The sequence below is a fragment of the Glycine max genome, chromosome 16 (assembly GCF_000004515.6).
Source record: "Glycine max cultivar Williams 82 chromosome 16, Glycine_max_v4.0, whole genome shotgun sequence".
NCBI lineage: Eukaryota > Viridiplantae > Streptophyta > Magnoliopsida > Fabales > Fabaceae > Glycine > Glycine max.
Genome location: NC_038252.2, coordinates 31,830,463 through 31,974,641, shown reverse-complemented (window position 1 = coordinate 31,974,641; position 144,179 = coordinate 31,830,463). Strand labels below are relative to the sequence as shown.

General features: G+C 31.3%; 11 protein-coding genes across 12 annotated transcripts; 5 read left to right on the top strand and 6 right to left on the bottom strand.

Annotated features, from left to right (window-relative positions):
- Window positions 1–4,391: 4,391 nt before the first annotated feature.
- LOC121173733 (protein WHAT'S THIS FACTOR 9, mitochondrial) lies at window positions 4,392–6,757 on the bottom strand. Its single transcript, XM_041010528.1, has 2 exons — window positions 5,370–6,757; window positions 4,392–5,339 (listed from the first exon to the last, which is right to left on the bottom strand). Exons 1-2 carry the CDS (start codon window positions 6,740–6,742, stop codon window positions 4,811–4,813), a joined length of 1,902 nt encoding a protein of 633 aa, XP_040866462.1. The 5' UTR covers window positions 6,743–6,757; the 3' UTR covers window positions 4,392–4,810.
- Window positions 6,758–49,018: 42,261 nt separating this feature from the next.
- On the top strand, window positions 49,019–52,642 carry LOC100786411 (sucrose transport protein SUC8). Its single transcript, XM_003548030.5, has 4 exons — window positions 49,019–50,600; window positions 51,631–51,694; window positions 51,910–51,953; window positions 52,101–52,642. The coding sequence occupies exons 1-4, from the start codon at window positions 49,356–49,358 to the stop codon at window positions 52,281–52,283; spliced, it is 1,536 nt and encodes a 511-aa protein (XP_003548078.1). The 5' UTR covers window positions 49,019–49,355; the 3' UTR covers window positions 52,284–52,642.
- Window positions 52,643–57,029: 4,387 nt separating this feature from the next.
- Window positions 57,030–59,313, bottom strand: LOC100798776 (sucrose transport protein SUC8). The gene is made up of 4 exons (XM_006599386.3): window positions 58,002–59,313; window positions 57,822–57,885; window positions 57,563–57,606; window positions 57,030–57,429 (listed from the first exon to the last, which is right to left on the bottom strand). Exons 1-4 carry the CDS (start codon window positions 59,193–59,195, stop codon window positions 57,247–57,249), a joined length of 1,485 nt encoding a protein of 494 aa, XP_006599449.1. The 5' UTR covers window positions 59,196–59,313; the 3' UTR covers window positions 57,030–57,246.
- A 10,357-nt stretch (window positions 59,314–69,670) lies between these two features.
- On the bottom strand, window positions 69,671–71,901 carry LOC100785899 (sucrose transport protein SUC8). The gene is made up of 4 exons (XM_003548029.3): window positions 70,592–71,901; window positions 70,414–70,477; window positions 70,160–70,203; window positions 69,671–70,072 (listed from the first exon to the last, which is right to left on the bottom strand). Exons 1-4 carry the CDS (start codon window positions 71,783–71,785, stop codon window positions 69,890–69,892), a joined length of 1,485 nt encoding a protein of 494 aa, XP_003548077.1. The 5' UTR covers window positions 71,786–71,901; the 3' UTR covers window positions 69,671–69,889.
- Window positions 71,902–77,785: 5,884 nt separating this feature from the next.
- LOC100785359 (sucrose transport protein SUC8) lies at window positions 77,786–81,183 on the top strand. 2 transcript variants are annotated; one of them, XM_006599385.4, is made up of 4 exons: window positions 77,786–79,161; window positions 80,280–80,343; window positions 80,542–80,585; window positions 80,751–80,889. In XM_006599385.4, exons 1-4 carry the CDS (start codon window positions 77,933–77,935, stop codon window positions 80,752–80,754), a joined length of 1,341 nt encoding a protein of 446 aa, XP_006599448.1. In that variant the 5' UTR covers window positions 77,786–77,932; the 3' UTR covers window positions 80,755–80,889. The 2 variants fall into 2 exon arrangements, with proteins under 2 accessions (XP_006599448.1, XP_006599447.1); XM_006599384.4 differs by having other exon boundaries at window positions 77,791–79,156; window positions 80,751–81,183.
- A 16,768-nt stretch (window positions 81,184–97,951) lies between these two features.
- Window positions 97,952–100,122, top strand: LOC100798251 (GRAS family protein RAM1). The gene has a single exon (XM_003548903.5). It carries the CDS (start codon window positions 98,462–98,464, stop codon window positions 99,875–99,877), a length of 1,416 nt encoding a protein of 471 aa, XP_003548951.1. The 5' UTR covers window positions 97,952–98,461; the 3' UTR covers window positions 99,878–100,122.
- Window positions 100,123–104,856: 4,734 nt separating this feature from the next.
- Window positions 104,857–108,181, top strand: LOC100527513 (uncharacterized). Its single transcript, NM_001250187.2, has 4 exons — window positions 104,857–105,294; window positions 105,630–105,735; window positions 107,671–107,819; window positions 107,907–108,181. Exons 1-4 carry the CDS (start codon window positions 105,154–105,156, stop codon window positions 108,000–108,002), a joined length of 492 nt encoding a protein of 163 aa, NP_001237116.1. The 5' UTR covers window positions 104,857–105,153; the 3' UTR covers window positions 108,003–108,181.
- Window positions 108,182–110,143: 1,962 nt separating this feature from the next.
- Window positions 110,144–116,304, top strand: LOC100797723 (FHA domain-containing protein PS1). The gene is made up of 6 exons (XM_003548902.5): window positions 110,144–110,886; window positions 111,172–111,389; window positions 112,372–114,756; window positions 114,850–114,985; window positions 115,083–115,444; window positions 115,755–116,304. Exons 1-6 carry the CDS (start codon window positions 110,610–110,612, stop codon window positions 115,971–115,973), a joined length of 3,597 nt encoding a protein of 1,198 aa, XP_003548950.1. The 5' UTR covers window positions 110,144–110,609; the 3' UTR covers window positions 115,974–116,304.
- A 3,679-nt stretch (window positions 116,305–119,983) lies between these two features.
- LOC100500526 (C2H2 zinc finger domain-containing protein) lies at window positions 119,984–122,928 on the bottom strand. Its single transcript, NM_001248688.3, has 2 exons — window positions 122,792–122,928; window positions 119,984–121,756 (listed from the first exon to the last, which is right to left on the bottom strand). The coding sequence occupies exon 2, from the start codon at window positions 121,724–121,726 to the stop codon at window positions 120,161–120,163; it is 1,566 nt and encodes a 521-aa protein (NP_001235617.2). The 5' UTR covers window positions 121,727–121,756; window positions 122,792–122,928; the 3' UTR covers window positions 119,984–120,160.
- Window positions 122,929–131,073: 8,145 nt separating this feature from the next.
- Window positions 131,074–135,149, bottom strand: LOC100797174 (DNA polymerase I). Its single transcript, XM_003548901.5, has 6 exons — window positions 134,640–135,149; window positions 133,769–133,939; window positions 132,788–133,022; window positions 131,963–132,185; window positions 131,679–131,833; window positions 131,074–131,332 (listed from the first exon to the last, which is right to left on the bottom strand). The coding sequence occupies exons 1-5, from the start codon at window positions 134,970–134,972 to the stop codon at window positions 131,689–131,691; spliced, it is 1,107 nt and encodes a 368-aa protein (XP_003548949.1). The 5' UTR covers window positions 134,973–135,149; the 3' UTR covers window positions 131,074–131,332; window positions 131,679–131,688.
- Window positions 135,150–137,874: 2,725 nt separating this feature from the next.
- On the bottom strand, window positions 137,875–142,035 carry LOC100796647 (leucine-rich repeat receptor-like tyrosine-protein kinase PXC3). Its single transcript, XM_003548900.4, has 2 exons — window positions 139,172–142,035; window positions 137,875–138,474 (listed from the first exon to the last, which is right to left on the bottom strand). Exons 1-2 carry the CDS (start codon window positions 141,723–141,725, stop codon window positions 138,176–138,178), a joined length of 2,853 nt encoding a protein of 950 aa, XP_003548948.1. The 5' UTR covers window positions 141,726–142,035; the 3' UTR covers window positions 137,875–138,175.
- Between the last annotated feature and the right edge of the window lie 2,144 nt (window positions 142,036–144,179).

Genomic DNA, 144,179 nt, shown 5'->3' with positions numbered 1-144,179 from the left:
AGTTATGAGAAGGATTGGACAAGCCACCATTGAAGCCTGTTAGTCATGCAGATAGGGTTATATGAACATATTTATAAATCATGACATTCTAAGGTATATCGAGGAGTCAAGGCTGCAACATCCTTTCACATGTGCATGGTATGACATGACAAATAAAGCCATATTGTTTTTTTTTTTTTTTGTTAAGAGATAGCATTGGGACATTTTCACTTCCCTATAAATGAGATTACCATCACACTAAATTAATGATGTGTAATGTCTCCTACACCAACCCTTTTCTTGGAAGGAGCCATCGTCATGTAAATAGTGATGCTCAAAGTCGATAAGGAGGAGACATTTTTGGCTATATAAAAAAAGGCCCAAATGCATGTCACGTTCTCTAAGCTTTAAGACTTGTACTACATGTGGTGGTAGGCAAAGCAATGTTCGTAGCTCAAGCTTACCCTCTCCATCTTGTTAGATGAACAATATTCGTAGAGAAGAGCTCTAACTATGAATCCATCTACTATGTGTCGCTATTAATTCCATGATACTTGCAAATGCAAGCGATATGAATGTGGAATTGTTTGCTTGTGTTTCTTGTACGACCATCTCAACGATGCTAACATGCATGGTTGTCACTAGTTTGTCAGATATATGACCTTCCACATGTACAACATTTTATACATTTTTGTTAAGAAATATTAGGTTCTTAGTTTTACGACAAATATTTATGTTCATGTGTTTCAAGCATGGATATATGAGCACTTTCTGATTGTCGATCGCGAGATAGTCACGACAAACTTTCAGACAAAGCCTCGTGCCTGTAGATGAAGGCTTCTATGGGGAACGATTGTAAGGATGCATACTAACCTTATCGGTAATGGGATTACATCTTTTCTATTGAGCTTTGGGGTCGCTTGTGCATGCTAATGCCTCGTGGATGTGCAATATTGACTATATATTTTGAGTGGTTTCACACTTTCTCTCATTCATACATATCCCACCGCAACTAGACGCCCTCCCCCATACCTTATTTGTATGCTACAACAAACACCCAAATAGATTTTTTTAACATGTGTTGGAGAGCATCACTTAGGATCTTTAGACCATGTTGGATCTAAGGAAAGTGACTCTTAGATATTGAGACTTGTAAGGATATATATAGGGGATACTGAGGCGGGCACGAGACACAGTAAAAAAGAAAGACTCGTCATTATTTATATTTTGTATTTTATTATATATTTTTATTTGATATTTTATATTATATTATTATATTTTGTTGTTGAATATCACGATATGTATCTATGATGATTTTAGTATCATTTCTTCTATAATTTTGCATCTAATTATATTAACAAGTTATTTCTTACAAAAATAAATACTAAATTATACAATTCCAAATTTGTTAGCCGGTCCCAAGCCCGGATAAAAGGAGAGGGTTGTGTTAGGCTTTCGACAGCCAACGTAAAACTTTGTCGAATCTCTATGACATGGATCTATGACATGTTTTCATTATGTAATAAGGTGGATATATACAACATCTATGGTAAATAAACACAATGAGAATATGTTTTAGTTGTATATATCCACCTTATTACAGAACAAAACCAGTCTTCATTGTATATTTCTTCAAAAATCACAATGAAAACAAGTCTCCATTCATGAAACGACGTCAATTGCAATTTTCAGCCACTGGGGCCCAGGTTGGTGGACTTTTTTGTCCTGGTCAATATGTTCAGAGTTCAAAAAACCAAGGTGACAAATAACACCAATAGTTGAGATCGATAACAAATTGTAAGCATTTAAAAAGTTGCATTTGCCCAACAAATATTGATATGCGTTATGATCAATGCACACACAACATACACAAATAATCTATTTTGTACTTTTAGTGGATAAGCATTAATTATAGGAGAATGCTTAGTTGCTAACCAGTACCCTAAGCACTGGTTAAGGATCAAAAGTGGAAATTTTATTAGAAAATTGATACCAGCACACCCCAATCAGATTTCAAATGCATTCGCATTGTGATTTCTAACAAAAGATTTACATTTATTAATTCCTAAACTAATACTTTTAGGACATTGGTTCGCAATAACAATGTCGATGTGTATGGATTCCTCGAGCCACAGTCCATCCAGAGATCTGGGCAATCGCAATTTGAATTAGAAAGTTACATGAAAAGATCTTTCCCAATACTTTTATTGCCTGTTCCCCCTATTGTGATTTTCACATCACAATTGGTGCAAATAGATCCCTTGTTAATATGTTATCATGATATCAAGATAACAATGCAATTTTTAAATTCTAATTTACATGTGTGATAAAAACAACAAAGTCTTATCTGACTAGGTGAATTCAGTTACATAAATCACACGGCACCAGTTACATAAATCACACGACACCATTTGGCATATATTAATAGAGGGCGTGGAAAGAATTCAAAATCAAAACAACGAACTTTTCTACTCAACAGTAAAAAAAATGTAAGCAAAGATACAATAGTATTGCATGAGAACTAACATCAGAATTTAGTAATCTCCCCCCTCTCTGTCCAGAAAAAAGGGTAAACAATCCTACCGAACCCACATCAATGAGGAACAATCATGCAGGGAGAAAAACTTGTGAACACATGGAACGATGTGTCAGCTTTGGAGTAAGTTAGACTAGGATAAATAAATAAGGCATGTTGGGCATAAATAAGAGAGGAAGTTGAGACAAAGGGAGACCTTGTCATTTTGGAAAGGATTAGACTCTTAGGGAGAGGTAAGGGTCTCTCAAATACTCTTGAGTAGTAACCTCGATCTATTACTAGTGTTGTACCAGAGAATAATACACTTTTTTTCATCTGTTTTCCCCTTGTCTTGGTCCAGTTCTATCATCTTGCTGGATACAATACAACATCTAACTCCAGTTAAGTCTTGCTGAAATTAAAAATCATTTAAATTTTATATATTGTCTTATCCTAGTGAGATAGAACTGTCATGGAACTATGACATGGGAAATGGAAGCAAAGCTAAACTAAAATCTCATTCTAATTTGTAAAATGTGATTCTAAAAATTGAACAAGAGTGGTAAAGACTGTAGAGCACAAGGAAAGAAAGCAAATGAATTGACTGTACCTTAATAGAACTTAATGCTTTGTTTGGCTGATGAAAGATTTCGAGAATAAAGAATTGGAGTTGAAAGAAGTAAAAAAGAGAAGAATGAGTAAAAAATGGGTAGATTCTCAAATTGTTTGGATTGAGCTAAGAAAATCGAAGAGAAAGAAAGTGAGTCTATGTTGTAAAGACATATTTGCCCCTAATAACATTTATTTAGTTCAAAACAAAAAGGTAAATATGTCATTTCAATTCCCACTTTAGGGGAGAGCTTTTTTGTGTAGGTCCAGCAAAATTTTTCTCTCCTTTTCTCCATAAAAACTTCAATTCTCTCACTTCTTTCTCCCCAAAATCATTCTAAACAGACAGACCTTAAGGGAGAGCGCAAGCTAAGTTGATGTACACAAAATTAAGGTATGTGATAGACTATTGATGCTTTACAGAATATCTCTTAAAATTTCCTGGTTAAACAAAATGAAAAAGTCTCCAACTAAGCTTGGGTTTCCTTCTGAATGATACCATTATGCCGGTATTTTAAAATGTTACAAAAGAACTATCACAAGGATTAGTGATTACCCATAAAAACACTGAAAATGAGATTACAGAAAGTCATACAATGAAATAGTCAACCAGCTGTTTTCCTCTATTTTTACACTCAATAACGATGACTCCTGTGAATGAGCGCCACATCATCTCAGGAAAAATTCATGCCAATCCCCACAGATCTCTAAATCCACAATGCAATAGAACAGAACCTTCAAGGAACATTTCATAACATATCTCCTAACAGTGACACACCCAATCAATTTAAGGATCCAGCACATCACCTCTCTCCCCCTTTCTCTTTTTTCATAAATATGTAAATATACCAAATTTGTTTATACAATCAAAGAATTTTTTCCTTATCAAAATGAATGAGATGCAGATTCCATTACATGGAATTTCTAACACTCTGCATGTGCATCCTTCCGTGTGATGGTAGTTATGAACAGAGTAATATTTTTTCCAGGAGGGGGGCATACAAGAATAGAATAGAATTCTTGGAAATGGATATTTGCAACTCAAGAGCAATTGACCACTCAAATGAAGTAATTATCCCTTTCTATTGTGACTCATTAAACTTTCTTAACCAGCTGTTTAATCGTTTATATACTAAAATACTTTTTCCAGTACCTTTTCCGTAATTTCCCGTATAAAAATCTTTCTCCCTATAAGAAATTCACTGGAACAGAACAAAACTACAAAGAATGTAACTTATTAGGGACTCTACATAACGATAAAAAGGAAAATAAAACAATAGAGAGAGAATGCCGTGGGAATCTCTAGGAAACCCCCTTAAAAATATAATGTGCTTTACAAAATTACACTGAATACATGCAATTACCTAATCTTAACTAAAATCAACTGCTAAACCAAGAAACCTTCTTAAAATTACGCCAAAAGATGTAGCCTAGAATAGATAACACATTTGCAATATAACATTAGCCTCTTTGCTGCTACAAAAACCACTGCTAGTCACCAACAATTGGCCCAAGAACCTAGGTCACTAGGTCACAGCAGCCATCACTCAACTAAAGGTCCTGACATGATGTGCATACAGAAACAGCCGCAACAACAAGACATAAAAGAAAAATTAATCTTAATTTGTAAACTAATAACAGGGTAAGACCAAGAGCAGGAACCGCATACCAGAATTATGCGTTAGTTGCCAGAAACAAATTGAATCTCTACAAAACAGGGGTTTTCTTGCTGGTTAATGAACTTCTATTAGAGAATCTTGATCTATCTTGTGTATTCTCAACATCTATATGTGCACCTCGCACTTGTCTTCTTTTTGAAGCTTCAAATGAATTCTTCTTCCCAATTTTCCCAATCGATCTTTCACTTTGAGAACCTCTCAAAGGGGATCTTTCCCTCCGATAATCTCTCAAAGGAGATCTTTCCCTTGAAGAATCTCTCAAAGGCTTGTCAACATCTAACTTCACTTTCCCAAACTCTCTGCCCCTTCTACCAGTGTCAATTTTCCGACTACCTCTTTGAGACTCCTCTTCATCATGGCAAAACCCAGTTTTCCCAATCGATCTTTCCCTCCGAGAACCTCTCAAAGGTGATCTTTCCCTCCGAGAATCTCTCAAAGGCTTGTCAGCATCTAACTTCACTTTCCCAAACTCTCTGCTCCTTCTACCAGTATCAATTTTCCGACTACCTCTTTGAGACTCCTCTTCATCATCGCAAAACTCAGTTTTCCCGATCGATCTTTCCCTCCGAGAACCTCTCAAAGGCGATCTTTCCCTCCATGAATCTCTCAAAGGCAATCTTTCCCTTGAAGAACCTCTCAAAGGCTTATCAATATCTAACTTCACTTTCCCAAACTCCCTGCCCCTTCTAACGGTAGCATTTTTCCAACTACATCTTCGAGACTCCTCTTCATCATCGTCAAAATCAGTTTCACTAGCATCCTCAACTTCACATGCCTCCTCTTCACCGTCCTCCACACACTCCCCATCACCCTCACCCTCTCCTTCTCCTCCTTCAACACCTTTTCCCTCCACCTCATCCACACCACCCTTACCTTGCACAATCTTACTCGATTTTCCTTCTTCCCTAACACTATTCATCAGATGAACATACTGGTTCCTCAAATTCATCACCGGATGATCCTCAATCAGTGCACCCCTCTTGTACCCCTCTCTCAAAACAACAGTATAGGTCCCAATCTTACTAGACAAATAGAACATCCCCGGATGCTGCAACAACGCCCTCTTAAACCTCGACCTCAGCCCCAACCACTCCCCAAACTCCAACAACATCTCCTTCTCAATCTTCTTCCCAACAAAAAGATGAAGTACCTCATGCAACACACCAACAACCCAAACATCAGACTCATCACTAGTACTCGGCAAATGAGACAAATTCTCATAAGGAGACTCATAAGACTTCTTCTGCCACTCTCTCAACCACTTCTCATACTTCTTATCCATCTCTAAACCATTAGAAAACTGCACAGGAAACAATGGTTCATAATTAACACTAACGTTTCGGCCCTGGATAACCGAAACGGCTAGATCGTGGTCCCAGCAGACGAGCTCCAGGAACCCGTCTGCGATCCGGAAGTAGTCAGGAAAGTCCGGGACCACGGTCTCCCCGAAATCTTCGGGGAGGCCGAGGTCCCATTGCAAGTGTTCAACTAGGGGCAGGGGGATTTTGTGGATTCTAGCGATCATGAGGAGCTTGAGGAGCCTGTCCGCGGCTTGGCGTTTGAAGCTGTCGGAGTGGTGGAGGAGGTTCTCTTCGGTGTCGAGGCGGAGGGTTTCGGGGGTGAGGCGGACGTGGGGGGAGGAGGCGGCGGCGGCGACGGGGAGGAACTCCTCGAAGACGGAGGGGTGCTTGCGGACGAACTCGATGGGGCGGAAGGGGAGGGAGAGGGAGCGCTTGATGAGGGAGACGGGGAGGGACTTGGAGGGTTCGCGTTTGATGAGGTTTTTGAGGGAGAGTAAGGGTTTGAGGTTTCTCTCGCGCTCTACGGCGTGGTCGAGGCCGCGGTGGCGGAAGGGTTTGACGGTGCCGTCGAAGATGGTGCGGCGGCGGGGGTGGTGGGGAGGGGCGGGGGTGCGGAGGGAGACGAGGGTGAGGAACCGCGGTGCTCTAGGTTGAGGCATTGTTGTTGGGGTGGCAATGGAAGTGTGCAGTGTGCACAGTGAAGGGAGGAGCAAAGAGGGGTTTTGGGGGTTTTGGAATTGGGTATGGGCCGACTCGTATTCCTTATGGGTAGCACTTTTTGTGGCTGATGTAGCCCAATGGCCCGTTTTAAAATTTTGTCTGGATTTATATAAATTTAAAGGATAAAAAATAAAAATAATGTTGGACTATAATAGACCTGATTGAACTTGGATTTGTAATTCTTGAGCTCGGTCTGGGCCTATCAGAGTACCCAGATTGACCAAGTTCTATTCAGGCCGAATTTTCTTGGGCCCAGCTTGACCCGCCCTAACAGGCTAATGGGTCAGTTTGTCGGGTTAAGCCTATTTTATAGTTCTAATTATGAGCAAATGAAAGAAAAGGAAGAGACTGAGATACATATAGGAGGTTAAATAGAAATTGCTAGAACATATTTGAAAGATAAAATAGAAAAAAAAAGTGTGTAACAAAATTTTATTATTGTTATAGATCATTTTAAAAAGGATTTATCCTTTGGTTTTAGAACTACAATTATTTTCTTCACAAAGCATTTTTTCACATCTTCTACATTATTGTAAATTTCATAATAATTGTCTTTGATTGTTAAGGATAAAAAAAACTATAATTTTAGAGACAAAAAGTGCCCCTTTTGACAAAATAAATATTTAATTTTATCTTTTTTGTTTATTCATTATTTTGAAAAATTAAAATCATATGTTAAAGATGTACTTTGGAGACCCTAGCCAGTTAGGTAGTGGTGCTCAGGTCCTCAAAGTTTCCCAAAGGATAAACCTTGTAAAATTCAAGGCTGAAATTCCTCTAAAGTCAAACCTTGTAAAATTCAAGGCTAAAATCTCCATATCCCTGACTTTTGTCTCCAAGCATTTTGAATCAAGTTTCTTTTTGTCTCATGCGTCATGTGTTGCTTTTTCTCTACGAAAAAATTGCACTTGCAACTTAGTGCTACTGCTTAATTATGATTAACATTCACTTTGGTAATGTGTAAGTATTTGACAGGCATCTGATAGGCCTTTGAAAAGAAAACTTATTCTTCTAGGACAGATAGTCACTCAATGTTTACGTTGAAAATAAATATCTATATTCAAATACTAACAGTGTTGTAATCTTAAAATCAAACTAATAACATCCTAAGTTAAAATGATAATATTCTTATCTTTATCTAAACAATATCTTAAAAATTTGACACAATAACAAAAATTTCAACTAATCTATTTTCAATTTACAGATATTTTAGATATTTTTAGGAATAAATATATTCTCTTCTCTTAAAAAATGTTTTTTCTACAAAAAAAACCAACTGTTTCACCACTATGGCAATGGAGAATCAATGCATTTTACAGGATAAGAGGAATCATGTTGAGGTGTTATGCATGAATTATTCATGGATAAGACAAGACACAAAGATGGAGTGATAAAATCGATTGGATTTTATGCATATTATAAGAAGGAAAACAGTAAGAAGAAGAAGAATATCCATTTTTCAATGCCTAGCTCCCCAAAGAGAACATGCCACGATTTGTATAATTCCAATAATGATTTGGAACTAAGTTGCTTCCCTTTGATGTAATAGACGTGGAAGTTTAGGGTTGTGATTCACTAGACATGAAACATCAACCAAATTTAGCATTATTCCCAGCAAGATGCAAAAGTGTGTTGTCTAAACACAAGAGAAAGAATTTATCGGAGAACAATAAGCTCCTTTGTACCTTCTGAATCAGAACTTAAAGGTAATGGAACCATCTTCCTCTAGCTAGTGACACCGTAAGTGGCAAGTTCTTGTTCCTCTTTCTATTAAATAATTTATTTTCCATGTGTTTTAGCCTGTTGTGGCCATTCTTTTTATAAATGCATTATGCACATAGACTCTGACTATATTTTCTTTAGAGGCATCTTGATAATAATTTAACAAATAACAAAAGGTAAGTTTGTCATGTACAAGATGCTGTTTCATTTTTAATAACTATCTCAAATCAATACCCAAATGACGGACCAAAATTGATTACTGTACATGTTGATTTCATCTAAGGAAATGTGGCATTTGGTGGCCTTAAGCATATTTTCCATGATTTGTTGATCATTACTACTTTGCAATTGCGAACAGATGGAACAATTCTGAAACATCGAATAAACCTAAAAATAAAGTAACAAGATTTCCTATCTTACCAAATTTTCAGACACCTACTATTTTGGCATTCAGTGGCAAACAACTTTCAAGATAATTCATTCATTGCAATAGTGACTTGGGGGATTTGAAGTGACAACTGCAAAACTGTTAAAGCATGTAAGTTAGAAGAAAGTCTTGAATTTAATCAGAACCATTTATGGAAAGTCAAGGGCTTAGAAACGATTTGTACTATGAGTTGATCTACCAGGAGAGAAGAAAGAAATTAAAGAGCTAGATGAATGAACAAAAATGTTATTAAAGATAAAATTTAACTTTCTCAATCAGACAAGGAAATGGCTGGTAAGAGGAAAAGAGAAATCTGAGGTAAAGACACTCGAAGTTCATGAGAGATGAGTTGAGGCCGCAAGTTATGCACTTGATGATAGTTGAATGTTACACTTCATACCAGTGTTGGAATTATTAGCCTAATTATTCTTTCTTCTAAATTGCATCTTGTTTTATTTTTCCAGGGTGTATTTATTTGTAGATAAATCATTAAGCTGACCGTGTTTATCACTCAATCAATTTCACTTAAATATTCCCTAGTGCCTTAAGATCTGTGTAAAAAGAACGCCTCTAGTAGTACAGAAAGAAGAGTAGATTATATAATTTTAGTCCTATGAAGAGGAGAGGGAGGTTAAGAAAGGACATTGGAGGAAGTGGTTAACGGGATCTTATGATAAATAACATTGTTAAAACTTTCGTCACGGAAACAAATGATGTGATGTGATCAATGTAATGTAGTTGACTTTATCTAGTAGGATAAGATTTTTTTGTTATTTTCTCTTTGGATCTCAAATGGATGTTCAAGTTTCTCACATATTATTGAATGATAAATTGATGATTTTAAGTTTACTAAGGAGCTTATAAAATTTAAAATCTTAACTTTTTAATTGCCAAACGGTAAATAGAGAAGTAAAATGGATTGGAGCCATTATGCTGGGAAAGTTTTGCCCCCTAATTATCATCCAATAAATCATTTCAGCCTTAACCTCGCCAACAATAACAGTGTTTCACTCGGACCACTAACTAAGGCATGTGTAAGTGCCTTTGTTGACTTGAGCATTATCAAAAAATAGGTTAATTACCTCAGATATAATGTTATTTTATTGAATCAGGTGTGTATGAAGAATTTCCAAAATTAATTTTTTTTATCAATTTCACAGATTGCAAGTTTCTAACACAAGTGCCAGACCTTTCTGGACTCAAAACTTAAAAGAGTTGTGTCTCTATGATTGCCAGATGTTACTTAAAATTCATTATTCAGTTGGGTTTTTCAAGTGAACTTCAAGAGCCCCTAAGTGCTAGGGTTGTTTCTTTGTCTATTGTGCCATGTGCTACCCTTTCTTTAAGAAAAATTGCATATTGCAACTTTGTGCCACTGCTCACACAATCAATCATGCAGTTTGGTAATATGTACTTGGCTGGCATTTCACAGGCCTGGGGATAAGAGAATTTATCGTTCTAATCATGTGATAATTCACAGGTTTGCTCCAAATAGAGTCATTCTAAAATAACATTAGGTTAGATTATATACAAATAACTAAAAGATTTTTTCCCTATAAATTTTATAAAAAAAATTGTTTTAGTCATTATATGTCACGTGAAATATTTAATTTTTGATTTAAATATGTTTTTTTTACTCAAATTTAGGTCTAATTTTTTTTTGTTCTTCCAAATTTAAAAGTATTTTTAGTTCTCAAATTTAAAATTATTTTTTTAGTTTTTTAAAAATAATAGTAATTTTTAGTCCTTCAAATTGAAAAGTAATTGTTTTATAAAAAATAATTCATTTTGACCATCTTAGTTGATGTTATTACAAAGTTTGTTGACCTGGTTAATGATGTATTTTCTAACAATTTTAAACTCCAAAATTTATATTGAAGAATAAATTTTAAAAGGCATTTTATGGTAATTTCAACCCGAAAAGTACAGTAAAGCAAAATCAAAATATCAAAGTAAAATAAATCATTGCAATCTCTGATAGAAACACTGTGTTCACACATTCTAACCACAAGCGACCATATCTCAATCTCTAAAATGCAAATCAAAACTCATTTCCATGATGAGGTGACGAGGTGCAAAGGAGGGATCGAGAGGAAAAAAGGATGAGTGAAAGAGATGAAGAAAATATTCCTAATGTGTTTAAAGACTATTTATATTATCACTAATAAAAGATCCAAACAACTAAAAAGACCAAAAACAATAAGAAACTTCTTTAAAAACATAATTGGCCCAAAAAAAGCCTAAATTAGGCTCAAATTATATAAACTTATATTTTAAGAAATTGTTTCACTTTAAGATCCTCTTATAACTTTCTAGTCCTCTATTAGTAAACGAAAAAAAGAAGATAAAATGAGATGAATATCTAGGGAGAAGACAAGATATAGGAACACATTGTTGTGTGGCAATAACGACCACCCAAGCCAATAAAAAAAAGGAAAGGAAAATGGGAAGATAACATTGGAAGAGAAAATTAAGAGAAGAGGAGGAGGAAGAGAGACAAGGACAACAACTACCTTTTCCTTCTTACCCTCACAAAAGCATTGACACATTCTCCTTTGTTTTGCTGGTGAAGACATTTATTTTCCTCCACACATCCATCGCGAACAACTCAACCTCAATAAAACTTATTTTAAAACTATACTCATTAATATAAATTTTAGGAGATTAAAACTGTTACATTTTCTAATGACGTCAACTTTGAGTACAAGAATGGGCTATTTTCAAATTAGAAAACTAAAAAAATTACTTTGGAGAACCAAAAGAAAATTTAACCTAAATTTGAGGGGGAAAATATTTAATATTTTCACATGATATATTGTAATTACATAACATATCATGATGTAGACATTGTTAGTCACGTCAACAACTAGTGTAATGTTATTTATAATAAGAATCTAACATGACTTGTTACCAAAATAGAGAGAGGCCGGAAATCATTTTTTTTTTTATTTGGGACACCAAAAGTAAACTTGTATCATATTTGAGAGATAACAAAAAATATGTAAACCAAGGAATTATTATAATGGCAATTAATAACCGTTGCTATATGTATATCATTTACTGGTAGTTCAAAAATCATCGAAAAGTGAAAAAAAATAATCATTGCCATGTAATGTAAGTCTTGTCTTATGCCATTAGTGTCAATTTGGATAGAAGGGTAATATTAATTTTTTTATTAGGAGATCAAATTAAATATTTTAAAAATAGAAAAATTAAATTGAATAATTTAAATTAAAAGGAGAAAAAAAGTAATTTAACTCAAATTTTGAAAAATAGAAATTAACGTGTTTGAAATGTTATGCTAGAAGTGTATTATTCTCGGAACGAGACGTAGACGTATCTTTGCACATCGTCGTACGTTGATGTCCCTCTCATACTTAAAAACAGGTTACCCCACAAATGCCATGTTCCCATTCCCTTAATATTCTTCGCATGCATGTAATTGTATGTGAGAATATTATAAAGTGACCAACTAGTGATATTTATTGTCAGTTATAAATACCATACCAGAAGCAATTATATAGATACCTTACGAGAAGCAATTAAGTATTCTCTAATTTTCATAAGTAATAATAGATTAATAGGCCACTATCATTTGCGGTTGGAAAAAAGCCTGGTATACCAAAAATATAATTGGTTTGAATAAAAGTAGACTCTAATATCTTAAATAATTAAGATTTTTGAGTTTTGTAAAATCAAAACATATGATTAGAGATTAAGATCTCACTTAAAAATAATCAGCCAAACAAAAAGTACTCATTAGTAGAATGAATTAGTAGATACTTCATATAAATAAAAGAATGACTCAAAATAAAAATAAAGCTTCATATGCATTGTCACATCTCAACGAACCACACCAGACGTAAAATCTTATATTATTTAACTCGTCTAGAACTGCTTAATATTAGAGTTCTACATCCAAATGTTAATACACTTTCTTTTTTAAAAAAACTGTTTCAAATTTTATACATCTTTGATGCAACTATTGTGATTCATCTTTTTTTTTAATAAACAATACTGTTGTATAATTATAATTAATTATTTAATTTGTTGGGTCACCACATGATTTGACTAATTAGCTAACAAAACATATGATTTAACTTATTTGCTCACAAAATGCTCTCTCTCACACACACACATCAAATACAAGGGTTCGAACACACCAAATAAAAGTGTTGAAGTATACCCTAAAAAGAGAATCTTGTTTTGACTTGATACACACACCAACCCCCACCAAACACAAGTGTTCGAAATGTCCTAAAAAAGAATCTTGTTTGTGACTTGACATCCATATAAATGAATATGCATTGGAAGGTCAAAAAGTTAGTGTTCTAAACACCGAACTATGATGAAAATTGAACAAAAAAAGAGAGAGATAATGAGCCTTAAACCAAGGTAACTAGTTGCCTATATTATACATGCATAAATACAACATAAAAAGAAATGTATGGAATTAATTATAAACGTATATAAAATGATGATATGCGAGCAGTATAGTAAATTTTAATTCTCTTTTTCTTAATCATTCTCTATCATTTATGTTAAAAGCATTTTGTATAAATTAAAATCAGAAAAATTTCTTTTCAACAAATGTACAATTTATTGTGTATCATATTATTATATCCTAGAACAATTATAGAAAATATTCATAATTGCTTCCACCATGTTTATAAAATTTGGAAAGGTTTATTCTCTTTGATTGGAGAATTAAACTTTATTTATCACTTAGTAAATAATACATTTGTGTGTTGCATTGGTGGGATGCTCGCTGGGGTTTGAACATTGATACCCATTACGCAACATTTTCACTATAATACTTTTATATCCATATATTGTGTAAACAGACAAAAATGCATCGTCGACAAACCTCAATATCTTCACTTGTAAGTCTATACAAAGATGAATCCATTATTTTGGCAGATAATGGAGTTTTTGCCTATTGAAATATAAACTTTCTATATTTTTTATTGGTGCGCATTATAGATTTTCAGCGTTAATATATTTTTACTTTGTTGGAGTTTTTCTCTGTATTCAATTATATATACTCTTTTAGTCTTTTATCATGTATCCTAAAAGTTTTAGGATCCAACTAACATTTTAATCCCAACAAATTCATAAAAAATGAAATTATTAACTTTTTAAAAATTTTAAGGAATTCAAGATTAAACTAAATAAACTAAAAAGTGCACGGGTAATGCTGTGATGCTTTTGAATGTCTTTCATTTGTACATCTTATAGCATGGACACATATTGAGTAAGAAATAGAAAACGAAATAAGTTAAAAAGAAAGGGGAAAAAATCCAGTAGTGAGTATCAAAAAGAGTTACTAGCTTTTCTATAAATATTTTTAATATTGTTTTTGAATAAAAACGTAACAATTATATTGATGTAGTAGTATTAACAAAAATGTAAAACAACTCCAAAATTAAAGAGGCATTTGTTTCACCGAATCTTTTAGGATTCTTGGGAATGAGGACATGAGAATGTATATTTTTACGTTAGTAAAAAATAGTTTTAAGCATTTTTTATTTTCAGAAAAGTAAAATGTTCATGTTTACATTGATATTATTATATTGAGATGATTCTCATAAAAAGATGATGGAAATATGGAATATTATAATCATATTAATCATGTAAAAATTTTATTATACCCTCAATTTCAATGCCCATATATCAGTTAGTATTTCAAATTTTGCAATTCAATTTTGATAACAGTACTGGATCTGGTTAAAGTTTTGTTTTACATGTCTTTTTGTATTGGTTGTTTCTTTACAAGGTTGAAGAGGATATTTTGATACAACATTTCTTTAAATAGCTAGTAAGTTGTGATTAAGAAATTTATTGAAAAAATTTATAAGATTCTTCATTATTATTTACAAATTACAGTGTCTAGTCTTGTGCCTTGTTGTGTAGGTATACATAATAAGTTCATTAATTTAAAAATTAGTAATATAACATACATTTCTAGAAAAATAATGTAAACCAGACAAATTTTTAATTTCTGAAAATATAAAAAAATTTCCAAAAAAAAATTAATAGTTAAATAAGCATATTTTTCTTGAAATACTAAGAATAATATTATTTCCATCTAATCATCTAATATTCTTAAGAAGAATATCTCCAGAAATAAAAAATAATTCCGTGAATCAAAGGTTAACTGAAAATTCCTAAATTATACTGGTAGTACCTAATATGGACTTTAGGTTCAGCCCCATAATGGCTTACTAAGCTGACCCAACAACTCTGTTCATTATCCCAGCTAGTGGTAACATTTCTTTTGGTGAATTTTTTGAAGATTAGTTGTAGCATGTTAATCACGTACTACATAATAATCAATCGTTTGAATCCGATAACAATAAAACAACTAAATACCACTAGTAAGTACCACCACCATCAACAACACATTTAACCCCATTTACTGATAATGGTGATAAGTCAACGAAGTTATAAATGCCACGAATCATTCTGTTCAAAGTATCATTCATTCGTTCTTTCACTTCTTGACCTTGAATAAAGTATTTGCAGGCGAATCCCTTCCTCTAAATCATAGGACAAGACCTATAGTAATATTATTGTCCATTTCCTAAACCTGCGCATTCCTCTTCAGAATGAGAAGAAACAACACCTATATAAATTTTGTCCTTATTTTTACACATGCATATTTGACATTCGTTTGCGGTTCATTTAAACATTTCAGCATTGAACTCTTTTGTGTGAGGATTCTAATTTCTAACTCTGTATCCTTTACCTGTCATTGTTAATTTCTAGGCTTTTTGTCAGTATTATAACATGAGTGAAGTTTCTGTCATTGCTAGCAGTTTTATGCCGTTCGTTGCATCAATCACTAGAAAATTATAGTACTTCCATGCAATAATGAAAATCATCTTTTAAAAGAAGAAAATTATATCTCATTAATTAACTGATAAAGTAATTAAAGTAATGAGTTGTTCACAAAATCCACCATTTAAACTAGGAAACTTCTTAGGAGTATATGCTGATGGGTTGATAAAATGGACTAGATTTGTTACTTATTTGACTTATATTTTTTGAGACGAGTTGAGATTTTTAACCTATTTTAATTCGTCTTGTTTAGATCCGTCAAAAATCAGGTTGAAAACATGTTGAGGTGTGTCATTCTAACTACCATTTTTTATAAAAAAAAATATAATTAATATTTATTTTATATTTTACACACATTTAATTTTTTTAATAAGTATTTATTATTTAATATTTATAAAGAAAACATTAAAAAAATCAACTAAAATATATCTTTTATATTTTTTGTTTTAAGAGTCAATCCATCAACTCGAGTATAAATGATGTAAAGTTAAATTTTCAACCTCCTTTTTTGTATAAGGTTGAAGACATTTCTTATGAAGGATAAACCAACTCATTTTTTACAAGATAATGGTGGGGTGTGATAGGTTGTCCTATTTTTTCAAACCACCCAACCCAACTAAATTACATTTTTGCATATTGGATTGGGTCATAAGTTGGATAAGATTTTTTAGTACATCCAATCAGAATTTGGTTGGATAGAGAGGTTCATGAGTTTCAAACTTGATTAAATCCAATCCAACTTGACTACATATTAAATATATATATAATAAAAATAATAATAATTATCTAATTCTTTTTATGTGTTGTATGTGAGAAATTGTGAGTAATAAAAAACTAAAATAAAACTAACTCTCACTTTTATTCACTTGCAAGCCGCAATAATTTATTTTGGTTTTGGAGATTAACTCAATCTAATAATTTTGATTTGTAAAATAATATTAATTATTTTATTGAATACTAATTGTGAGCTATAGAACAATGAAGCAATGGTTAACTTATAAGAGTTAAGAAGCAATGTGAAATGAAACAATGCAGAATTAATGATTTTGAGAAGGGAGTTCTTTGTTGGAGTTAAATAAATATTTTTTAATTTACTCAATTTGATGATCAACCCAACCCAATTAAAAGACATGCATAAATTTAGAAACACTAAACTTGAAAAAGACATCAAGTCCTTCTCGAATCAAAGCCACCAAAAGAATGAAGATTGGAGCACAAGCACTACAACCATCAAAGTTAGCACAAGAAAACACCCTACAAAAGCAATATAAACTTATGAAGGTAATACATAAAAAATTAAAAACTAATATGATATAACTTTTAATCACATGTAACATCTTAATTTGAACAAAAATGAAGATGTGAAATAAAATAATAACTTCAATTTAGTTATAAAAATAATATCGATACTATAGAAATTTTATTATACAATTATATATATAACTTTTAAAAAAATTTGGACACCTTTTAGTTGTGAGCCTTATGCAGCCTCACCTCCGGACAAGACTCAGGGTCAGCGCTGCAAGCTTACATTAATGCATTGATATTCTTGAATTTCCTTTTTTTAGATTGAATTTCTTTCTTAACATAGTGTTTGGTTCAAGGAAAATGGAGGGGAGGAGAGGGGAAGGGAGAGATCTTTTTAAAGTTTTTTTGTTTGAATCAATTTTTAAAAAGGAAAAGAAGGAGAATGAAGGGGAGCAAATTTCCTCCTCATCCAATTTTTGTTGCCTCCAATATTGAGAGATTTGGAAGAGAGAAAAGAAGATTTAAAATATTTCAAAATATATTAATTAACTAATATAATCCTACATATGTTTTGAAATCTATAATTAAGGATATACTTCTTTCCTTGCAACCAAACAAGAAGTGAGTTAGTTACTCGTTCTTCGTATTTATTTATTTATTTATTTCAAAATTGATAAAGTAATTATTTTTTATATTTTAGATACATCTAATTATCAGTAACCATTTTAAGATAGACACTGTAAAATACTAACATCTTTTTTTAAGGATATACTAACATCTTTACCCATAATCTACTTCTAAACTTTAAAAGACCATTTTTTTTCTTTTCCAATGGTTTTTTCTAATATTTTTCAACAAAAAAATTGACAACGACTCCTGTTTTTTCAATAATCTTTTTTATTTGCCATCCCACATTTCCACCTCAATCTTTGCTGCAACAAAAGTTCATTAACAAAAGCTCTCGTATGAAATTAATTTATAAATAAGATGTTTATGAGTTTTTTTTTATAATTCCATTTAATTTACTTTAATAAATCTTTCAGTTAACCAGTCAAAAAATAAATTAATCTTTCAGTTAAATTTAGAAATAAATTCCCCCTTAATACCATTTTTAAAAAACAAATACTTAACAAAACAGTTTATGCAAATAGGTCTTTTGATGATTTGCTAATCAGTTTATTTAATTTTAAAAATCATGGTTCCATAATTATAGTTTGCAATTATGACCAGTGATTATTAATTCAACACATTGATCATGACCAAAGCACAAAGCATGAAATGAAGGTCCCTTGCCACATAGATCACACTAAAAAAAGATGACGAAGCAGAGTCTTACGCCGGCTTTCGTAATCAGATCCACCCCGACGCTGATTGCTTACCTCTGCACTTTTCATTTCTCCCAGTTTTTTGTTGTCAATTTAAAAAAAGAAAGAGTTTTGCTTTTCTTCCCACGTAGTTTTGTCCGTGTGATAATGTGCTAATAATCATGATTTCTTGGAACTTGTTAGTGGAAAGATGAGTAATGTCTTACTCGGCCAGAAATATAATTCAATTTGTATTTCTAGAATGAGATTATAATAATTTTGGGAAATGTGATAACCAATAAGGGCAATAGGACACACGATACATAATTATCTAATTTTAGTTCCCTTTAGATAGAAGAGCATGTAGTTATCTAAACGCACTCCTATATATATATTAGAAGGTATGTACTTATAATCTTATATGATTACTATCATGGCCGGATCCCCACACCAGTACTAACCTAGCTAACCAAAGTTCGAAGTTGAAGTTATTCTATGTAGAAATTTACCAAATTAATTATCACCTTTGGTGTAATATATAAGAGATTTATGTATATTTTTGTAAGTCCTTATAATTTATTTTAAAGTCAGCTAGGTTAACATGGTAAAGAATAACGCTTGTTAAAAATAAGTTTTGATATTATCTTAGGGAGTTTGAATTTAATTTAATATTAAAAAATTAACTTATTGGATGTGAATTATTTTTTATTTATATATTATTTGTTGATATTATTTTTAGTCGACATGAAATTTAATTTTTTTTTTATAGTTCTAACACTTTAAAAATTTAATTTTTCATCCCATAATTTTTTTAAAAGTATTAATCTCTATCTCCAACAATATATATAACACCATGTGTACATTTTAATAAACCAACAAGGCCAATGTACTTCTTTGGGACATAAATTAAAAAAAAAACAATTCACAAATACTGTAATATATAAAAATATCAGTACATTTTAACTAATGTGACTATTTTGTACAAAACACAAAAAAGCCTTTAATCCATAATTTTAACCAAAAATCATGACAATAAAATCTCATTTTTTTAGTATTTTTATCACCAAAATCACGAATATTGAAAGTAAAATAAAAATAGTGTGACTTTTTCTAATTATTTATCAAGACATATCAATTAAATAAAACAAACCAGAGGTGTTAATTATTTGATTACATAGGAATACAATCATTTTTAATACAGATGCATTAGATTTTGAAATTTAGATTAATTTGACAATGATGCAATCTTGATGCATTAAAGATTTTCTGTCTTTTGTACATTTGGTCGATTACCCCAATGGAATGTACTTACAATATATAATAAAAGATAAATTTTTTTCTCTACAATTCAGTTTGATATATGGATCGGTACTAAATATAGATTTTTTTATAAAAAAAAAATTCAAATTTTGATTTATCACGTAAAAAACTAATCTCTTTTGTTAAATTCAATCCCCATTAATTAGGGTTGCACTATCTGTATTTCTCTTAACCAATTAATCACAATATGTTAATCAATAACAGATAATGCGTCATTGACCAAAATTGATCATAGAGGCTTTCCATAGTTGATAAGTCTCCTCACCAATCCTCGAATTTGATAATTTATATATGTTCCAGGTCTCACAACTTAAAACAATAAACTCTCGGTTTTATCATTTTTATCACCAAAATCACGAAAACAGAAAGTAAAAAAAAAATGATGTGTTAATTATTAATAAAAAAATATATCAATTAGATAAAACAAACCAAAGTTAATCTCTCCTGTGATTTTTCACTCTATATACTGTTAAACAAAAGCAGAGAACCTTCTTATTAATACATGCAAAGTCAAATATTTTAAAGCAAACTCCTTTATGCTTTATACCATGACATGATAAAGATTAGTATCAAACCAAATTACAACTAATCAAGCATTAAGTTAAGGGCGAAGAAGCTTAATATCGCGGTGATCATCATCGCATACAGAATACTTTATAACTTAACCACAAATTTGATAATTTTTTAAGTATGTTTCAACTACCTTGCAATTTTTGTTCATGATTGGCCTAGAGGTCTGCATAGGCTTCAACAACCTCCTCCAGGATGTAGAAGTCATGTCTGGTATGATTTTGTAGGTGCCAGTAGTAGTCCTGTAGTGGGTTGTTCTTGTTTGTGATGTTTTGGCCTCCAATGCAGCATAAATGTAAAATATATAAATAAAAAAATAAAAAATAACAGGCCTCTCAGCATTAAACAATAAAATCTTTGTTTTTACCAATTGTATCACCAAAATGAAAAGAAAAGAAAAACTACCTTCAACAAGCAAAAAAAATAAAAAGTAAAGTAAAACAAATAATGTGATTTCTCTAATCATTAATCAAAACATGTTAATTAAAAAAAACGAAGACAATCTCAAGATTTTTCACCTTCTCCGAACTATCAAACAAAAACAAGAGAACCTCTTCTTACTTACACCAAGTAGAATATGTAAAAGCAGGCCCCTTTATGCTTTATACCATGACATAATAAAGATTACAGCACTAATTGATATATAGTATCAAACTACAACGAATCAAGAATATAAAAAAGCTCATATCTATAATGCAATTTTATTCCACGAGCATGTAACATCGATCCGAGCAAGTCCTTTTCCCTTCATGGCTCGTTTTTCCTAACAATAAATAGTGTGGGGTCACCCCTTTGCTGTCATTACCCAAAACGAACTGGTGGGTACACATGCCTTGCTTGTTTCATGTGTATTCCGTCAAAAATGACTCCTGAGGCTCCCTTTGATGATAGGGTTGGCGAATTTTAACATCATCTGCGACAAGGTTTTTTGTCCCTGTACTTAGACTAACAATTTTAAACAAGAAAATGCCATAGCACATGTTGGTGCTAAAAGCCTACAACACTATATGAAAAATCAGAATCGGGATTACAATATATAGTTGTCTTGAATCTCTTATGATTGTCTCTCTGGCCACCCACACTGCAGATCAATCAATTCAAATGAACTGGACTGGCTAGAGTTCAATGGCCATGTTGTTGTTTAGATCAATCCAATGATTCCCATTGGAAATATCGGTCATCTGTGTGATATTTTTTAAAATAGGTCATTCCAATACTTGAAAAATATTTTGGCATTATTTATTTATATCTTAAATGTTACATGATGAGTTCAATACATTCTTATTGACCTAAAGCCCATATAAGGGAGTTGACTAAAGTCAAACTAGTACTAAAGTTGCATAGATACACACGTGCTGAAACATTGTATAACAGCTGGTAAGAAACTTTGGGTGCACTGTCTGATTCTAGTCCATGTCTCACACTTATATAATATGTCCCTAACATCATTGTAAATGCATGTGTATTTATTATATTTTATGGGGGTTCCTTTTTTTTTAGCAGCTTTTATGGGGATTCCTTGTTAACTTAAGCATTATCTTTGCAAGTATTTCACCATTCATTTGGATTAGTTCGAACTCGTGGAGTTCAGATATACACGTACATCTCAAGGACACTTGTTCTACAGTCTTGAGAATCCGGACAACCACATTGCACAGATGGGATGAAAGATTGCACGTATTCTCTGCAAGCAAGTAGCAATTATGTCTGAGATGAATATGACTACTATAAATAATAAAACTCCACCTATGAGTATTTAACAGAATAGTATATTTAAGGATATCAAACTCATATTATTAATTAAGTTAAAATAATTTTATATTAATTAATCCACACATTTAATAATTATTATTACATTATTTTTAACCAATTTTAGATTAATGTCATATAAAAAAGTAAAGAAATTAAATTGATAATACATTGGATTAAGATTATTATTTTTTTTTTTACAAAAAAAGTTAAATGATGACTAGCGAGTCATTGCCTCACAATTATAATAACAATATTAAGAGCTTAGACTTGAGTATGTCTTAGGAAAATTTTCTTATTTTTGGAGATTTTAATGTTTTGCAAGTCATTGTTCGACTAAGATGTGGTTAACATATTATAAAATAAATATTCAATACTAAATATATAAGGATAATTGTACTTTTCTTAAAATAAATTGTCATCTCTTGTCTCTCTCTCTCTCTCTAATATTGATTTTAAAAGCAAATGTATCATATTTATGATTGTGCCCATAGAATTACTGGTATCTATAAACATGTTAAAAAACAAATTATTAAAAATAAAAGTTGACTCGAAATGAGACTTGGATACTAGCTAATCTTTTACCAACTTTGTCAAACTATATTATTTTTTATTTTCATTTTGTACGGGATATATATCCATTACGTAGTATGGAATTAGAAGAGATAGGCCAGTGAAGGTGGCTAGGCAAAGTGGTCTTGGTTGGTGGGATTAATTTGAGACCAAGATCACGAGATTTACTTGTCGACATGCTTGAATTAAAACAAGCTCGATCATTGTTAAGTTTTCAGTTGTTGTGTGTTTATCTTCCTGTTCAAACCAATTTATTTTTTAGTGTGTTTTTATCTTCCTGTTCAAACCAATTTATTTTGTCACTTTTTGTCCGGGTTATTACTTATTAGGTTTATGCAAAATTGATCGAAAATATGAAAATGTCCCAAGTGGACCTACCAAGTGTCTACATCAACAGTTGCTACTGCACCCAAGTGGTCAAGTTATAGCAACCATGGCCTGGCGTGGGAACACGAACCAAACGGAAAACAAGTTGCTATTTTCCTGATGCTCGTGAGAGATGCATCTATATAAAGTCAATGAGGTCATGATTACGCCAAAAATTGGAGTGTGAAGTGTGAACGTTGGCATCAAAAGGGTGCTAAATAATCAAGCATTCGAGTAATTTTCCAATGTGGTGGACCAGTTTCCTTTGTCAGTTAGGTTGCAATTGGAAAATTAAGGTATGTAACTATGTATCACCCTGAGCAAAGCTAAAGCTCAGCAATATTTCTTGGTCCACCCCCTTTCACACCAACAGTGATGTCTAATGTAATTACTTTTCACCTCATATTATTTGATTTTTAAGGTAATATGTGTGTGTTTCTTAAAAAACAAAACCTTTAATTACACAAATTCCAATTCCAAAATATTTTTTTTACAAAAATATCCTTGTAAAAAATATTATAATATAGTTGCTGGAAAGATCTTAATAAATGAGGATAGTGTTGGAAAAATAATTAATAGTTCATTAATTATTTAAAAGTGATAAATATTTTGAAACAATCTAATAAACCCAGAAGACACATTATTATGAGACAGAGAGGGTATTTTTTAACCGTGTTCATGCTACAAGTTTGTTTCTTTTAAATGAAAAGAATGTTGCAACTTGAAAGCACTTTGTGTTGCCAAACATGGATGAAAATACTTACAAAATGCAAAGGAGGAAAAACTTTGTAATTAGTAACTAAGATCACTACAAAAATAAATTTTAAAAATTGGTTACTAAAATTTTACTATCGCTCATATTAGTGACAAATATTACATATTTGTCAGTAAATTTAGTCACTAATAAATTATTTTCTTCTAGTAGACAATTAAACAGCCAATGTTGAGACATCAAATTAAGGATAACAATTCAATTTTCATCAGTGAAAAACCTCCTCTAGGAAAATGGTTGTTGTTTTTCTTTTTGTAATTATCTTTGATTTACTTAGATACTATAAATATGAGGAAAGAAGCGTGCGTGTGCGTGTCTGGCTATAGAGCACGAACACAAATTCTTGCAATGGAAAGAAAGAACAAGATAAAACAAAACTTACAGACATTAATTAAGTCAGCTGAAATTCAGAATCCAGTTCTCTTTTCTCTATTATTGACTTTAATCATTTCATATCATGATGCAAGTTGTAACCATAGGAAAATAATGCAAAGTAGCCAATAGTGAGACCAAAATATTGCTTCTGAAATATTAATGGTAATCAAAAGCATGTGACACTAATGTCCCAAAAAAATATATTTCCCAGCACTTCTTTGGAATAAATTGTAAACATCGTTAGGTTCGCTTCAGATTTTTATATTTTTTCTACACTCTGTCTCTAGAAGGATATAATTTATATATACACTTTGTGATAGGAAAGAACCTAACGAAATCTTTAAATTCTCTTTCTCAATTTCTTTCTTAAGAAAGAACCTACGATACCTTTGGGATAAGAAAGAATCTAACGATATATACATATTTTGGGATAAGAAAAGAACCTCACGGTATTTTTGGAATTAAATGTAGATATTGTTAGATTCAATTTAGGTTCACTTTGCAATTTTTACATCTCTAAGTAATGCCCAAAAACTTATTTTTCTTTTTCAGATTTGAATTAAATATTGCAAACAAAAAGGATATATGTACTTGATGATGTAGCATAATTCTGTGGAAATCTAAAAAATCATTAACAATATGCAGGCAAGATATAAATATATTTTACAATATAAAGTAAGTAATGATGTTAATAATAAATTGTGGACAATAATAAAAATGTTGACAAAATATTAAACATTCAATTGCTTATAATAAAGAAGTAAGAAAATTTTAAATTTAATCTTTTTAATATTTATTATACATGACACCTGATAACCAAAACTTGTGAACATTTTGTTAAAGCACTACAGTCTACAGTCACATGCTGGACCAATCAATTGACAAAAATTACAAATCCGATCGACTCTCCTGTAGTAAACTTAATATATTATATTAACTTAAATTACTATTTGATATTGACAAAAGTGAAATATTACATAACAGAGAAACCAAAGTTTAAAATTTAATAGACGCATTGAATTTGTTACTTCCATAATAGAATCTTGCCTTTTATTTTTGGTTAAATATGAAAAAAGGACAAAATTCCAAGTCAAATATAGAATCACCTAAGAAATAATCCAAAACATCCAGTGGAGGAATCCGGGCTTTATTTTCCATGACAATGAAATTTAATTACTAAGGGTTTAGTTATTGAATAATTAAAATGAAGTATATTCATAAATATCCCATAAAAGAAAACAAAATTACTCTGACAAAATGAAAAACATGAAAAGTATATTATTGTGGGTTAGAATTGAGTAGGATGCATGATTATAAATTTTAGTGCATCTTTTTTGTAAAAAAGCTTATAGTGTATTTAATATATTAAATGTAATAATATGTAATTATTCATTGTTTAAAATATCTTTTAAATTTTTTATATGTGATATGTCCCCCACAAAAAAAAAAAAAAATCATAAACCCGACTCTGTATATTAACAATAAGACTAACTCCTTGGAATTGCACTAGGACAGTGATTTGATAGTGTCTTCTTAATTTGTTCAACTCACATGTCCTTTTTACTTGGGTCATAGCACACCCATCCCCATCTTTCTCTCGGTACCTCTTACGGCTTTATCGTGATTTTGTTTTCTTTTGATACTTGTTTTCTTTTGCCTTGGTTGTTGCCAATTGGCTCTTTGGTTGAATACGAAAAAATGATGGCTGCATGCTTAGCAAATTAAACACAGCCGAACAATCAACAAAAAAAGAATAATCGAAAGCAAAATAGGAGTAATTTAAACGGAATGAATTCACACTAATTTTGACTTGAATGAATGTATTTGGATCACTCATTTTTTTCCTAGAGAGCGAAATGAAGAAAGTTTTGGATTAGTAAGTTGGAAAGTTTGCAAATTGTTTATTGTAAACATTATAAGTCAATAAAGCTTCTATAAGACTATATGCACAAGTTTTGGATTACCAAGTTAGAAAAGTTTAGAAATTGTTTAATGTAAACATTCTAGTCAATAAAGTTTCTATAAGACTAATGCCATGTTAAGATAACTGTCGTGCTTATTATGATTTTTTTTTCTTGCAGTAATTATGATAGATAATACTACATTATAGATAATTACTTTTAGACTAACTGATTAAATTGAATAACTTTATAAAAAGCAATTCATAGAAAATAATATGAAATCATATTATAAAATATTATACATATGTTAGTTAAACAAAAAACAAAACACATGAATGGAGATTAAAAATAAATAAATAATGATTTCCTACATTTCACTTTACATGACCTTTTAGAAAAAAGCAAATATTTCAAATTAGTTGTTGTTTACAAAATCGATGAAGAATTAATTATTATTTTTATGGAATACCCTTAGTGGAAATAATTGTTATGAGGTGATTAATTAGATAGATAAAAGGCATGTTTAAAAAATTATGATATTTTTTTATGAAATTGAAGATATTAATTATATCTTTTAATATTTGTGTCAAAATTTAAACGTCATATATATAATATGCGACAATATGCGACGAAGGTAATACTTGATGATGCAAATATTTTTCTGACAAAAAATACTTATTAACATGGTTGCATTTTGTCCAATTCTTGATTTTTGTTATATTTATTTATTCCATCTGTCCCATGATAATCAGCATGTGAGAAAAAAAATTGTTCCAAAATAATTTTAGTTTTAGTTTTTCAAATATAACATTAATTATTTTTTCACTTAAATTCCTTATAATATTAATAATATGGGCTACAAAAATAAAAAATGAATTAATGATGATATTAATTTTATAAATTTATTATTAGCTTTCATCTATTTATTAGTTTTTTTATTTGTGTAAAATGATTTAAGACAATAATTATAATTTATAATGGGAAGGATGAAGTAACTAATTTTGTTAAGCAATAAAAGATAGTAAGTAAATTCCTATTGGGATTTGTGGATTTGGCTCTTCTAAATAATAAGTAATTTATTTTAAAAGATAAAGTACTTTATGTGCACGAACATAACAAATTATGAATGTGTTAAAATATCCACAATCTATGTTTTGATTGTTAATTAAAGATTAAGATTGCTTATTTTACTCGATTTAACACTTAAAAATTAAATTTAAGATTTTTCATACTACATGACAACTCTCATAAATTAATTTTCGATCACTGCCGATGGTTTTATAGTACTCGTTTTGATTTTTTATACAAATTCATGGATGAATCTTAACTATATCTAGATGATCGGATTTGAATAGAAAGAATAAGTCTTTTTTTTATATTCATCATATGTATCTTTTACTTAAAATAATTTAACTTAAATTAAGTAAGATTATTATGAGTGATAAAGTTATTTCTTAAAATATATATTTAACATATACAACTAATTAAAATTTAAAATCAATATTATTGATTAAGTTAAAGTAATTTCACATTAGGTAATTTATGTAGTCACTGTTGGATTAATTGAAAGAATTAGTTGCATGAACAGTTGAATAGTTTTTTCTTCTCAATCTTTTGTAATTTAGTCTAAACATAAAAATTAAGAAAACAAAGTATGAAACGTCCAAGGGAAAGAAAAAATAATGCTAGCTAGAAAATGACACCACTATTACTAGTAGCTATTTAATGTCTATTCTTTATTGATATCATTGTATTTACGACCCTCAAAGTCATCACCATTAAATCATCTCTATTTTGATCCACTACATTTTCGTACGCTTGTATCCATATATTCATTCCACAATCATAAGGAAACTTATGATTGAACTTCACAAAGTTAAATGACACCAAGTCATTTTTCCACCTAAATAATATTATAATAATTTTTAATTAGATTGCTACGCCCATTATCATCGTTGGTTCCACAATTTCATCCATGATGAACATAACTGTTAGTCATGATCCTCAATTTTTCATTTTATTAATTGTCGAATACAACTAAAAGGTAACGAAGAAAAATAACCTTATGCAAAAGACTGAATGATGTGTGGATTTGGTAGTTGCTACATGATGTACTTCTTAATTACGAGAGCAACTCTTTATGCACAAGCTTATTCAAATTGAAGATCTTGTCTCCATGAGTACAGAATATGTCCGAATTAGATTTCCAAGTAGAGAATGTTCTGTTGATATTTGGTTTCAGACCACTTAGGCATTAGTATGTATCTAACTCTAAGGATGTCAATTTATCATTTGGGCAGGGACTATAACTATATTTGGATTACTATTGTTTTGCCGTTATTTGAACGTATTTTCTGAAGAAGAAATTCATTTGTATTTTTTTTTTTAAAGTTCAAACGTACTTAAGACTTACATCAATGACTCAAACATGCACTATTTCACTTGGAGAAAAAAAAAACCCTCTAACAATACGCTACAAGAAAATCACTGTTAATTAAGCATAGACCATAAATCGATACTAGATAACAAAGACGGAAGCTAAATACAATTTAGCAATGGCTTTTGCATCCACGTCCAGTTCAATGAAAATTCACTCAAAGAAAACATTTTGTGTGTATTATGGCATGTCAAAGCAAAAACAGAAGCAATGTTAATTAGCATCACATGATCGATGCAAACATTCTTAAAAACTAATGCCATTAGCATCGACTTAAAAGTCAACGCAATGTAGATGTGAAATAGATATCATCGACCAAGTCAACGCTAATGCTATAAATTTTTAAATATAACTTTCTTCGTTTATTATTGATGTATTACAAAACAAGAATAATTAAAACATAATAAATTTATGATATCAATAATAATATTAACATAAATAAAGTGATCATATATATATATATATATATATATATATATATATATATATATATATATTAACAATCCTGATGTATGTAATACAATAGTCAAAGTACACTAGAAAAATATATTAGGAAAATCATAAGTATCAATCTTATGAGGTGCTTTAAGTAGGTCTCTAAACCTAAATATTTATTGAGTCCTTGATTGTGTATTTTTTTTTAATTGAGCCCTTGCCATTTGTTGTCCTAACGATAGCTAGATTGACAAAACTAATAAAGCCTATAGACTCAATAAAAAAAAAAGCCACATGATTAAGGACCTAATTAAAAATATTGAATTACTTAATTAATTAGTTTTTAAATTATTTGAGAATTTTCATGTAGATCCCAAAACTAAAAAAGTTTTTGGTTGGGTTCTGGACAAAGCTGATGACATAGAACTAAACCCCAAGACCAAGTTAAAAGAAAAATAAAAAAATCCTAGTTCTTAAATTATTTGAGAATTTTTATGTAGCAGGTCCCAAAACTAAAAAAAGAAAAAAATTAATTGGGTTCTTGATAAAAACTAATGACATGGCGATGAAACTAAATCAAGGAGTCAATTAATTTTTTTACATGATTAATTTATTTTAATTTAGAGATTCTCAAATAGTTTACCAACTGAATAATTAAACTTAACTTTGTTATTATTTCCTTTAAACAATACAATTCTAAACAATTTATCTGTGGTTTCTATTAGACTTGTTCTTGTGAACTGAGTCATCCTTTGATACTTGAGAATGATATTTGAATTTAATTAGGTCCAGTTTGTCTGTTTTTTAAAGTGATTTTAATATAAATTTTTTTTTAAAATAGTTTTTTTTTTAAAAAAGATATGATGTTCTTCTTAAAAATATAGAACACCATTTAAAGAAAACAATTTAGACAAACATCATAGAAACATAAAACTACTTATTTTTGTTAAAAAATATTTCTTTAAAAAAATAAGCATAAACAAAGGGGGTCTTGGTCTGTTTTAGTTATTACTTACGCAGCCCCAATACACTTCTTGACGTCTCATCATTAACGTCTTCCAAATAAAAATTTAAGCGTAAGATGTATTTTAGTATTTATAAATAAAATTAAATTTAGTTTTCTTCGTCCAAAATATTTTTGTTGCTTTTGATTTTATAATTTCTCTTTTAAATAGTAGTCTCAATAATCATTTAATTACAACGTATTATACATGTTGATATGCCATATTATTACACGTTAGCTAAGAATAATTGCTTACAAACACACTATTACTAAACAGTGATAAAAACTATTTTTTAAATGTATAAATATTAAAACTAAAAAAATTGGAGAACCAAAAAGTAATTTCATGATATTTAAGATAAAAAATTAAAATAGAAAAACAAAAAAACTTTATAAATATTTTCACATAATATAAGCACCTTACACAATGCGGCCAGAAAAAAACATTCAGCCATCATATGCTACAATCAATAAGATAAGCAAAAGTAATCCAACACGCACGCGCTGTAATTTGATTATACCTATAAAATGGGACTAATCCTTATCTAAACAATTTAAACTTTATAAAGTCAAAGTTTGACTGTTTAAATTTATTTTATTATTTTATATTGTGGGACGGAATATATGTTTTACATGAAACACACACTTTGAAAATAAATTTAAAACATTGAATACGCAGAATAGTAAAAATAAGAGTTACAGTTAACTTGTCTTATAAATTGTTAAAATTTATTAAATGTTGATTATATTTCGGCTTGAGCATTTTTTTTATAAATATACTACTATTTCTTTTTAAGTATTTGCCCATTAGAAGAAAAAAAAACTCTCTCTTATTGACAACAAATTAAATTATCTTTTAAATATTTAATGTAATTGTATAATTAAAATAAAAATTTAAAATAAATCTTAAAATAATATCACGTCGATATTTTTATATTTTTCTTTGAAATAATTTCACGGTCAGTTCATATTTTTTTTTTCCTTTTCTCTCTCAAGCATCTAAGGATAAGATTCTTAATCTGTTCAATAAATGTAATTTTCAACATTATACTAGTGACCATGTATCACACATGATGATATATAATGATGAAGTGCAGAAGAAATAGGCTAAGCCTTTTGGGGAGCAGAAGGGAAAAGTTCCCTAACGCAATTATTTAAAAGTACGTTTACCTAAGAAGGGATTCACACAAATCTGTATTGGTCCAATAGAGTTGAGACGTAGTTGGTCTCCTTGTCAGCACTTGTGTTGTCGAAATGAAATTTATAAAGAAAAGTCAACAAGTTTGGTGCATGTTCAAGTTCGACAGTCTTCAAGTCCACACTGGAACAACAGTCCAATTTTCCTTCGTCTTCAATCTTCATCATCATTGACCCTGATCGAATGGGCATATGACTTATGAGTGCACGATAGAAAGAAGATAAATATAGAGCGGATAAAAAAAATAAAAAAAAAGTGAAAAATAAAGCAAAAATGAAAGATGTTTGGTTGAAAAAAAATAGAGAAGAGACGAGATAAAGATAACGAAGACGAGTGAAAATAAGTGAAAAAATAAAATAAAAAATATGAAATGCCAGTGACACTCATTTTCTAAGATTATCTTTATGATTGGTTAAAATTTATTAGAAATTATTTTTGGTAGTTTTTGTTTTTTATTTAATGATTTTCTCTCTTGATTTATATTAAATGATAAGAACCTTATCAAAATTAGTTATTTTCATTAAATTTTAACCAACTATAAAGAGAGTCTTTAAGGAAGAGTGTTAGAAAAAATGTCACTAGTATTCTTCAAAATGAAAAATGTTAGCGGGATGTGAAATGCATTCACTTTTTAATTATCTATTGACTAAAATATGTTTGTGATTCTTAAGCATGCAGTGCAACAACATTAGGGTTAGGGGTAGGCATTGCACAATGCTGAAAGAAGGTGGTAGGGTATCGGTTGGTGCGCGACCAAATCTAGTGGTTAAGGGGATGACATAATTTTGTGACGGTGATAGTGGTCATTAATGGTGATGGCAACATACATAGATGTTGATTGATGGTGCGGTTTGATGATGAATAAAATGTTGCTGAAGTCGAAAATCAAGAATGTAGCTGAACTTTCTGAGACATGAGAGTCACTTTCCTAAAATGTTTATCTGTAATATCTCACACAAACCTTCCAGGATACAACAGGAATGTCTTAGCAGAGCTAAGTTTACAAAACTCGCAAAGAAAAATGATTGACCCAGGAGTAAAGAATACAAAGATAAGCAAAGAATAACCAAAAGTCAAAAATCAAGAATGTAGTTGAACTTCCTAAGGCGTGAGAGTCACTTTCCTAAAATGTTTATCCGTAATATCCCACACAAACCTCCTAGGATACAACAGGAATATCTTAGCAGAGCTAAGTTTACAAAACTCGCAAAGAAAAATGATTGACCCGGGAGTAAAGAATACAAAGATAAGCAAAGAATAACCAAAGAAGAAACAGAGAAGAAACAAAAAAGAAAAACTCAGAAGAAGTCAATGACCTCATTTCCTTTTAAAATCATTTTTCAAAACAAAAAAAAAACTTCAACCAACTTTTTTTTGTCTTTTATCATCAATTATGAGCCTATAATGTCATTGTCCCCCTCTTGATTTTCACTTTTATTGACATTAATAGAAAATTTGAATTTCAAATTTGAATTTAAATGTCATAACTTGTCCATTTAATTAAATATTTTTTTAAGAAAATTCTTTTGAAACAAATATTAAAATTACAACATAGATAGATAAATGCGAAATTTAAGTTAAATTGATAGTCAAATTTGACTAATAACAATTGCAATTTCTTTACTTTAATGTTGTTTTTAATGAAATGATGAAGAAATTAATATTTTTGTAGTTTTTTATTAGCAGAATTCAAAAGAAGAGGAACTCAAGTGTTTTAGAGAAAAATTGATGCAAAAACGGGAAGAAAAAATCTTGAAGAAAAATTATAAGAATTGGACAGCTCACTTAATATGCACCCGTGCTTAGCAAGCAACCTCAGGCTTAGCACGAAGAAGGCCATGAAAAAGTCCAAAAGCGTGCTTAGCGCGAAAGCCCGCGCTAAGCTCAAAGTCAGTGTAAAAAGTAAGCTACCTTAAGGAGTATGAAGCAGAAGGGAAATACACATTGAGTCTTAGAGCTATCCAAAGTATGAGTCTATCCCTTAGGGGAAACTTTCCTTCTTTAGCCATTCCTCCTTTTTCTTTTAGTCATCCAGCCCCTTTTTCACCCCACATTAGCCCCTAAAGTGTAAAGCCTCTCATGACTATGGGAACCTGGCAGGCCAACACCCTTGTAATGTAACTGTTCTTATTATCTATTGAATGCAAATTCTATTTCTATTGCTTCTTTTCTACTCTTCATCTTTATTGTATGGTGTGATCACCCATGCATTAGTTTTAGGGATTGTACATTGGGAATTGTTAATTTCTAAAGAACTAAAAATGACATTTAAACAGCTCATTGTTAGGGATAGAGTGACTTTATTTTACCTCTGCACACATTACCTTGCTTAATGTAATTCACTATTCAATCTTTGCAAAGGGATTTGCGAGAGAGAATAGATAAATTAGGTTCTTCATCGTGAGGGATCATAGTTAAGTGTCTTAGTAGATGTGGGTGGAAATTGGGAAAACATTTAATAAAGAAAACATTAATATTGTATGAAGGATAGTTAAGCATGCTAGGCCCCAATATATTTAAATTATGAAGTTATCTTTTGTATTAAATCTTGTTTATTTTATTGTTCTTGCCTTTTTAATTTCAAATTCTTTCTTTCTTCTGATCCACTGCAATTCTTTATCTTTTGCTTACAAATTGGGTATTCATCAACGCAAGTACAAACAAAGTTTTTGTGGATTCAACACTCAGACTTTTGTTTTAAACTTTACTACTTCTGATAAATTGATACACTTGTCAACGACTTAACAAGTTTTTAGTGTCGCTACCGAGGACTTTGTCCTTCGTACTTGGTTGTTTGCATATTCCAATTTTAAAGTAATCAATTTTTATCTTTTAATTTTTTATTTTTATTTTTATTTTATATTTTCAAATATATATATTTAAATTTTTCTTTATTTACTCTTATATTTATTTTTTATTTTTTTAAAAAAATTATATAAAATAAAATTTTAAAAAATACTTTTACTTTTAGTTTTTTTTTCTGTGATAACTTGCACGGTAGTTGTTTCTATGTGTATGCGAGGAAATAATCTTGTTCCTTTGGATCTAGAAATTGGAGCAATCAAAGAAACAACATTGCAAGAAGAAGGAAATAGCAACAAGAGGTGCAGAGTAATCAAGGAGAGAGGACCTTCATCATCTAAATTATCATCTCTCTCTACTGTGACCAATCCACATGCTTTCTTTGAAGAACGTCCACAGAGGAGGACACTAGAGGACTACTCTTGCTCTGTTACACCTTAGTACTTCACCAACATAGCCCATGTGGATGTTCAAGCGGTGAACATCACATGTCCACATTCCCTAATCTAGCTGATCCAGAGGGATCTATTCCATGACCTATCGAGTGAAGATCCGTACGCACACTTTGCCACATACATTGAGATCTGCAACATGGTAAAGATAGCAAGAGTGCCAGAAGACGCCATCCGCTTCAAACTATTCTCTTTTTCCTTGGCCGATGAAGCAAAAAGATGATTTCACTCATTTAAGGGGAATAGCCTGCAGACATGGGAATAGGTGGTGGAGAAGTTCCTAAAGAAGTATTTTCCTGAGTCCAAGACTGTTGAGAGAAAGGTGGAAATCTCATCCTTCCACCAACTCCCTGATGAATCGCTGAGTGAAGCACTTGATCACTTCCATGGGTTACTCTAGAATACTCCTACACATGGGTTCAGGGAGCCAATCCAGTTCAACATCTTCATTGATGACTTGCGACCCCATTCCAAGCAGCTCCTTGATGCCTCCGTCGATGGGAAGATTAAACTGAGGACTTCAGAAGAAGCCATGGAGCTTATAGAGAATATGGCAACCAATGATCACGCCATGAAGCTGATAGAGAATAGGGATAAAGTGACTTTGTTTTTTCTTTGCATACATCTATATGCTTAATGTGATTTACTATTCAATCTTTGTAAAGAGATTTGAGAAAAAGAATAGATAAATTAGCTTCTTCATCGTGAAAGATCAGAGTTAAGTGTCTTAGTAGATGTGACTGAAAATTGGAAAAACATTTAATAGAGAAAAATATTAATATTGCATCAAGGGTAGTTAGGCATGCTAGACTCCAACATATTTAAATTCTGAAGTTATCTTTTGCATTAAATCTTGTTTATTTTATTGCTCTTGCCTTCTTAATTTCAAATTCTCTCTTTCTTATAATCTACTATAATTCTTTATCTCTTGCTTACAAATTGGGTATTCATCAACGCAAGTATAAAGAAAGTTCATGTAGATTCAACACTCGGACTTCTGTTTTAAACTTTACTACTTCTAACAAATTGATACATTTGCCAACGAGTTAACAAACATGATAATGGTGGTGATGTTTGTTTTGTTTGTATTGGATAATTCAAAGAACTGGTATTAGCCATGGATAGGTGCAAGCTCGAGATAGTTTGCAAAGAAAGCAAGAGAGAAGATGAGGAATATGAAACTTTGATTATCATAGATTGAATTAGCTTACATAATTTTTTTAGTTATATATTTAGTTATAAGAATAAATAACTCACAACTAACTAAACTAATTCTAGTTATATACAAAGATTAAGTATGTTAGCTATGATCAAGTTGAGTTAATCATGATCAAGCCTATATCTATATTAAGAATTACAATTTTGGTTTTATGTTTGTAATGAACAATATTAGATCTATTTTATTTTATTTTTACTTTAATTATTTATGAAATTTTTTAGCCTATAAATTATAATTTTCATTTCAAAATACATACGGACGGTTTTGAAATCATCATAACTAATATTTTTAAAAAACTAAATCTTAGAGATAAAAAATAAAACTTTTCAAATATTAGGAGATAAAAATAATTTTTTTATCAGGAATAATATATAATCAAGAATTACAAACATATTTTAGTCTTATCTTCTTTATATTTTTATTGGAGAATAATTATAGAGAAAAAAATATTTTGACCGATAAATACAATATATTTTGTACTGATCAATACTTTTGCTAGGTATGTTAATAAATTAATGTTTTGCAAATCATGTGCAGAATTTTTCCTAAATTTAAATTACTTTTATTCTTGCAATTATTGTTGGTTTGAAATTTGTTCTATATTTAATTATGTCATGTGTTGATTATATTCGATAGTATTTTAAGTTTTCTATTCACAATTTACATTTGATTTAATAAATATGTTTATTATCTAAATATTTAATTAACTTTCACATATAATTAATCTTATTTGATACACCATTAAACACTAAATATAAACTCCTTTGTAAATAAGTTAATTCACCATTTTTAAAAGACTAATTATTTCCACTAGATCGATCCAACTCTTAGTTAATATCTAAGATTTTCTACATATGTTTATAATATATATATATATATATATATATATATATATATATATATATATATATATACTTCAAAAAAAATATAAACCGAGATTCAAAAGAAAGGTTAAGTTATGAGTACGTGTTTTGAATCTCTTGTAATGCATTATATTTCCTTTTAATTTTTTTCTATTTCTTCTCTCTCTTTCATTTTAAGGTTTATCAAGAATCTTTTCCTTGATAATAATATAAAGAAAATGTTATATAAGTCAATTATATAATAGGGAAAAAAACTTCTCTGAGACCATTTTTAAGATAAGTATGAGAAAATGTATTTATATTTTAACTTTCGTAAATTAAGATCATAACATATTTCAAATTAAACGAAGAGTGAATAACTTTATTTGTCATGCTTGAGAAACTTTATTTATATTAGCTAATTAGAAAATTAAAGTTTATGCTAATGAAGCATTGAAGTGGTGAGTGATCACGTTCAAACTAAAGTCATAATCCACGTCAAAATACGATTCCTTTTTTATAAAAAAAATTAAAATTGATAACGAAGAATGATTTGTCACGCCTTTAATAATATTAATATCTTAAAGTATTTAATGCCTTTCAAAAAAAATCCTAAACTATTAAATGTGTGATTATAAAACTGCCAACTAGAAATATTTACACGGTTTGAAAATAATAGTAACGGAAAACGGTTCTGCACGCGCATTCATAATTTATGAATTAAAAAACAAAAAAGAATGTGGTTATCATATTTAATTAAAGAGAAAAAAAAGTGAATAAGAATGCCGAAAGAAAAAAATAAAATAGAAAAATAACCGAAAAGAAAAAGTTGGTGGATATTACCACCGACAACCGTTTGACTTTGATACCCCAACCCAACAACCACCGACTCGTTAAGAAATTGAACGATATTGTGATGTCATTTTGCCGCAAATCCATGGCAACGTTATACAAATCTAGGAGTCATAATATGTTAAATATTCAGCAATATATGGTAATTTTTTTAAGATTGTTTTACTGTAATTTATGCAGTGTTAACCAGCATCTTAAAGACATTGATTTAGAAACTTAAATTAAAAATATTTTTATTAGAAAATAAAAAAATTATATTTTTTATAATTTTTTTTTATATTCTTTTATCATTTATATTATAAATAATAGTTTTTTTTAACTAATATCCTAAAGAGATTTGTTAGTAAGATCTTAATTTTTATTGGTTAAAAAATTAGATGATAAAATATATTTTTAATCTGTGTAAGTATAGTTAGTTTAACGTGTTTTTTTAAAATGATTAATCCATATATGGTTCCTGATGTTCCTCTTGTGTGACTTTATTTCTCGAGTGATTTATCCCCGTCCTAGTAGATATTTTAATACGAAAATTGCATATCTTTCTTTTTAATTTGTAGATGAGAAAAAAGAGTAGTATAGATCAGAGACTAGCCCTTTTCCGTTATTTCCTAGACTGATTATCAGGAATTATTTCTTTTAATAACTTATATGAACAACACTTACGATAATCTGATACTTGATATATTCAGTTTGACAAATTTTGTGTATTTGATACATACATATTTATTTCAAAATTCTCTTAACTATAATTTAATCACTATCAAAAGTCTTTTGTGAGTATTTTTAAAGACAAATCTAGCATAGCATAAATGATGTTAACTATTAACGATACTAAATCACTAATAAAATAATAATTTATCAGTGGTTTTTTAAAAATCACTAGCAAAATGCACTAAAAAACATCTTTTAATATTTATTTAAGAAAAACATCTTTTTATCACCAAACTACTAACAAAATATGGATCATGTTCGAGGTTAATGATCATTTGTCAAAACCTCTGCATTTTTTTTTGTGTAAAAAGTAAATTAAGTAACTTTTAGATTATTTTGTTAAAACCAATTTATTAGCTGTTTTATGAAAAATAACGAAAAAAAATTCAAATCTCACGATAATATCAAAATAAAACATATAAATGATCAACAATCTTTAAAGTTATGTAAGATTCAAATTCTCATTCTAAGATAATATTAAAATTTATTTTAGATTCATTAATAGAGTATCCACCATAATGAACAAGAAGGAAAATATTAAAAAAAATTTATTAAAAATAATGTCTAGAATGCATAAGCTGAGAGATAACCCTTATCTAATGAGCTATATAGCTTTTAGGGTTCTCTAGTACATGCAGGCTCATTTGTAAATTCAAAATATTCAATAAATTTTTATCATAAGCTTTTCCATCTAAAAAATCATGTAATGATATCAAATACATACAATATTTCACCTTCTAACATGAAAATGCTAGAATTAATTTCTCTTACCCTCGTCGCAAATTGTTTCAATCGACTATATTTCACAAACTGTTGCATGTTGCTTAGGACAAATATATCAATAGGAATCTCCAATGTTTCTCCTCCTTCCTAACCCATGGATGTTCTGAAATATCAGGCTTAATCAAAACACTTCAACGTTTGGGAAACTTTTCTCATGAAACTGTTTTGCAAAGTAGAGAAAATAGTACACTTTGACTAAGCAAATTCTGCGAATAGATAATGCTACTTGAATACCACAAAAATATGCTGAAGAGTCATTGCATTTCATGTTTTGCAAGAAAGTTAGGTGAATTTAGTGGCACAAAAATATTTTGATTTTATATGATGTAAAGTGATGTTTATATAGCATTACCCCTGTACAGAACGTGAACACTATACATCATGCTCAATGAATATAAACATATCATCAGATTATAAAACGTGCAAAAATTTGATTTAATACAAATATCTTACATTCCAACTTCTTTCTCTTACATATCTATTCCCATATTGTTTTTGGGCTCATAACATAATGCAACACAATCACACATAAAGCATTTTTAATTACATAAAAAAGAAGACAATGTGTGTAACTTAAATTATTACAAATAATTTAGTAATGACTTGTCATTAAAAGACAAATTGATCTCAGTGAGAAAAGATTAAAAGAACTTTTTTAAAAATAGTCACATGATAGAAACTACTAAATGGTGTAATGCTCATTCAATACATACAAGCTCATTTGAAATTATAAAATATCCAATAAATTTATATCATAAGCTTCTCTATCTAAATAATCACGTAATAACATCAAAGAAATACAATATTTTACCTTTTGACATGAAAAGGATAAAATTAATTCCTTTTATCTCATTGTAAATTAACTACTCTAAGAGTCATAATATCAATTGTTGGCGGATTGTCATCTTCCTTTGTTGTGGATTCACTTCATCAATGTAAGGGGGAGTCAGACTATGTTGCTAATAGGTGTGATAGTGATTATGAGAAGAAGGGGATTTGTCTTAAACCATATTTGTTTGATTTATGTATTTAATTAATAATCATTGCACAAGAAATGCAAATTTTTCCCAAATCTTGATCCATTGGAATTGGAGTCTCGACGGAAATTTTGTGTTATGATCATGCAAAATCTAGGTATGAAATTATAACTATGACTGGTGGTTTATGAATTGGATATTGTATGATGATGTGTTGACTGCTCTTGTTATGAAATTTGATGCGAGAACTATATGTGGTAAAACAATATCATATCAAACAAAAATCTAAAAAAATAATTCTAAATTTCTATAAAGATGTCAAAGTCCAAAAATAGAAAGTACACTAGATGTAAAATTTCAAAGTCAAACATACCGAATATATATACTTATGGTAGTAGGAGAAAATATCTTCAAGGGAAGAAGATTATGGCCTCCTTCTTCACAGATGTAATATATAGCATCAAACCAAAAGATTTCATGTGCATTCGTCTTCATAGTCGATCCCTCTTTCCCTTTTCTCCATCATCTTCTCTTTGTTTTTTCACCCTTAAAAAATTTCTTTTGACAACTTTGAGAAAAGCCAAAATTGGAAGCATACAAGAAAGATATTTGTTGCTTAGTTCGGTTGCCTTGATCCAAGACGTTGAGAAAGTATTTTCCACTTTCCTTTCTTCTTTTCTCTTGTCCGAGTAGCCTCACCCATTTTTAGTTCACTTCTTTTGTTTCTTTTCTCATGAATGAATTGTCGTTGTTACAAAACTTTTCCTTACATGAAGAAAATTTAAGAAAAACTCTGATTTCCACTATTCTCTCGACCACCTAGTTCTTGTTTTCTTGTAGTTACAAAGAGGTAAGGGAAACTCTCTTTTTACTTCCCTTGACCAAATTGATTGATGGTTTAAACGTAATATAATATGTTGTATTACAAAGATAATTTTTTTTGTGACACCCGTGAAACCTTGGTGATTTGGACTTCTATTAAGTTATTGTTTTATTCAAAATATCAATCAATTCTCTTTTCAAATCCTATAGCAGCTACAAAAGCTCTTCTCGTGTGCCATAACAGGAAGAATACTACAAGTTGTGTTGAAATTTAAGGAACCTATGTTTAAACTCGTTGAGACTCTGCACTTAGAAAGTAAAAACAAATTTTATAAGATTTTGTAAAAGATAGCCAATAGAAAATTGGAAATAAATTAATTTAAGGGTTAAAAATTAAAACGGTGGTAATAAAACGTTGTTTTACCTTATTCCAAATAAACTAAAGTGATTTTGTATTAAAAATAATTTTTGGAAATTTATAATGAATTTTACAAAATTGCTGCGTAAAAAGCAAGTCAAATAGTACTAGTTTTAGCACACAAACTTTTAAAATATTTATTTAAAAGGTTAATTCTATAATTTTTATTTTAATAGTTTTTATTATTTAATATTTAAGTTTATATTTCATTAAAATATTAATTTTTAATTTATTTTGTATTTTTAATTAGTTTGACAACTAACTAGCTAGTTAATAATGGTTATTTTAATGAAATAAATTCTAAGGAAAAAATGTTCATTTCACTGAAAGATAATTATTTATGAGTGAAAAATAATATATTTTAATTGGAAAATGCTTTAAATTCCATAATTGAAAGATGTTTCTAATTATTAGTAGATTTTCCTTGGTTTTAAATCAATAGCTAAAGAAAAGACAAAAGAATGTAAATTCAATTTGTAAGTTGTGGTTGCTTGATGAGACCCTTAACCTAGTGTCAAAAAAAGGATGAGGGATGACAATGGATCTTGTGGAGTAAGTGCAAGGTTGTAGGTAAGATAATTATTGATGGATCTTGTACTATAATTCAAGTAAAAGGTGGATGAAGATAGACCTTGTGGCGTAAGTGTGAGTTTGCACGTAAGATAATTGACGGTGGATCTTGTATTGTATTGAGAACAAGCACGTAAGTTGGGGTTGTTTGGTGGGATCCTTAACCCATTCACAAAAAATGATGGTTGGATAGTTGACAATGGACCTTATAAGATAAGTAGACCAGTGAATCCCAAATTATTAATCAAGGTCATTACAAACCTTGTGTCATGGTAAGTCACTACGACCTTTTCATAGATTAGGGTTGGGGTGCTCCTGATGGCTTATGGCACATTCCATATTTAGGATCCATGAAATCCATTGTTGTTATCTTTATCATGTTATGGGACATGTTTACATTGGTTATTCAATCTATTGAAAATCTCCAAGAATTTGATCTATGTGAATTGCAATGTTGTGATTGTAAGCACTATGAGCATATAAAAACATGACCCTTATTGGAAAAACTTCAAATGAATAAAAAAGATTCGATTGAGCACTTTTGGTGAAGACAAAGCCAACAAATGAAACACTCTCAAGACATGTCAAGTCAAAGTCAAAAAGAAGGTTAATGAAGTCAAGATTTAAGCCAAATATTGAAGACCAAAAGCTAGAGTCTTAAATATATCTTGTAAGTTGTTTAAGTATTAACTAAGAGGAGCATTAATGATCATTCTAGGACTTTAATAATAGGTCTAGATCAACAATAAACAAGCAAACAAAGTTTTTGCAATGAAATTAGCCTAGAAGCTTGGGAATTGGTTTTTAGGCTAAACAAAGACACGAGACTTCAGTCCAACATTGTAGACTTTAATACAGGCAAGCTCAAAATTGAATTTGGTTTTCCAAAATTGAAGATTGTATGCTAAATTTTGAAAGTAATCTTTCCATAATTAAATCTATCTTTTGGAATACGAGTTTGAAAACTTTTTATGTCTAGAATTATATTGCTTCTTATAATAAGAGATAAATGGTGTTTTTATTTATTTATGAAAATCATACTATTAAGGATCAAATTCTAATATATTTTTTTATAAACAATGGTTGACACAAATGGTAACAACTTGTGTCCCTTAACCAAGTGGTATGAGATTCGAATCCTACGAAGATTTGTTATTGCTTTTGAAAGGACAACTTCCTACTAATACCATGGTCAACAAAAAAAAACTATAATATTTTCATAAATACAATTCAATGTAAATATGAAGTTATGTTTAATAGTCAAAAACAGAAGAAAATGCACAAGAAATGTAGAAGAATCCAAGCCTAAATTTCAATCCTTTTGATATATCTTCATCTTGTCAATTTTTCCAAAATTCATTCAATTCCTAAATTTTTAACTTATCCTAGTATTATCAGGGCACTAAATTCTTTGTTTGGAGAGACAAAACCTACTTTGATGATCCTTTTTCCTTGAAAGGATTTAGACTTTGAACATCGGTTAAGGGATATTCATGGTGAATATAAAAAAAATTCCCACAAAAAATTATAAGCTTATTCACATATAATTCTATGCCTTTTTTTTGGAGTATATGTGTATAATAGTTGTACATAAAGGACCCCTATCTATTTTTTGCTGGTCCCATAAAATGTCATGACTAAACTTGGTTCACTCTTTAACCAAAAGCTACATCTAGACCCTATACCAAAAGGATTTCTACTACTAGCACATTTTACAAGAAGTATTCTTTGTAGCGTCTTTAAGCCTTTACAACACACTAATCTCAATCCAATATTACTAACCCAAACATTCTTTGTCACTAAGCCTCTTTAGGCTTTCACAAAGATCATAATTTTCTTTTACAAAAATAACTCACAAAAGTAAGGAAATCAAACTTAGGTTCAAATATTAGATAACTTTGTAATTACAACAAAGTATGAAAGTTAAGAACTTAAGTATCATCTAATGAATACTCAAATAACTTGCTTGGAAATATTCATTTAGGTCTCTTATTCTCTTGATAAAGTCTTTCTTTTATAAGCCCGAGAGAAATAATCATTAAGATGAGGACTTTTCTCATTTTGATTATCCAACAATTGGATGAGGTCCTCCTTCACGTAAAGCAAAAAGGTCATGTATGAATCGGAGGATAGAAGCATGATAACATATTGTTTCATTTTCAATTTATCTAAAAGGAACATTGTACTTTTTCGGTTAACTGAAAATTCTTTCTATTTTCCTCTTCTTTATCATGCAACATGGGACTACTTTGATAAGTTGCCTGATTCACTTTGCTCAACATGTACTAAAGAGAGAATTGTTGCTTTGTAACAAATGAAAGCAAATATGAGAAGACTTGACAATTTAATAAACATGTCAACACCTAGCCAATTTTTCAAAATCATTTTTTAATCATTGAAGTTAAAAGAACATATGTTGTCCAATATAGTTAAAAAACACTTAAAAATTAACTAAGGTCCATTTAATAGAAATAAATAAAAACATGCATTAGACATTTCTTATGAAGCTATTTTCCAAATGCACCATGATAAAGCTCTAGGTTCAGATGGATTTAATCCAACTTTTTACCATAATTTCTGGGATATTGTAGCTTGTCAATGGGTTCGTGATGGGGGCCTTTCCACCTAACGTGACAGACACTACCATTGTTCATATTCGTAAGGTGGATAATCCTAGAGGTATGAAGGATCTTAGATCCATACTTTGTGAGATGTCGTATACAAGATTTTATCTAAAGGTTCTTGTTATTAGGATGAGGGAGGTTATTGATAAATGTGTATCTGAGGAACAATTTGGTTTTGTGCCTGGGAGATCAATAATGGATAATGCATTGGTGCTTGTTGAGGTTTTACATTTCCTAAAATGTAAAAGGAAAGGGAAGAAATGAGATGTGGCTCTTAAGATTAACATTAGTAAGCTTATGATAGAATGGATTGGGGTTATATGTGTGCTATGATGATCAAGCTAGGGTTTCATGGTGATATTGTTAACTAGATTATGCTATGTGTCACCTCAGTCTAGTTTTTTGTGAATGTGAATGGTGAGATGATTGGTCTTGTAGTTCCACATAGTGACCTTTTTTAGAGGGACTCACTTTACCTATATTTATTTATACGTTGTCTTGAAGGTTTATTTGCATTGACTAAGGATGTTGGAGGGAGAGAAATCTTTCATAGGATGAAGGTGTGTAGAGGTGCCCTTATTATTTCCAATCTACTATTAGTTGATGATAGTTTTGGGTTCTTCAGAGCATAGGAGAATGAGACCCTATTTATAAAGTATATTCTTGATGAATATGTTGTTGCTTCTAGTCAGTTGATTAATCTCCAGATGTTAGAAGTTATGTTTAGCAACAATGTTGACCCCAATATGAACAATTTGGTTATATCCATCCTTGGGGTGACTAAAGGGCTAGGCAGGGGAAAGTACTTGGGATTCCTTACTGGTATTGGGAGAAACAATAAAATTTCATCAAGGATAAGGTTTGGAAGAAGATCAACTCGTAGGGAAGAAGATCAAATTTGTTCTCCAAGCTATTCTCATGCATTGCATGAGTATCTTCCAAATTCTCCAATCACTTGAGGATGAACTGCAGAAGATGATGAATTCTTACTGGTGGGGCAACAAATGTAGAGAGGCAAAAGACATAAATTGGTCGGCATGGGATAAACTATATGCTTTGAAGGAGGATGGTAGAATGGGGTTCCAAAATGTCTTTGCCTTTAATCTTGCCATGTTAGGAAAGTAGGGATGGAGAGTTACAATTGTCCCTAATGGTTTGTCATTAAGGATTTTCAAAGCCAAATATTTCCCAGGAGGGGATTTCATGGAAGCATTGTTAGGACATAATCCATCTTTTACTTGGTGAAGTATTGTCTCTTCTAAGGTGCTATTGAAGGAAGGATTTTGGTGGAAGTCAGAAGATGGGATGAGTATTAAAGTGTGGAACCAACCATGGTTGAGGTCCACAACCAATACCTAAATCTAGATTCCTTTATATCCAGGTATGGAAAATGTGAAGGTAAATGTTCTTATAGACAATCCGTTGGATGTTTGGAATGTACCTCTTATTAATCACTTATTTGAGCCTGGGGATATGCAAGCTTTCTTGCGAGTTCCAATAGTGGATGTCCCCAGAGGAGATATGCGTATTTGGGATCATTCTAGCTATGGAGGGTACATGATGAGAAGTGCCTATAAACTGATCTTGCCAAAACTCACAAATTTTGATATGTTACGTATGCATGGTGATTGGCACCTTACTTGAGATTTGAATATCCCTCCAAAAGTGAAGGTATTTTTATGGTGGTTGTGTAGAGATTGTCTCCCAACCAAGGCCAGACTTTGCTCCAGGGGAATTCATTGGCCTTCAATTTGTCCTCCATGCGAGCATAATGGAGACTACCTTTCACATGTTTTTTTCATGCCTCACAAATGAAGGTTGTTGGGAGCATGTGCAGATGAAGGAAGTTATTGTGGCTTGTTCCCTATAGGCCAAGTCTAGCCAATAGATGGTGCTCTTGTTGTTGTATTAGTTGAGTATGGACAAACACAAATGCTTTCCTATGTTGCTTTGAGCATTTGGCGAAGAAGAAATGATATGTTGTGGGAGATGATAGATGTCTCTGATTTTTCTGTTGTTCACCATGGAGATGATTTATTCCATGGGTGGGCCAAAGCTAAACTGAAATCAAGCTTCTCGAATGTTGAAACCGGCCAAGCTTCAATTGCTAAGTGGTTTCCCCCACCCTCAAGACATGTCAAGTGCAACATTGATGTTATTTTCTTTCATAAAGAAAACATCACAAGGACGGGGTATTGTGTGTGTGATCATGAGGGCACAATTGTTGGGTGCATAGATTGAAGAACTTCGATTATGGACATTAAGGAAGGAGAAACATGGGTCTAATAACGATTATGAAGTTTGTCATCTCCCTTCGTTTGCAACACATGAAGTTCGAGGTCAGTTGCAAGATTGTGATTGATAGATAAAATTATCTAACACACCATTGATGATTTTGTGTTTGGCAGCTTAATTCAAAATTGTATTTGACTATTTCAACAAAATCCAACATTTTTTTATTGGGTTGTAAAGAGACAAGTCAATGGGTTGTCCATGAAATAGTTAGGGTGACACCATTCTTTTTTAGTCTCTATAGTTTCTATCTTGTTACTTCTTATATTGAGGAAGAGTAATTGATTAGTAATAAAATGAGTTGAGTTTGCTTTTGTAAAAAAAAAAACACTTATGAATGAAATACGAGTATTGGACGATCCAATACATGAAAACAAATATGACATTGAATGATCTGCGTTAATCCTTTACGAAACATATATTTAGAGCATTGTATGTTCAAAGAGAAAATTTAAAACATATGTATAAATCGAATAATGTTGCTAAAGAATTTTTAAGCAAATATCTACACATATAACATACTATCAAATGTTTCATATTTTTTTTAATCTTTATTATCATCAAAACATTTAGGATTAGATGCCTTATATATCTTTGGTTCCAACACAGTTAGGTCGGATTTAATTTTTATGTTTCATAATTAGATGCAGTTACCTTGACCAAATGATGTTGTTTAAAGTAAAACTGGGTTTGAATCTTTTAATTAAACATGGCCATAGGTTTAAATTTTATAAATAAAAAAATATTATTTAAAAAAGATTTTAGTAAAATTAATCAGTGAAATTTCTTAACGAATATTAACTATCAATAAAGTTAGTAAAATTTCCATACTATATAATAACATGGTGACATGAAAGTTGCAGTCATATCAAGCCTCATTTATGCTTTAGTCGATTTATTTAAAATTTATCTAAAGCCAACCTATTTTTAACATCAAATAAGAAATAATGATATAAAAACAAATGAAATTTTCTTCAATATTCATCTTTTCATTATAAATTAGATTATTCTTTTTCGTAAAAAAGTTATGTAAGCACAATTTTTTTGGTATAGGTATGCACAAATATAATATGACTAATGCTCTATTTGTTTTAAAATAATTATTAGTTTTTTAAATTTGAAATTATTTCTTACTTTAAAAAATTGTATTAATTACTTTTTTTAGCAATGCTATCTTTTGTTGTTTCCACCAATTGAGATGGTACAAACGATAGAGAATAAATATAAACAAATAAACTTATATAATTTTAAAAAATATTGATAATTTTTTAATCCTTGTTCTAAGTCATGAAGATAACTATTTTAAAATGGGAAGCATATAAATTTAACATGAATTTAAAGTTTTAGCAATCCCAAAAGTTCGTGGAAAGGGTAAACTCGACTTTCTCATTTTAGATATAGTCCGAGGAGGTCAATCTAAGTAGAAAACTATAATCAATACTTTAGACTTCGTATCATATTTTCATTGATTCAAATTTTCATGTAAAACATTCTTTTCTACTTAACTAAGATAAGCAACAATAATTGATTAAGGACACTTTATCATACGATATATGTATCCAAATTTTAAAATGACACTTTTAATAGTCTTCTAGAGAAATTAAATTTTATTAATTCAATTATGGCGTTAAATGTTTTGATGAAATATATTAAGACTTTTAATTAAAAATTAATTAAAATTTCATCACATTATTTTATTTAACATATAATATATTATTTAAGTAAGATTTTACTATTAGATTACACATTTAGAACCTTTTGGATTATCTAAAATTTTTTCTATATACCATGATAAAAAAATAATAATTAAACTCTGATTATCTTCCTAAAATCAAATCATAAATCACAGCCATGATACATCCCCGCCAGCTAATCTAAATCGATCTCAGTATTCCCTCTTTCCCTCTGATCAGTGCATGAATCCTGATTCTTCAAATCATTATTATTTAAAATTACTTATGCAAACTCAATTAAAGTTATTTTACATGATATTAAAATCTGAAACTCCCCTTTTAATTATGCAATTTTTTATCCCAGGGTAAAGGACAAAGTCTGCACTATTAGTTAGGCCTCCCCCAGTCCGTGTTCCAGGTCTATCTTTGTCTTTATCATCATTTTTCAAAACTCCTATGGCTGTTAATACTAATTAAGTCTCGTAATATTCGTTGCCAAACAATAACTCCGTTATCTTAATACCCAAAACGCACCTCCCTCTTATTTTAACAGTCACGAACATAGCTCAATCAACTCATGCATCTCACTGTACATTTGTGTCCGTATTTATAGTCTGTCCTATCTCTTAACTCATTCTCATACTCCAGTATTAATATATCAACATCTAATTGTTATCTCTTTATTTTTTAATTATCATATATTCTATTATTTATCATACTTACATTTTGATGTTTTTTTTTTTTCTTTTAAGTGTCTAGTGAGTGACACAAGCGTTCAATTCACACATCACTTTTCCTACTCCTAAATGTTTAACCGTGAAGAACAAAATTCATGCATTAAAGTTAAAGGGTGTGAAAAGATAAATAAAAGCAAAACCCACAGCACTTCGAGGAAGCAGCGAGAGTAGGACCAACTTGCATTTTGAACTCTCTCTCTCTCTCTTTCTCCACGTAATAACCCTCTATACCAAAGCAACCTAAATTAACTGAAAAAGCGATAATAAACTTTAAAATTATCCATCATCATAAAATTATATATCCACACATCTTAAGTCATACTTCCATGTCCATGCCAAATTTAGTCCAACCCATTCTCCCCACGCTATAAAATCCCCCCACTCCTTCTTGCTTCACACAACATATCTTTCTCTTGTTCCTTCTCCTTGTGATCTTCTTCAACCTTCAGAGTGAGAAAACACATTCAGAAACCACGTTTCTCTCTTCTTCTTCTTCTTCTTCTTTTTCTTCTCTCGAGGTCATTATTAAGTATTCACCATGGAGGCACCATCTCCCACCAAACCCAACGACCCAACAAAACCTTCCAACACTTCCACCACCCTTAGTCTGGAGGCCGGCCCGGCCCAAGCGAGCCCACTCCGAAAAATGTTTGCCGTGGCGTCCATCGCCGCCGGCATACAGTTCGGGTGGGCTCTCCAGCTCTCTCTTCTAACCCCCTACGTTCAGCTTTTAGGAGTCCCCCACGCGGCGGCCTCCTTCATCTGGCTCTGCGGGCCCATTTCCGGGCTCGTGGTACAGCCCATTGTGGGCTACTACAGCGACCACTGTACCTCCCGCTTTGGTCGCAGGCGCCCCTTTATTCTCGGGGGCGCCTTAGCCGTCGCCGTCGCCGTGTTCCTCATTGGTTACGCAGCCGATATAGGATACGCGGCGGGCGACGACATATCGAAAACGACCCGACCCCGAGCGGTCGGGGTCTTCGTCATAGGATTTTGGATCCTAGACGTGGCCAACAACATGCTTCAAGGACCCTGTCGCGCCTTTCTAGCAGACCTAGCTGCCGGCGACCAACGAAAAACAAGAATTGCTAACGGTTTTTTCTCGTTTTTCATGGCCGTGGGCAACGTGCTAGGTTACGCAGCAGGGTCCTACAAAGGTCTCCACAAGATGTTTCCCTTCACGGAGACCAAGGCCTGCGACGTGTTCTGCGCAAATCTCAAGAGCTGCTTCTTTTTCTCAATCCTCTTGCTGCTGTTTTTAGCAACGGTTGCTCTGCTCTACGTAAAGGACAAGCAAGTGGAAGCACGGGCCTTGGATGACGCCACGCAACCCTCGTGCTTCTTTCAGCTTTTCGGTGCTCTGAAAGAGCTCAAGAGACCGATGTGGATGCTGATGCTGGTGACAGCTGTGAACTGGGTGGGGTGGTTCCCTTACTTTTTGTTCGACACCGATTGGATGGGGCGCGAGGTGTACGGTGGTCAAGTGGGGGAGGACGCGTACGCCAATGGAGTGCGCGTTGGGTCGCTAGGGCTGATGGTAAACGCCGTCGTTTTGGGCTTCATGTCGCTGGCGGTGGAGCCGTTGGGGAAGATGGTTGGGGGAGTGAAGAGGCTGTGGGCGATTGTGAACTTTATTCTGGCAATTGGGTTCGGAATGACGGTGGTGATCACCAAGGTGGCGGAGCACCAGCGCAAGATGAATCCCGCCGCCGTGGGTCACCCCTCCGAAGGGGTGGTGGTTGGGTCCATGGTTTTCTTTGGGGTTCTCGGAGTTCCTCTTGCGGTAATGTTCTTCTCTCTTCTCTCTCGACAACTACGCCTAAATCACTGCGTTTTTTTAAGTAACATTTAACAAATAATAACAAATTTTAACTTTTCCTTTTAAAAATTATTTCAAATCATTAGACCATCATTAGGGTGATTTAAATTTTATTAGAGGATCAGAATTAATTCTCACAGTGATACTGAATTTGATGTTTTAAATAAAATTTTGAGATTGAACCTTAGATAAAAAAAAATGATTAAAGATAAGAATAATTGAATGCGCAATAAGAAATTTGAGATATGAAAAAAATTAATCAGAGAGTGTGTGGTTGTTTTTCGGGGTTGTGTACTTCACGTTTTTGTTTTATTTTTCTTCGTACTTGGTCAGAAATGATTCTGGACGGTAATTTTAGTGGGTGTTGTTATACAGTAGGGCCCTTCCCAGTTTTATTATTTACACATTTTTTATAATAAATTTTATCAAGTTATTTTTTCTTTTAATTTTTAGGTTTCATAGAGCAGTGTATTTTTCTTTTGAAAATATTTAATTAGATTTTTGAACTAAAATAAAATTGTTATTGAGTCCATTTTTATAATTGAGTTTCTCAAGTTTGTGATAGTTTTATTAATTTGAAGTACTCAATTATAATTTCTTTAGAAAATTAGCAAGTTAAAAAGAAAAAGTTTTATTGATTACTAGTTTTGTATTGAAGAATCTTGAAAAATCTTAAAAGGTAGACTCTTTTGACCGGTGGAGTTTCAGTTTGGACTTCATGTCAGTCTAATTTTTTTTGGCAGGTATTACCTAATTTATGTCTGATATTGCATAATTCAAATAGAGATTTAAAAAATGATTAAAGATATATGACTTTTTTTTTAATATGAAATAGAGACATGACCTTTATTCTTGATGTGAAGATAAAGTCACATAAAAAACGAGGTTTACAGGACAATTATAAACATTGAGAAGCATGGAAAAAAGTTGAAATCCTTGAATAATACCCAGTTGCCTTAAACTAATATACACTTTTTGTTGTTCTTGTGTTCAGATTACTTTCAGTGTTCCATTTGCTCTAGCATCAATATACTGCAGCGCTTCAGGAGCAGGCCAAGGTAAACACACCAATTCACAACTTGTCAGAATTAGATTATTTTAATTACAATTTATTTATACTTAAATTCATAAAAGTAACTTTAAATATTTTACTTTTCGCAAATTGGGTTATACTAAACACACACTCAATTAAATAAATTCTTCTCAAACTTGGGCTAATTCATGTAGCCAATTGGGTTTTACACTTTCACTAACCTTTTTTTCTTTGCTTCAGGTTTATCTTTGGGAGTCCTCAATCTTGCAATTGTGGTGCCACAGGTTAGAATTCACTTCCTCGTATATTTAATTTGTCTGATTCATATCTCTGAGAGATTAATCTTTGATTCTGGATCAGATACTCTGAATAAAGAATAATAAAAATTATGCAATTATTTGATTATGTTGTATACACATGTGAATGTACAGATGGTGGTGTCTACATTAAGTGGTCCTTGGGATGCTTTGTTTGGTGGTGGCAACTTGCCGGCTTTCATGGTGGGTGCCGCGGCGGCCGCATTGAGCGCCATAATGGCGATTGTCTTGCTGCCAACTCCAAAGCCAGCTGATGAGGCCAAGGCTTCAAGCATGATGGCAGGGGGCTTTCACTAGTTAATCGAGTTTTGCATGTTTCAGTTTTGTCCCCTGCTTTAATAGGAAGAAACCAAAAAAAGAAAGTAATAAAAGAAGAAAATTTGGATAGTCTTTTAAGATTTGAATTGAAGCTGGTGTGTAATTAAGTAATAGACCCACCAAGTGCTACATTTATAACCTTTTGTAGCACCCACTGAACATAGTAATTGTAGAGTTTGGTGTGATTGTACATAATTGCAGTGGTTGGAACTTGGAAGACCCTTCCTCTTGTATAATTTTAGTCTGTTTCAGTGTTCAGAGGAATGTGGTGATTAAGGAGGAGTCTTAGTTTTAAGACTTTATATCAATTAATGATAATAAGGGAAATGCTACTTTTACAATGTTCTCTCAATTACTTATTTGATAGTTTATTTTTCTCTTATTCCTTTTCACATTGCTTATCTTATTTAATTTGAAGCATAAAAATAACATTGCCTATCTTATTTATACTTTTATCTTCTTTACTTATCTGCTTCTTTTTATGTAAAAAGTATTGTGAGAAAGTGTTATAAAAGTTATAATACTCCTTTAAATAATGCTATTTTCACTCACTATTGCTACAGAATGTTTTTTACATTTTTTGTCTTAACTGTCATATCATTTTCATTTCATATTTTTTTCCTTATTAAAAAAGTTATTATAACTTAATGAATGTAACCTAATTGGTAACATACACTTTTGTGGGAAATAATATGTGAAAACATTTCAGAATAAACAGTTGTTTAGGAAAACAAAGATTAATACTCAAAATTATTAATTGTAATCAAGTGAAAACTGAAATACTATAACCAAAAACTAGAAGTTGGAGGAAAATAAAAATAAAAAATAAGAATACTCTTTTTTTAACCTTCATACAACACAATTGATTATTTGTGATTAAATGATATAATATAAAATTATTTTACACTATTAATATATAGATATTAAACTAAAAAAAGTCCTTATACTTTAATGACACTAAACTCTCGTGCTAAAATAAATATGGGTTTTGGATTGATTATGATATTTGGGATAAATTTGAATATGACATGCGGTTTGGGTTACAGTGAGTCAGATTAAATTTGTTTGAATTTAATTTAAAATTCTAAAATGATGTTTAAGTGCAATAAAACTTTTTTTTTACTTGAGTGATTTTTTGCTAGCTAAGGCCACTTCTAAGAAACCAACAAATCTTAAACAAGCAATTTTTACACTTGTGTTTCTTCCTTAGAAACGCTGTTAAACACATACAATAGATAAAAATTAAATCTTTGATGCCCCTAACAACGGGGAACAATAATAAAAAAAAAAAAAAAAGGAAACCTAACTTTTGTGCGGCGGTTGGAGGGGACGATTTGGGTTACAATTCGGATAAAATTAGAAGATTGTTATCTTTTTTTTTTCTTTCTTTCTTTTCTTTTAATATTTTAATTTATTATTTTAAAAAATAATTACACATAATAGATGGTAACTCGTCATATACCAAAAAAAAAAAAAAACTTATAACACGTCCACTTCGTGCATTTCGTACCTCAATCCGTTCTTATCATATGGCACCGCTGAAAAATAATTAATCATCACGATTATATTATTTTCATTTATTTAACTTCAAATTTTATTAAAGTCTTTCGTGAAAATTGAATACTAGATATTAATTTTAATGGTAACACTTAATAGTGGTTGGGGGCACTAACTTTCCTTGTCTGATGTCCTTTTTGGCATTTTTCTCTTACAAAATTTAGAAGATATGAGCAGAACAGTTGTCTTAGGTTTTTAATTGGACAATCTCCACCACAACAACTTATGAAACCAGCCATGTTGGGTAGGTTAACATTTAATAACATGTAAAACCAAATCCAAATGTTATTGGGCTGGGAAATACCCACCCAATGGCTGGGCTAAATTTAATGGGGATAGTTTTGTACGTAGGGGTAGAACGGCAAGTTATGGCTGGGTCCTTTGAGACTCCCACAAGTATTGTTTCTTTGGCTTTCTATGCCATCAATATATTAGTATATAACTAAAATTTATAATAAATACAAAATTTAAACATAAAAAATAGATTCATAATCAATAATTTAAATTATGGTATAAAATTATTTTAAAATAAACATAAATATAATTAAGAAAAGTGATAGTTTGAAATGGTTGACAAACATATCTTTCGGCTAGTTGCAAAGATAACGTGTGAAATGCGCATTCCAAAGAAAAAGAAAAAAAGAGAGTAATTGAGAGAGTGAAGTAAGAGTCATATTCTCCAACTGGAGGATTTTAATTTGGATAATCCTAATTGTTATGAAAACTGTTTCGTAACATATCAGGAATGCGTTCACTTCAATTGAAATCTATTTAAATAGTTTATTTAAATTTTACTTGAGATTTATTTGAAAGATAATTGATGTCGTTGATTCAAAATTCGAGTGATTCTTGTTATTTGGTTTCGTACCAAATAACATTGTTGTTCTAATTTATACTATAGGAGTAGGTCAGTAAAGTTTTGGGCCACGGTTATTTCATATTAAGTAGTGATCTCTAGTTTAAATCTTGATTGAACATGTAATAATTGTCTAAAATATTTTGAGAAAAAAAAAATTTACAATTAATAATAGTCTGTCTTAATTTAAATATAATTGTCTATTAGAGAATATTTGTGGTATCATAACAGAAATAGTACAATAATCATGTTAGAATTTTTTGAATTAATCTATATTTTATTGATGGGTGATCTTGGGTTCGTAAAATGGGTTAAATGAGTAGTTTAACAAATTTTCAATGAGAGCGTATAATACTATATAATTTTTTAGGAGATATATGATTGGCTAGATGAATGAGAAGGAGGCACTTAAGGATCAATGAAAAAGAGAAGAAAAAGGTGTGTAGGTTCAAATTCTTCCTATTAATATTTTTAGTAAACTAATAAAGTAATATTTGTCTGATTCAAAAATATAATTTTTTGAAACATAACTAACATGTATGTTTATTGGGTTTGGGCCCAATTAATTAACAAGTGCATTTTTTTATAGTTATTAATAGAAAACTTCCATGAGATCGAGTAAAATAATAAATAAAAGTGTTATAAACACATTCTTTTAAATAATGGATTAAAGTGTGTAAAATAAATGTATTCTTTGTATTTCTCAATAATGAATTTAAGAATTATTTCCGACGATTATTCTGTTAAGTATTCTAAATTCTACTATATATTTGATTAACCATTTATATGTAGGTTATATTAGGCTTAGAATTATAAAATTTATATTGTCAACTATTTAATTTGAATTTTGTGAATTTAAGAGTTGATGATGTGAATATTGGGGTTGCCTAACCATTGTGAGATTATGCTCGAACAAGACAATTCCCATTTAGGTAACTGATTTAGAGTATGTTTGAATAGAGAATTTTAAGTGAGGAAAGTAATTTATTAGAGAATTTAAATTTCTATAATTTAGAATTCATTGTTTGGATGCTTTTTATGAAGAATTTAAAATTTTGAAATTTTAAAACAGAATTTTAAACAACTAAAAATCTGAAATTTCAATTTCCTTCTAAAAGGTGAGAAATTGAAATTTTCTTCTTATAATCTTCTTCAAGAAACATCGTCTGAACTCCTAAAATATCGATCGGGTGTGAGTATAGCGAAACACGTATGACTAGCACACCAATTATATTTTCTCTTTCTTTTTTCATTCATTTTTTTCATCCTTATAATTTTAATTTTTTTTATCCAAACACAAAATTTTGAAAATAAAAGAATTTCAATTGAAGTATTTGAAATTCTTATAATTTAAAATTTCTCAACATTTTAAATTTTTTTATTCAAACATAAGGAAAAGATTATGTGTCTCAATTGCGGGTTCTTAGTTCATTGTAAAAAGCTTTCTGACAGTTCTGTGACTGACCCAGGTATCTAAGCTATGCTACTCTTCATAACATTTAGAGTAAAGAAAAATTGTAAATAATTGTTTTGAAATTGTGATTTAAAATAACTATAACCGATTTTTCATAAAACCAATTCAACAAAAACCAAACAGGTTTTTGACAAAAGTAGAGTGGTCCCATTTTGAAATACAATTTAAATAATTGGTTTAAAAATGAACTTGATTTGATATTCCATGAATCCAAACCATGCATGTCTCTGTTTTTTATTATATCCAATTTATTAGTAAATAATATAGATTTATTTATATAATTAATTTGAGTAACAAATTAATATTTTTAAATATACAAATTATATTACAATTAAAATTTGATAAAAAAAAATAGTTGAATAATGGGTATTTAGGATTCCAAACCTGTTTGAGTTTATACTGATTTTAATTACAAAAGATCGGTATTGAATGTAGTACATTATAAACAAATATAATTAATTTATATTTTACAAATTATATATACTATAATTAAAATTTATTATAAACAGATATATTTCAATATGTAAATTATATTTTAAATTTAAAATAAAAAATTTGAATTTTAATATAATATTATTCTTAACTGATAAGATTTTTAAAAAATTATTAAAATTTAATTTAAAAATAAAAATAAAAGACATTGATTGGAGATGATTGCGAGTGTATTATTTCACTAAATAGGGAGTACCGTGTGAAATACAGATCAAAATAAAAAATATGCATATATTGATGAAAAGCCTAGGACAAATTATATACTCTACTTTTCAAATATTTCTTTTATAATATGATAATATATATATTTATTATGATATTTTTTAATGTGTGAAATAAAAAGATGTATGTTTAATGATTTTCTATTCGGTATAATTGTCGCACCAAAGTTTACAAATTAATGTTTGTCCTTGGACATAAAGTGGCTATGGAAGCATCTAAAACCCATGTCTAATACCTAATATACACATGCACACACCCACTTCGAATCTAAAGACTAAGTTCTTTTTCCCATATCAAAGCAAGGTTGAAAGTGAAACATGTAAAGCCCTATAATAGACACACTAATGCAAACTTCCCATGTTGAGGCTAGAAGCCCTGACCTCATCAGCTTTCTTTGGAGTTGGCAGCAGAAGAACTGCTAATATTGCACTCACGACGGCGGCCACCGCACCCAACACGAATGCAGGCAAGTTTCCACCGCCGAACAAGGCATCCCAAGGTCCACTTATGGTTGATACTATCATCTGTATAAACCAAATAGGTAACTCATCGTTAGATTTTTTTTTATTCTATTTCAGGCCAAATTCAATATATTATACCACTTGCGGAATAATGTAATCAAATGCCATATTTATGAAGCACTAAATGGATTCTAACCTGTGGAACGACAATTGCAATATTAAGGACACCCAAAGATAGACCTGAAATTTTTTTTGAAACAGAAATAAATGTTATACATTTTGGTCTATATGAAATTATATCTTCTGGTCAATTTCCATAATAAAAAACTATATACCTTTTTTTTGTCTGTGTAAAACTTTGTTTAAAAAATCATTTGATAAAGCTTAACTTTTGAAAAAGAAATAATTTTTTTAAGAGAGTAATGATATGACTTTGTGTTTTGCTTAATTATTACCTTGGCCTGCTCCGGAAGTGCTGGAGTATATAGATGCTAGAGCAAATGGGACACTGAAAGTAATCTGGTTACACCCAAAGAAAGCACTAATTAGTTTAGGTTTAGGTAAAATAAAATTGATATGCATTACTAGTCAGGTCCAATTTATTTTTTATAAGAAACAAGTTAAAGTGTATTTACCGCAAGAGGGATTCCAAGGACAGAGAAGAAAACCATGGAACCAACTTTGATACCGAGGGAAGGGTTACCAACCAAAGCAGGGTTGAGAAGACGTTCATGCTCAGCGATCTTTGTGATGAGAACGGTCATTCCCAAGCATATAGCCAACAAGATGTTAACGATTCCCCACAACCACTTGATTCCCCCAACCACACGCCCCAACGGTTCAATTGCCAATGACATCACAGCCAACACCATCGCGTTTAACATTAGCCCTAGAGAACCTGCATGAACTCCCGAATCGTACGCCTTCTGCCCCACGTCACCACCATACACCTCACGACCCATCCAATCGGTGTCGAACAAAAAGTAAGGGAACCACGCGATCCAGTTCACGGCGGTCACCAACATCAACATCCACATTGGCCTCTTCAGCCCCTTGAATGCAAGACAAAGTTCTCCGCAGAAGCACGAGAAGTGTGTCTTCTCTGCATCTTTGGTTTCCTTCTCTGCCTTTGGCGTGTAGGGAGTTTCTTTCACGGTAATCAGCACCAAGGTGGTGAGGACCACCAGGAGGACGATAGCGAAGAAGAAGCAACTCTTGAGGTTTGCGCAGAAGACGTTGCATGCCTCGGTTTCCGTGAAGGGGAAGAGGCGGTGGAGGCCGTCGTAGGATCCCGCAGCATAGCCCAGGATGTTGCCGACGGCCATGAAGAAAGAGAAGAAGGCGTTGGCTGCCTTTGTCTTTTTCTCATCCCCGGCAGCGAGGTCGCCCAGAAAGGCACGGCATGGACCCTGGAGCATGTTGTTAGCCACGTCGAGGATCCAAAACCCGATCACGAAGATCGCCACTGCACGTGGCCGAGTCTTTTGGGTCAGGTTGTCGCCTGCCGCGTGTCCTATATCGGCCGCGTAACCAATTAGGAACACGGCAATGGCGACGGCCAAAGACCCGGCTAGGATAAAGGGACGGCGACGACCGAAACGGGATTGGCATCGGTCGCTGCTGTAGCCCACAATGGGCTGCACCAGCAGCCCAGATATCGGGCCACATAGCCAAATAAATGAGGCCCAAGCGTGCGGGACGCCTAGGGTTTGAACATATGGGGTGAGAAGGGAGAGCTGTAAGGCCCACCCGAATTGGATACCGGCCGCCATTGATGACACCAAAATCATTTTGCGTAACGGGTTGGGTCCTGGTTGTGGCTCCTCCATTGTTGTGAGAGAGGCTTAGAAATTCAGAGAGAGAAAGAGGCTTATTTTTTTTTATTTTTTTTGAAATGTTTTCTCTTTCTCTCTGTGAAAGCCTCAAGGAGGAGGAGGAGTGTGTGTAAATGTGAGAGGGTTGAAGAGTTTATATATGACTTTTAACATTGGGATGAGTGGTTCAAAATTTAAGATAATAATAGGATTTGTATCGTATAGTAATTAGCTAATGGTGGCAAAAACTACCCATTTTTTACGTTGCATGTGTTCTTTAAGGATAACTAATTGATAATTATGAATGGCTATGTTTATCCATTGGCGAAGTTGGGTTTACTTTCTGCATTTTTTGTATCCTAATTCTAACCGATATTGTGGTCATTTTACTAAATTTAATCTTTGTGGATGTCATCATTTACGTAAAAGTTTTGGATAATATATATATATATAGTGATTCTAATAGTTGAGTTGGATTTGATTTATCTTGAATTAGAAACCTAGGCTAAATTATATGGAGAAAATTTGGGATTGTTTCAGGGGATAAAGAGATAGGAAGTATATGTTCTAGAAGCAATGACGATTGAGGGAGGCAAAATTTTGGAGTGTATTAGGAGAAGAAGAGAGGAAGTATATTTTGTGTCGACTACTTTGGTGAAAAGGTGCCTTTTTCTCCGTTTCTTTTTCCTTCGTTCGTTTATGCACAGCAATTGGCAACCATGGGATTGGGGCCTATGGTGTCAAATTTAATCAAGAAAACTCACTTTATTTGACTCGCAGCATAGGGAGAGGACCGAAAGGGTTACACTGTACGTTACAGCTTTTCGGCCGATAAAAAAAAAACCGTTACCGCTTTTTGTTATCTTTTTTTCTTAAATAATCGAGTTTTATTTGAATAAAAAAAAGATAATACTAACAAATTGTTTGTGTAAGTAAATTTGAGTTTGTGTTTTTTAATAAAATTTCATATTCTAATCTTATAAATAGAAAAAAGTTTAATTAAAAAAGAAGACTCCAATAATAATAATCAATTAAATTTTTTGACCATAATTAATTAATTATCAATAAAATTAATAGATTTTCGACAGCAAAAAATAAGTTAAAAAGAGTTTGAAGATGTGGATCAGTTGAAGCCTAAATGCTTTGTCGATTAAAGTTTCTTGTAGAAGTTGTGGTGTCCATGGAAAGATTTTATTATTGTGCATATTTTAGGGGGGAAAATCATTTTCCTTACTGTGTGGGATAAATTACGTGGTAAGAAAGTAGTAGATATAGGGCATGATTTTTATGTGGATTGGTTATTTGTAGGGGCCCTTGGATTATGTATGATCATTATTTAGTTGTTAGGCCACGGATACCATACTTTGTCGCTTTTGAGATTAAAATTGAAAGCACTTCAATTTGGATAAGGTTTTCATGCTTTAGGATGAAGTATTATGATGATAGTATTGTGTTAGCTTTGACAACCATGGTTGGTAGACTAGTGTAGGTGAATATTAGAAACATTGATGCCTTGAGAGGAAAGTTTACAAAAGTGTGTGTTGAGATTAATTTGAGTCAAACAATAGTGGGTAAAGTGTGAAGTGAATCCGTTGGTCACTAAAAGGGGTTAAACAGTGACACTCAACAAACCTTGGCCTTTTTCTACAAAATGAAAACATTGCTTTCGATATATATCATCAAGCTTTTGCTTGGATATCAAAAGTTTATTAGAAGGGGATGCTTCCTTTCTTGTTTAAGGTATCAAGCGATAAATCAAAGTATATTAAATATCTTAAAGGGTGTTACTTCTCAAGATATCTAGAATCTGATTCTAAAGGGTGTTACTAATGTTACTTCTAAAGTTAAAACCTCTTTGAAAATTCTTGTTTAAGTGTAAAGAATAATAACTTAGCATATATTTAAATACTTCTTAAATGATTGATGGAAATGAAGTAGACCAATGCATGAGAAGCATAAAAGAAAAGGAAGACAGTATACATAAAATTTATATTAGTTGACCCACAACTTTGGGTTATAGTCAATCCCTACAATTATAGGATTTTCGCTAATTAAAGCGCCAACAACAAGGTACTTCCTTAGGATTTTCGCTAATTTATATTGTTTAAGCCTTTGCAGACTCTTCACCTAGTATTATCTAAGCCTCTCTAGGTTTTATCCAAGTATTCTATCAAAAATTCTCTTCAAGCTTCACCCCAAGTAATAATTACTACTCATTAGCTCACACAATAACTAGTATGATCACTCGAACTCTAGATGCAACAATCCCCTAATTGCTCTTTTAAGATTTTTCCCTTTCCTAAAAGGTTCTTCTTAAGAACATACTCCTATGACACCTTCGGTATGCTCTCTTTAGTAAGGTTCCTTGAGTGGAGGTGATTACAAACACTCTATGGGTTGGAATAATTTGGCTTCAAATCCTAGAGTGTTTGGGCTAAAGAAGACAAGTATTAGAAGCAAATTATTTCTTTTTATAGCTTGACTTCTTGATATTACATTATTTATCCTAATTTTCTTCCTTTCAATATGTCCAGGTTCTTTATAAGTATAGAAGTATTTGTTACTAGTTGTTGAAGAAAATTAAAGTCCAAGTGAAACTGTTGCAAACTGTCTCTTTCACATAGTTGGTTGTTGGTTGTTTCCTACTGCTTCTAAACTTTATATGTTGACACATCTTCTTCCTTAACTCTAATACAACAATGCATAAAAAATAGTGCTCGCACAAGGGTAAGTATACCTCATGCAATAGTTATTAATTGTTATTCATGAGTTCTTAGTGCATTGAAAATTTCTAAGAAAATAGCAATGTGCCTTCAATTTATGGTTCTTTTTGAGGAAATTGTAAATATTTTTATTCTTGTGTGAATTTATAGAGTACAAATGTCATTTTTGTGACCTAATGTTGAATTCAACTTAGTTTGTAGGCTAAAGAAGAAAATGTGTAAAAAGTTGCTGATGAACTCACTTAGCGAGGCAGATTGACTAACCGAGCCTTATTTGATAAGCGAGGCAACCAACTCACTTAGCAGATGCAAAATCCTAGAAGAGGATAAGTCAGAGATCAGCGCGCTTAGCACACAGCCAGCCCGCCCAACGAGAATGTTGTCTTTTCTCGTGCTTAGCGCGCCCAAGCTCGCTTAACGGATTTTCACTTACTCTCGCTTAGCGAGACACGCTCACTGAGCGAGCCTTCGTGTGCTGAGAAGTCCAAGAGCCTTTAAAAGATTGAGTTGGTGGGAAACCAAAGGTCACCAAGCTAGACACGACTGAAGCTACGTGAAAGCAGAGAGAAGAAGGCAGATAGGCTATAGAGAAGACATTCTTTTTAACCCTTTTCCATTTTCTTTCACAAAAACATTCATTTTTCTAGTTGTATGAAGCATTTCTTGTAATGGAAGGCTTGGAACTTCATTATTGGGGAGTATTCTACTGAACTCTCTTAATGTAAACCTCTAACTATCTACTTAATGTTATTTTCTGGTGTTCTTTGCTTCTATCTGCATATATTTTACATGCTTGTGGCTTGATCATCCATTTGTATGTTTAATAGGCTTTTGAGTGTTGGAAAATACTTTAAAACCTTAGAACTTGATAGAGCAAGCTAGAGGCCTGTGTATCTAGAAATAGAATGCAGTAATCTAGTATGTTTTGCATTGTGCGTGTATTGCAATTCTTTTAGAACGAGTTTGTTGGGGAATCAAGAACAAAAGCTAAGAGAGTTAGGCTCATTCTTGTGAGGAATCATGGTTTGAGTATCTACTTGATGCAAGAGCGTTAGAATAACGTTAAATAGAAAAAAAAAATTATACGGCAAGAGAAAGTTCAGTAGAAGACTCCCCGACACTTTTATCTTGATATTTATCGCATCTTTTATAGCTTCCAGTTTATTTCGTAAGTTGATAAGTAGAGTAGTTGATTGTAGAAAATTAAACCATCATTGAATCTTTATTTTATTTCAAAAGCTAAAAAGTGTTTACATACTGAATATACATAATCTAAGTGAAACAAATTCCCTGTGGATACGATACTCGGTCTTACCGTTTTAAATACTACTTGTGCAAATCGGTACACTTGCCAATACACGAACAGTAGTAACCCTAGAAACCAGTTGTATTCTCAAATAATCAAAATTATTAAACTAAACAGTTGAGATAATTTAAAAAGAAGATTGAAGTATTTTTGTGGCTTTTGGTTTTTTTTAAAAGAAAGCTAATAAACTATCACAAAAGAGAGATTTAAGTGATATTGAAAACGACTAAGGATTATGATTCACTAATACTAATTTTTCCCTAATTATATTTCATATGAAATTCTTACCACATTTAATTATTGATTCCCAAAGTCAATCAAAAGCCTATGATCAAGGTCTAATGTTTCTTTTTTCTTTAAACCAATACTTAATTGATTATAGATATATTGATTTAAGTCAAAGGTTATAACCAATTCCAAAGGTTGATCAATTAAGGATTAATTAATCCATCGAAGATTATCCAAACAATTTTATCATATAATTTGGTGTAAAATGGTCTCTACCTATGTCTACCAAACATACAGAGATGATCACCACAATACATTTGATTAAGCATAAGATTGATCAATTTTCAAATAAACAATAAAAATGAGAAAGATGATTAATTAACATAAAATACTAAGGAATTTCATTAAGAACATAGAAAAGGGTAGAATTGGACAGTTACATCATATCTGCCAAACTTGGATGATGCTTATGATCAAAACAAAAGTAGAAAGCCTATAAGAAATTAGCGTAGACATACCACAAGGTAAAAACGATGATCACGATTCATCTTCACAGTGTTGTCCATACTTCAAAACTCTCAAAACCCCTCAAAGTGCTCTAAAATTCGTAAATTAGGTCAAATATGTCAAAGTTACAAAAAAACAATCCTTATTTATTGTTTCTTAAAGATATCAGCTAGAAAGGCACACTATAATCGTGCTTAACTCCACCACAGTTGTGGTTGGAAACTTGTGATGTTGAAGCTTTGGTGTGTTGTAGAACAACTACAACCTTTATGGTGTAGACTATGGTCCTAGTGAATTTACCATGATCGTTGTCAAAAGTTGATGTTGTTTAGATGGGATGTCATTATTTTGTCATGGTCATACTGCTTACGATGATAGTGATGAATGTACCACGATCATAGTCAAGTGACAGAATTCTTCAAATCTTTAGGAAACATGCAATTTTCAAATCTTTCACTTTATTGAGCAACTATACTTCTACAAGACAAAACTTGTGTTCAAACGTGAGTTCTGCAAAGAAAAAATGCATGAAAATGACACAAAAACTCACACATACTATCACTCAAAAAGTAGTTTATCATACAACTTGCACAATTTGAATTTGAAATTGTGATAGTTGGTGCTCGTTATTGTTACTGGCTCATGACTTCTCTTTCTTCTTCAGCTAGTCTTTTTGTAGAATCTTTTGATAGCATTTCTTATGGTAATTGCAATGTTGATGCAATGATCTTTTCTTCTTTTGGTTTCTTTGTTTATAATCTTTTGTAAGTTTTGTGTTTATTAATTTCTTGCATGTCTTTTGTAGAACTTGTTACTTTTGATTCAGTACTTTATTACACTGATACATGACATCTAACTTTATTTTTGGTTTGTGCTTTTGAACAATATAAACTTCAATGTCTTTATTCTTTTGCTCAACAGTTCCACTTCTGATGAAATTCAAGCTATGTGTATATTTTGATACTACTCTTGACTAAAGATATCTTTAAATCCTGCTTTTGATCATACACAACTTTTAATCTTGTTACACTTTGATTTGAGAAAGCATAATTAGTCTTTCATGCTTATGATCAACTTTCTTTCTAGTATTCTTGCTTCTTATGTTGTAAAGTCTTTGTCTAGAGTGTGGGAATGATGCAAATTAATGTTTCACACCTTTTCTTGAAACTTTTTGATCAAGTCTTGCCTTGACTCAAGTACTCAAAGCAAATCATTAGTAGCATGGAGATTTAGAATTTACTTCTCAAAAGTTTGTTTTCATTAAAACATTTGAGTTTAGAAAATGGTTATACTTCAACAAAGTTTGGTTCCACAATTTTGGTTCAATGTAGAATATGAAGGTCTTCATATATTTGCAAAAGATGTGAATTGTATCGTCATAGAGATAATTGTTGTCTACACACTAAGGCCAAAGCACAAAGATTGGTAATCAATTCACAAGAACATGAGAAAAATATAGGGACCTAATGAGAACACAACGATCAACTATGACATTAATGAGGTCATTAATAAAGATAGTGGAAATAAAGGGCAAATGAGGAATTGTATGGAGATTGGATTGTTGTTGCTAAAAGTAAGAAACAACAAAAATCAAGAACCTGTGGTGATGTGGAGTCATATAGCCATAGAGAACACTAAGGTTGAAGCACAAATGCTAGGTTTTCAGTTCACAATAACATGAGCAGAATGTGGGGGACCTATTGGCAACATGACAATCAACCCTAGGATTAATGAGGTCATTAATGGTGACAAAGGAACTAGAGGGTAGAAGAGGAATTGTTTGGAGATTGGATTGTTATTACTAAAAATAAGAAACAACAAAAATAAAGAAACCACAATGATATGGAATTGTATAGTCCTAGAGAGGGTAGTTGTTCACACACTAAGTTTGAAGCACGAAGGCTGGTCATCAATTCACAAGAACATGGACAAAACATAGGGAACCTAATGGCAGAATGACAATCAACCCTAACATTAATGAGATATTAATAGGAATAGAAGAAATAAGGGGCAAATGAGGAATTGTATGGAGATTGGACTGTTGTTACTAAAAATAAGAAACAACAAAAATCAAGAAACCGTGATGTTATGGAATTTAAAGGGATTGTTAATGTTGGGCGATAATCAGGTGGTAACAAAAAGTTTTAAAAACTTTTGAAGGAGTTAAGTTAGCATAAATAAATGTTCAAAAATGTAACTCTAATATTGGTAAGGCTCCATCTATTAAGGATCAAATTAAGGGAGGAATATAAGCAAAAAAGACACTTCCTAATCCATGTCAAAATAAGAATTTGCTGATGTCTTGATTAAAAAATGTTGCACATGAATCATGTCCATCTTTATATCTTGAAATAAAAATTATTATATCTTGCTAGACTTGTGGAATTGACCTTCCACTTATAGGTGCTCTAAGAATCCTCCTAGACTCTTTCAAATTCACCATCTTGTATTTTAAATATGTTTCTTTATTATGGTATGTTTTTTTGTTTCCTATTGTGTTTGACCAATAAAACAAACTTGTATTTATGTTCTTTGGATAATCTAGGAAAAAGCTTTTTCTTCACTTTTGTAATACATATTGATGAGTTAGAGGTTGAAATTTGAAGACCTAGGCTTACCAAGTTGAAGGAGGGTCACTTGTAACATAACAAGACGATGTGACTTATGAATAATAAAAAAATATTAAATAATAATAATAATAATAATAATAATAATAATATGTTGTTGTTGTAAAGAATTTAACAACCAAAATACTTATTGAAAAATATAGTCACTAAAAATATATAATTTTAAAATTATTATTTATACTTATTACTCAACTAGTGAATCAAAGACTGACATAACAATCCCTAATTCTTTTTTTTAAAATTAAAAATAATATATTTTTGTGACAGATTTAGCTACCAAGTTACTTTGGTAGCTATATAGAGTCTGAATCATTTACAAAATCTGTAATCATAAAATGATTTTTAAATTAATTTTTAGGTTTAATTACTCATTTAATTAGTATAGCTTCTAAATTTATCAATTTTAGTCCATAAATTTTTTAGTTTTTAAAGTTTACATTTTAATTCTCAAAAGGTCTTTGTCGTTAAAAATTTTAACTAACGGATTAAAAAAAAATAATGACAGATTCATCTTAAGAATTAAAATATAAACCTAAGAATTAAACAAATTCATTTCAGGACTAAAAAATGCACTTATTAAACTTGCGGAACTAAAACTCCACTTATTAATTATATAAACTAAGATAGATAAGTTTGAAAATTATAAAAACTAAATAATTAATTAAACTTATTTTTTATATCACAACCAACTTTGAGACCGCATTAGTTTACTGCTGTTTTTGGTCGCAAATATAAGAGACAGTTACCATATTAGCACTAATCGTGCAATTGTATTTTGGTTATTTAAAATATACTTTATGACAAATAATAATTAAAATTTATATATATATATTTATATATATATATATATATATATATATATATATATATTCATCAATTTTACGTATTACATTAATATATATATTTGATATTTTAAAAATATATATGTTTTATAAGCTAATCTTCTCAAAATCTTAATTAAATAACAATTTTGTGTCACTGGATTACTTTTTTTATTTATTTTAAAATCTTTCCTCTCAAATGAAAATAAATTTTTAATAAAAATGTATTTGAATTTTATGTTTATTATACTTTTCAATATTTTTCCATACAATATTTGTAAATTAATTTTTTAATCGCATTTTTTGTTTCTTTTACATAATACTATAATGTGACTTAATTTATCTGATATATAAATTAGGATAAATTTTGCATAAAATCTATGATTTTAATTGTTAATTTCATTATTTATTATTATTACCTAAAAAATTGTATTTCTTTCTTTAAGTCTTTTGCTATTACGGAAAACTTTTCATCTTTTTGATAAACAACATTCACTTTTTCCTCAATCTTGGCATGCATCTAAAATTGCAACGCCGTATTTTATTATTTTCATTATAGACACATATCTTACGATCAATAATAGTCTTACTTAATTTAAATATAATTGTCTATTAGAAAATATTTGTGGTATCATAACAAAAATAGTACAATACCTATGTTAGAATTTTTTGGATTAATCTATATTTTATTGATTGGTGATCTTGTGTTCGTAAAATAGGTTAAAAGAGTAGTTTAACAAATTTTCAATGAGAGCGTATAATATTATACAATTTTTTAGGAGATATATAATTGGCTTGATAAATGAGAAGGAAGCAGTTAAGGATCAATGAAAAAGAGAAGAAAAATGTGATAGGTTCAAATTCTTCCTACTAATATTTTTAGTAAACTAACAAAGTAATATATGTCTGATTAAAAAATATAATTTTTTGAAACATAACTACCATGTATGTTTATTGAGTTTGGGCCCAATTAATTAACAAGTGCATTTTTTTTAGTTATCAGTAGAAAACTTCCATGGGATAGAGTAAATTAATGAATAAAAGTGTTACCAATACACTCTTTTAAATAATGGATTAAAATGTGTAAAATAAATATATTCTTTGTATTTCTCAATAATGAATTTTAGAATTATTTTAGACGACATGTAATTTTATACAAATGTTGAGTATTCTAAATTCTACTATATATTTGATTAACCACTTATATGTAGGTTATATTAGGTTTAGAATTCTAAAATTTATATTGTCAACTATTTAAATTATTTGAATTTTGTGAATTTAAAAGTTGATGGTGCCTAACCATTGTGACGATTATGCTCCAACAAGACAATTCCCATTTAGGCAACTGATTTAAGGAAAAGATTATGTGTCTCAATTGGGGGTTCTTAGTTCATTCTAAAAAGCTTTCTAACAGATGTGTGAGTGACCGAGGTATCTAAGCTATGCTACTCACAATAACATTTAGAGTAAAGAAAAATTGTAAATAATTGTTTTTGAAATCGTAATTTAAAATAACTATAACCGATTTTTCTTAAAACCAATTCAACAAAAACCAAACAGGTTTTGACAAAAGTAGAGTGGTCCCATTTTGAAATACAATTTAAAAAATTAGTTTAAAAATGAACTTGATTTGATATTCCTTGAATCCAAACCATGCACGTTTCAATTTTTTATTATATCCAATTTATCAGTAATTATTATTTTAATTCGTACATTGTAAATAATATAAATTTATTTTATATAATTAATTTTAGTAATAAATTAATATGTTTTAAATATAAAAATTATATTATAATTAAAAATCGATTAAAAAAATATTGGAATAATGGGTATTTAGGATTCCAAATTAACCTTTTTGAGTTTAAAACTGATTTTAATTACAAAAGATCGGTAATGAATGTAGTTTATTATAAACAAATATAATTAATTTATATTTTACAAATTATATATACTATAATTAAAATTTATTATAAACACATATATTTCAATATGTAAATTATATTTTAACTTTAAAATAAAAAATTTAAATTTTAATATAATATTATTCTTAACTGATAAGATTTTAAAAAAATTATTAAAATTTAATTTAAAAATAAAAATAAAAGAAATTAATTGATTGGAGATGATTGGAGTGAAATACACATCAAAATAAAAAATATACATATATTGATGAAAAGGCTAGGACAAAATTATATACTCTACTTTTCAAATATTTCTTTTATAATATGATAATATATATATTTATTATGATATTTTTTTAATGTGTGAAATAAAAAGATGCATGTTAAATGATTTTCTATTCGCTATAATTGTCGCACCAAAGTTTACAAATTAATGTTTGTTCTTGGACATAAAGTGGCTATGGAAGTATCTAAAACCCATGTCTAATATCTAATATACACATGCATACACCCACTTCGAATCTAAAGACTCAGTCCTTTTTCCCATATCAAAGCAAGGTTGAAAGCGAAGCATGTAAAGCCCTATAATAGACACACTAATGCAAACTTCCCATGTTGAGGCTAGAAGCCCTGGCCTCATCAGCTTTCTTTGGAGTTGGCAGCAGAAGAACTGCTAATATTGCACTCACGACAGCGGCCACCGCACCCAACACGAATGCAGGCAAGTTTCCACCGCCGAACAAGGCATCCCAAGGTCCACTTATGGTTGATACTATCATCTGTATAAACCAAATAGGTAACTCATCGTTAGATTTTTTTTTATTCTATTTCACGCCATATTTATGAAGTAATAAATGGATTCTAACCTGTGGAACGACAATTGCAATATTAAGGACACCCAAAGATAGACCTGAAATTTTTTTTGAAACAGAAATAAATGTTATACATTTTGGTCTATGTGAAATTATATCTTCTGGTCAATTTCCATAATAAAAAACTATATACCTTTTTTTTGTCTGTATAAAACTTTGTTTAACAAATCTTTTGATAAAGCTTAACTTTTGAAAAAGAAATAATTTTTTGAAGAGAGTAATGATATGACTTTTTGCTTAATTATTACCTTGGCCTGCTCCGGAAGTGCTGGAGTATATAGATGCTAGAGCAAATGGGACACTGAAAGTAATCTGGTTACACCCAAAGAAAGCACTAACTAGTTTAGGTTAAGGTCAAATAAAATTGACATGCATTACTAGTCAGGTCCAATTTATTTTATAAGAAACAAGTTAAAGTGTATTTACCGCAAGAGGGATTCCAAGGACAGAGAAGAAAACCATGGAGCCAACTTTGATACCGAGGGAAGGGTTCCCAACCAAAGCAGGGTTAAGAAGACGTTCATGCTCAGCGATCTTTGTGATGAGAACGGTCATTCCCAAGCATATAGCCAACAAGATGTTAACGATTCCCCACAACCACTTGATTCCCCCAACCACACGCCCCAACGGTTCAATTGCCAATGACATCACAGCCAACACCACCGCGTTCAACATTAGCCCTAGAGAACCTGCATGAACTCCCGAATCGTACGCCTTCTGCCCCACGTCACCACCATACACCTCACGACCCATCCAATCGGTGTCGAACAAAAAGTAAGGGAACCACGCGATCCAGTTCACGGCGGTCACCAACATCAACATCCACATTGGCCTCTTCAGCCCCTTGAATGCAAGACAAAGTTCTCCGCAGAAGCACGAGAAGTGTGTCTTCTCTGCATCTTTGGTTTCCTTCTCTGCCTTTGGCGTGTAGGGAGTTTCTTTCACGGTAATCAGCACCAAGGTGGTGAGGACCACCAGGAGGACGATAGCGAAGAAGAAGCAACTCTTGAGGTTTGCGCAGAAGACGTTGCATGCCTCGGTTTCCGTGAAGGGGAAGAGGCGGTGGAGGCCGTCGTAGGATCCCGCAGCATAGCCCAGGATGTTGCCGACGGCCATGAAGAAAGAGAAGAAGGCGTTGGCTGCCTTTGTCTTTTTCTCATCCCCGGCAGCGAGGTCGCCCAGAAAGGCACGGCATGGACCCTGGAGCATGTTGTTAGCCACGTCGAGGATCCAAAACCCGATCACGAAGATCGCCACTGCACGTGGCCGAGTCTTTTGGGTCAGGTTGTCGCCTGCCGCGTGTCCTATATCGGCCGCGTAACCAATTAGGAACACGGCAATGGCGACGGCCAAAGACCCGGCTAGGATAAAGGGACGGCGACGACCGAAACGGGATTGGCATCGGTCGCTGCTGTAGCCCACAATGGGCTGCACCAGCAGCCCAGATATCGGGCCACATAGCCAAATAAATGAGGCCCAAGCGTGCGGGACGCCTAGGGTTTGAACATATGGGGTGAGAAGGGAGAGCTGTAGGGCCCACCCGAATTGGATACCGGCCGCCATTGATGACACCAAAATCATTTTGCGTAACGGGCTGGGTCCTGGTTGTGGCTCCTCCATTGTTGTGAGAGAGGCTTAGAAATTCAGAGAGAGAAAGAGGCTTATTTTTTTTTATTTTTTTTGAAATGTTTTCTCTTTCTCTCTGTGAAGGCCTCGAGGAGGAGGAGGAGGAGGAGTGTGTGTAAATGTGAGAGGGTTGAAGAGTTTATATATGGCTTTTAACATTGGGATGAGTGGTTCAAAATTTAAGATAATAATAGGATTTGTATCGTATAGTAATTAGCTGTGGCAAAAACTACCCATTTTTTACGTTGCATGTGTTCTTTAAGGATAACTAATTGATAATTATGAATGGCTATGTTTATCCATTGGCGAAGTTGGGTTTACTTTCTGCATTTTTTGTATCCTAATTCTAACCCATACTGTGGTCATTTTACTAAATTTAATCTTTGTGGATGTCATCATTTACGTAAACGTTTTGGATAATATATATATATATATATATATAGTGATTCTAATAGTTGAGTTGGATTTGATTTATCTTGAATTAGAAACCTAGGCTAAATTATATGGAGAAAATTTGGGATTGTTTCAGGGGATAAAGAGATAGGAAGTATATGTTCTAGAAGCAATGACGATTGAGGGAGGCAAAATTTTGGAGTGTATTAGGAGAAGAAGAGAGGAAGTATATTTTGTGTCGACTACTTTGGTGAAAAGGTGCCTTTTTCTCCGTTTCTTTTTCCTTCGTTCGTTTATGCACAGCAATTGGCAACCATGGGATTGGGGCCTATGGTGTCAAATTTAATCAAGAAAACTCACTTTATTTGACTCGCAGCAGAGGGAGAGGACCGAAAGGGTTACACTGTTACAGCTTTTCGGCCGATAAAAAAAAAATAAAAACAAAACAAACTGTTACAGCTTTTTGTTATTTTTTTAAATAATCGAGTTTTATTTGCAGAAAAAAATATATTAATAAATTGTTGGTGTGAGTAGTCTCCAACAAAATTTCATATTCGAATCTTATAAATAAAAAATATTTTTTAATCAAATTTTATATTCAAATCTTATAAATAAAATAATATAATTAAAAAAACTCCAATAATAATAATTAATTAAATTTTTTAACAGAAATTAATTATTAATAAAATTAATAGATGTTACATCACAATGTCATTGAATTGATCATTAAAAAAATGATGTGTGGTATGTGAACTGGGTAAGTGCAAAATTTGACTTTGAGGTTGAGGTTCAGCCCGAAAAATAATTATTACTCGTGTGTGTTTAGAAGAAGTATTTTAGCAACTTATCCACATGTATATTTTAATCAAGATTAGTCATATTTGTAGTTGGCTAACATATTACTTCTAAAAATGAGTGGGTGTACGTTAGCAAATTCCAAAAGTAATATTTGTCAATGTATACCTATTACTTTTTTAGAAGGAGTACCTTAGCTAGTTACATCTGAATATATATATTTTAAGATTATTTAAAGTTATAATTTGCTAACATAACTCATATGAGCTTTTAGGGAGCTACAATAATTATAAACTTAGCTACGGGTTACTTGATATTGTAATAATCCTGGATCAACAAAGAAGAATATCTGAAACTCAAAAGGGAAGTAAAGGATTAGTTCCTCCCATGCAATGTGGCATGGCTTGCTTGGGACTCATTGAAGAAAGGGCACCTGAGCTTCGTAGCTAGAAATAAATCAAACTCAAACGAAACCTAATCAAACAAATCAATTGCTTGGGTTGCAGAAAAAGATATAATAATAACTTGGTCTAGAACCTTTGCATGTGAGAGAGCCTATCTTTTGGCTTCCTCAGAAAGCCTTTGATCCATTTTCCAAGAGTGTTGAATCATTCTAAAAAAAACAAGTGTGTTCATTAGTTATTCAGAATAACATGATGATCCACTCCCAACCAAACCCAAACCACTTGAGAAAGAGGGGGAGTGCAGCCAAGTCAAGGTTTTAATTCACGGCAAACTCATAGGAAAGTTTATAAAAGTGGAGGTGAATATTAAAACCATTGATGCCTTGAGAGGAAAGTGTACAAAAGTGTGTGTTGAGACTTGAAATTAATTTGAGTCAACCAGCAATGGGAAAAGTGTGAAGTGAATTTGTTGGTCACTAAAAGGGGGTTAAACAGTGACACTCAACAAACCTTGGCCTTTTTCTACACAATGAAAACACTGCTTTTGACATATCTCTTCAAGTTTTTGCTTGGATATCAAAAGTTTATTAGAAGGGGATGCTTCCTTTCTTGTTTATTAGAAGGGGATGCTTCCTTTATTATTTAAGCCTCTCTAAGTTTTACTCAAGTAATTTTTCAAAAATTCTCTTCAAGCTTCACCCAAGTAATAATTACTACTATACTCACAATAACTAGTATGTTCACTCAAACTCTAGATGCAACAATCCCCTAATTGCTCTTTTGAGTTTTTTCCCTTTCCTAAAAGGTTCTTTTTAAGAACATACTTCTATGACACCTTCGTATGCTCTCTTTAGTAAGGTTCCTTGAGTGGAGGTGATTACAAACACTCTATGGGTTCGAATAATTTGGCTTCAAATCCTAGAGTGTTTGGGCTAAAGAAGACTAGTATTAGAAGCAAATTATTTTTTTTTATAGCTTGACTTCTTGATCTTAAATTATTTATCCTAATTTTCTTCCTTTCAATAAGTTTCAATATGTCCAGGTCCTTTATAAGTATAGAAGTATTTGTTACTAGTTGTTGAAGAAAATTAAAGTCCAAGTCAAATTGTTGCGAACTATCTCTTTCACATAGTTGGTTGTTGGTTGTTTTCTATTGCTTCTAAACTTTGTATGTTGACACATCTGCTTCCTTAACTCTAATACAACGATGCATAAAAAATAAGAAATAACAAAAATCAAGAAATCGCAATGATATGGAATTGTATAGTCCCAGAGAGGGTAGTTGTTCACACACTAAGGTTGAAGCACCAAGGTTGGTCATCAATTCACAATAACATGGACAAGACATAGGGAACCCAATGGCGGAATGACAATCAACCCTAACATTAATGAGATATTAATAGGAATTGAGGAAATAAGGGGCAAATGAGAAATTGTATGGAGATTGGACTGTTGTTACTAAAATTAAGAAACAACTAAAATCAAGAAACTGTGATGTTGTGGAATTTAAATGGAATGTTAATGTTGGGCGACAATCAGGTGGTAACAAAATGTTTTAAAAACTTTTGAAGGAGGTAAGCTAGCAGAAATAAATGTTAAAAAATGTAACACTAATGTTGGTCAGGCTCCATCTATTAAGGATCAAATTAAGGGAGGAAAACAAGCAAAAAGGTCACTTCCTAATCCATGTCAAAATGAGAATTTGCTGATCTCTAGATTAAAAAATGTTGCACATGAATCATGTCCATCTTTAAATCTTGAAACAAAAATTATTATATCTTGATAGACTTTTGGAATTGACTTTCCACTTATAGGTGCTCTAAGAATCCTCTTAAAGTCTTTCAAATTCACCATCTTGTATTTTAAATATGTTTCTTTCTCATGGTATTTTTTTTTGTTTCCTATTATGCTTGACCCCAATAAAAACAAACTTGTATTTATGTTCTTTGGATAATCTAGGAAAAAGCTTTTTCTTCACTTTTGTAATACATATTGATGAGTTCGAGGTTGACATTTGAAGACCTAGGCTTACGAAGTTGAAGGAGGGTCACCTGCAACACAACAAGACGATGTGGCTTATGAATAATAAAAAATTATTGAATAATAATAATAATAATAATAATAATAATAATAATAATAATAATATTATGTTGTTGTTGTAAAGAATTTAACAACCAAAATACTTATTGAAAAATATATAATGTTAAAATTATTATTTATACTTATTACTCAACAAATTAATCAAAGACCGACATAACAATCCCTAATTCTTTTTTATAATTAAAAATAATATATTTTTGTAACAGATTTAGCTACCAAGTTACTTTGGTAGCTATATAGAGTCTTAATTAATTACAAAATCTATAATCACAAAATGATTTTTTAATTATTTTTTAGGTTTACTTATTCATTTAATTACTATAATTTTCAAATTTATCTATTTTAGTCCTTATAGTTATTAAGTGATTTTTTTAATTCATCAAATTTATATTTTAATTCGCAAAAGATCTTTGTCGTTAAATTTTTTTAACTAACGGAGTTAAAAAAATTAATGAGAGAAACATTTTGTAATTAAAAAAGCTTTAGGAAAAAGCTTTTTCTTCACTTTTGTAATACATATTGATGAGTTAGAGGTTGAAATTTGAAGACCTAGGCTTACGAATTTGAAGGAGGGTCACCTACAACACAACAAGAAGATGCGACTTATGAATAATAAAAAATTATTGAATAATAATAATAATAATAATATGTTGTTGTTGTAAAGAATTTAACAACCAAAATACTTGTTGAAAAATATATAATTTTAAAATTATTATTTATACTTACTACTCAACAAATGAATCAAAGACTGACATAACAATCTCTAATTCTTTTTTATAATTAAAAATAATATATTTTTGTAACAGATTTAACTACAAAGTTACTTTAGAAGCTATAGAGAGTCTGAATTAATTATAAAATCTGTAATCACAAAATGATTTTTTAATTATTTTTTAGGTTTATTTACTCATTTAAATACTATAGTTTCCAAACTTATCTATTTTAATCCTTATAGTTATGAAGTGATTTTTTTAGTTCATCAAGTTTACATTTTAATTCGCAAAATGTCTTTGTCGTTAAAAAATTTTAACTAACGGAGTTAAAAAAAAATAATGCCAGAAACATTTTGGAAATTAAAATATAAACCTAAGAATCAAACAAATTCACTTATTAAACTTCAGGACTAAAAAAATCATTTATTAAACTTAAGGGACTAAAAATTCACTTATTAATTATATAAACTAAAATAGATAGATTTGAAAAGTATAAAAATTAAATAAGTAATTAAACTTATTTTTTATATGACAACCAACTTTGAGACAACATTAGCTTATTGCTGTTTTTGGTGGCAAATATAAGAGACAGTTACCACATTAGCACTAATCGTGCAATTGTATTTTGGCCATTTAAAATATAATTTATGAAAAATAATAATTAAAATTAATATATATATATATATATATATATATATATTCATCATTTTTACGTATTACATTAATATATATTTGATATTTTAAAAATATATATGTTTTATAAGCTAATCTTCTTAAAATCTTAATTAAATAACAAAATTGTGTTACTGGATTACTTTTTTGATTAATTTTAAAATCTTTCTTCTCAAATGAAAATAAATTTTTAATAAAAATGTATTTGAATTTTATGTTTATTATATTTTTCAATATTGTATTTTTCAATATTGTTCCATACAATATTTGTAAATTAATTTTTTAATCCCATTTTTTGTTTCTTTTACATAATACTATAATGTAACTTAATTTATCTGATATATAAATTAGGATAATTTTGTATAAAATCTATGATTTTAATTGTTAATTTAATAATTTATTGTTATTACCTAAAAAATTGTATTTCTTTCTTTAAGTCTTTTGCTATTACGGAAAACTTTTCATCTTTTTGATAAACAACGTTCACTTTTTCCTCAATCTTGGCATGCATCAAATTAAATTGCAACACCGTACTTTATTTCTTTCATTATAGACACATATCTTATTCATAATTTACAATGGGTGGAATCTTTTCAAAAGAAACGGATACGTACATTTTATTGCATGTGACAAATATTTTTGAATATTTTTCATTTAATTTTAAACCGTTTTTTTTACCTTTCAAAAAGCCGGTAAATGAATCAATAAAGATTACATTAATAAGAGAATTAATTGGCCCTCATAAATAGTCTTTGACATTCAATGTCCAACAATATTTTGGTTAAAGTTACGTAGTGTGAAAATAATAAAATTTGATGAACCCACGTTGACAAATGGATAAGGATTGTGCCACTCAACACTAAAAACCACGCGAATACGCGACACAGCTCTTCTAATTGACTCATAATTTGACGTATCCATCGCAATTCCTCACACCTTATAAACTCTCCAACTCTCTCCACTTTCTCACACTCTGCTTCCTCTCTCCAAAGCCTGAAAGAAAAAAAAAATCATCTTTCTCTTTCTCATATTTTCTCTGTGTGTGAATTTGTTGTTCTTTCACAATGGAACAACCTCCTTCCTCGTCTCTTCAGGTGGAGACAGCACAACAACCGGGACCTAGTCCTCTCCGAAAAATGTTCGCTGTCTCGTCAATCGCCGCGGGAATTCAATTCGGGTGGGCCCTACAGCTCTCTCTTCTGACACCGTACGTCCAGACCCTCGGCGTCCCTCACGCATGGGCGTCGTTCATTTGGCTCTGCGGCCCAATCTCTGGGCTGCTTGTGCAGCCCATTGTAGGGTACAGCAGCGATCGATGCAGATCCCGCTTCGGTCGCCGCCGTCCCTTCATCTTCGTCGGAGCCATCGCCGTCGCAATTGCTGTGTTCCTCATCGGTTATGCAGCCGATATAGGACACGCGGCGGGCGATGACCTCACGAAGAAGACCCGTCCACGCGCGGTGGTGGTCTTTGTGGTCGGCTTCTGGATCCTGGACGTGGCCAACAACATGCTCCAGGGTCCATGCCGCGCCTTCCTCGGTGACCTCGCCGCCGGGGACCACCGCAAGACGAGGACCGCCAACGCCTTCTTCTCGTTCTTCATGGCCATCGGAAACGTCCTCGGCTACGCAGCCGGCTCCTACGACAAACTCCACCGCGCCTTCAAATTCACACAAACCGAAGCGTGTGACGTGTTCTGTGCAAACCTCAAGAGCTGCTTCTTCTTCTCAATTGTCCTCCTCCTGGTTCTTTGTTTCGTTGTGCTCATTTGCGTCGACGACCCACAATTCACGCCACGTGGCGATGACAACAATGGCGAAAACGACGGCGTTTCGGGGTCGTGCTTTGGTGAACTCTGGGCTGCGTTTAAAGGTCTAAAGAGGCCAATGTGGTTGTTGATGGTAGTGACCGCTATAAACTGGGTGGCGTGGTTTCCGTACATGCTGTTCGATACTGATTGGATGGGGCGTGAGGTGTACGGTGGTAAGGTGGGGGAGAAAGCATACGATTCGGGAGTGCATAAGGGGGCGTTGGGGCTTATGCTGAACTCTGTCGTTTTGGCATTGATGTCGTTGACGGTGGAACCGTTGGGTCGTTTCGTTGGGGGAGTTAAGTGGCTATGGGGAATCGTTAACGTAATTCTCGCCGTTTGCATGGCAATGACGGTGGTTATCACAAGGGCTGCAGAACATGAACGGAAAAACGGCGTTTCTGCTGTTGGGCATCCCTCAGTTGGTGTGCAAGTGGCTGCATTGACTTTCTTCTCCGCCCTTGGTGTTCCTCTTGCTGTAAGGTTTTTTCTGATTTCTTACCATGCATGTATATGGAAATTGCATTTTTTTTTTATTGATGTTTAGAAAATGTTTTCTTATTCTGTTTTTATTTTCTTTAACTATTTCACACTTTTCAGATCTGGAAATACCAAAAAAGTTACTATTTCCTTGGTATACCAAACAATACTTTTCAGATCTAGAAAATATTTGATATTTAATATTTAAAGTAATTAAATTATTATTAGGATGATTTAGTAATATAGAAAATAATATTTTATTATGAGTGGTTATCTTTATAATTAATACCTCATTCTCAAAAAAGTGTTAAATTATAAATACCTCTTTTTTTTTTCTTTTGACCAAACCACTTTTTTTCTTTTTTAATTGGAAGGTTGAGGACACATGAATAATGAGGTTTACAATTGACAGTTAGTAAAAAGAAGTGTGAGAAAAGTTAAAAGCTCAAATATTTTTTTAGATCTATAAAATCTTTAAGATAAAAAATGATTATTCAGTTGTAAGAGAAGAAAACCATATAAGAGAGAATATTATGTTTTCTTATCAGTAACTGTAAGTTATTTCGTACCATGTATGAAGAATGAATTTTTAAAGATTTTGAAAATGTATCTTATTCTTTTTATAAACTAATTTATAATTTTCAGATCCGCAAAACGTATAAAGTCTTTGAAACCATTAAATGATTATTAAGATCATTTAATAATTAAGAGAATGTATAATATTTTATTATCGTTGTAAGTGTCCTTGATAATGATCATTAAAATAATTTAATGCTAAGTACGTTTCATTTCTTAAAAAAGAAACGTTTCATTATTTATGAATGTAAAATAATTCCCCTCATCGGCTTAAAGAATCTTGCACTTGGCATGTACCAAGGAGTATTTCAGTTATTTTGCGGACGATACTTTTATATATAACCTACAAATGTTGGTAAGTATTGCATACTAAACATATGAAAAAATACTTCTTATTTTTTGTTTTTATTTGGAAGGTTGAGGCGAAAATGAGTTTTCAATTGTTATTTAGTAAGATGTATATGTGAAAAAGTTAAAAGTTTGACATCAATATATCTGCTGTAAATTAAACTAATACTCTCTGTAATCTGCATGTGTGTACCCAGATTACTTTCAGCGTCCCCTTTGCACTGGCATCTATATACTCCTCCACTTCAGGAGCAGGCCAAGGTAAACTAACTCCGTATCATTTAGGCATTTAGTGTGTTTTATATTTAAAATAGTTAACAATAAATATTATGGTTAAAATTTAAGTTTTTTTTATATATAAATTAAGGTAGTTAGTTAAAATTTATAGAAATCGACCAACTGATATAGTCAATCATAAATCAAAATATATAACCTTTCTTTTTGCTTCAAAATTTTCAGGTTTATCCTTGGGCGTCCTCAATGTTGCAATTGTCGTGCCACAGGTTAGACTCCATTTACTTCGTATATTTGTCATCTAATCCATCATGTCATAACTATATTAAGAATTGTATATGTTTTTGTTTAGCGTAATCCTTAGCAATGAAATTAATTTAATTACATTTTTGGCAATTATTTGACTAATTATGTATGTACAAACATTTAAACAGATGATAGTATCGGCTATAAGTGGACAGTGGGATAAGTGGTTTGGTGGTGGCAACTTGCCGGCGTTTGTGTTGGGTGCCGTGGCGGCCGCCGTGAGTGCCGTGTTAGCGGTTGTTCTGCTGCCAACACCAAAGCCAGCAGATGTGGCCAAGGTTACTTCCGTCACTGCTGGGAGTTTCCATTAGTATATATTATAGAGTTTTACATGCATGGGACAATATTAGATGGAGACTTTTAATTTAAATTTGGTGAGTGTGTATCATTTAGGTATTAGACCCATCAAATAACTCTTTAGGGTGGGCTTAAGTTTTATCCTTGTTTTGTCTAATAAATATATGTACAACAACATTAAAAAATTAAAAATCCATCAAATGCTTCGTATTGCCATTTTGGCAACATAAACGAGTATGAACACTCATATATCTTGCTGGTAAAGTTTGGTGAAGCAGGAGAAACTCTCAAAGTTTGATGATCAGCGGAACCAAGAATATTCTTTTATGTTTAATTTAACCCCATATTAAGAAAATGAAAAAAAAATCCAAAATTTGAAGCACAATCCCATGGATGTTTTACAAACAACAGAACCTCCGCAATACTTAGTACACTTGGTATAATTATATATAAGAATATTATCATATGTATTTAATAGAGAATACTGTCGTATATAAAATTTTTAAACAAAATTTTATTACAAAACGATTATATATAGAAAGTTATTAAGAGAGTTTTAGAGTGCAAATACTAATAAGCGTTTGTTGTTACTTTTGTATACAACAGTTTTAAGTTAATAATAAATTATCTAAACGCAAAATTTTATAAATATTTGTATACTCAATATAATTTACAAACAAAATTAAGTATCGTTTAAATAAATTTATATTTCACTTGAATGATCCATTAAAGAGAAATTAATTAATATTAATTTGGATGATGATATCACTAATATTATCAGTCATGTCATGCACGAAAATAATCTTAATAATTTGATTATTCACGCTGTATTTATTTAGTTTTTAGTAGTACAAAATTCTAAAACAATGTCAATTGATATGCGTGTCATCATCAGACACCACAATAATTTCATTTTTTGGAGAGAGCTACAGCTACTGGTTGTTGCACATTTCCACGTGAAGAGAGGTGGAAGAAGACGCCATTATGAAATTCACAGGGAGAGAAGGGGGCGTGTGGTGTATTTGCTTTCTGTGTTCAGTAGTATCTCTCTACCGAGATCGAGAAAAGTGTCATATGAAGAGTGGGTGTAAGTGTGTGTAAAAAGGAGAAAGTTGGTGGGTTTATAAGCAGAGTAACATGCATTGGAATGATAGGCCAAAATTTAAGTTAATCAGAACTGTGTTGCGTGGTATTTAATGGTGATGGATGACAATGCTTATCCATTTTTCAAGTTGGGGTTCTTTATTTTGTGTTTTTACTTTTTATGCTGACCTAGATATCCCTGAACATTAAATGTAGGAGACTTTTTCTAGCAGAAGCTGTTGTCAGTTTACAATTGTCACTTTACAAAGATTAATTCTTGTTGCAAGTTTTGGATAAGGGATTGTCTAAATAATATTTTGTCTTATTATAATTATTGTGTAAAAATAGTATTTTAAAATAATTATTATTTTAGATTTTTAATATAACATTATACATCTTTTTTTTCTTATATTATTTATAATATTAATGATAAATTATAAAATTTATAAATAAATAAATTAACGATCATACAAAATTAATTTTATAAAATTAAATTTGTTTGAATAAAAAAATCTAAGATGACATATAATTATTTTAGGATGAAGGTGTAATAATAAAGAGTTTAAAAATATAAATAAAAATTATTAAAAGAAAAATATTTATCACATAGAAATGTTTTTTTAAATAATCCCCTTTGCTTAATATTTATACTTTGAGTTCAATTTTTCATAGACTCTAAATTGTATATTTAATAAAAAAATTTAATTTTTTTTCATTTTTATTATTAGTATTATTTGTTATTTTTTTCTATTTTATTATTTTTTTTCTTTTTGAAGTATATATAAGTTAAGAAATGGGCGGAGAATCATTTTATTATTTATTATTAAATAGAAAATGAGATAAATTCAATTGTAATAATGCAATCATGATGATGGTGGATTATTGTGTGTGGTTTGCATTATGGGGCTTAGGGTTGTCAATAAGGGTCAGCTCGGTCCGTTTTGGCCCGTCATAAACGGGTCAGTCTGGCCCAGCCCATTAAGCAAAATGAGTTATTTTTCCTAGTCCAGCGCATTTCAAGCTGGCCCACTTGGTCCGTGGACCACCTGCCAGCTCGTCAATTTTTTTTTCATATTTTGTATTATCCTTTATTGTTGTTGGTAACATCAATTTTGAATCTAACTCTTGTCTTTTTATAATTTTTTATAACTAAAAATAATAATATACTAGTAGTAAGCAATAAAAGAATAAAACTTATCACAAACTTCAATTTCTAGAATCTAGATGACCTTGTCACCTTGTGTGCCTCTAATCCACATCAACATTGGATGCACCCTTGGAAGAAGTTGTCTTCACAATTGAATCTTCATCAAACAAATCATCATCATCTATAAAAAAAAAGTGAGAAGTGACAAATAATTACCAAAATAATATAAAGTGAAAAGTGAGAAGTGAGAAATGAAAAGAGAAGGTCTGGTTGGGCTTGCGTGCGTTTGGGTCATTTGGACTGCGAGAGTGTGTTTGGGTCATTTCAAAGTCCATAATCTATTTCTTTTTTTTTTACAAAAAGCACTAGCCTGTGGGTTGGCCTGCCCCGACCCGCCTTTGGCCCGTCAGGCTTGCAGGCTAAACGGGACAGACCTAAATGGTTTATGGATCTCAAATTTCAGCCCAACCCAACTTTTTTGGAGAACAGACCGGCCCAGCCCGTCAGGCCTGACTCGATTTGACACTCCTAAAGGGGCTGATCATTTTTAGAAGTGACAAATTCTTAAGATTATGTGAATGAAGTTTGTCTTCATCAAAAGTGTAAATTTTCATTTTTTAGATTATGCGAATCAAGTTTTCTTTCAAGAGTGATAAGAAGTTTCAATAAGAATAATGATACAAATTATCAACCAAGAGATCATCATTTGAATGTACAAATGAGGAAAGATAAAATATTTTGAATATAGTTACAAGATTAAATCTATGTTATTCTACTCACAAAAAAAATATCAAGAGCTGGGTCAATAATATTTCCTTCCCAAATAGTAGGCTCCACTAAATATAGGCCGAACTAAGTAGATATCAAGTTCCTCTGAATTACAGATGAATGACTCCTTACTTCTACTATGAGAACCCCCTTGGGAAGTGATACCCAAGAATAAGCCTAACAACCCCCTCTATATTCTCTTTTTCCCTAGCTCCTCGATTCTAAACAATCAAAATTGAGGACCTTAATCGAAGACCCATTAGTGGATGAAATTGTCCAGTGCCTACCTCTAGCAAGGAAAAGGGAATTTGGAGTTGAAGACAAACTAATCATTTTGATAATCCTTGATGGGATGTTTTCATCTCTGAATTAATTGGTAAAAGCTTAATAAAATTACAAGTGGTTCAATAAGAAAAAAATGAATGTTATTAGAGGAACTTGTTACAAAGAAAAGAAGAATAGAGCAAGATATCACGGTTAATCACTTAATCATCCATGTTATATCTCAAGTGCAAGGATTATTAAATAGGAAAATTATCCCAAAAGTGAAAATAAATGAAGTAGAAGAACCTTTTTATAACTAAAATCTGAAGCATAAAATTGTAAAAAATAAAAGAGCAAATAAATTCCTCGGAATTTAAACATAGAGTGAGAGAAAACGACTCAACTAAAACATTTAAGCTAATTGAAAATAACACGTGAAAAAGCAATTTGGAGATTTGAAACTTAATGTGTGTATGTTGCATGTATGCCAAGTAAACGGGCGGGCTACCGTCATGGACTAGGCCTAAGTCCAATCCCCCACATTTTTACTGAGTCCAAATCGATGTGATCGAAGAAGCTAATTGAAGACAATAATCAATATTAGAATTGCACGAATACACGCTGCAATACAGAATAACTGCCAATGAGTGACCTAGGGTTTCATGACATTAACTTCAACCAAGGTTTGACATATATATATATATATATATATATATATATATATATATATATATATATATATATATATATATATATATATATATATATATATATATATATATATATATACGTCATTGATACATGTCAATGTATTTATTATAATATATTTTGAGTGGGATTCTTTGTTAACTTAAGCATTTAAATTTCTTTTTAGGTACCATCCATTATCACTCGCATAATTCGAAGACATGGAGTTCAATCCCCACGCCCTCATACCTCAAAAACATATATCCATTCACCAAGGAAAACTATCAAACTACTAAAATCCATACAATCTTTCGTCAAACTTCATATGAAACATTGTTAATTTGGATTAGTTTAACATTAGGGTTTATTTTAGGTCTTTCCTTCCTTTTGAGTCCAAACTAGGGATATTATTATGAACAAAAGGATATTTGTGTAGGCTTATTTTATAACATGAACACACACACAAAAAATAACAAAATAAATAAATGAAATTCATGGTATAATTTGCTTTTGAACGCAGATTCAATGAAGACTTTTTTTAAAAGAAAACTCAAAAAATAAGGATATTTGAATCAAAATCATAAGAGTGGGTCACACAAGTTTTGCGATATACGAATCGGTCGATTGCGATGCAGTCTTATATAAACACTAGTGTCTAATTTTGAAAAATAAATTACACTTGACACTGAAATGTTCTTAGACTAGGTCTTCTTCCTAAGTACGTATCATCTAATTACAAGAACAATTTTTATATTCATTTAAGTGACATCATTATAATAAAAATAATTGAGAAAAACAACATAAATACAATAAATTATAATAAAAAGATTGCTGATGTATCATTTATTCTTGTGTGGATCTCTTGGTTTTTATCTTTTTGCTTGTGAATATTTTTTATTTGAATATGTTACACATTTTACATTGTCTTCTCATTTAACTATATTTTTAGAAATAAATAAATAATTATTGATTTTGAAATCACTTTATTTTATTTATTTTACTTTTTATTGTTAAGTTATTTTTCGAAGTAAACTCATTGCAAAATTAATTTTCAACAGTGATTATATTTAGATGTATTTAAACTCAAAGTAAGACAATATATATAAATTTTTATATTTAATGTAAAAACTATTTACGATTGCTGTAACTCATAGTTGGACTCTAAATCAATCCTTGAACAATATTAACCTAAACTCATGTTAAGTGATACTTTAACGTGATTTTGGATTATTCAATATGAATGTACATACTCAGTTAATTTTGGTTATTATACAAAACTCAATTATGAAAGTAATTTCTTCTTTTTCTTTTCATTGTTACATCCCCCAGTAAAATAAAATTGTGGATCCTCTATTCTAATTCTGTTAGTATTTAAAAAATGTTATATGTAGGTATATATATTTATTCTTCATCATCGTGTGTAGTATTCATTGTTACAGATGCGGGTGTGTTAATTGCTCAAGAAACCCCTTCAGACTGGGCACGTTATTAAAAGCAATATATTGCAAAGATTCATGTGCTAATTCGAAGGCTAATAACCAGACAAATTTTGTTAATAGATTTTGCAATTAATGTATACTGCCTTTCTGAGAAGGAACTTTAGATAGTTGAAAAAGATCGTCAGCAAAATTAATACACCTTATCCAATTGAGCTCCACCGACTTTAATTGATAATAAAACAAGTCCAACACGTTTTAGGGCAAAAGGACCTGAAAATTTTCCAAAAAGAACCGGTTTTTTAGCATCAAAGAAATGCATAAAATCTATGCTTTAATTGATGGCTATATCTTTAAAGAAATCAATTGCACCATATCTTTAACGCGTTTGCCCGACCAAAATGATGAGGTTTCTATTGGGGAAGACGACCAACCCAGGGTAGACATGGATTGAAATTGAAATTGAAATGCCTTAACATTTCCACTACTGATGAGGAGAACAAGAAAGCAATTTCCATGAACAAGAAAGCAATTATTACATGATGCAAATCTCCAAATTATCTTATGCCGACCAATTTTTATATATATGATGTTTCTTTTAATTTAAAAAATGCGATTGTGTACTACATCTGCATAGTCTCGATCTGGAAATCTGCCCAATTGCTAACTGCTCCTATCACTTTCTGAAAATGGGATGAAAAGACATTTTTGTTCCTCTCTAATTTTCCCCACACCTTTTTTCGGTTGTAATAGAATTACGATTTCATTATATTTTTCTAAGTCAATAAAATTCAACATAATTACAATTCTACGTACAAAATATGAAACAAAAATATTTTTATTTCAAATTTTGTAAAAAAATCGTGATTCAATTGAGTATTTTATATGCACTTCGTATACAGTAATGAAAATATATTTCTATTGTACTATATAAGTTTTGTACAAATCTACCATGAAAACGTATTTTTGTTATAATACAAAGGATGCATATAAAATATTCAAAGAAATCGTGATTCAGTGTACAAACTCTGAAACAGAAACATGTTCTCATTTCAAATTTTGCGTGTGGAATCATGATTTCATTGAATATTTTATACACATCTCTTGTACTATACCGAAAATACGTTTCTATTATAGTATGAGAGTTTTGTATAAAATCTACATCGGAAACACATTTTCATTGTAGTACAAGGAGTGTCTACAAAATATATAATGAAAACATGTTTCTGTATATAAAATCTAAAATAAAAATATTTTTATTTTATATTTTGTTTGCATCTTTGTAACTACAACGAAAACATGAATTTTATATGCAGTTATACAATAGAATTATGATTCCATTGGAATGATATTTTTTGGGAAAAAATTTCCCACTTAGTTAAGGGTCAGCAGTGAGATTGGAACCAATAGCAATCCCCCTAATAATTTTGTCCTCTAACGGCTAAGAAACAAGATGAATCTTAAGCTGTTAGCTCAAATCCCATAATGGCACACAAATTCAAAAATAATTTTATACACTCAGGCCCAAGGAGAGGCGTTAATTTAGGGACTTATAATGGGCTAGATTATGTGGGCTATATAAAAGAAGCATAGACTCAATAGAGGCAATTTCTTCCTGCCTTCAAAATTTACTACTTGCATCTCCATATCTAAAATGCAATATTGGAATACAAGATGCATAATTCCGGAAATGCTTTTCCAGAAGTGAAGTTTTTTTATGCATTCTGGAAATGGCTATATGGAAATATGTGCAAATAAGAAAAAATAATGTCCACTTCATCGCATGAGTGTGTCTACCACCAAGACAAAGGAGAAAGAAATAAGGGAGTGAGGAAGGTGTTCACACACAAATGGAAAGGAAGGAGGTAAATAGATACCTAAGGACATTTTTGTTCATTCAGCTTGTTTAAAATTCTCGTGGGATGCAGTAAGTAAACAAGAGGTGTAGGAAGCAAATCTCCACCATAGAGTTTTAGAAAGCAAAAAGATGGTTATGGGCTGGCTGGAGTTGAATTTCCTATGGTCCAAATAATTAAAGTTCGTACTACGTGTGCATATGTCAATTTAACAATGAATTGTCTTAGTATTATTTGTGACAAAACAATATTCAAATTAAGACTTTAAAATCAAATTTCGCACTTGAAGTAAGGTTGCATCTACATTTCCAATACAACACAATTAGAATTTCAATAAATAATTTTGAAAATAATTTGATTCTTAAATTTAAATTTCAAGAAATAGAATTCTAGGCGTAACATTTTCTACCTCCCTTCTCAGAAATGGATGGATTAGCTAGTAAGAAATTGTTTCAGTTTAATTAGCAATTTCAAGTTTGATTCTTAAATATGCAACTACGTTAAATTCTCAAAGGAAGAGTTTTATCACTTATGGTGATTCTATTTTTTTGAACCGACAAAGAAAATATATATTGATATGGGTACCAGTGGTACCTAAAGGATTTACAATGAAAAGAAGCTACAAATAACTCATATCTAGTTAGCTAGTATGTATACCCAAAGACAGAGAATAAATAGACACTAACCAAGTTGTCTTGGTAACCAACCAGAAACCCACCCAAAGAGCAACATAATTATCTAACCCAAATGTTGTAAAGATAAATATCATAAAAAGAAGGATTGAACTTGTGATTTTAAATTTTTCATAAGCATTTTCCGAAACACATCATTTGATAACATTTATCAAAGAGAAATAGAAGTTTTCACAAACAAATAATATTAGATGATAACAATAAATATAGTTACAAACTCTTTTCAAATATCAAAATCAAATTTGAACCCTTGTTAATTAAAGAAAAAGCAATAAATGTATAAGACATAATATTGATTCGTCTTTACCGTTGAGATTACGTTCAATTTTTAACAACCTGTCAAGTTTCACTAATTTTCACAAAAGTTAAAGTATCTTTCATTATTATTTTTGACTCTTACAACATAACTTACACCTAAGTTTTATAATATAAGTATTCTTTTTCTATCAAGCCATTTTTGGCTTTTAAAGAAATGAACAAATTTGTTGGGGTTAAATTCAAAACTTAGTCTTTTTCTCTCATGCTTACAAGGTGTTTTGAGATCTTTACAAGTTATGAATTTACAAAGCAAGAGCTTCGATAAGAGGAAACAACAAATTTTGAATTCTTAGAGAGTTGTTTCGTGATATGAACTCTTCAAAACATTTTTCGTATTTATAGGTCAACTTCATCACGTATCTATTGTCTCTAACTAACTTCATTTTCTTTGTTGAAAACTTGAGTATTTGAAAGTGTTCATTGGAGTATTTAATGCTAAATGCATGCCCTCTCCACGGTGAAACACTGCTCCTTTTAGCTTTCTTAAAGCATACTTCGAGAGAAGTCAATGTACTTTTGTTTGGAATAGGTATGTCACAACATATGTCATAGACATGTCTTTTAAGATGTTGAACTTTTAAAACATTGACTGTTCTATTACTTCCTTGAATTTTGACAAATTTTAGGAAGAATATTTCTAAGACATTTCCTATAAAACGAATCTCAAGCACAAAGTACTAAATAAAGTCTTAAATATTTTATCAGATCTTAACATTTGTTTGTCTCCATCTAATCTATCAAACACAAATACAATATGTTCGTTTGATTGCATATAAGACAATTTTTAAATTTTATAATTATTTGTATCTAATTAAAATTATTAAAAATCTTAATTCATTTTATAACTCAACAAATGCCTAACACCACATCTCAACTAACAATAAATAGTGTTGAACTCAATCAAGTTAGTAATAACAAAAATCTATAGTAATCCTCCTTGCCTTAAACATAATTATCTCCCTATAGAATACACATACTTTATAATAAAAACAAAATTGCTACCTCCCAATCATGATTGTGACATTAATCATCATGCTTATTAAAAAAAATATAAAAGAGCCGTTCAATATTATTCATTTTTATGCATGTAGACTTCATTTCAGAAGTTTTGATTATTGTCCTATTTTTATAACTATTGACCTATTTAAATTATATATATATATTATAAATTTTTATTTATGTATCAAAAAACATATATTTATTGCTATTAAATAGATAAATTTAACTTACATGGGAATATAAATTGAATATATATTTACTGCCAATATATAAATAAATTTAATTATATTTTTAGTATCCATAAATTAATACTAATAACATTAACAATATTATTAGTATATTTTAGATAAACTAATAATTTAAGGAATATAAATTACTATATACTGATATACTTTTTCAAAAACATAAATATATTAGAAGAAGTTTAATTGAAAATATATGATATAAATATAAATTTTAGTGAGTTAAATTGGAAAATTGAAATCTTGAAATGATTCAATGTCACATGAAGTTAGCGATGAATGTATCTTGAAACGCATTGTCACATGAAGGAAAACGTAAAATATTGTATATAATAAAGATGAAGATCGTTTAAAATTAAGGTTTAAAGAATAATATATAAGATGAAAATAAGATTTTAGATAAGATTTAAAAATATATTAATGATATGATGAAAATAAGACTAACAAACATGTGTATAAGATAAACTGTTATTTTTTTTTATTTCATATCAATCATCTTAATTCTTAAGTGATATTTTATTGAAAAATATATATTTATTCTAAAAGTATGAATCATAGTTTTGGAGATATATTTCCAAAATATACATAATTTTTGGAAATAGATTTCTGGAAAGCAAAAGGGGTATACTTTTTTAAGAAAAAGGATATAATGGGTGATTGAGAGGTAGAAATGGAATATAAGGTGTAAATAGAAAGTGCCTGAATTAATGAATAACTTTTTAGCACTCAAACCCGCATTGTATTATGTGAATCATGCATATTTTGATGATGCTGAAAAGAAATCATTTGATAATGATTGTCATCATAAAAAAGGAGGAGAATGTGAATGTATGAATACATGATTTTGATGATGCCAAAGAAGAATCAAACAAGGTTGCTTCAAAGGATAAGTATTGTTTCAAGATTAATGTAAGGTTGCTTCAACACACAAAGTCTTGCTTTAAGATTAACTCAAGATCAAGTCTTGTCTCAAAACAAAGTGTTTCCAAGACATCCAAGGCTCTGGTAATCGATTACCAGCAACGGAACTCTTGAAATTCAAATTCAAAAGTCATGACCCTTCAAAATATAATTGCGTAATCGATTACCAGTAAAAAAATTCAGAAAAAACTTTTTGAAAAGACACATCTCTTCAAACCATTTTGAAAAGACACGAAGGACCTATATATATGTGTTTGATTTTAAAAAAAAGTAAGAGATAAATATTCCAAGAGAACTTCATTGCCAAATGCTCTCTCAACAACTCTTAGACAAACACTTACAAATCTTCATCCAGGAACTTCAAATTGTATTATCCATTCTAAAGGAGAGAAATTTTTCTGTTCTTCTCAGAAAGTTAATTGTAATCAAGAGACTGACTGTCTCTTGAATTGTGAGTTTCATGAACATAAGAGAAAGAGATTCTTTGGATGTTCAGAAGTTGTAAAAAGAATTTTTAAAAAGATGATGAAAAACCTCAAATAAATTACTTAAAAATTGAATATAGACACAAGAAGTGATATGAACGAGGGTGTTTAGCAGTTTAATATTTTATGTACGTATGTAGGATGTAAACGAGGGTAGCAGGAAAGTAATGTTTCTTTTCTTAGAAAAAAAAAATCATCATGGCTTAGAGAAGCGTGACCTATATATGAAGCATCTTCTCTGCGTTTGCTCTATGTTTCTGGACAAAGCTTTCGGTAAGATTAATGACGTGTTTGTTATAAGGAATCAAACCAGAGGAAGACAAATATGACGTCCAAGAACAATAAATTAATCTTAGCAAGGAATAGAAGTTTCTCAACAATTATCTGAAGATGACAGAAAGAATATGAAAAAAACAATGCATTAAAGCTATAGATTAATGTAACTTGTTATCTTAGCCTTTGTCTCTTTTGTTGGAGTGATTATTCAAACAATGCTCGTACATATTAAAATGGATCTAACTTTCGTAATCTTTCTTGATCTTTGACTATAAACATAAAATAATTTTCTATTTTTCTTAAGATGTGTTCGGTCAAACAACAAAATAATTATCTTAGGGTAAGTTTAGCTGATGGCTTACGTTCAAAAGCATGTCCATTTGGAACTACACTACATTACTAATATCTAACGCGGGACTACTGGACAGTACGTCTTACTAATTAATATGAAATTACATATCCATTTCCATCAAAACCATATATGTCAATTGTTTAATAGAAACACATCACCTTACTTTGCTATTTTTTTTTTAATAAATCACCTTTTTGGTATTTAAAAATGTTGAACATTGTCCCATGAGTTTCTCAAAAAAGAAAATTCCAAATAAGTCTATAAATTTCCAATTATTTTATCTAAATTCTTAAATTTAATCACTGTCAACAAAATAAATTAATTACTTACTAATATTTTAATCTATAAGCGTGTTAATGTGATCATTTAAGTCATATTTTAATTACTTGTAATAGTTGGACAAATATGAGTAACACATTATACTTTCAATGAATTTTCTTTTTATTATAAATTTCATGGATTTATTATACAACATTATGTACTTTTAAGGACCAAAATATCCTTTTACCCAATTTATTTTTTAACGTGTTTGACTCTCTTTCACATTTCTTCCTCAGTCAACAGTGTTGTCTTCTTTGTTCACCAGCATTGCTAACTTTACTTTGGAAGAACAGCCTAGGCTAGATCCTCTTTGTGATTGTAGTCTCATAAATTTTCTCTAGTCTAAGGCATAGAAAGAAGCTAAACAGAGGAAAGGAGAGAGTTACTTTCTCTTATTATACTTGAATTTATTTTATTGAAACATAGCACCATACGATTGCTTTTTGTAGGCAACGTTTCGAATGAAATATTAACAACCAAGGCAACTAATAATAGGCGATATAGAAGAACTTTTCAGCCTCCAAATTACTATATATAACACATGCTATAGTTAAAGTTGGTGTCTTAATTAACTTCAACTATAGCATCAGTATCATTAGATTCAAGCGGTCCATTAAGAATGATTCCATTTTAAAATTTATTTTGGTTTCCAGAAGAAGCTTGCCCTAAGTTAAAAAGTTAATAAATTAAACTTTAATAGTTTACAGTGATCTTATCTGACTAAAATTATTTACCATAAAACATGTTATCTATAAAAAGAACTTTATAAACAAATAATTATTTAAAATATGATGAATACTTTGTAAAGTTTGAAAGTGGTTGCCATTTCCTATTTTTGTTTTGTGATTAGTAGCCTGCAATTTTGAATACCCGTGTAACATATACCCTTCAATGATTCATACGAAGTTATATATTATGTTAATTTTGATTGTGTCAAAGATGCCAACCGTCGGTGTACAAGAATCATAATATCTGGGAAGATCCCCTAAACTTAACATACTGTTCATCATTTTCCACATTCCTTAATCAAAATAATAACACAGCCATGCACGATGCAAATATACAAATTATAATAATATATACGAGAGAAGACAACAGCTGTACTGCTGTAGTGAGGCAAATAGCTTGCGTCGTGGGATGCAGACAAGTAACATCTTGGTGCCGGTGTCCCAAATAAAATATTGGTATTTCAAGTTCTCAAGAAAATGCATAGACATGAATTCATGGATCATGTTATATGGATATGCATGAAGGTCACAACACAACATTGCATTCATTCTCTTTTTGCTGCAAAATATTAAAACATAATTAATTAGATCGAGTTTTTTAATTTTTCCCCCCACAGGACACGCTATTATTACAGATTATTAGATAAATTAATAAAAAAAGGCATTCAATTTAACTTGTTATCCCTACACAGTTTTATTTATTTTCGCACTTAACTAAAAGTATATAACAAAACCCTACAATTTTGTCAGATTTTCGTAGACTCCTCTCTTTCTCCTTCTCCTTTGCATTTAATTTGCATCCTTTTCTGAGTTTATTGGTTCTAATCATGCTGTTGTTAGTTATGTTCCCTTAACAATAGTCGAGAGGAATTTGTTAAATCTTGAAAGACTTGCTCATCATGCAAATTTTATGGACAACATGAAATCACACGTTTCGATTCAGATTTTTGAAAGCCTAATTTTGAAATCACACGTGTGGTTCGTGATTTTGGTTTACCACAAAAGCAAAAAATGGGGTGTGCACGTTTATAAGTAATTCTTCAAAGAGCATATATTTGTTCAATATATAATGAGAACTCTCGTGTAATGGAAGGTCGTTTAAATAAAATACAAAATGAATCATAACGATATTATTATTATAGCTATGAACCTATGCTTCATCCTATAGAGAACTAGTAAATTATTGAAAAGGTATCATCATCTATATATATAAAAGGGAAAAGATATTAAATGGGTATGAAATATGAATTATGAAATTACCATTTTATCTGTTTTCTTTGATTCGTTTCTGAATGATGGCTAGGTTTTCATGAGTGATACTGTGATACCCCTGCTTGCTCCATTGCTCTATCCCCATCCATCAAAATTTTCTTTTTAATGACTGACACGATAGCTGGAAGTACAGACAACATCACCTTCTTTTCTTTACAACACTACAATTCCTTACCCTACGTTGCCCCTTCTCTTCTTTTTCATCTTCGCACGCAAAGGGTTTGCTCACGCAAAGTGAAAACAACATAAATTTTGGAAGCGTTTGTTTCTTTCTTTGACAAAAGAGATTATGAAGAAAACCCCTCACGTGGAGTTGTCTGACAACCCTCAAAATTTTCCACCAACCTGAATGAGAAATTGGGAAGCCTTCAATTACTTGTCTCCCTCACTCATTTTTTTAACCCCACCATACACCCTCCTAATTAATTCTTGCTATTAATTATATTTCATGAGGTTAGTTCATCTAATTAAATGAAAATATTTATAACAAGTAAATAGTTGGATGATCATGTGTTAGAAAATACTTTGTTGATGAAGGTAAATTCTGCTTTGCATGTATATTTATAATTCATGTTTCGAAACTAGTCTCTAATGGAATATCTTTATTGTACACAAAGTACATAAAGAAAAAACTTCAAATATACACATGTTTTGTTGTTCTTGGTCACTTTTTAATAAAAGTTTTGCTTGTACATTAATGTTGACCTCAAACCGAAAAAATTCTCTTTCTGTCAACTTTTCTTTAATCCGTGTTTGTTTATAGTGAAATGAAACTGAAAAATAGTAAAATAAATAATAAAATGAAATAAATTTTAAAATTTTATATTCTACTTTTAGTTTAAAACTTTCATCTCTATTTATTTTTATTCCATTTTATTTCACTCTATCAAATACTTGATCTATTAATCAAACAAGACTTGAAATTTTATGTAACCTTTATTTATTTTTTCATTTTTTATGATATCAATGTTTTCAAACAAATGAAAATGAAAATAAAAAGAAGGGTTTGGGAGATCTATTTTATATATGATTTGAGGCATCGGTGATAGATCTCACATGGATAAGAGGTGTCTGACGCCAAGGGCATGTTTTTCTACCTTACCACTTTAATTTCTTTTCCCTGACTTTCCTTTTCCGTCTTTCCCGTGCATTTTGAATTTCTAACCCCTCAATCTTTTCCTTCCCCGTTTAAGCTTTTTCTTTCATCACGTTGAGACAAAAAGAGGTTTTTTGCATTTGGGATTTGGTCTTCATGTATCGTTAATGCTATTGTCCTTTTTCCATTCTCGCAGATTTGCTAGGGATATGCAAATCGATCATAGAACTTGTTTATGGTGGATGCTTTTTTTTCTCTCTCTCCATTTTGGATTATAATTAATGCATCAAAAGTGCAGCCATATGTCAACTTTGGATTGTATGAGGCAATATAATGTGTCCAATATTTAGAGTATATTAATTAGTGTCCACATTATTTAACATGTATATATGTCATCCAGGTCTCCATTAAAAGGACAATCAGGAATTTAGTATTTTTCCATGTTTGATGTGACATTTTGGCATCCTGCACTTGCTACCTAAGACTATTTCAAACACCAAATCCAATGTAAATAACTTCTTTAAATTTCGCACTATTTCATGTTCACGGAGGAATAAACTCAGTCAGTGGTTATGGTTATTTGAGAAACATAACTATTAAATGAATTTTTAAGAGAGGAAGTTAAAATATAATACTAGTAGTTATAAGTAAAATTAATGTCTTTTCAGTATTGTTGAATTGGAGGATTTTTTTTAAAAAAACTAATGTCCGCGGATAACTGATTGATTTGTGTTTTATTCCGTAACTTTTTTAGTTATTTAATTTATTAATTAATTAACAGAAAATCTCTATTTGAATTGGTACAAATTCACGAAGAAAAATTTCTTACTCTAATATGTATGTGCACTGCTTTAATTTTTAATAAAAACATGTTCATGAATTCTAATTATTTGTTAATGTTTTTTGTATTATTACTCTTATATGAGTAATTGAAACATAACAAAATAATGGAACTATGACTATACCACATGACCGTCTTAATCAGGTAGAATTAATCAAAATATCATGTGATCCGTTGCGAATTTTTTAAGAATTTTATTTATATGATAGGGAAGGGGGAGAAAATTGAGTTATATTACTTGATGTAGACAAGGCTTATATTCACATTGGCAGATGCTTTGTGGATAAATCCATTTTGTCCCTTCAATTATAGCCCACGTTTATCCCCAACACAAGAAAAATCAAATAGAATAATTAAGCATAAGTCCGTTCCAGAATGGAAAAAATAACAAATCAAATTTAGTTCACACACAGGAGAAGTTAGGTCACCTTTTGTTTGCATTCATTTGTCTTGGGATATGACAAGGTGTCAAAAATCAAAATTCTCTATGCAGAGGATCCATATGTACTGAAGGAATATATGCTAACCATAATCCTTGTAAGAAGCTCTAAATTGTGTAAATTAAAAACATTTTGAGAAGAATAGGGTATCCAAGTTTCTTCGATTTCATCAAACGAATAAAATATATAAAAATACCAAACGTTCTACTTAACCATTACTTTCTATGCATGACATTGACTTTTGTTGTATTATTTCAAAATTCAATGTATTCACAACCCTCAACCACCTTAGCTTTATATCTTGAATCATGACCAACGAATCTTAGCTAGTGTTTGAATTATATAGATTGCAACTATTGTTTAACTCAACCAAAAAGTAACCTTTTTTTTTCACTTTTATTCAAACCATGGTTTCAAATTGTGCCTTTTTTTTTTCATAACTATCGATCGTACTTCAAAGATAATTAATTACGTTGAACACTAATAATAAATATCTCTCCAAACGAAAATTTAAATCTAAACGAAAATTCAAATCTTGACTTATAGACTAATCATTTTTTTTATATTCAATCTCATTAGTATATACGTTAAAATTCATGTTCAACAACATGACTGTCATCAATTATGTTATTTATGTATACTAATCTTTTATTTACACTCTCTAAACCAAAATTTGGGATGTACAAACTACCATCTAAACATGTACATAGTACCGCAGTGCTAACGTTAGGTAATTGAATCAAAGGCGACTATTTATAAAGGAACAAGATATCTTGAAGAGAATTGAAGCGAACTGGTTCCGGCAATTAATATAGAAGGGGAAAAAAAGTGTACAAAGACAAATTCTTCCAGGACTGTACGTTTTGATTCCCATTGACATTGCTGTCTCTCTTTGTCCAATGCGTATGGTATCTTGCAAGTGTTCTCAACTACCAAAGGAGTAAAAATTAATCCAAATACCGGACCTAGCTTTCATAGATTTTTAAAAGAAGTCCAATTGTAATAAAGACACATCAACGTATTTTCCTAACCCCCCACAAAACACTGATTCTAAAGAATAAAAAGATACCCTTGTTAATCTCTTCGTCTTATTTGACAACATTATAGAAAAAGAAGAAAAAAATCTCTTCATATCCTTCTTCCTCAATTAGTCCTTTATATATACACACACCCCATCCATATCATAACACAAAGCTTGTGAGTTGTTGTTTCCTCAGCTAAAGCCTATACAGACACAAAGAACATATATAACACTTTCTAATATGTTCTAGAATCTAGATCTCTACCCATTCTCCTTATTCACTTTTTCTTGAGATAAATGGAGGATTCAGAGGAAGAAGAACTTCTAAATCTTACTCTTTCAGTTGATGCTGGTAGGAAGAGGAGAAAGAAAGGAAGGACAAGGGATAGTAATAATAATAATAGTAACACTAATTCTGTTATTATTCCTATTAAGTCCAACGAAGGGATGATCTTCAGGCTCCTCCAAATGAGGGAGCTGATGCTAAGACAAGACCACAGAATTAGAAAAGGAGTAGTTGAAGATGGGATCAACAACAACAAGAATGGCCTTCCTTTGATTCACTTGCTTCTCTCAACAGCCACTGCTGTTGATGATCAAAGAAACTATTGTGCAGCTCTTGAGAATCTCATTGACTTGTACCAAACAGTTTCCCTAACAGGTGACTCGGTTCAACGTGTTGTGGCCTATTTCGCTGATGGTTTGGCTGCAAGGCTTCTCACAAAAAAGTCACCTTTCTATGACATGCTCATGGAGGAGCCAACAAGTGAGGAAGAGTTTCTTGCATTCACTGATCTCTATAGAGTCTCACCCTATTACCAATTTGCTCACTTCACAGCAAACCAGGCCATTTTGGAGGCCTATGAGGAGGAGGAAGAGAGGAACAACAAAGCACTTCATGTCATTGACTTTGATGTCTCCTACGGCTTCCAATGGCCTTCTCTTATTCAATCACTCTCCGAAAAGGCAACCAGTGGCAACAGAATTTCCCTCAGGATAACAGGTTTTGGGAACAATCTGAAAGAATTGCAAGAAACTGAGGCAAGGTTGGTTAGTTTCTCAAAGGGGTTTGGTAATCACCTTGTGTTTGAGTTCCAAGGGCTTCTAAGAGGGTCTTCAAGGGTCTTCAACCTGAGGAAAAAGAAAAATGAAACTGTGGCAGTGAACCTTGTTTCTTATTTGAACACTTCGAGTTGTTTCATGAAGGCTTCTGACACATTGGGATTTGTTCATTCTCTTAGCCCCTCCATTGTGGTGTTGGTGAAACAAGAAGGTAGTAGGAGTCTTAAGACCTTCTTGTCAAGGTTCACTGAGTCGTTGCACTATTTTGCAGCCATGTTTGATTCACTGGATGATTGCTTGCCACTTGAGAGCACTGAGAGGTTGAAGATTGAGAAGAAGGTTCTGGGGAAAGAGATCAAAAGCATGCTCAACTATGACATGGATGGTGTGGATTATTGCCCCAAATATGAGAGGATGGAAACATGGAAAGGGAGAATGGAGAATCATGGGTTTGTTGGGAGAAAAATAAGCTCAAAGTGTGTGATCCAAGCAAAGCTGCTTCTGAAGATGAGGACCCATTATTATCCACTGCAGTTTGAGGAAGAGGGTGGTGGGGGTTTCAGAGTTTCTGAAAGGGATGAAGGGAGAGTTATCTCTTTGGGGTGGCAAAATAGGTTTCTTCTCACTGTGTCATCATGGCAACCAGTTTGACAGAATTAGATACTCCTTCATTCCTAGGTCCTAACTTGCATCGTTTTGGTAAAAATCTGCACCCAAAATGATGATGAGTTTTAACTTATATTTTTCTAGATTTCTTTGGCTAGTATATGTTAACGTTGTTGACCAGAAATATGTAAAGACTTTTTAGTATTTGGTAGATTGTCCAAGACTAGTAGTAATAATTAAGGTAAATTGCTGAAGCATGTCAAATGAAGTTATCTTTCTCTGCTTCCAAATTGGTTTAATATATGAAGAACCCTAATTTAATTTTTTTTTCATCTTTTGGCAGAAAAACGGAAAACCCTAGTTTCAGGCATCAACACATCTATTGCCCAGAAATATATATATATATATATATATATATATATATATATATATATATATTATTAGTGTTGAAACTAATTATATGTGGGAATTCTTTTAATAGCAATAATCCTACTAAATCATACTCATAGAGAGGTAAGTGTAGTTGGCTGTCAAGAGCATATAATTTATTATTTATAAGGTAGGTAGTGGATAACGTGGATATTAAATAATGGGAGGGGGGAATATTTAATTTTAGGAATATTTTGTGTAGTAATTACAAATTCTTGGAAGTATAATATTATGTCACAAAATAATACTAAATATAAGCATAATAGAATTTCGGGCATCTAATTCATTCGAATATCATTTTTTTTGGAAATTTTGATTTTCAGAAATTAAAAATTTATTTTTTGAAACAAATGCCACAAAAAAGTGAGTTATGAAAATTGAGACCAACATGCGATGGTATAGTTGACAGATAACTATGTCAAAAAAAGATTAAAAATTCAATTTTTATCTATGTATATGAATAAATATATGTTGGAAAATGTTAATCCTCTTAAATGAATCTTTAAAGATGAAAATGATATTCATATATATATATATATATATATATATATATATATATATATATATATATATATATATATATATATATACATAAAGAAACTGAATTAAAATTTCGAAGAAAATAAAATTTAACAAATTTATTCGTTAGAAAAAAAGAGATAAGAATAGGAAGATAAATATTTTTAAAAACTAATAAAGCATCTAGGTTATTATTTTAGTAATATATATATATATATATATTAATTTTATCATCTTATATATGACCGAGTAGCACACTTGTTTTTCTCAATTTCCTCTTTTTTTTCTCTTGCTTTTCCTCATTTTTTCTCTCCATCAAGGGACATTTTCTGGCGCACACACTCTTGTTCATGCTCTCTCTAGTACTCTCTGAGGTCAATAATAGAAGATCTGTTTATTTTTTGTTACAATTATACGTAACTGGTTTTTCACACTTATACCTTCATTCTGCCTCCTGACCACTGTAACAACACCAAAAACTCATTGATGAGAAGGGCCACTAAGAGCATGTTTTGGTTCGTCATTTCTTTTGTTGGCATGCATTTCAAGACAGATCGAACAGCTGAACGGACAAGCAACAAGGATGATGCTTGGGCCAACTTACCGAATTTCCAAACATGCATTATATAAGTTGGTCATGCACATACGAAAAACCTAGTTTGTTATCTCAAATGCTCAATATAAATCAAACTTTTTTTTTAGCAATTTGTTTTTTGAGTTGTTAAGAGAAAAAGTGCTTTGAAAAGTAACCAATTTCATTTACCCTTGTTTACTTGCAATTAATCGAGCTTCTGTTATTTAAGAGTTGTCTCATATATGGTACTATATTTTGTGTGCAACTATTTTTCTTAAAGCACTCTATGCATGTTGATATATACTATTTCAAATAACTATGCTTTATATAGGATAATCAAGTTTCGGTATCTTATTGGCTGTTAGATATAAGAGATTGGATCTATATATGTTAAAGCATTAGAAGCTGATCGAAACTGAATGTTTATGTATGTTAAAGCATTCTTAAAAGTTTGACATGACAATGAACAAAAGAAATTAAAGAACATTTTTAAATGAAACACATTCGAACATTGACCAAATAAAAATTTAATTTGTCTAACTCGTTGAATGGTAAAGAAATTTGGAATACAAGGTATTTTGTCTAATTTTTGGATTGAACGAAAATTCCCTTATTCAATTCATGTACTAAGATGGTGAAATGTAGTGCATGAATTGAATAGGATATTTAAAAAAATTAAGAAAACTGCTAACGTGTATGACTTTCATAGGTTTTGCACGATGAAAAAATAAGCCGTGTGATTAAAATGAATAACTAAATATGTGAGGTTGTATTAGAGGAAAAAAAGTAACAAATAATTGTTTTTTAAAAATAAATTATAAATATAAACTTCAAAATACAACCATCACCTTCTCTCTGACCTCAGCCACCACCATCTCCGACCTCAACCACACAAGGACCTAGCGCAACACATTTTTGCACATGAATATTTCAATATTTGATTCAAAATTCGTCTCCAAATTAAATTACCCAAATAATATCTTGGTGAAAGGAAGCAAAAATAAATATTCAGAATTCACTTGTAACATTTGATTTTCATTGGGTTACCACTGCCAAAATTGTTAAAAAACAATACACAATCCCCCCCCAAAAAAAAAACAAAAACAAGCCCAGATCAAGAATTTCATCACAAAAATAACCAAATCCCATGACACAGAGTTAAAGATTGATCGAATAAGGTTTTGATTCCAATGAATCAAAGCATAAAACACTACATTGGAATCCTAATTCGAAGAAAGCCCCATTTTTGGAACAAAAATGGCTCCTTTTAATCTTGGTTTTTCCAAAGTAGATTTGACCCAACTTGCCGACATAGGGGAAATCGTATTGAACTAAGTGAGAAACAATGGGAAAGTGAGTAAGTTGGTCGAAGTTTGTTTTGCAAGTGGATAAAATCACAAAGCATTAGTCCAGGGTAGAGATATTCAAAATCGAACCAAACTGTTTATAGTTTATAAAGGATGCCAAGATTGGGAAAGTAGATTCATGGAATATGGGTGAATGGCTATGGGAACTACAATGGAGGAGATCTTGGTTCCAATGGGAACAAAGTGTAGTGCAACAAATGTTGGATACCATTGGGGAATTTCAGCCGAAACAAAATAAGTTGGATGATTGGGCATGGAATCTAAATGTGGAGAAGAAATACGTGGTGAGGGAGCTGGTGTATGAGATATTGATTACGGAAGAAACCATGAAGGATGAGGAATTTTTTAAACAAATGAAGAAATTACCAATACCTTCAAAGGTAAAAAAGGTTTTATTTGGAGGATGGCACGTGATAGAATTCAAATTATGGATAACTTGAAGACATCGAAAATCATTTCGAAAAATGCAAACATTAATTTTGTTTTTTGCAACGATTTTGTAGAATCTAGCTACTAGACAATTGTTGTTTGAGTGTACTTTTGCACAACATATTTAGAAGTGTTGCTATCTATGGTTTGGGGATTTACCAGTTTTGTTGGCAAGTTGCATCAATCACTTTTGGCAACACAAAGGATTGATCAATAGAAACAACTCCTCTTTAGCATGGTGAGCAATTATGCTATGGGTGATATGGTTGCACAGGAATGCGAAGAAAGTCTTGGTTGGACACAGTAAAGTATAAAGGGTGGACATGGTATAGGGTCAATCTTAAAAAGTTTTGAACGATCACTTTACGTTTGGAACATTCAATCACAATAGTGTCTGCAGCTTCTCACTGAGGTAGGGCTCAACGATATAATTAATGTATGCAGGGATTAGATTTTACATTCGTTTTAACTTACTGGCCTTACTCTTCGGCTAGTGTAAAAGCTAGTGATATATGAAACTCCTTGTGCCATTACCACTTTTATTATTATATATAATCTAAATAATTTTCATCTCAAATATGTTAAACAAAATTTAATAAAAAAATAATATGACATAATAATTATATAAGTTTAGTTGATAAATATATTTTAAATTATAATAATAGATTAAAAAATGAAAAATTATCAAACGAAATCAATCTAACAAATAAATTAATTTGATTTAATTTAGATTTGATGTTATATTTATATTGAATCATATTTTTATTTTAAAAGGAAGTGTTTCACTTAGAAGGAAGAAAGTTGGACTGAGAGAGGCAAAAAATTGTCAAACTTTAATTTGCGTTTCATGATGATGAAGGAGATTTGACACAATGCTATAAGGATGAAATGACTATTATCCTTAATGATGGTAAATCTAATATTTTTTTTGGCAAAAACATATAATTTTTTTTGGATTGAAATATCGTTTAAAATTGACAATATTTAAATTTGTCAAGATCGTCTTGACTTGCTAACAACACCTAGGAGTGGATCATTTGTATACACTATTTTTTTAAAACTGTTCTTCATAATTTTTTTGGACAAGCTGTTAGATGTTTGAGAGTTTCCGGTAAGTACACGTATTTAGGATATGTAATTGGTTAGCTAACGGAAAAATAAGTATAAAAAAAAAACTAAAACAAATATTTAGGATATGTTTGATTAAAAAATTAAAATAAATTGAAAAGAAAAAAAAAATAAAAGACTAATCATCAATATTGTTTAACTAATTTAATTTGAGGTAACTTATTTTCTTCCATGAAAATAAAAGTGTTTGTGGGTCCAATCTAATTAATTTTAATAAATTTCATTCAATTTGATTTTCATAATTATTTTTTGAAATTCAATCCAATCCTATTCATTCATAAATTTTCTTCTTCTTAGATTTATTTATTTTATATCATAATTCATCAAAATATTAAATATAATTAATATAATATTATCAAATATAAAAAAATAATAAATTTATTCATTTAATATATTAACATAATATTTTAAAATAAATTAATATAAATTAAAACAAAATATTTTTACATTTATTATAATAGTCTCCATCACAGCTAATTTTTACAAATAAATAAACAAAATATAATTTATTATTATAAATAAATATAAAAATAAAAGATATATCCTCAAAGTAAGTAATACTTAAGAAATTCTAAAATTTTGAGTCTTAACAATGTTTAACCCAAATCAAAACAACTCATCGATTTTAATAAATTTTATTCGATTTTAATCAGACCTATAAACTTAAATCCGTGACACAACCTGTATATAAACGTTTCGATCGGTACATGAAAGTGAGTTGTGACGGATTGATCCAAAGTTGATGGAGAGGATCTAAATCTGAGTTTTGACGAACTGGGAAGTTACGGCGGAAGAAAACCTCTTGCAGTTGTTGACTTGTTGGTGCAGGTAGTTGAATATAGTACATTTTGTCACACGAAAGTTTCTGTGTTACAATGGAGGAGCTGAAATCTGCTATGGAGGAGCACATGGACCTTATGGCAGATCTTGTTCAGAAGCTCTCTTCAGATCTTCGCGCTGGCTTTCGCCCCGCTTACGATAACTTTATCGGTTTTTTCCATGCCATTGACTGGAAGGTAGCCCTCCCATTTTAGTTTTCTTCATCTCTGATCTTTGTGGATTTTTGGGTTTTCAATTTAATTTCCATGTTTTTGTTCTTTGTTTGATGGGCTGTGAATTGTGGATTTCTGGGTTTTTAATTTATGGTTGTCAACATTATTAGCATTGTGCATTGAATCATTAGCTCTTATAAACTCTAGTAGCATGGTATTTGGATAGATAATACGGTTTTCGAATCCTAAATTTCAGTTTTTTCTGTTCTCAGATTGTTCAATCTTTTATCATTTTCTTTTTCTGAACTTTCGGCACCCTTTTGATTTACTATTTTTTTCTTCTTTTTACTCTGTTTCAGGAACCTTGGCTAATGGGATTATTAGGATTCCATGTTGTGTTGCTGCTTGTAGCTATCATCTCTAGGAAGAAGACAAACTTTCAAATGTTCTTGTTCCTTTTGACATGTATGTGACGTTACTTATTTATTTTATTGAATGAAATTTTGAATCAACTATGTAGGCTTAATTAAAACTGCTCTATTGCTTTTGATGCAGCTAGCTTCGTTCCTGTTTGAATTTGTTGCTTTCCTATAATCTTTCCTGATAATAAAGTTAGTGTCTTGCCTTTGTTATTTGACCTGGGGTGAAATGCCAAGCAGAAATTATGTGAAATTGAGAAGAATGCTATCCTATATTCTGTTTGGCTTTGAGCTTCATCCATATAAAGCATTTTTGTTGTTATGTTTTTATAATTGCAAACATAACTAAAATTGTCAAATTAGAGAGACAAAATCCAGTCATTTTAGCACCTTGAAACCATGTATTCTTTTGCATAGTGATGAGCTCAGATGATTGCAAATTTCTCCTTATCATTTATGTTAAGATTTCTTTTAAAATGAGAAATTTGATGATGGATATGAAAAATTTCTCCTTTTAATCCACTAAATTGAATATTCAAGCTCAATGCATTCAAGGTCAATGTGCTGGAATGTCAGTAGAAATGTTTTAGGACCCTTCATCATAACAGGGCTTGGTTTGGATAATAGGTCAAGTGGCACTACTATTGGGCTCTATACTAAGGGTAAGAAGGTTCTTGAGGGATGTGAAAGGAACTGAATTGGCTGGTTGTTAACATGCATATAGGTGGGCATGGAGGTTCATTTTGTTGTTAGGCTTTTTTGCTGGGCAGAGAAAGTATTTCCTCTGAGGAGCTTTTGCTCTGGGAGAGGGAGTGATTCCTCTATTGTATCTGCTCATAGAACTTGTTTTCAGATTCAATAAAACCCTCAGTTTTGTTCCAATTTCTTAGTCTGCAACACAATGTTTTCAGGAATATGGTTGTGTTTTTGAAGTTAAGGCTAATATTCTTGAGGATGTACTTGGCAGTTGAGATTATGAATTGGGGACTTAACACACAGACTAATGTGGTCTAACAAGATCATTTCACACGCTTGACAATTTCACCACAAGTAGCAATCTTTGATATTTGAGCTTAAGTTATTAATTGAGATAAGGGTACAATTGGATCTAGCCATTCCCTGGAGTTATAATTAATAGCACAAGGGATGTATCTGAGGTTAAAACTTAAGGTCTAGAATTTATATGTAAAATGTTGAAGATTCTTCAAGATTACATGTGGGAGTCAATACTGTGATATATCACATACATGGGTCTTCTATATATTAATGAATTGACCTGACATCTTTGAGGTGCTTTGAGAGGGTGAGGACCATGGACTGTATTTGTGGTCATAAGAGTTGTTCACGTAATTTCACTAGACTGATATTGTGTTAGCAAGTTTCTGGCTTTGTCTAGTGTGACTGGCAAATATGGATATGGGATTCTCTGCCTGAGTCTTATGTTTGCTGAATTCATCTTTCGTAAAACAGAAAAGTTGCATCACCCTTAAATGATGCACATGTGCACTTTACCATCTCAAAGGCCAGCTGTTAAAGTTTAAAATGTTTGTTACTGGTAGATGCCCGATAATGGTTATATTTATCTGTCAGACTGTGACCAGTAGTCATTGAATTTTGTCGATAACCAGTGCATTTTTCTGTAACTAGTTTTTCATTTTAACATCATCAATCTTTCACTTTTATCCATGTTACATGACTTCAAATTTTTGTGTTGTTTGAACTTTGCAATCCCTACTAGGAATGTATTTTAACTTTTATTAATATTTTCCATCTCCTTGTATGCTTGCAGTCTTGCAGGTATTTTTGAGCTTCTAGTCTATTAAATTTTCTCTTTGTTGTCACAATAAAACACTATGACATTGTTTGCACTTGGCATCATTTTTAGTCAATCTCCCTAGTGGGAAAAGACTTGGTTGTTTTATCTCTTTATTAAATTAAACAATTCTTGAAGCTTGTCTTACTGCAAATTGTTTTGATGCAGTGGCTGGTGTATATTTTGCGGAGAGTCTGAACAGATTTTTGGGTAAAAACTGGAAAAGCTTCTCTAGTCAGAATTACTTTGATCCAAGGGGACTATTTATGTCTGTTCTTTGGTCTGGACCACTTCTTGTTATTTCTATGATAATCTTGGTTAGTACTTTCTTTCACATAACCTTTTCAGTGCTAGCATTTTTTCCATATCGAATATTGACTTGAAGTATCTTTCTCTATATGCAGATCAATACACTCTTCTCCTTATGTTACATGATTGTTAGGTGGAAAAGAGCCGAACTGAGACATCGTGCAAGGGCTGCTCGTAATAAGCAGGATTAGTTGTTTTGTTGTGGGATTTTGATGGATTAAACTCTGAAGGAGTTCATGTCAATGGTAATGTAATCATATGTTTTACAAATGAATTTTGTTTTTCCTTTTTTTTATTTATAATTTTCAGATTTAGTACTTGTTATTTCCAGTTATGTCTGTGTACACTATTAACGGGAATTTTTTCTCTCCTTTTACTGAAGGAACTGAGAATTTAACAAAGTGCTAATTAGATTGTATGATTGATCATTGACAAAATGTGACTGTATGAATCTTCAAATTATGGGACCAAGATTTGCAGGCTTGAATGACACTGAACCCCGATAGTCTAATTATTCCAAGAGTCCTGTTGATTTAGGACATAGAAAACACTCAAGAATGTTTCCCAACCAATTCCTTTTCTTTGTACACGACAAACTATTAAAAAGAAAATACTCAAAATTGAGCTATAGTAAATAACATATCCAGCCAGTCCTTATTTTTGGCTATTTAATCTTGCTCTAGCTATATCTTTCAACTCAGTACGGTTGGTCCCTAGTGATGGAGAGTTTAGGGAGTTTTTATAACGTCTTAGGTTTAGTTCTTGTTGTCACGTATACTAAAAAAAGTTATAATTTATCAACGTTGTACAATTGTTGGGAAGTTGTGGAGAATGTTTGGAGAGGTTATCTGAACAGAGTTTAGGGTGCGAAAGTAAATATATTTTTGCACCGTGCGAAAGTTATCCACGGCCGTTCTACAACCATTAGGTTTATTTAATTCTAAATCAATGTCTCAAAATTTTCTCTTTTTTGTTTCTTTTCTTTTCTTTTTCCTACTTCTCCAAATGTATCCTTTCTGACTTTTCTCTTTTCTTTCTTTCCCTTCTCTTTAGTTCTTCTCCTCTCCTTCTCCGTCCACCTCTCGTTCTCTCTTTTCCTTTCTTTCTTTCCCCTCTGTTACTTTCGATTACACCATCGACGTTTAGAACTAGATTATTTGACTTGGTGAGGGTGTAGTTTTCAACTTCAACATCGACACAATCACGTAACCAGATCGGTGTGAAAGAACACCTGCGATTGAGAAGATGCAGTAAGAGGCTAGGAGGGAGAGAGATAACACCTACGGTAAAGGTAAAGAAGGTGGAATTACGACGAAGAAGTAGAGGGGAAGAAGAAAAGAGGGAGAGAGAAAGAGAGAAGAAGAGGGTAAAATCATAAAAGTAGAATAAAAAAAAAGCAAAAAAACAAAAAATGATAGCCATTGATTTTAAAATAAATTGACATAATAGATTAAAATGAACTTTCTTATAATGCAAAAGTTGTTTCAATTTCGCATGATAGAATCCATCGATTATTTGTATGTTTTAGAATGGTTTTCAACTCAAATATAACTTTTATAAGTCAGACTTCAATTTTGTACTTCGACAAGGCATCTACATCTTCAAAATTGAATGGTGCATAACTAAATACTTTTACTAGTAAGTGTTTAAAGAATATTCATTAATAAATTCAAAATTAATAAATAATTAAGATAGAATATATTAGTAATCATTCTAGATGTGAATTGACACAAATTAATAAAATATAATTATTTTTATTTTTTAATTAATTTTTCAAAGACATTGTTTTAACCCATACCATTGATGTAAGATTATGTAACATTCATATATAAAAGAATGATTATTTAGCATGATACCTTATATTTAATTTATTCTGTACAAAATTTTCTTGAATTAATGTGAGTAAAATTAGTCTGTGACCTAATAAATTAAAAGACCCTATAGACTCTTTTTTTAAGAGATGTTTCAAAGAGATTTAATTACCAACAATTGGGTTCAATCTCCTTACACACGATTTCAAGTTATGGATAGAAGAAATGTAATTTAAGAATGATAAATATCTAATTAAATTGGGGATTAGTTAAGTTTGCGGGTAAAAATTAATCATTAATGACAAAAACTTCACATCAATGTTATGTTGATCTAAAAAAATATTTAATTTTTTTATAGATAAACTAACATTTTAACCACTAACATAAAAACACATGATTTTATACTATATTCGTGTAAAAAAAATTTGTTACATATTATTAAATTGTTAAATTATGAATAAATAATATATAACATGAGCAGCAAAGGAAAATATATACCATAAACAATGCATATTGTAATACATATTGATAATATAAATTCTTCTAACAAAAACATAAAACGAAGAATTATTGTATACCATGAATTTGGTAACTTTTATAATGACTATTTTAAAAATTACATGAAAATATTTTTAATTAATTATTTGATAAAAAAAGAAATAATTGTATAAAAAATTAAAAATAAATTAACATAAATTGAAACCTCTACACATACAAATTGTGTGCATACATAGAATCCAGGTTGAGTAAAACCACACATTTAAAATTAATAAAAGAAACAAATCGGCATTAAAACTCAATTAAAAACCCAGCCAGAAATAGCCGTTGCCAATAATTCATTCGTAGCAAAACGGTCACCGTTTTCCAATAATTCAAACTCTCTCTCCCTCTCATTTCTTAAGAACCTCACTCTCTCCTTCACTCCTTCAAACTGAACCACACTCCTCACAAAACCAAGAAAGAAGGAAAACACCGTTCGCTTCGACGATGGGTTTAGAGAATCAATCCAAGGCAGAAGAAGAAAAAGAGGGCGAAATCCCAGTTCTAACGGTGCTGAAGAACAACACGGTCCTCAAAAACATCTTCATCGTCAACAAGCCCACCGATCAGAAGCAGTCAAGTGCCGATCACGTGAACGTGCTTCTCGTGGGTCGTCACCCCGACTGCGACCTCATGCTGACGCACCCCAGCATCAGCCGCTTCCACCTCCAGATCCGCTCCAATCCCTCTTCCAGAACCTTCTCCCTCCTCGACTTATCTTCCGGTATTCAATCACTCTTTTTTCTTCTTTTCTTTTTGGTTTTTGATCGTCTCTCTGCTAACGAAAACTAACATTCTAACCATGATTTTGAATATCTATCCGCAACCCTAATTGTGACTGCATCAACAAATCTTTCTGCAGTTGCCTGTAATGTAAAGGTTTTCTTACTCGTCGCAAACGTAAACTCGATCACAATTTAAAGCCATGATTTCTAACAAACTAACATTTGTCGATTGAAAAAAGGCTCGAGTTTTTATGAGGTTTTCTTGAATGTTGATGACGTGGCAGTGCACGGAACGTGGGTGTCCGGGAGGAGGATCGAACCGATGGTGAGCGTGGAGATGAAGGAAGGTGAAACGCTGAGGGTCGGGGTTTCGAGTAGGGTTTATCGGCTGCACTGGATTCCGGTTAGTCGCGCGTATGATTTGGAGAACCCGTTTGTGGCGCAATTGGATTCGGTTGCGGAAGAGGAGGAAGAAGAAAAAGAAGAGGAGGAAGAAATGCAGGTACGAATACGATTTCATTCGCTATGTTTGCGGAGATTGTTCTTGATTCTTTTTTCTTTAATTAATTTACTTTGAATTAAATGTTTTGTTTGGGAGTTTTGGTAATTGAATAGGATGAGAACATTATTTGAGGTTCATAAATAAAATGAATCGAGCAAGGAAGCATTCACATTTCAAAATTAGTTAGTGCACTAGGTACAAACAAGCTCAACATAGTTGATAGATAGTTGAGTCTCTTGAACATGTGTTAGTGTACAGGATTTGATTATTAGTCGTGTCCATGAAAAATACTTTATTAAAGAAAGGTAAAATCAACAAAGATAAAATCTACTTTGTTGATCTCTACATCACAGTTAAACATTAGTCTTTTAACCATGAACTAGGTAATACTTTTAGTGTTTATAAAAGTGAATACCACACAAGATGTTTTATTTATTTTGAGTGTATTACCATTATTAGATAAAATTAATTATAGGATTAAAATAGTTTGTTTTGTTTTGAATGATTTGAGTTGTAATTTTCATAGAAAGTTTTATTGCAAGAAGTAAAACTCACTTTGTTGATTTCCACGTCTAAAAGAGATTAGACATTATTTTCTGGCTGTTTGAATGGAGTACTTTTAGTGCTCATAGAAAAGATACCACAAAAGGTGTGGGCATGTATTTATGTCTAGCTTCATTTTATAGTTTTTTTACACATTTTTTTAAAATTTTTTTAAATTTTATACAAGTGCAAATGAGCATATTACAATGATTAAAAAAATATTATAATATTATATTATTTTTCTAATTATTCGCGTGATCACCTAACAAAAATCAGTTCTCTTTTTTGATTCATATTAATTTATACTAATTTTATATGTTTTAATATTAGTTAAGTCTTGTGTTATATTTTTAAAAATTTGCCGTGTTGATTGATCCATGTACCAGGCTTGCTTTTTCTGTTTTCTGTTGTAATTATAATATGTTTTTGGGACCTGCAGAACTTGAGCTGCTGTCCTGCTGAAATGGAAGAAATTGAATCAATGGATTCAATTGTTGAGGATATCAGTTCTTTATTCCTAGATGAGAATGTGGAACTAACTGTGAAAGAGGAAATTCCCTTGGAACCTTGGATGTTGGAAGACATGATTTCTTTATGTTGTGAGGAAGAAAGGAAGAGCCCATCAAAAGAGGAAGCAATTGAAATCCCAAGTGACCCTTTTGGAACTGAAACATCATATTTGCCTACGATATCTGATGGTGAAAACAATTTGTGTGACTCTGTGAGCCAGGTTCTATCACCAACTTATGTGGAATCACTTGTGGAATGTGATGACACACTGACAGAAAATTTGTCTGATACTTCATGTTTGCCAGCTGTGGAAGCTGTTTTGGAGACCAAAATGCTGCAGTTCCATACTCCACCTGACATATTTACTTCTCCATTGCCATCTGGTCATGAGAATTTGTTTGAAAAGCATTATTCTAGCTTGCCTGTAAATACAGCTCCATCATCTCTTGGTGAGAAAAGTGCACCTGAAGCGGTAATAATGCCTGAAGAAACTGAATGTGAATCTGAAGATGATGAAAGCATTATAGATATTTTTACAGTACCAGAATCTCTTCATGCCGCTGAAGATGTAATAACAACTAATGAATCTGAATCCGAATGTACCCTCAGAGATGACGGAAGTGTTACAGATGCTTTTATTGCTGGAGCTGGAAATTTCAATTCTGAGGATGTATTTCTGCCAGTTGAGGAAGTTATGCCTGGAACCAAAGTTGAACAAATCAAAATTGTTGAGAAAGTTGCTATGGATTCTCTATCTGATGAAGGAAAGCAACATATGTATAGATCACTGTCACAGCTGCTGAATGATAAATTTTGTCATGACCAATGGCACTCACTCAATGAAATAGTTCAAGATGTTAGAAACAAGCACGCATATAGCATCTCCCCCACACCGCATCAGATAGAATCAGTCAATTTGTCAATGCCACAAGAAGTAGTTTTGAATATTATGAATGAGGACCAGACCCAGCACTCTGATATGGAAAATCTTGAAAGCTGCATAAAAGCAATGGAGAAAACTTCAACAAATATTTGGTCAAGAAGAGGTAAAGCTACTAGTGCTCCTCAGGTTCGAACTAGCAAGAGCATACTGAAGAATGCAGCCAATGTTGAAGTTGCAATGAGCAATGAGAAGGATATCAGAAACAGAACAATCTCAAAGAATCTTTCCTCTGTTCTGGATGGGGAAGTAGAAGAAGACGACGAAGAAATCTACACTCCAGATAAAGAAAACATCAGTCCTAATACTCTCCACTTGCGATTTTTAAAGAAGGGTAAAATAGAAGGAATTAAACATTCCAAGTCACAAAGGTCACGACACATTTTAAGGGATACATTTAATTGTGATATCTATCCAAATGAAAGCATAGATCCCACTTTATGCAACATGAACAAGAAGGATCTTTTCTCTGTTTTGGATGGGGAAGTAAAGGAAAAAGAAATCTTCATTCCTGAGGAGGAAAACTTAAATCCAAATGCCCTTCAATTGCGGCTTCTGAAAAAGAAGGGTAAGGTAGAAGAAATTAAACGTTCCAAGTCACGAAGATCACCCCTTTCAAAGGGTACGTTTAATCCTGACATGTATCCAAATGAAAACATAGGCTCCACTTTATGCAACATAAACCAGAAGGATAGCATAAATAGAACAATTTCAAGGGATCTATTCTCTGATTTGGAGGGGGAAGAGGAAGAAGAAATCTTCACTCCAGATAAGGAAAACTTCAGTCCAAATACCCTTCATTTGCGGCTTCTGAAAAAGAAAGGCAAGGTAGAAGAAATTAAACATTCCAAATCACAAAGGTCACCCCTTTCAAAGGGTACATTTAATCCTGACATGTATCCAAATGAAAGCATAGGCCCCTCTTTACGCAGAATGAATCAGAAGGATGTCATAAACAAAACAATCTCAAAGGATCTTCTCTCTGATTTGGATGGGGAAGAAGAGGAAGAAGAGATCTTCACTCCAGATAAGGAAAACTTCAGTCCAAATACCCTTCGATTGCAGCTTTTGAAAAAGAAGGATAATTTTTGTCCCAACTTATATCCAGATGAAAACATAATCCCCACCTCAAACGAAGAGAATCAAACTCTAAAAGGAGTCCAGGATCAAAAATTGCAAAGAAATCCTTTCAGCAGCCATATCAAGTTTGCACAGGAGCAAGATTTGAAGGACCGAGTGGAAAGGATACCCTTCCAATCACTGAGGAACTCGGGAGACAAGAGGAGATCAGGCACTTGTTGTCCTGTTTCTGCTTCCAAAAGCCTTCATTTTAGTAATTGTGGACAAATTTTAGACCAGCGTTTTAACCCTTCTGTAAGTTGACATAGTATAATATCATGCATTCATATTTATTGAGAATGGTTCAATACATTGTTTAGTGTATGGTTACATTTTTTTCATTTGCAGGATATTAGTGGGGTGCCAAAGAAGAGAAGCTGGGACATGATTGTGGATACTACATCTCTTGTGAACAAGGAATCAAGGAAAGCTCTGCAGCTTTTACAAGGTCTCAAGGGGACTCGGTTAATCATTCCAAGATTGGGTAATGTGTTTTAAAAACATTATGTGCCTTGTTCTTTACTATTTCAAATGAAGTGTTGTTGTTTCTAACAAACCCAGTTATCACTATGCAATGTCAGTCATAAGGGAACTGGACCGTATGAAGCAACAGTTCACAATTTTCAGAAGAATTTCAGAGTCTTCTTTGGCATTGGAATGGATTGAAGAATGTATGGTGAAGTCAAACTGGTGGATTCATATCCAGAGCTCAGTGGATGAGGGAAGGCTAATTGCTCCAACCCCACCTGCTTCTCCTCTGACTCAGTTTAGTGAAGAGAGTTGGACTTCTCTTTCAACCCAGAAGTTCTCCATGGAAATTGCTTCACCAACAGTAGAAGATCACATCCTTGACTTTGCTCTTCTATACAGAAGAAACCAAAATGATGGACAACTTATCCTGCTTAGTGAGGATGTCACATTGAAAATCAAATGCATGGCAGAGGTATCGAGTTATCTATATAACATGCTCCTTTCCTATTACTCTACTCGAGAAATGCTAGGAACACACACTCTACCACACTCCTTCAAACACTTTCATTAGCTGGAATTTATTAAAAATGATAAAATTTGGTGGTCTCACATCATATTTAATATTTAACGACTCTCTTTGATTTTGCAGTTTTTAATAAATTTTAATCAGTTTAAGAGAGTGTGTTTGAAGGAGTATGCTAAAAAGTGTGTTCCTAGCATTCTTCCTCCACTCGACTCAATATTTTAAACTTTTGACATTACTCTTTCTGTGACTGCTTCAGGGGTTGCTATGTGAACCAGTGCAAGAGTTTCGTGAGAGTCTAGTGAATCCATTCTCTGAGAGGTTCTTGTGGGACAAAAGCATTCCTCGAGGACAGACTTGGTCTTGCCAAGACGACGTAGTCTTAAGGGAGAAATTTTGTCGTTTAAGGAAGCCATCAAAGGGAGTTGCAAGCGGTTTGAAGCTAATTCTACTTCACAACTCTCAATATGGACTCTGAGCCAGTGGCAAAAACAGTTCAGTTGAGCCAGCTGAACAGTTTTGATTGACCACAGTATTCTCATTTGCTGGTTGCAATGCCTTAAACTTTTTTTTATTGCAAACATTACCTATAAATATTAATCAATTAGATTTTAGCCAGCTGGTAGCAACGTCTTAAAAACCCTCCTCACAACAGGGATTGTGAATAGTATCGATCGCTATACTACATCAAAATAAAATTTCATGAATTTATCTAGTGTAAAATATTTTTTTCAGTGTTTTCTCATTAAATGTCATCATAATGATAATTAATTTATAATTATAACATATAAAATAGTGTTAGTAAATATAAAATTGCTTTTATAATCGAAGAATCGGCAGAATCAAACTGTTTTTTTATAGAAGTATTTATGTTTTCGTACGTCATGTGAAGAGTTTAATAAAAATAAGCTTAAACCAGCTTATGGATATATCTTAAGCAATTGCCCAAGCTTTCCCAAACAAACATGTTTATATAATAAATTTAAATAAGTAAATAAGATTTTTCATAATTACACTTACATTATTCTTGTAAACAAATTCTAATAATGCTTAAATGCCACTGTGTATACAAGATATTTATAAAGCCTACGTGTTTGGTTGGATCTTGCACTCTCCTATGTATCATGAAAAAAATAGAAACAATTATTTATTTATTTATTGATTTATTTTCACGGAAATTGATACATATATATATATATATATATATAGGAGTAAAAAGAAACATAAAGAGTTTGTGTAATTTTGCGAAATCTCATAAATGGTTAATATAATTTACTCAATTTTTGAAATTATATACAAGAAGATTTTGAGTAAAGTACTAAATTAGTTCCTCACTTTTGTAGGAGCTGTCAATTTGGTCCCTGAAATTAAAAAAAATATCAAAATAAGTGTAATTGGGAAATAACCATGTCATAGGGACTAATATGACATAATTTTAAATGTTATATTGGAAAATGAAGAGTCAATTTTTGTATATAGTGTCAAATTGATCCCTAATAGTTTTTAGTTTAATTGAAAACGTGATGAATTTCCTCTCACCATTTTCTCCCTCCTATGGTTGAAGGATAGTGTTCCTATGCTAGGTCCACATCGATCATCGCTCTCTCAGTGGTGGTGGTGGTTGTCGTTCTTCGTCATTCTTCACTGTTCATTGACGCAATCAGTGCTTTTGTGTGTTCCACGTCGATCATCGTCATCCTTCACTATTGATTGACGCAATCAGTGCTTTCCAGTAGAGATAAGGGTTTTGTTTTTCACTGCATTTGGTCTTCTCGTGTTGAACCAGCGTAGATGAACCAACACTATATCATTCAAACGCGTTGTTGTTTGCGTTTAAACTGTTGGAGTAGTTTTTGAGAGTGAAGGGTTTGGGATTTTGGTTTAAGAGGTTACTGAGAATAACGTAGTGGTGTAGTGTGAGATGTGAAGCTTTTGAGAGAAGGAAGTGTTCTCTGTTTGAGATGCGTGTGTTCCAATAATGAATGAGAGGGGCTTTGGGTGAATGGGTTGATTTGTTGAGGCGTTATTCTTACTTGACAAACTTGCATTCATGATTTGTAACTTTATTTTTCCTATGTTTGTTTTAGTTTACAAACTTCCATTATGATAAAGTAGCCGTTAGGGTTTTAACATTTTGGAAAAAAACATGATCAACTAAATTATGTCATTTTAGTTTCTTTAATGTCAATTTAGTCCTTCCTTACGTAGCAAGTAGAAGAAACTGATGTGGAAGTTCCACGTGTGTGTCCAAGTGGCACTTAACATGCTACATCACATATTTACTAACGGTGTTAAGAGACTACTAACAGCAGAGACTAACGTGACAAACAGAATGTAAAATCGAGGATCATTTTGACATTTTTTAAATCTCAGGGATCAAATTGACACCGCCTCCAAAAGTGAGAGACTAATTTGGTACTTTACTCCAAAAAAATTGTAAATACAAAATTGAATTTATTGAGTCATGAGAACTTGTATCGAAAGGGAGTGTGAAAGGTCTATGTCCATGGCAACAGATATCATGCCCAGCTCTTGGTTAACTGATAGGAATTGTTTCCTTCTCTTAGCATGTAGCACCCATTTGTTACTTCAAAAGTGCATACCAACCACATATTTGCATTTTACTCAAGTGTTGACCCGTACATTGCCCCCAACACAACAGGCACATCTAGAGATTAAGCACTTGAAGAAAACAACAAAAAAAAAAAGCACACAAAATAAGTATACAGATCACACACATAATTATTAATAATGTGAAATAAGTGTTTGCATCCAGGTTGAAAGATAATTCACTGTTTCGTGGTATCAAATTTCTGACCAAGGGAAAAGTGAAATAAAAAAAAAAAAAAAAAAAACAATCTTGATTCTATATTCTAAACAGAAGACATTCATACTTCATGACTTAGGGTTTAGCACCTAAAATGCAAGCAATGCATTTAACCTTTGTGACATATCTACAACACAGTAGACAAGCAATCTAATAAGGGAGTCCTTCCTCAGACAGGACAAGTCAATTATGAAGGGAAGCCTAACAATTAAAAAAAAAACCTATTCATCCAAAGAAAGGAACTGAAACCAAACATGAAATGTTGAGAAGTCCTAGTAATATATAGATGCATGACTCACATATGATAAGACAAAAATAGAGCCCTTAGTCTGATTCTCCCACACAAATAAAATATCTCTAAAGAACCATTCCCAAGAACAAGAACCCTCTCATACGCAAGAAACATGTTATACCCAATTGTTTTAATTTACTGTGTCTGTCTTTTGTACTTCAGAAAATTGGATGGTTTGTGGAAAGTACACAGATAATCAAATCAAAATCCTCAAATCCCTTTCAAATAAAAGATTTTAGCCATAGTTCAACCACAAAAATACGAGGCACTGTATCTAACCCTGGTAATATACCTATAGTGTTGAAACATAAAGAGAATACAAAAGGAATGAGATTAGAACTAAGATGAAAGTTATTCAGTTATATTCTGATAGGTAAGTGGTGTATGATATTTTTTTATATTTGGTTTGTTCATATTGATTGCCATATTTACTTATGTTGTAGACAATAATCTTAAGGTTGAATGTACATTAATTGTTCAGGTCTTATGTTGATGACCTAAACTTATTCTTGCTTCTAGTGAGTACCAAAACCCCATGGTGATTGTTTAGCTAGCCAAAATAAGGTTATTTCAAGGTAGAGATTTATGTATTTTTTTTATTTATTTATACGTGTTTTAGTTTTAATTAGTACTTTGTTTCTTTAGAATTCTTATTTCTTATTTTTTATTCCTTAATTTAGTTTTTGGATTTTTGGATCCTTTGTAAATGTTCACACGCAATGCATTTAATCCTTTTCGTCCTAAGGTATGATTTACAAAAAGGTTTGCATAGTGATGTTGGCATTCATCTCCTTGTTATTTGTTTTATTGTTGCAATGAAAAAATAAATAAATATTTGTGTTAAGTGGAGCAAGGTGTCTGATATATGATTTTGAATGCTTCCTCGATTGCGAAGTACGTACATCTATTTGGAAAGTTCGTTCCTTATTTGGCTAGAACTTTGAGTGACTAGAAACGCGCCTTTTTGTTTATGCCCCTAAAATGGCTTAAGTTCTCTGTATCTGTGATGATAGGATACATGGCTAAAAGAAATCCAAAAATATTATAAAAATTATATGATTATATGATAATTTTTTATATTATTTGATGATATTTTTATAACTAAATTCAAGTTATTATTTTATTTTGCAACTTCCTTATTATTTAAATTATGATGTTTAGATCTTTAGATCAAGAGAAGATCGCAAATTGCAGTTAGAATTTTCTTGTAACTCTTACTCATCTCGGGCAATTCTGATTCTTATTGGCCTCTAAGGAGTAGTTGTGGCGTTTGAACAAGAGAACAACCGATATAAAAGCTGTTTGTTAAAAAAGATCAAGCATATGCTCGTCCTTTTGACAACCCAGTAAAAGGTAGCTGAATAACCGAGACGCGCAATTTATAATTTATAAAATCATCAAGAAAATCTAACATCCTTCTTAAGGATTTGCATGGTCATGAAATTAAACCGGCTTTACAAATTTAACACAAACCCGAAAGTTATATCTTCACAATTAAGAGAAACATAGATATTAAGTTATTACAGAACCAATGGTAGTACCATTGTTATAAAAGATTGTCAGAACTAGATTCTCCTCCAGATTTGAAAGATCCAGGCATGACAAAAGAGAACGAACCTTCTGGGTCATCAAATAGAGGTCTGGTGAATTCATTAAACTCACCAAAGTTGGCTTCAAAGTTCAATGATGAGAAATAATTGATAGGATCATCGCTATCGCCTTTTACATCCATGGCATTTGGAACTTCATTTGCATTTGAAGGATTTGATCCAAAAGTGAAGTTCATGCTCTGCACCTTACTGTTGTTCTCTTTGCTATCATGAATGGGTGCCTCAGCTACCCCTGCCCCTTTAGTGTCATCCAAAGGAATGGCTGGTGCATGCCCTTGGAAAAGAGCAATGTGCCCAAAAAGCTTGTCTTTCCTAGAAAATGTTGTGCCACACGAACAGAGCCATTTATCCTTACCACAGTGTTTTTCATGAGTTTTTAGATCAGCCATGACTGAGAACTTCTTGGTGTTGCACCTACTGCAAGTGTAACTCTTGTCACAATGCGTCCTTTTGTAATGGTTTTTGACACATAAGATCGTCTTCAGAGGCTGGAACTTCTTGTGATCCTTGTTGCGCTTGCAGCCAGGATAGGGGCAGGAATACCTCTTGATAGGCTTTGGTGATGCAGATTCTTTGTGCGGTTTGGCAAGCGCTGCTGGGGTTTTGTACTCGTCACCATGGCCTCGCATGTGCATTCGAAGATTTGCATCTCTCTTGAACCCCTTCCCACAAATTGTACAGAAATGGGTATGAGGAGCAAGGATTTCTTCTTTTTCTAATTGTAGAATCTCATATGAACCAGGGGCAAGGTTTTCTCCATCCTCTACATCTTCTTCATCTTTCAAGTCATGTTCTACCATATTGTACTTTTGCTCCATTTCACCACTATTAGGTAGATCAGTCTGCATGGACTGATCAGACAATATTTTTCCACCATTATTCTGTGGTTGAATACAGCCGTTACTTGCACCGGTCCCAGGAGGAATGGTCGTCCCACGAAGCTGGTCAATCTGTCCAACCAATGAACTAGTGTTTACAAGGTTATGCCTAGCAGAAGGGAGGAGACTACCTGCGGTAGAGATCAATTGAATAATGATTGATGTGAGATCAGTTGTAACGAGCTGCTGTTCCTGAGTTACAAGTTCATTAGGTTGTCCAATGCCTTTTTGACGAGCAATCAAATGCACTAGATCCTGGAGCTGATGAATCTTTTCTTCCAAGAAAGATAGGTTATTCAACATCACACTGGGGTCCCAATCTTGGAGTGTATTGGTTTGTGATGATTCACTCAGATGACAGTTTTCTTGACCAGGGATTTCAATCTCATTGTTTGAGTTGCAAGGAAGCGGAGACTGGGTTTGAGAGGGCTGATTGAATTCTTTGAAAGGTGCTTCAGCCCTGATTCCAAAATCTGAATTTGAGGGAACATCCCATTTTTGTTGATTATGCTGCAAACCAAAACCTGGGAAAGAAAGAGGATCTGAGGATAAACCACTTGCAGGAGAGGTCAAGGACGACGACCTTGCCCAGGTGTTAGCACGTAGGCTCCCATTTGAATCCATTTCCAATTCTGTATCTAGATATCTAGATCACTGAAAATCAAAGGCAAATAGTTAAGGAACATGATGATATAGTACAAAATACAACAACAACAAAGCCTTATCCCAACAACACTGAAAATCAAAGTACAACATCATTGGGCTTAATCAAAAAACGAAGCTTTTGCAAGCCCAGGTTAAGCCAACAGAAAACTTGCCAAAACACCAAACAGATCATTCACAAAGGCATCAATATCGTATAAATAATTTACAAAAACCATGTTGCATTAGCTTATGTCCCAAAGTTCCAAGTAGAAATAATAAAAGTGTGGTCAGGGAAAATATGGATGGAAAGGGGGGAGACAAAAGGGGGTAAATAAAAGAAAAATTAAGCATGATCCCCAATTAGAAGAAATATGCCATTCAACATAGATGTACATAAGAATACAAATATCCCATGCCAGTTGAAATTACGATTGACTACTGGAATCAAATCCATGAAACAAAATATCTTATACTTTAGTTAAATCAACTTTTGACGTGGGTAATTACCTACTAAAGGCTAAGGCTTTAATTAAGTCAATACCAACACAGCAATCTCAAGAGCAGACAATTTTTTCTTCAGCGTATATTCAAGACCCAAATTCAAAATTTTCCCCTCTAAGTAGATATGTACATCATACCACACAATCAGAATAAAGAAAATCCCTTCAACCTTCACACCCTTTACTCCCAGGTGAAGCTGCACATCATGTTTTAAAAAGCCCCAAATATAAAAAATAAATACATAAATAAATAAATAAAAATTACTTCAAATTCCTTCTCCCCAAATTCAAAATTTTCCCCTCTAAGTATATGTTGTTCAACCCTTTGTTCTAACCACCCAAAATTGTAAAATTGATCTCATAAAAAAAACATGCAAAATCAAATTTGGCCCAAGAAACAAAAACCCTTTTCAGAGATGACCCATCAAAAGATAACATTTTTTTTTTAAAAAAAAAAAGTATGCTTTCTGGAGAGGCCCTGAAACATGCAAGTAGCAACACAAATTCACAGAATAAAATCAGATAAGGGGATGAAAGCACTTACAGATTCAAAGATCAGAAGAAGCAGCTCTAAGCAAACGGCTCCATTTCACAGAGAGAGAGAGAGAGAAAAAAGAAAGAAAAAAAAAACACAATAAAAGAGGCATGAGAAAGAAGACCAGGGTTTTCAAGCAAATGCTTATATAGGGCATTCTGTGTAAGTATGTATATCTAGTGCTGAACACAGTAGCAGCACCATGATTATAGTTTGGGTCAACCCCACAATTATGACCCTTCATTTGTAGGTCAATTTTGTTCACTCAAATAAGGACCCCACCAATCTGATGGTAAAGTTTCTAATCAGCCTTTGCATCCATAATCAGAACCGTTTGATTCTTTTGTTTCAGTTCAGTGATTCTTCCTTATATTTATATAATTTAATGAATAATTGTTATGGACTTTGACAATGAAATGCGATGAAAAAGATAGATAAGATGACAAAGGCCCCACACTACATGGATGATTCTCTTTCGTTTCTACACGTGGGAGAAAAGATTCCTCCTACACATTTTTTCATGCCCCCCATATAATTTAATTTCCAATTTAATTAGGCCATTTGAATTATTAAAATTAGAATATATTTTTAGAAGAGACTTTTTTAAGAAAAATTGTATATTTATCCAATTCTCTATTACTAGGCCGAGTATATTTTTAAATTAGGTTAATCATAGGTTAAATTAGCTTAGAGTTTACATATATTAGGAATAATTATAAAATTTCTCAAGACAAAGAAGCTAGTCTATACAAATAGCAGGTAAATGATGAATGATATTCGGGATGGAGATAAATATATAAGTATCAAATATTTATAATTATGTATTTTTTAAATAATTCAAGAATATATAATAAAAGTATATTTACATAGATGACAGACTAACAACATCTTCAATAAGGGGTGTTTCGTGGGTTTTTTAGACTAAGAAACAATTTGTATTGAGTTTTTTGTTGTTAGAACAAAATGATATGACAAAATCAATTTCTTCTTTAGCATACCGTGCATTCTTTAGTTAAGAAATCGTTTCTTATCAATAAAAAATTATTATTTTCATAGAATTTATATTCTCCAATCACAAGAACACCAAAGTGGTGAAGCAAAGGAAGAAGATAAATAGTACGTGATTAAAAAGATGAAGCAAACACTGAGAAGAATTTTCACAAAAAAAAATGCATTTTTTCCAAATAAATCAAATTACTCAATACAATCTCAACTCATAATAAAATACAAATCAAATTAAAAAGTACGAACAGAATAGTGATCATGACTCCAATAACATTATTGTGACCAATTTTGAACATCGTGGATTGTGCATACCGAGATCGTGGGTTAGGTGGCGGGGAGGTGGGTGGTGTTGTGTGTGATTGGCGTCGAGTTGGGTGATGGCGCGATGAGGGGACACAATGGTGTTGGAAGACGGGGTGGGCTGACTCGATGAGAAGTTTGAGGAGAGTGAAGACGGAAGAGATGATGGGGTGGGATGACACTAGAAGTTTGAGGATGGGGTGAGGTGGGGTGGGGAGACACTATAGAAGCTTCTGGGATTTTTTTTTCCCTTCAAAAATCATTTAAGCAAAATAAAATATTAGTATTTATACAAATTGAAAAATTATTTAAGCTTATAGGAAGCATTAGAAGTTTCTTCAATTAGTCATACTTATTATTTTTATACATAAAAACTAAAAAAATGAATTAATTATTTTATTTAAATAATAATTAAGTTATAATAAAAAAATATAAACGTGTGAATTTTTGAAAGTTTATTGTGATTTCTTAGTATTGAAGTAAAATTTTGTATAAGTTTCTTAAGAGTGACATGACAATGTATGTAAGGATCACAAAAAGTGTTATGAGAATCATAAAAAGATGATTAAGAAACTTATGTAAAAAACTTACATTAAACATACCCTAAATGTATTTTTTTAAATGTAAGATTACACTTGATATCATTGAACTAACACGTCCATCACCAGGAATCTGAATTAAAAGAACAGTTTATTAATTATATTGTAAATATCTAGCTAGAAAATCAAAATGATTCCTATTAAGTTTACTTGATATCATTAAGCTTGATAACATGATTCCTATTACTTAATGGCACATTTGGTGCTCTAAGAACAAACTGGTTTTGACAGCAACAAAAAAGTGAAACAATGCACATATAATGCCTCCGAGAGGTGCGAGCTTGCATGAATAATGTTTCCATTGCCTATGCATAGGTTGATTCCTGGGCAAGCATAACCATTGTCCCAACTCCCGCGTGAAATTTGTGGAAGAAGCATAAGGGGATTAATTAATTTTTGCGGTCTTGAATGAATATGGATAGAAATGCAATATGCAACATTTCAAGGTTTGGTCATGGATATTCATGCATGGGTTTTCTTAAAAGGCTTATTTGGTAATGTGGGCATATATATAATCTAATATTCTTTGTTCTTAAGTCTTAGCCTTGTCTCATAGTTGAAGATATGTTGGGACACAAGCTTTCACCATGTGATTTACTACTTAGCAATAAAGCTTATAAAGGAGGATATCTCTATTTACCACCAATATGGATCGATGCAGGCAATTATTATTAATTCTTTTAAATTTCACGACTGTCCAGTGGGACTGTCAATTGTTCCATACATGACGAGAGGGAAATTATGCATATTTTGCAGATTACTTGACAAAGATGGGTCCGAGAACTAATGCATGAACCATTAGTGTTACTTGATATTTGATAAAGTATCAAGTGGCGTAGATTCTTAATTGTTAGCACATGTTGTAGGTGTCTCTTTCCTTTGTAACTAGTTTTTTTTCTTTTGTTTCCTCTTGTAAAAAAAAAAATCTTATTCATAATATTTTTGTAAAGTTTTTTTCACAACTTACCTTTTCCTCTCTTTCTCTTCATCATTTAGTCATTTAATTAACTTATATTTATCTTTTATTTATTTCTCTTTTTCGTGTAACAAATGTTGTTTATGGTCAGTCTACATTTATGGTGAAGTAACACATGTTTAAAAAATGGGTACGAATACAATTGTTCAATTTTTTTTATATATACGTTGGACATAGATTATAATTATTATTTAAATAACAATAGTTTTAATTTCTTAAAAATATATTTTATTTTGACTAAAATACATTTTTAATCCTTTATGTTTTAGATTATATTCAATTTAGTCATTTACGTTCTAAAAAGTTCAATTTAGTTTTTTTAAGTGAGTTAATTAAAATGATATTTTTGAAATAATGATTGTTTTCAATTTTAGAATATGATTTTAAACCTTATTGTGACTGATTGGAGACGTGAAATTTATTCTATTAAACTCATGTATATGAAAACAATAGAATCAACTAATGTTTGAATAAAAAAAAATGATAAACATAATATAAATTGCGTGAAAAATGAATTCATTGAGCACCAAATTTTTTTTAAAAAATATTAATTTTTTTTTCTAGTTACTTGTGTGACTCATTTTTTTACAAGATTTTTATTATATATGTTTGACCCTTTTTGATTTAAACATTAATTGAGTTTTATAATTTTCATGTAAATGATCGGTAGAACAAGTTTAATATCTTGAATTAGTCAAAATTTAGTTCAAAATTGTGTCCCACATAAAAATGATCATTGTTTTGGAATGATTATTTTAACTCTAAAAACATGAAGGAGTTAATTGAACTTTGTAACTTGTAAGACATAAAGGATCAAACTTAATATTCCATTCATCCCTCCATATAAGATTATTTTAAACTAATCTACACTTTTAAGAAAGTTAGTTAATATAGTTAATAACATTAAATTTGTTAATAATTTGTATTATTTTGTTAAAGTCACTATTAAAATTATTGGGACTCATAATATCTCTATTTTTACTTAATTACTTTCTCAGTTAGTTAATTAATGTGTGTTAGTCTTCTCATTCAATCTTTATAAGAAAGATAATACATTTATATTTTTAGTATATAACATTTATTGTAAAGTAATTAAGAATATTTTAGTAAAAAAAAATACAATGCAAAAGACAACTCAAAAGAATTTTGTAAAAAAAAAAATTGAAAAAAAAGTCTCAATTAAGTATAAAGGACTAAAAGTGTTATAGCCTTTATTTTTATTAAAAAATAATAATTCCTTGATTGAATTTATTTTATGATATATAATAATACTTTTTCTTTTATACATACTAAGCAGAAACAATTTATTATATAAAAAGTATTATTTTATATATCATATAATAAATTAATGTACAATAACTAATTAATGAATGTATGAAATCAAATATTCACTAATGATACCATTAAAATTTATTATTTTTCCCCTAATATCTAATAATAAATGTTTAAAATTAATTTTCTAATAAATATCTCATTAGTTAATATGATTTAATAAAATAACTTAAAAGGAATTGTTTAAGGTGCCCTTATTTAGGCGAAAAAAGTGCACAAAAAATTTCTTACCTTATATTATAAAAGATGGGAAAATAATTATTTTAGGCCCTATATAATCCATTGATAATTTAATCTCTAAATGAAAAAATAATTTTAATTTAGTCCATGAATATGTAAAAAATATGATAATTACATAACTTAATGTCTAATTGATTCTTAAAAATAAAACTCAATATTAAATAAGTCATTGAACATTACAATTTAATGATAAAATAATCTCTTGAAACTTAACTCACTTTTTACACTTTAAACTAAATCAAATTTTAGTTCTTTCAAATACTAAATTGGCATTAATTTATATATTTAAGAACTAAAATAATTATTTATCCTATAAAATATTAAGCTAAAACAATGTCAATAGATTATAAAAAAAATAAAATTAAATCATTCGTTCTATTTTATATCGCATTTAAGGTTCTGACATAAGTATTAAAAAATACAATTAATATCTTGAATTTCATAAAAAAAATTATATAAGTTTTTAATTTACCCTTTATCTCTCTAACTCTTCCTTAGGCTTCTTTAGTTCCTTCCAGCATTGCACGATTAAGTGATGGGATGATTTCAAATTCGTGGATAAATTGGCTAAATCATGGTACAACTTACTTTTTCATACTGCCAATTTTTTTTCTCAATTGGAAGATCAATCACCACTTTCGGAGTACCTCAAAACCAGTCTTAAGTTGAGCAAACTCGCCGATTAAAAATAAAAGTTGAGCAAACTCACAATTATAGATTTCAAGTTTGCTCAACTCTCCAATAAAGTAAGGAAGAATCCGAAGAAGCAAATGTTAGAAACATGTAATAATCTTGCTCAACTCTCATTTGTACTTGATCTTGAAAGCCTTCTAAGTAATATATATTCTCAAGAATCCTTAAAAAAAACTAATAATATTAATAATTAATATTTATCGATAAAAAATTAGTTTTTATATATTAAAAATTAATCATCGACAAAAACAAAAAGAAAATCTATAAAAAGAAACAGGTAACACAAACATTACACTGAACAATTGACCATAATCGAATTCCTTAAATATGTAATCAATTAAAGGTTTAAATTCCAAACATGTGAACATAAAAGAATATTATATATTTAGACAAATCAAACCTTTATATACTTCTCAATATCGAAAAGAATTATTTCCTACACAAATTATTTTTTAACTCTAACCAAAGAATATCCTTGATTAATTTGATAAAAAAAATGTCAACGAAGCTGCCCCACAGCATATATATATCCAAGTGGGTTCATATTGCTCCTTTTCATGTACACAGCCATTGCACTGAACCAAGGAACCGCAGACATAAACTAAAATAATGGTTTCCCGTACGTGCATGGAGATAAGATGGCCGCATAGTTGTTGCAACGTAGATTCCTACCTCTTTCTCTTTATCCCATTAATCATTATTTTAATATATATGTTAGTGTTAGCATGAACACAGTACAATGTACATAAAAAAGTTATCAGTATCAACTAATTATGTTAAACTAGAACACTAACCCATGCAAAGCACACTCAGGGAACAAAACATCCAATATATTTTAATAAAATAAAACATAAAATGCAGTGAGAAAGTATATGATGTAAAAAAGTTGACTTAAAATAGCGATACCTATTCAATTGCTGGACAGTTTTTATATAATTGTAGATAATATTAAATTATTTAAATTTATTCATAATAATTTATGAAAAAATGTTTTATTCAAGAAAAAAAACATTGGGATATAATATAACTATTTTTAATAATTAAACTATAAATAATTTTCGGTAAATATCTCATTTAATAAGTTGAATACATTTTTAAGTAGAATAAAAATTCGCAAATATAACATTCTTTTTCATTTGAAGATATTTTTTAAAATATAAATATAAATGAATGTTCTTACGTGTCAAAATTCAGTTACGTGAAAAAATGAGCAAACCTAGCAATACCAATATATATATGACTGCATAATGATAATATTTTATGGAAAATCTAGCTAAATAAGTAAAATATAAGAACCAAACATTCTATAAAAAAAATTCAAAATAATTTTTTTCCAGTAAAAGAAATTTATTTTAATCCTCTGAAAAATAGAAGTGCCATCAATACAAAAAAAATACTCCGATGTTTAAAATATGCTGAATTATGAATTATATAAAATATTTTATATATAATATAGTTATCAATTTATATAATATATAGATAATGTTAGAATCCTGGAATACAACTGCACTAAATACTTGGAATTTTTTTTTGTGGTTTATAGATAATTTTATCTAACTCAGATTGTCTCTTTGAAATATACATGTAATGTATCTCTATAGAAAAACAAACCAAGTTAATGAAACTGCTTTTTAGAAGAAAAAAAAAGGTGTTAATTCTATAATAAAAAAATTAAGAATTCTATACGCGTAAGTGTTTAAAAAGTTACGTAGCATTTTCCTCTTGAGTGGTTAAAATAAAAAAAATAAAAAAAACACATAGAAGAAAAGCATAGCTTGTTTAAGGGTCCACAATGGAGACCCAAAAGTGGAACATTAATGAGTGAAATGATTTAAGCAATGACGTAGGTGGTGAAAAAAGAATCATTTTGACGATGCTAAGAAAATGACAATAGCGAAAAAGATTTCCGGTGGTTATTATTGAAAAACAGAAACGTAACAAAGAAAAGCAAGAGCACCAAACCAAAGCATTTTTCAATGGGGTAGAGAGAAAGTTATTTTAGCTTGAGCTTCAATTCATGTTTGAAGAACAAATTGTTTTGTTTAGTCGGCTGAATGGTTAAAGAATCGTTTACAATTTGAACACAAACTTATTAGTCTTAAATATAAATTTAGTTCGATTTTTATTTTTTTTCATTTTTAATTAATGTAAATTTATGTTTTTTTTTTAATTTTAATCATATTTTGTTTTCATTCACAATGCTTAGATGCAAAATCTTGATGGAAGGATCCAGGTTCAGCACGTTACTCAAATCAATGACATCTAATATAAATAAGTATTTTTAATATATAAATTATATTATAATTAAATTCATAATAAACAGATATTTTTAACATGTAAATTATATTTTAGATTTATGGTAAATGATTTATATTGTGATACAAGATATAAACTATTTTTAACTATTTATAATTTCTTTTAAAAATATTAAAATTTAATTTAAAAATAAAAATAAAATAATAATCTAAGAATATCAAATATATGAACCAAGATAAAAAAAAAAGTGATGAGATGATCGATTATTTTAACTAGTTGTTAGTTGTTAATCAAATTAAAATTAAAAATAAGAAGTATATTTAAAAAATAAAAAATTTAAAATAAAATAAATGAGTAGGTTAATATAAATGGTAGAAAATAATTTTTTCTTCTTCTAAAACTATAAACTATTATTTGCATTATTTATGAAAAAGTCAATAAAATTGGTGATACGGAGAAGATAGTTTTTATTACTTTGACATGATATTTTAAAATAGATTATTCTTTATAAGTTAACTATTTTTTGTCTCTAGATTATTTTGAGTTTTCACTTTTAGTCCCTGAAAAAAAAGAAAGAATGACACGGTCTTAGTAGCTTATTTTCAAATAAAAGCATGCTTAAATTAGCTTATTTTGAAAAACAAGTATATATTTAACATCACAAGAGAACTATAAAAGTAATTTTTTATTTTATTTTTCAAAAATAATCACAACCACATGAATCTGGTATTCAGCAATCATCCAATTGGCCACATGGGAGGCCTTCCTTCATCTAACGGTCCTTGAGCTTGCTTTATACTGAATCTCTCAATTATATCCCTTCGCAAGTTTCATTCATTGCCTCAAAATTATCTTGGAAATAATGTTAGCAACTGGTTGACCCAATCAAGTTTGCTGAAAAGGTTTGGACCATGAATTTTTTAATCACGTGTAGGGTTATCGCACATAAATCTTCAAAATTGTACCAAGTTATCAAAGTCACATAACTAGGAACTACAAATTTTAGGCATGCTAGTTCCTCAGAGTAACACCTAGATATTGTGTGAAGGTGGTGGTTGGAAAGATTCTAATTGCACTGTGTGAATGCGGATGACACAGCTGGAGCAAGCTTCCATGTCATAGTGACCAAACATGATACCAACAGCATCCCTAGAATGCAAATTCACATGTAAAACTGTATATCTAAAAAGTTTCAGCATCATAAAGAAGGTAAAACGTAAAGTTAGTATCATTTTATTAACAATGGGATTAATATGAATAGTGATCATTCATTCATATATGAATAGAAAAGTAAACAGAATAATCTATGCTTATAATGAATAGTGGGATAAAACTTTCTTGTTGTATAATGAATAGTATAGGGACAACCATAGTTCCTGGAGCTCTGATTTTATATTAGTGACAACATCATAGGTTAATATTTCCGGTGATTTGCAGACTTCTCTGCCCAAAGGAAGCAAGTGAATCTGATAAAAATATATTTTTTAGCAGTTACCTGTATGGATTTAACCATTATAAAAGCTAGGCCTGCCACTGTTAGTGAGCTCCTTACTTTCTTCTAAATATTTAAAGAAGGCAGATAGTGCAATTTTATCATTGCGATTGTCTCTCTTAATCAACCACTCCTCAATAAGTTGGACATTTACATCCCTGTCAGAAATTGTGATCCATAGTTATTAAAGAAACAGAATAGTTGAAGATGGGAAGAAACACAGCATACCAGCACCGATTAATAATTTATTAGCATAAAGAGTGTTTTAGAAAGAAACATCAACACACCTTTTCAAGGCAAGAACTTCATAATTTCTCCGTAGGTAATCAGCATGGTTTTTAAGGGCATCCTGCGCATATGGTCTGCCTACAGTCCTTATTGCAGCTGCATTTAATAAAGTTTCCAATGAACCATGCTTTTTAATAAGTTTTAGAGCAGTCTTCCGACCAAAACTAGGGACCAGATGTTGGATACCAGGAACACCGTCAACTTCATCACCTACAATACATCCTACACAATCACAGCATACATATATCGAAATGTTAGTCATAATGACATTACCATTTAGCCATTAAGTAATAACACAATTTTTAAACAGTGTAAGAAAAAATTCACTACGTTGTATTTTATCTCTGCAACCGCAGTTCTTCATGCCACATGGTTCTATTAGATCAGCATACTTAAGATTTAGTTAGTGAAAAGCCCATTAAGATGTATCTAATCAACATAATTTGTAACATAAAGCTTATTCAAAAGAATTAAAATATTTTTTTTTATAATAGTTTTTTTTTTCTGTACAAACAAGAAGTCTTTGGGGCTTCTTATTTGACACCAACTAATCCCCCCCTTCCACTAGATTGGCCCATTTGGAAGTAAAGTGATACAACTAGTTGCGACTACATTCCCAAGCCAGGAATCAAATCCCAATTCTTGATTAAGGGACACAAGTACCAAACCACTTGTGCCAATGACTTTCAGTTATATTTATAACAGAAAATATATAAATTGGCTTAGCCTCACAATTTTTTACATATTGAAAATGTATATTCATGATAAAATGTAAAGGATGGACATATCAAACATAAATAATCGGTAGTTTATGTTACACTCACTAAGGCTCAGATCAGATTCTGGGTCACAATTGTACTGATCCCTGTAGTGTCTCAAGGTGTAGAAGGACCACCTTTGTAACTCTGGCAAAGGCATAACTATTTGCACATCATCAGATATTAGTTGCTTAAAATCCTTATCAGGGGAGGCAATAACCACTCGAAACCCTTTATTGAGAACTTGTCCAGCAAGAGTAGCAACAACATCATCAGCTTCATGGCCATCAACTTTTATAACCTATATGGTTTCATCTTGTCACTAATGAATAATATGATTGAATAAAAATAAACTGACTTCACTTTTGATTAAATTTATGAGAATGATAATGTGCATATTCTACTAAAATGATTGATAAACAAAAACTTAAAGAATGCTTGAGAAGAAAAGGAATGGTATCATTAATTTGCTAGTCTCCATATTGTTACTTACCTGTAATTATAATCTTGCAATATTTGAATAACAAAAATTGCAAGATTAAACAATTTCCCTGTCAAGTACCATCCAAATATGTAGCTTGTGTATGTTTATGTTTCTAATTTTGATGGCTTCACTAGACTTCTGTTTTGCAAACCCATCTACATACCCAGAAATCGGTGGTACGTTGTAGATTGAAATCAAACCATATTTGTGACAATCACTATAAAACCAGGATGTAATGCCACACTTTTTTATATAAATTTTGGTAAAGACATCAACTGTTTGTTTAGAAACCCTCACAAATAGAATCATGGGAAAATAAAAGATAACTTTTCTGTTACTCTTAACTCTTGTAGTTCCAGAATATGTTTGTGGTTTGGAGGAATAGCAAATTTTGAACTGGTAGGCATCCAAGCAAGCATTTAATTTTTTGATGTAAGTTTCAGGAAAGGAACAATATATTTAAGAAATGAATAATATTACTCATCAGGAAAAAAAATTATATGCAAATATGCCAAAAAATTAGAAGGAAAATGGAATAATAGCAATGATACAGAACAACTCACTGGCACATTGCATTTTCCGAGAACATCATTGATAACTTGGAGGGACCTCCCAACATGGCCACTTGAAAATCTTTGCAAAGATGATATGTGTCTCGTGAATTTTCTCCTATGTGCTTTATATGAAGGTAGCAACTTTCTGCGATGCTCACTACCCCTTTCTCCATCAATAACCTGCTCAATCATTTCAATGCCTAAGAAAGAGAGAAATGGAAAGAAAAAAAAAGATACAAAGAACATGAAAGAAATAAAAGCAGAGATAACGGAGAAGGAAATATAAGACCTAATCATATATTTTTTTTTTTTGTTTCTTCTTTTGATAGAAGAAAAGTATTAACGAGAATTCAGAAGAAGAAATGCCCATGCAGCAGTAAATGGTTCGTAGTCACTAAATGATGGAAATTACATATATCAAGATCAAATTTTACATATATATTTCATCGATAAAATGTCCTTTAACTTTATGACACAGAGAAATTATACCAAAAAAGCGCATATTTGAAGAAAGTGCATCAAGCTTAAGTTAAATTTCCATAAACTTGTCCTCTACGTCCAGGGACCTCATCCATAATTTATAGGGAACTAACATCAATTCAGAGACTAATTTATGTTCTCATATTACAATTGGAATAAGAGAGTTTGGCTGGTCGCAGTAGTCTTATCCAGCTTGAGCAGGATTATCAACAGCGGGGAATGTCTGTCCTCTATATGAAAAAAAAAATTACAAATTGAATTTTGCATCGATAATCTATATAAAAAAGTTTGCATTAAAGGGTAGGTTGAAGTCTAATTCTTATCAGAGAACACAGTACCAAAAGTAAGCATTTGCATCTAAATGTCATCTTTTGAAAAATGAGTAGAGTTGGGACATTACAGCAATGACAGGGTCGGTATGGCTGACTTGCTCGAGAAACAGAGAGAGCCACCGCCCGAGAGAGTGCAAGCTGGGTTTGCTTCCTTCGTAACAGAGCGGGTTAACGTCTAAGAAGAACACCCTCTTCTTCTTTTCGGGGAGAGGTTGCGCGTCACGTGTTTGATCGAATGACTCAGTGAATAACGCCTTTTCTGTTTTCTTGGGAGTTGTTACGGTTAGTGAAGTTGCTGTCTTTTGGGTTCTGCAAGATGCGGAAAGCGTTGGGTTGTAGTTACAAGGGAAGCGGGGTTGAACGTAAGCACCTGCTAATAGACTCATTTCCAACGTTTTCATCTTGTCTATAGTTTGGACATCGTGGTTACTGTCTCAACGCTCGTGTCGTGCAATATGCGATGTTGGGAAAATGGATTATGCTTAGTTTTCTTAAGATAGGGGGACTGGTAGAGTGGGGTTTTGTTGTCACTTGTCACTTTTACGAGCGACTATGAGATATTAGATTTTAGAACGGCAAAATCTAATCTTCACAGCGGCATATATTAAATATCCAATTTAATCATTACATTTATAAGCCATTAACACTTCACTTCTTAAAAGATGAAAAAAATAAAATTTTGTATTTGAATTTTCAAAAAATATGAAAAACATTATCAATTTTTTCCGTTAACCCAAACATCTAATTCTGCTATGACATGACATTTTTGTTGTGTTGTTGAAAGGGAAGAAATAACTTGTTATCAAAATTTTGACACACTAATTTGTTAATTTGAAGAATTGTAAATAATTTTTTTATAACAACCAATGAATAGTGACAATATAAAATATTTTGTTTTTCTTTTTTTGTGTTATGGTGATTTGTTTATGGTCACTTTAGAGGTGGTCACTAAGTGGTTAGATAGTATGAAATGAGAGTGTAAGTTGTTTGGTGGTGTAGGGATTGGGTTTAGCTGATAATCATGGACTATTTTGATAGTAAGTTCTTACATTTAGAGATGTAAATGACATAAAATAAAATTATTTAAGGATTTATTTGACATTAATTGTTTGTTGATTGTCATAAAGAAAATATCTATAATTCTTCAAATTGAAAAATTAATCTATCAAAATTTTGGTGCCAAATTTATCCTTTCGCATTAACAACACAGTAAAATTAAGGATGACAAATAGGTCAAGTAATAACCAACTTAACTTCTTTGTTGTCCTTTTTCAAGCTGTCCCTTCGAAAACAATATTGTTTTCATGATTTTTAAAATTGAATCACAATTGACGTCGTCGTTTTGAATGAGCAGCACAAGGACGACTTGAAAAGGAACAACAAAGAAGACAGATCCAAACAATAACATATAGGATTAGTCATTTGGGTTAAAGAAGAAAATTGACAATGGGATGAATTTGTGACACTTTTTGAAAATTCAAGAACAAAATATTATTTTTTCATCTTTGGAGGATCCAAATGTCAATGTTTTACAAATTCAAGGACGAAATAAGATATTTACCTTTAAATCTAATTAATCTTCACCCACTTGGCGGTGACATATATTATTATATGTGATAATTATTATATATGATAAATTTATTTACTTTCACAATAATTACCTTAGAAGATACTGCAGGTAATTTTTATTAGTTGACAATATAAAAAAATTATACTTGAGTTTAGCGTGAAGTATGGGATTAATTTTGGCTGTAGCTGGCAATGGTAACTTTATAGGTCACATTTCCAATTTCCTCCATTATAGGAAATGGTTCAAGGCATCTCATGCCTCACTTTTGATTCTTTCTCAGTGATATTCACTGTTTCCTATATAGCTGAAATTTAACTCTCACCATATCATCCACTATGAGATTAACATGTTTTCTCTTTTTTATCTGCTAGGGATTTTATCCTTTGTTGAGTAGCAAATCTCTTTGTTGTAAGGTTTGTTGCACTGATTAAAGTTGTAAGGTCCTCTCCAGCTACTATATACTTGATTAAGGTTGGAGGGTATCTGCCATAAACCAATGTAAAATTCCAAATATACATTTCAAGGCATCTGTTGAGAGTTTCAGCATAATCATCTGCTCATGGATGGTAGGAAGAACTAGACAGAGTACAATAATTTGATCTTCTGCCAAAATTTGCCTGTGAAGACCTTGAGCCTGTCAGAGACTATCGATTTAGGTAGCCCGTGCAACTTGACAATATAAGTCATGAACACTTTTGCAATGTGCTTGCTAGTATAATCTGACTTCAGTGCAACAAAATGTGCATACTTTGGCAACCTATTGACCGCCACTAAAACAACAAATTAACAATATAACCTAAAGCCAATGGTAACCTTGCTATAAAGTCCATGGCAACATCTTTGCAAATCTGATGTGGAGTAGGTAAAGGTTGTTAGAGCCCTACAGGAAGAGTGCTATACGTTTAGCCTCTCGGCATATAAGATCTGTTGCACTAATTTTCTTATGTCCACTCTCATAGCAGGCCAATGAAGAATTAGTTCCAGATATTTCTGAATGTCCTCACACCGGTGATGTATGATTTTCACCAACAATTTGTTGAATCAAGGCCCTATATTGTGGTATTACAAACCGGTTCTTCCAATACATCAAAACTGGTCACAATAAGGATCCAATGGTTGCTATTATCACATAATCATAGTTCTTCCTTTAGCTGAGCATCAGCAGCTACAGCTTCATTAAGTTCTCTTATAAACTAAAAATTTGGCTTAATTTAGACGAAGCCATGAAAAAGGATACCCATAAAGCATCTGCTGCTATGTTTTTTCCCCCCTTATGTAACCATGCTTGTTGCTCTAATGTTTGAACAGTCTGCTGATCAATCAACCTTTTCTGGTGCGTTCTAATGTGATAAAGTAAGGTCCCATGGTTCTATAGAGTGTAATTAAAACTTTTCATACATTATCATAAACAAAGCTCTTTATTAGAAAACAATGAAATCATAATGGAATCTCATTAAATGAGAAGTGAAACTCATTTAATTTTACAATTTCCTATTACTTTCAACAAATAATAAAGAATATACTTAAACGAGTGATAAAAAAATATTACATTACTAACATTTCTTTGGTATACAATAGAAAATCCAGTTAAAAATGATCAGGTAGGAGTCATTGCCAATTTATAAAAATACAATGCGAATAAAATAAAAATTATTGGGAATCATATTATGGGGGCAACGGATTTAGATTTTCTTATTTAAAACTTAAGACATAGCTGTCATTTAGTCTTCTTGTGCATAAAAAATAAAGTTTATTAATCTAAAATAAGTTAAAATGGGAACATTAAACCTTGAACTATAAGTCTACTAACTCTGCATTCATAAGAATAAGACATCCATCCATTATTATATCTGTGAGCTATATGTCTACCACTAGTAAACTGATTTACTGTACACTGTTGACACACCATAGAAGTATTGAGCAAATCCAATCCTATCATTAATTCTACCTTTCATATTTTCTAGAATTAAAGCATTACCCAAAACAAAACAAAAAATTCCTTAAATATGCAGTGCAACCTTGAAAAATCCGACTTCATCTAGCATTTAAGAGCATTCGTAGAACACTCTTCATCTTTGGTCTTGATTCTGGGGATGTACTAACACAAACACGAGCAATCTCGAGAATTGCAAGCATCTGGTTTCTGACTGCTTGTGATGTTCTACTGACATTAAAATCAAGAATGTAATCCTGGTTTGTTGAATTACGCACAACCCACTTGACCAATTCCGTTCCCTCTGTCACTGCAGGTTTTCCTGTCAGCAGTTCAAGCAGAATGACACCAAAGCTGTACACATTCCCAGCCATTGTTACTGTCATTGTGTATGCATACTCTGCCAACCAACAAACAAAGTAGGTTAAGAGCTATGAAATACAAAGTCTGTGTTTGGATGAGCGATTGCAAAATTAATTTTGAAAAACTGGTTTTAGAGTGAAGTTATATGTTTGGATGTTTTGATCCTGAAGGCAAGTTTGATGTAAAACTCAATGCAGATTTTTCAACCCAATACAAAAGTTACTTTTTATAACTTCTAGTCAAACTGAGGTTTGGAGGCTAAATTAATTTTACCTAACAATAACAAAACATCTATATCTTTAATAAAATCACATTGGACAGGAGATAAAAATCAATTCTGATGCTTTTCACCATGAAACCATACACACACTAAAATAGCTTGGCAGTCTCATCGAATTCTGAATCACTGGTAGTGTATGCATGAGCAAAAATGTTAAATGCAACTTTCAGGTTATATTCTCAAGTGTTTCATGAATTTAGTCAGGTTTATCTTTGTTAATTGTAACTAAAACAGAAACAGTGATTAAATAATTATATATAACTGATGTCAAGTAAATGAGATAGAGACAACTATGCTTAAAATATATATAAAACATTGTTCACTTAGTGGAATTCAAAACCTATTTGATCCACATTGCCCCTACAATATATATAGTGTTTAGTGGTAGTTACATGAAGTTAATCTATGAACTACGAAAAACTAATAGAAATATAAAAGTTGAAGAGTTTTTTACCTGGAGGAATATAACCAACTGAACCAGCAACTGCAGAAAAATTTCCTGTACTCTTTGAGGGATCAATCACCTTGTAGTGTTCGATGTCCCCAACTAGAGGCTCCTTAAGGGACTTCAGCATAATACTTTTACTTGACAGGTCAAGGAGTAGTATTGGACTAGAGGTGAATCCGTGAAGAAAAGAAAGTCCTTGAGCCACCCCAACCGCTATACTGTATCTGCTAGCCCAATCTAAAGAGTTTTCCATGCTTCCATGAAGAACATCAAAGAGGGAACCATTTGACATGAATTCATATAGTATATAAGCAGTATCAGTGGACAGAACATAGCCCAAAGGAGTCATGACATTTGAATTGTTCAATTTTGCCAAGACTTCTAGCTCTTTCACAAATTTATCATGACTTCCCACTGACAATATCTTGTCAGACCAATTCAGTTTCTTGACAAAATACATTGATCCAGACGGCATGATGGCCTTATAATAAGTTGAAAACCTTGTTTTTAGAGTAATATTTGATGCTTCAGCAACAACTTCCATGGCTTTGGAGAAGTCAATGCTTGATCTGTGTATTCCATTAGGAGTTAATAATTTGCTTTCGATGACCTGAGGATGCTGATGATCTTCTCTTGACGGTAAATGCTCGTCATTAACCCTGTAATAATGTCGTGACACTGACACAACGAGCAGGGTGACAAGGCCAACAAGAACAATAGCCGCTACGATTGCAATGAGAACTGCCACAGCGACAGATATTCCCTTCTTAGAGACAGTGTTGGGCCTGTTGGCTATTGGGTTGTCAGGTGAAGTATTATTTATCAGACCAGTCCCAGAATATACAACTTCAACATGTTGACTGAATTTTGGAATTTCACCAGACAGCAGTGCATTGTTGGCAAGTAACAATTGTGTCAAACTTGACATTCCAGTTAGTTCCTTGGGAATTGGACCAGATAATTTGTTATTTGAGAGATCCAAGACTTCCAGGCCATCCAAAATATCAAAACTGCTGGGAATATTACCACTAAGGTGGTTGCTACTAAGATTCAGTGATGCCTGCAGACTCCGCGGCATGATTGGTATCACACCACTTAGCTGGTTTTCCCCGAGTTGGAGTTCTATTAGAAGTTTCAAGTTTTCAATGGATGTTGGTATGGAACCACTCAGATTGTTGCTTTGCATGTTCAGGAAATTAAGATTGCTCAAATTTGTAATCTCAGATGGAATTGATCCACCCAGAGAATTCCAGCTCAAATTCAGTATTGACAACTTATGAAGTTGGCCAATTTCAATAGGGATTGTACCATTAAGCTCGTTCATTTGAAGCCTCAAGACTTGAAGATTGGTAAGATTGCCAAGCAGTGGTGGCAATACACCAGTCAAGTGATTCTGTGCTAAATTCAACAACGCCAATTTCCTGCAAGAATCCAATTCAGCCGGTATGGTTCCGGTCAAGTCATTGTTATCCAGCTCCAAGTATGTCAAATTTGGAACTGCTGCAAAAGCACCTGGAGGAATGTTTCCACTCAGATGATTGCTCCCAAACCTTAACCTGAACAAGTTTGGAGAAAATTTTGTAGGCACCGACCCATTTAACATATTATTTGACAAATCTACAGCCTGCAACTGTGATGGGGATAAAAGGTCTTCTGGAATGGGTCCAGACAATTTATTAAAACTAAGATCCAAACTCGTGAGATGATTTGTAATCCCAGGAGGTACAGGACCTATGAAATTGTTCTGATTTGCCGCAAATCTTGAAAGCTTTGTGAGGTTCAAAAGGGAAGCTGGAATTTCACCAGTGAGGTTATTAGAGGAAAGAACCAAACTTTCCAGGTTAGAAAGCTTCCCAATATTGCTAGGAATGGACCCTGAGAGAAGATTTGCCCTAAAATCAACCTCGGTCAAGTTTTCATAACTCAATAATTCATCAGGGATTTTTCCACCAAAGTGATTGACAGAAAGCACAAGATGCTCCAAAACCGTGGAATTTCCTAGTTTGGTAGGAATAGACCCACTGAAGTTATTGAAAGTAAGATTCAAACTTTTGAGGCTAACCAATCCATCTAACTGAATACCAATACTCCCTTCCAAATTATTGAAGGACATATCAAGGGATTCCAATGCATCAAAACCATGAAAAGATGGTAAATCACCCCCTAACATGTTTCCACTGAAATTCAGCTTTTTTAACCCCTTAATCTTTCCACACTCAGTGATGAAACCATCTGGGACTGAGCTCAGACGGTTGTTGGAGACATCAAAATGCTCCAAAGTTTGAATTTTGCAAACAAGTGGCAGAAAGTCTGAAGCAGACAGTGAATACCGAATTAAAGATATCCCTATTACAGAAGAATTGGTAGGGTCACAATCCACTCCCATCCATGAACATGGTGGGTATGAGGCATTCCATGGAACAGGGGGAGGAAGGTTCTTTGAGAGATTGATCATGGTTTCTGTTTGGTTTTGAGACAGCAGGGACAACACCATGGGACAGAAACAAAAAATGAACAAAATACTGAGGAAAGAAGTGGGGATATACTCATACCTGCCCATGTTCTTAGCAGTGTCTGGTACTGAGTTTTGAACTGTGATTAGGCTTCACTATTATATGAATATATGTGTATCTATTTGGGGTGTGTGAGTGAGTATTTTATTTGAACTGGATTGAGGGTGAAGAGAAACAACAACATGGGGGATAGAACAAGAAGAGAATGTTGGGAAGTGTCTGCAACAGAATAAATTTAGGATATGTTTGGAGTTGAAGGAAGGTTGGTGGAAAGAGAGTAAGAACAAAGTGTTTGGGAGTGGAGTTGACTGACATTGCAGGTCTTTCACTGCACAAACAAAGACTTGCGTGACAATGTGACATCCAATTGCACTAAGTCAAGTCAAGAACAAATGGATAATAAGTAATGACACTGCCTTTTGTAACACGTTCTAACTTTTTTTTTTCTTTTCTAATACGTTTATAATATTAGATAATTTTATAATCTTATTTTATATTTATATTTCACCAATATAGTACAGTATAATCAGTAATGGGTAAATAACCACATTTCTAAAGTATGTACTCTAGTTTAATTAATAGATATAATCAGTAATTGGTAAATAACCATATTTATATTCAAAAGATGTTGTTTTATTGCACTCATATAACTATTTAATGTGAAGAATAAAAAAATTTGACTTAATTTATGAGAAAAAATACATGTTTTAGATCGAATGTTTATGATTATTGTTAATAAAAAAATATAAAGTATTAAAAAAAATCAAATTTATAAGTGATAAATATGTTCAATTTATTTTGATAACTTGTGTGTATAAAAATACATACATTTGTTAAATAATTGTATGATAAATTTAATTTTTTGTTAGTCCTTGAATTTATGAAGTTTATGATATTATTGAGTTTACAAATGCATATTAAAGAGATCGGTTTATTATAAAATTTTAAATTCAGAGAGTTATATTGTATACATAAAATTTTATTTTTTTAAAATTATATGTACCAACTATTTAAAAGGTCAAGCATTAATATTTTACCACATAATGAAACAATAATTATGAGATATTTTTGTAAGGATTTTAAATTGTTGTTTTTAAAAGGGATCTTAAATGGTTCTCATGGATTAAAATATTTGCTATATGTTAGTAATTAAAAAGGAAAAAGATCATTCTTGATATATATTCACTAATAACGCGCATATATATATATATATATATATATTCGTTTTTTCTGAAGAAAAAAACTTGCGTTTTTTTAATTAAATTAGTTTGTAGTTATCCATATTATTACAAATTTTTTAATTACGCCCCTATATTATATTTTTTAAAAATTGGATCCTATATTATTTTTAAATTTATAATTAGGTCTTTATATTAATTTATCATGAGAAATTTGTTAAACTTGATAAAATATTTCATCATATATACATATTTGAATTTTAAACTATGAATTGTTATAAAGGTGATTAGAGAGGTGGGAACAACATTACAAATAAATTTAGAATTAATAATGTATTAGAAATAGGATTATAGTTTAAGAGACACGAAATTTACATTTTAGGATTAGGTTACTATACAGAAAATAGATAATAGATGGAATGGGAATGATTTAGGGATGTTGAGGTGTGTTGGATAAAAAAAATTAAATAATTTCATGTGTAGCATCAATACTATTTGAATAAATATGAAATAATACTTAAATCTACATGTGTGTTGAATATTCCATCAAGTCTAATAAAATTATTCACCACAAATTAATATGGGATTTGATTATAAATTTAAAATTAATATATGATTAAGTATAGGAATCTAAATAAAAAAAATCATAATTATATGAGACCAACCTACTAATATAACCTATTTTTTAAATTCAATAAATATTTAAAAATAAATTTTAAATTTTAGGAAACATTAATATAAAAGAAAATATTTTAGGATATTAGTTAAATAAAATATTACTAAGTGTTAGGTACAAAAATTAAGAAAAAAAATAAAAATTAAATTGAAGAAAATAACAAGAATTTTTTTATGAATTTATTTATTCTTCATACTTTTCTTCTAATTTTTTATCAAACAAAAACATATGATTAGTATTAATAATTTTTCTATTTTATTTATTTTTCTCCGTCTGACACACACATGCCAATATCATCAATATTGGATCCATTTATTTAAGTTTATTTTTAATAAAGTAAATGTTTTCTATTTTTAAAGTAATTTTCTGAAGAAAAAAATAGACAATTTGTTTTACTTTAATGAGAAGTACTCTATTTATTTTTTATTTTTCAAAAACGTGTTTTAAAAAAAAAAAAAGGTTTAAACAAACTGGTGATTTTCTATGGGAAAATGTATAGACTTGTTTTGTTTTGCCGTTTACGTGATGCTTAATTTGTTGGACTTTGACTCTGAACACTGACATGCTGCGACTGGAAAATGTGCAGGCGCAGCTCATTATTCAAACTTCAAACACGCGTTACTCCTTAACGTGTTCCACGGGCAACG

What these genes read in the sequence shown, in the direction of transcription:
- LOC121173733 (XM_041010528.1), bottom strand. Translation starts at nt 6,742, where the DNA reads ATGCCTCAACCTAGAGCACCGCGGTTCCTCACCCTCGTCTCCCTCCGC. An exon ending in AGAGATTCATGGAGGGAAAG is followed by an intron (nt 5,340 to 5,369) that starts ATCGCCTTTGAG and finishes TCGGAGGGAAAG; the next exon opens with ATCGATCGGGAAAACTGAGT.
- LOC100786411 (XM_003548030.5), top strand. Translation starts at nt 49,356, where the DNA reads ATGGAGGCACCATCTCCCACCAAACCCAACGACCCAACAAAACCTTCC. An exon ending in TTCTCGGAGTTCCTCTTGCG is followed by an intron (nt 50,601 to 51,630) that starts GTAATGTTCTTC and finishes TCTTGTGTTCAG; the next exon opens with ATTACTTTCAGTGTTCCATT. An exon ending in TTGCAATTGTGGTGCCACAG is followed by an intron (nt 51,954 to 52,100) that starts GTTAGAATTCAC and finishes GTGAATGTACAG; the next exon opens with ATGGTGGTGTCTACATTAAG.
- LOC100798776 (XM_006599386.3), bottom strand. Translation starts at nt 59,195, where the DNA reads ATGGAGGAGCCACAACCAGGACCCAACCCGTTACGCAAAATGATTTTG. An exon ending in TCCTTGGAATCCCTCTTGCG is followed by an intron (nt 57,886 to 58,001) that starts GTAAATACACTT and finishes GGGTGTAACCAG; the next exon opens with ATTACTTTCAGTGTCCCATT. An exon ending in CACTTCCGGAGCAGGCCAAG is followed by an intron (nt 57,607 to 57,821) that starts GTAATAATTAAG and finishes AAAAAATTTCAG; the next exon opens with GTCTATCTTTGGGTGTCCTT.
- LOC100785899 (XM_003548029.3), bottom strand. Translation starts at nt 71,785, where the DNA reads ATGGAGGAGCCACAACCAGGACCCAGCCCGTTACGCAAAATGATTTTG. An exon ending in TCCTTGGAATCCCTCTTGCG is followed by an intron (nt 70,478 to 70,591) that starts GTAAATACACTT and finishes GGGTGTAACCAG; the next exon opens with ATTACTTTCAGTGTCCCATT. An exon ending in TTGCAATTGTCGTTCCACAG is followed by an intron (nt 70,073 to 70,159) that starts GTTAGAATCCAT and finishes TGGTTTATACAG; the next exon opens with ATGATAGTATCAACCATAAG.
- LOC100785359 (XM_006599384.4), top strand. Translation starts at nt 77,933, where the DNA reads ATGGAACAACCTCCTTCCTCGTCTCTTCAGGTGGAGACAGCACAACAA. An exon ending in CACTTCAGGAGCAGGCCAAG is followed by an intron (nt 80,344 to 80,541) that starts GTAAACTAACTC and finishes CAAAATTTTCAG; the next exon opens with GTTTATCCTTGGGCGTCCTC. An exon ending in TTGCAATTGTCGTGCCACAG is followed by an intron (nt 80,586 to 80,750) that starts GTTAGACTCCAT and finishes ACATTTAAACAG; the next exon opens with ATGATAGTATCGGCTATAAG.
- LOC100798251 (XM_003548903.5), top strand. Translation starts at nt 98,462, where the DNA reads ATGGAGGATTCAGAGGAAGAAGAACTTCTAAATCTTACTCTTTCAGTT.
- LOC100527513 (NM_001250187.2), top strand. Translation starts at nt 105,154, where the DNA reads ATGGAGGAGCTGAAATCTGCTATGGAGGAGCACATGGACCTTATGGCA. An exon ending in TCCATGCCATTGACTGGAAG is followed by an intron (nt 105,295 to 105,629) that starts GTAGCCCTCCCA and finishes ACTCTGTTTCAG; the next exon opens with GAACCTTGGCTAATGGGATT. An exon ending in TTATTTCTATGATAATCTTG is followed by an intron (nt 107,820 to 107,906) that starts GTTAGTACTTTC and finishes CTCTATATGCAG; the next exon opens with ATCAATACACTCTTCTCCTT.
- LOC100797723 (XM_003548902.5), top strand. Translation starts at nt 110,610, where the DNA reads ATGGGTTTAGAGAATCAATCCAAGGCAGAAGAAGAAAAAGAGGGCGAA. An exon ending in CCTCCTCGACTTATCTTCCG is followed by an intron (nt 110,887 to 111,171) that starts GTATTCAATCAC and finishes ATGACGTGGCAG; the next exon opens with TGCACGGAACGTGGGTGTCC. An exon ending in AAGAGGAGGAAGAAATGCAG is followed by an intron (nt 111,390 to 112,371) that starts GTACGAATACGA and finishes TGGGACCTGCAG; the next exon opens with AACTTGAGCTGCTGTCCTGC.
- LOC100500526 (NM_001248688.3), bottom strand. Translation starts at nt 121,726, where the DNA reads ATGGATTCAAATGGGAGCCTACGTGCTAACACCTGGGCAAGGTCGTCG.
- LOC100797174 (XM_003548901.5), bottom strand. Translation starts at nt 134,972, where the DNA reads ATGAAAACGTTGGAAATGAGTCTATTAGCAGGTGCTTACGTTCAACCC. An exon ending in ATACCGACCCTGTCATTGCT is followed by an intron (nt 133,940 to 134,639) that starts GTAATGTCCCAA and finishes ATGATTGAGCAG; the next exon opens with GTTATTGATGGAGAAAGGGG. An exon ending in GAAGTTCTTGCCTTGAAAAG is followed by an intron (nt 131,834 to 131,962) that starts GTGTGTTGATGT and finishes AATTTCTGACAG; the next exon opens with GGATGTAAATGTCCAACTTA.
- LOC100796647 (XM_003548900.4), bottom strand. Translation starts at nt 141,725, where the DNA reads ATGGGCAGGTATGAGTATATCCCCACTTCTTTCCTCAGTATTTTGTTC. An exon ending in AGTTGGTTATATTCCTCCAG is followed by an intron (nt 138,475 to 139,171) that starts GTAAAAAACTCT and finishes GTTGGTTGGCAG; the next exon opens with AGTATGCATACACAATGACA.